Below are 144,179 nucleotides of genomic sequence, written 5' to 3'. Positions count from 1 at the left end.
TATGTATAATATCATGTCATCTGCAAATAATGACAGTTTCACTTCCCCCTTTCCAATTTGGATCCCTTTTATTTTTTCTTCCTGTCTGATTGCTGTGGCTAAGACTTCCAGTACTATGTTAAATAAGAGTGGTGAAAGTGGGCATCCCTGTCTTGTTCCTGTTTTTAAGGGAAATGCTTTTAGTTTCTGCCTATTGAGTATGATGTTGGCTGTTGGTCTTTCATATATGGCCCTTATTATGTCAAGATATGATTCCTCTATTCCCATATTCCTGAGAGTTTTTATTAGAAATGGATGCTAGTCCTGGCTGGTTTGGCTCAGCGGTTAGAGCATTGGCCTGCGGTCTGGAGACACCCGAGTTTGGTTTCCATTAAGGGCACATACCACAATTGCAGTTTGTCCCCAGTCCTGGTTAAGTGGTGTGGGTGGCAACCACTCAATGTGTCCCTTTCATGTCAATGTTTCTCTCTCTCTCTCTCCCTATCCCATTCTATCTGAACAAAATATCAAAATAATGTCCTTGAGTCAGGATTTAAAAAAAAAACTTAAAAAAAGAAAAGAAATGAATGCTGGATTTTGTCGAAGGCTTTTTTGGTATCTATTGATATGATCATGTGGTTTTTATTCTTCATTTTATTTATGAGGTGTATCACATTTATTGATTTGCAAATATTGTACCAGCCTTGCATCCCTGGGATGAATCCCTCTTGGTCATGGTGAATAATTTTTTGATGTATTGCTGGATCCGTTTTGCTAGTATTTTGTTCAGGATTTTGGCATCTATGGTCATCAGGAATATTGGCCTGTAGTTTTCTTTCTTTGTAGTGTCTGTTTCTGGTTTGGGAATTAGAATTATGCTGACCTCATAAAGTGAGTTTAGAAGTCTTCCTTCTTGAAATTTCAAAAGTAGTTTGAGGACAATGGGTGTTAGGGTTTTTTTTGAATGTTCGGTAAAACTCCCATGTGAAGCAATCTGGGCCTGGGCTTTTGTTTGCTGGAAGAATCTTGATTACATCTTCAGTTCTCTTAGTTGTTATTGGTCTGTTCAAGTTTTCTATCTCTTCCTGGTCCAGTTTTGGGAGACTACGTGTTTCTAGATATTTGTCCATTTTGCTTTGATTGTTGAATTTGTTGCCATATAATTGTTCATAGTAGTTGTTAACGATCTTTTGTATTTCTGTGGTGTCAGTTGTTACTTCTCCTCTTTGATTTCTGATTTTGTGTATTTGGGTTCTCTCTCTTTGTTTCTTGGTGAGTTTAGCTAAGGGTGCATCAATCTTGTTTATCTTTTTGAAAAACCAGCTCTTTGTTTCATTGATCCTTTAAATTGTTTTTTGCACTCTATGTCATTTATTTCTACTCTGACCTTACTATTTCCTTCCTTCTACTTGCTCTAGGGTTTTCTTTTTGTTTGCTTTCTAATTCTTTAGGTTGTGAGGTTAGATAGTCTATAAGAGATTTTTGTTGTTTCTTGAGATAGGCCTGTAGTGCTTTCAACTTCCCACTCAGAACTGCTTTCGCTGCATCCCATAGATTTTGTGTTGATGTGTGTTTATTTTAATTGATTTACAGGAAGTTTTTAATTTCTTCCTTGATCTCCTCGGTAACCCATTCATTGTTTAATAACATGCTATTTAGCCTTCATGTTTTCAAATGTCTTTGCATGTTCTTGTTGCCATTGTTTTCAAGTTTCATGCCATTGTGATCTGAGAAGATGCTTGATATGATTTCAATCTTCTTGAACTTGTAGAAACTTAGTTTGTGTCCTATCATGTGGTCTATCTTTGAGAATGTCCTATGTGCACTTGAGAAGAATGTGAATTCTGTAGTTTTGGGGTGTAATTCTCTGTAGATTATATCCATTTGGTCTAGTGCTTCATTTAGAGTATCTTTCTTCTTGCTGAATTTTTGTCTAGAGGGACTATCCAGTGATGTCATCAGGGTGTTGAAGTCCTCTGCTATGATTGTATTGCTATCGATTTCTTCTTTGAAGTCATCCAGAAGATTTTTAATATATTTTGATCCTCCTATATTGGGTGCATATATGTTTATCAAGGTTATATCTTCCTATTGTATTGATTCTTTCAATATTATGTAGTGGCCTTCTTTGTCTCTGGTTATGGCTTTCATTTTGAAATCTATTTTATCAGATATGAGTATTGCTGCCCCAGCTTTTTTTCCTTTCTATTTGCTTGGAAGATTTTTTTTTTCATCCTTTCACTTTCAACCTATGTGAGTCTTTTGTTGTGAGGTGGGTCTCTTGTAAACAAAATATATATGAGTCATGCTTTCTTATCCAATCAGCTACTCTGTCTTTTTATCAGAACAATCAATCCATTTACATTTAAGGTGGTTATTGATATGTACTTATTTATTGCCATTTTTCTTTAGTGAGGTTTTATTTTTCTTCCTATTTCTTCTACTAATTACAGCATTCCTTTTAACATTTCTTGCAGTGCTGGTTGGGTGCTAATGTATTCCCTTAGCCTTTTTCCCCTAGGAAGCTCTTTATTTGACCTTCTATTTTGATTAATAACTTTGCTGGGTAGAGTAGTCATGGATTCAGATCCTTGTTATTCATGACTTTGATTCATGCCATTTCCTTCTTACCTGTAGTGTTTCTGTTGAGAAGTCAGCTGTCAGCCTTATTGGGGTTCCTTTGTAGGTAAGCTGTTGCTTATCTTACTGTTTTTAGGCTTATCTTTTTGTCTTTAATTCTTGGTATTTTGATTACTATGTGTCTTGGTGTGGGCCTGTTTTGGTTCTTCTTATTTGGGGCTCTCTGTGCTTCTTGAACTTGAATGCCTTCTTCCTTCACCAAATTAGGGAAGTTTTCTCTCACTATTTCTTCAAATATATTCTCTAACCCTTGCTCATTTTCTTCTTCTTGGGGACTCTTATGATGCAAATATTATTATGTTTCCAGTTGTCCCACAGTTCTCTTAAGCTGTCTTCCTGTTTTTTAGTTATTTTTTCCTTTTGGATTTTTAATTGGTCGATATTTTCTACCCTGTCTTCTAATTCTGATCCGGTCCTCTGCTTCCTGTACTCTGCTGTTTAGACCTTCCAATGTGTTCTTTATTTTTGATATGTCATTTTTCATTTCTTCTTGGTGGTTTGTAATGTCCAACTGTTTGATTTTCAACATTTCCGTCTTTACTTATGGTGCTCATGTCCTTACACATGCTGTTGAGCTTCCTCAAGATCATTGCTCTGAAGTCTAGTTCTGTTAACTTGCTTAACTGTACCTCATTTATCTCATCTTCGATAGAGGTCTCTTGTTCTTCCATTTGGCATTTGTTTCTGTGTTTCGCCATTTTGGTTATCTCAGTGGGTTTTGGAACCTGCCAAATTTTCCCTGTGGGTATTGCTGTTCGGCTGTTTGTGGCACCCTCTACTGTGTTTGGATAAACGTGGGAAGAACCCCGTTAAACACCAATGTCAAGTCTTACCTTCATGTGCAGAGTTGCAAGCCCAGGAATGGTTCATTTGACTCTAGCTTTTTGTCTGGAAGATATTAGTCATAGTTACTTGAAGAGCCTTGGCTTCTTAGTTGAAGGAAAAACTTCCTCAGGTGTTCAGCATAAGGGGATTTCCTGAGGGTGGGACAGGTGCTGGTCGTTAATGAGCCTCAATTTACCTTTCAGTGGCCACCAGGTGCACTTGAATCGCCAAGGGAAGGGCCACTGCCTCTCCCCAGAACCCTGGGAAGGAGTAAGATGACCACCATCCTGCATGGCAAAAGCTCTGAGAACTCTCCAAATCCCAAGTGTCCCCACACAGTTTTAGTCCAGTCCGCTGTCCCTCTGTCGAATGGCAAGGTGAGTGGCTGTGGCTATTTTAACATCTGTCCCAGCTCTGCACTGTGGAGTTGCTTGGGAGTTTAACCTGAGGGTATTGCTCACATCTGCGGACTGTAGGCTCCCAGCCCCTCTCCTGCGCCTCCTCAATCCTACCAGGATTGAGTCAGTGTCCCTGGTTATATGGTCCTAGAAGATGCTTTTCTGTTGCTTTTTCCTGATGATTTTTCTTTATTTTTGTTGTAATTCCAGTTTGGTCTTGGAGATGGTCTGTGTAGCTTCAATTCACTCTGCCACCATTTTGGAATCACCGTCATAGTATTTGTTAACAATCCTTTGTATTTCTGTGGTTGCTGTTGATTTCTTGATGTTAATTTTGTATCCTGCTCCTTTGCCAAATTCATTTATTAAATTTAGTAGATTTTTGATGGAATCTTTTGAGTTTTCTATTGACAATATTAAGTCATCTGCAAATAATGACAGTTTCACTTTCTCCCTTTCAATTGGGATCCCTTTTATTTTTATTTCATGTCTAATTGCTATGGCTAAGACTTCCAGTACTACTGTAAATAAGAGTGGTGAAAGTGGGCATCCCTGTCATTTTCCTATTCTTAAGAAAAATACTTTTAATTTTTGCTCATTGAGTATGATGTTGGCTGTAGTTTTGTTTTTGTTTTTTTTTTTTATATATATGGCCTTTATTATGTTGAGACATGATCCCTCTGTTCCCACCTTTCTGAGCATTTTTATCCGAATTGTGTTCTGGATTCTGTCAAATGCTTTTTCAGTATCTATTGATATGATAATATGGTTTTTATCTTTTATTCTGTTTATGTAGTATATAACATTTATTGATTTATGAATATTGTACCAGCCTTGCATCCTTGGGATGTATCCCACTTGGTCATGGTGAATAATGTTTTTAATGTATTGCTGGGTCCAATTTGCTAATATTTTAAAAGAATTTTGGCATCTATGTTTATCAGGAATATTGGCGTGTAGTTTTCTGTCTTTGTAGGGTCTTTTAGTTTTGTGACTAGGATTTTGCTGGTGTCATAAAAAGAGCTTGGAAGTCTTCATTCTATTTAAATTTTTTTGAATACTTTGAGGAGAATGGGTGTTACTTTTCTTTGAATGTTAGGTAAAACTCCCTCATAAAGCCCAGGCTTTTGTTTGCTGGGAGTTTCCTGATTACAGCTCAATTTCCTTAGTTGTTATTGGTCTGTTCAAGTTCTCTATGTCTTCCTGGTTCAGTTTTGGAAGACTGTGTGATTCTAGATATTTGTCCATTTTGCCCAGTTTATCCAATTTGTTGGCGCACAATTGTTCATAGTATTCTGTAATGTTTCTTTGTATTTCTGCAGTGTCAGTTGTTACTTCTCTTTTGTTTCTGACTTTGTTTATTTGAGTGCTCTCTCTTGTTTTTTGTTGAGTCTGTCTAAAGGGCCATCAATCCTGTTTATCTTTTCAAAGAACCAGCTCTTTGTTTCATTGATCTTTTGAATTTTTTTTATTTTTTAGTCTCTATTTTATTTATTTCTTCTTTGATCTTTACTATGTCTTTTCTTCTATTTGCTCTGGGTTTTTCTTTTTGTGTACTTTCTAATTACTTAACTTATAGGGTTAAATAATCAATTAGAAATTTTTCTTTTCACTTGAAGTAGGCCTGTAGTGCTATGAAGTTCCCTCTCAAGACTGCTTTCAGTGTGTCCCATAGATTTTGTGTTGTTGTGTGTTCATTTTCATTGGTTTTCAGGAATTTTTAAATTTCTTCCTTGATTTTCTTTGTCACCCATTTATTGTTTAATAGCATGCTATATAGCCTCCATGTATTTAAATATTTTTTAGTGTTTTTATTGTAATTGATTTCTAGTTTCAAGCCATTGTGATATGAGAAGATGCTTGATATGATTTTAATCTTCTTGAAATTGTAGAGACTTAGTTTGTGTCCTAACATGTGGTCTATCTTTGAGAATGCCCCATGTGCACTTGTCAAGATTGTGACTTCTGAGGTTTTGGTGTGTAATTCTCTGTGAGTGTCTATTAAATCTGTTTGATCTAGTGCATCATTTAGAGTCTCTGTATCCTTGTCAATTTTTTGTCTAGAGGATCTATCCAGTGATATCAGTGGAGTGTTGAAGTCCCCTGCTATGATTGTATTGCTGTCAACTTCCCCTCTGACATCCTACAAAAGTTTTAAAATATATTTTGGTTCTCCTATATTGGGTGCATATATGTTTACCAAGGTTATATTCTCCTGTTTGACAGATCTTTTCAACATTATGTAGTGGTCTTCTTTGCCTCTAGTTATGGCCTTCATTTTGAAGACTATTTTTATCAGATATGACTATTGCTACCCCCATTCTTTTTTCCTTTCCATTTGCTTGGAAGATTTTTTTCCATCCCTTCACTGTCAAGTTATGTGAGTCTTTTGTTGTGAGGTGGGTCTCTTGTAAACAAAATATGTATGAGTCATGCTTTCTTATCTATTCAGCTATTGTGTCTTTTAATCAGAGCATTTAATCCATTTACATTTAAGGTTATTATTTATATGTATTTATTTATTGCCATTTTTGTTTATTATGATTATATTTCTCTTTCTATTTCTTCTGTTTATTACAGCAGTTCTTTTACCATGTCTTGCAGTGTGGGTTTGGTGCTAATATATTCCCTTAGCCTTTTCTTGTCCGAGAAGCTCTTTATTTCACCTTCTATTTTGAATGATAGCCTTGTTGGATAAAGTAGTCTTGGATTCAGATCCTTGTTTTTTATTACTTTGATTACTTTATGCCATTTACTTCTGGCCTGTAGTGTTTCTGTTGCAAAGTCAGCTGATGACCTTGTGGGCCTGTGTGGGTAAACTGTTGCTTATCTCTTGCTCCCTTTAGGATTTTTTTCTTTATCTTTAATTTTTGGCATTTTATTATTATGTGTCTTGGTGTCAACTCATTTGAGTTCTTCTTACTTGGGGCTCTCTGTGCTTCTTGAACTTGTATGCCGTTTTTCTCCACCAAGTTACAGAAGTTTTCTATCACTATTTCTTCAAATATATTCCCTAACCCTTGCTCATTTTCTTCTTCTTCTCGAACCCCTATGATATGGAATATGTTATGTTTTATATTGTCCCACAATTCTCTTAAAATTTCTTCTTGTTTTTTTGTTTCTCTGATTTGAGAATTTCTTCTAATTCACTGATCTGATCCTTAGCTTCCTCTATGCTGCTGGTTATTTCTTCCAATGTGTCCTTTTTTTCTGCTATGTCATTCTTTATTTCTGCTTGTTTTTTGTTTTTCATTGCCATTGGTTGATTTTTAATGTTTCTATATCTTTGCTCATGCTGTTGAGCTCTTTATGCTTTTGAGCTTCCTCATTATCATTATTCTGAACTCTACATCTGGTAACTTGCTTAATTGCACTTTATTTATCTCTTCTTCTGTAAAATTCTTTTGTTCTTTCATTTGGGATTTGTTTCTTTGTTTCACCATTTTGGCTTTCTCAGTGGGTTTTGGAGCCTGACAAATATTCCCTGTGGGTGTTGGTGTTTTGCTCGTTGTGGCTCCCTCTACTGGGTTTGGATGAGTGTAAGAGAACCTATGTTAAACACCACTATCAAGTCTTACTTTCCTGGGTAGATTTGCAGGCCAATCAAAGGTTCAGTTATCCTCTAGTTTTTGCCTGCTTGCTGTTAGTCTCAGTTACTTGGTGAGCCTTGAGTAGTATCCCTCAGCTGAATGAAAAAATTTCTCATGTGTTCAGGGTAAGAGGATTTCCAGAGAGTGGGTCTGTTGCTTGCTGGCCATCTCTAGCTGTTAATGAGCCTCACTTTGCATTTCTCTGGTCTTGCCAGGTGGTGTTCTGAGGGAAGGGCTGTTGCTTCTCCCTGTGGCCCTTGGAAGGGGTTCTTTGAGTAAGATAGCTACTGTCTTATGAGGGAGTGTTTCAGCACAAAACTCCTGATGCCTTCATAGCTCTCCAAACTCCAGAGTCTCTCCACACAGTTCCAGTCCAGTGTGCCTTCCTTCTGCCAGAGCCCAAGGTGAGTGTCTATAGCTAATTGAGTGCTCTGTCTCAGCCTTCTGTGCTGTGGAGCCAGCTAGGGATTTAACCCTGAGGGAACTACTCACAGCTAAACAGCCCTCAGCTGCTATCCATGGGCTCCCAGCCTGACCTTTCCTGCCTCCACAGTTTCTACCAGGCTTGATTTGGTGTCCTCTTTTCATTCCTGGTTATACAGGTTCTCTGCAGCTGCTTTCCTGTTGGTTTTTCCTGATTAATTGTCTTTATTTTAGTTGTGATTGCAATTTGGTCCTTGAAGATGGTCTGTGTAGCTTCCATTCACTCTGCCACCATTTTTTGTGTGTCACCTAGCTAGATAATTCAATTTTTCAAATAAGATAATTTCTTTTTCTTTTTAAAGTGATGGTAGAATATTGTTGGACAGCATTTTAGTGGCACATTTGAGCTTGCCTTTTCTATAATTCTGGGAAGCTGAAGCAGGTAGCAGGGCAGCATTGCATCTAGCTTCCTGGTCCACTGATTTTTTTTAGTGAGATTAAAAGGAAGGGAGGGAGGAAGAGACACAGAAGAAGAAACATTAATGTGAGAGAGATACATTGATTTATTGCCTCCCACATGCACCCCAACTGGGGTGTGGATTGAAGCTAAAACTCAGGTATATGCCTTTGACAGGGAATTGAACCTGTGACCCTTCAGTGCACCAGCCGACTCTCTCATCACTGAGTCACATAGGTCAGGACTTGAGTAAGCATTTTAATACATGAGTCTGGAATTTAAGATTGAGGTCTGTTTGTATATATAAATTTGAGAGTTTTTCTCTCAAATTGGAGTGGACTCCAGATTGGAGTGGACTTCACAGAGAATTTAGAAAGAAACTGAAGACAGTAACAGACAACCTTGAGAGGAGTTTAGCTGCAAAATAAAAACATAGCATAGTAGATAGTGGTGAAAGTGATATTAAGAGAAATTTTTGTTGTGTTGTGTTTTTTAAGGTGTTAGCAACAAAAATATGTTTTGGTCTAGATGAGTAGTAATTAGAGCATCTATGTTAAAAGAGTATGTGACTGCAGATAATAAAGCCATATTAGATGTGGCTGTGGGAGTGTGCAGAAGCTACTATTTAAGAGTCTCAGATGCCTGAGGTAGGAAGCAAGATCATCAGTTGAGAATGAAGATGTAGAAGAAGGTATTGGTTGTTTGAGGAGAAAAGAGAAGGTATGAAATAGCCATCTAGGAGAATAGGGAGCAAATGGACAAGGGAAGTAGAATATGTATCTTGGACAGCATAAAAGATCCAACTGAAGCTCATGAGAGTTATTTAAAGAGTTTTTTTCCAGCTTATTCAGCTCCATGGGCACAAACCCAGAACAGGTGGAAAAGTTGATTTAACCAGTTTTGAGATTTTGCTGAATGAGTATGATGACATAAAAGAAAAATAAGGAGGAAGAGGATGTGATCATAATGACCAGTCATGGAAAGCAAGCTGGATGAGGATGGGACAAAAAGCAAACAAGATTGTGAAAAATAACAAGATTAATGAATTGGAGGTTCAAGTGGGTTAAACAATTATTGAAGATCCAATAAGGGACAATAGAAGTAAAAACAGAGGTTATTATGTCATGGAAACAGTTACTGGTACTGACAAGGTCTAGGCAGGACATTTCAAGCCAGCTGTGGTGATGAACTAGGTCCTTTTCATTCTTCCCCTCACCCAGTCTGTCTCAGCCCCTCTCCTCAACACACACACATAGCTGGAACAAATGGAAAATGTCTAAAAAGACATGTAAGGATTCCAAAATGGTGGCAGATTAAGTGTAAGATACACTGACCTTTTCCCAGAACCAAACTGGAGTTACAACTAAAATAGAGAAAAAAATCATCCTGAATAACCAACTGAAGACTAGCTGGAGAAGAACCTTATAATCAAGATCATAAAGAGAAGCCCACATCAAGACTGATAGGAAGTGTCGAGGTGCAAGAGGGCTGACTGGGATCTACAGGCTGCAGCTGAAATTCTAGAGGGACATCTCAGCTGAGGGGGGTTCCAACTGAGAAGGCGGGGATCTTAACCCCAGACTTGGCTCCCAAGCTCAGAGTAACAAAATGAGGAAATGTGCCCACATAAAATCCAGCTGTGAAAAGCACCAGAGGTCCTCACCAGCAGGGTGAGATAGCTATAAACACAGACACCCTCTTAAAGGGCCAATGCACTAAATTCTGTTTGCAACCACTCACATTGAGCTCCAGCAGAGGGAGGGCTGAATGAACTAGAGTTGTATAAGGTCACTCTGGAATAGTAGCTCTGGAGAGAGAGCTAGGGAGGCAGTCACCAAGAAACCTGTGCTGAGTCATTCCCCAATGCTGCAGAAGCCATCTTTCTCAGGTAGAGTTTACCCATCAAAACAGCTTAAGCCTGGTGGGGAAGCATTTGCCCCACCCATCTGACATTCTCTCACTCAGCCCTCTGGAGTTTATATCTGGATGAGGACTACAACCTGAGACTCAATAAGTGACTGAGACTAACAGTCTACAGTACAGGTAGATCTCTAGGTGCTTTGAGCCTTTGTGTGCCCTGCTCCTCTACCCAGGCTAGTAAAACCAGAACTTGGTGTTCAGTTCTGTCCTTTACATACACACCCAATCTAAGGAGAGGGAGCCACAAGCTGTGGATTGCTCTGAAGAAGCCCCAAACCAATAATCCCAGTGGCCAGCTTTAGTCAACAACAGAGCAGGTCCCAATAAACTTCACAAGCAGTGTATCCACAGGGAGATTTTAGCAGGCTCCAAACCCTGCTGAGGTGAATTTTGCTTTATGTGATAAGCACTGCACAGAAGCCTGTACTCTGTGCTGGTGGTTGAGCATCACTGTCAGCCAGCCTGAGGTTTGAGCCCAAGCATGAATGGGCCAATAGCAATTAAGACTCCATTACAAAAGGAGGGGCAACACAAAGCACACAGGGATATATTAGAGCACTGAGGTCTGGTGATCAGGGGGACAGCACCACTGGGTCCCACTGGTCACCTTCTACATAAGACCACCCTACCTAGACTGGGAGTCATAGAAGATCTACCTAATACAAAGAAACAAACCCAAACAGGCAGCCAAATTAGGGAAACAAACAAAAAAAGACCTCAAATGAAAGAACAAAAGAATTCTCCAGAAGAAAAGCTAAATGAAATAGAGGTAAGCAATTTGTCAAATATAGAGCTCAGAGTAATGAATATAAGGATGCTTAACAACATGGAAAAGGAGATAGAAACAATGAAAATTAATCTGTCAGAAATGAAGAATAACATAGAAATAAAGAATACACTGGAATAAACATCAGATTAGAGAAAGCCAAGAATCACATCAGCATATTAGAAGACAGGATAGAAAAAATTACTCAATCAGAGAATAAAAAAGAAAATACAGTTTATTTACCAAACAACAGTTAAAGGGAGTTGTGAGACAACAAGAAACATAACATTATCCACAGCATAAGAGACCCAGAAGAAGAAGAGAGTGAGCAAGGGTTAGAGAACCAGTTTGAAAAAACAATGGCAGAAAACATACCTAACATGGTGAAGGAAAATGTCACACAAGCTCAGGAAGCTAGGAGAGTCTCAAGCAAGAAGAATCCAAAGAGACCCATGCCAACACACATCATAATTAAAATGCCAAAACTTAGCCCGGCCGGTGTTGCTCAGTGATTGAGCATTGACCCATGCACCAAGAGGTCACCAGTTTGATTCCTGATCAAGGCACATGCCCAGGTTGTGGGCCCAATCCCCAGTGGGGGGCAGGCAGGAGGCGGCCAATCAATGTTCTCTCTCATTGATGTTTCTATCTCTCTCCCTTTCCCTTCCTCTCTCTCTAAAATCAATAAAGAAAAATGAATGAATGAAATGCCAAAAACTAAAGACAAAAAGAGAATTTGAAAAGCAGAAAGAAAGAAGCAATGTGTTATGTACAAAGGAGCTCCCATAAGACTGTCAGCTGATTTCTCAACAGAAACACTACAAGCCAGAAGGGAATGGCATGATGTATTCAAGGTAATGAAAATCAAGGATCTGAACCCAAGACTACTCTATCCAGCAAGGCTATCACTCAAAATAGAAGGTGAAATAAAGAGCTTCCCAGAAAAAGAAGGCCACAGGAATTTATTACCACCAAATTAGCACTGCAAGAAATGTTAAAGGGATTGCTGTAACAATAAGAAGAATTAGAGGGTAAGAAACATAAGCATAATGGATAAAAATGGCAAGAAATAAGAACCTATCATTTAAATTTAAATGGCTTAAATGCTCTAATCAAAAGACACAGGGCAGCTGAAGAAATAAGAAAACATGACCCATATATAGTGTCTACAAGAGAAACTCAGAACAAAAGACTCACAGAGAATGGGAGTGAAGGGTTGGAAAAAAAATCCAAACAAACAAACAAAGGTGATTTAGCAATACCACATCTGATAAAAATAGACTTCAAATGAGGGCCATAGGTCTTCTAATCAAGATGGTGGCATAGGTAAACACAGTACTCACCTCCTCCCACAGCCACATCAAAATTACAACTAAACTACAGAATAACCATCATTCAAAACCACCTGAAATAGAGCTGAATGGAAGTCCTCCAAATACAAAATTAAAGAAGCCACATTGACACTGGTAGGAGGGGTGGAGGTGTGAACAGGTTGGTTCCACACTCAAGAGTAGTGAATAAAAATCAGGAGAGATACCTCAGCTGTGAGGGTTGTTCCTGAAATGTGAGGGGTCCTCATCCCCACACTAGGTCCCCAGCTGAGGGTTCCAGTGCCAGGAAGAGAAGTCCCCAGAACTTCTGGCTGTAAAAACCACTGGGGATTGAGGCTGAGAGAGACTTAGACTTCTGAAGGCCCAGGCAGTTCCTCTTAAAGGGCTCATACATGGACTTACTTGGACTCGTACCCTCCAGGATTCAGTGTTGGGGAGGCAGCTTGAAAGGCACCAGAGACATATGAGGAAGAACTGAGTTGTTTGGCATTGGGGCTAGAGATATAGGGCAGCTTTCTCCCAGACATGCTGGTGGAGGCTGTTGTTCCTTTGATGAGCCCTTTCCCCAAGGGAACAGTAGATGGCCACCATATCTGGGACTCCAGCAACCTAACTCACACTGTTTGCCCCACTCTGAGGTGATTCCCTGAGGCCCTGCCCTACCCAAATTTCAGACTGCCTAAGCTGTTTTCAGTGACTTTAGCATAGTAATAACTTGTCTTGGCTCCTCTTTTGGATTTTCCTATTTTCTCTCTAAAAAAAAAAAACCAAAACAACAAAAAAACAGCATCTGGCCTCAGCAAGCCCCATACCTCTAGGTGGCCCCAGGCCAAGCACTAGAAGCGGCCAGCCTTGGTTCACAGCTTGGCTTAGCCTGGGTACCTCCAAGCCTAGCACAAGAACCAGCCATTTTCAAATTGATTTGTAGCTTGTGCCTGGTGTCCCTGGGTACAATACAGGCAGTGGCTGACCTTGCCCCAGAGCCAGCACATCCAGTGGACAGCTTCAGATTATGGCAGAGCACTACCACCCAACCACCTCCACAAGTGAAACACTCAAAGAGTTGACTCAGTGGTTACCAGAGTCCTGCTAAAGTAAGTCTTTTTCTGTGTGGTAGGCCCCTACACAGTTGGTATTCCAAGGTAGTTATAGGTCAGTGGTTAGTGAGCACAGACAGTCCTTAAAGGAGGCAACCAATCAATGTGTCTCTGATAAACCTGAGTAAATCCCTCATTGATGTGCCAACAGCAATCAAGACTAAATTACAACAGAAAGATGTACAGTCCACACAAGAGGTGCCCCTCGAGGGTACCTTTGGGGTGATCAAGGAGGCTGTGCCACTGGACCTTACCAGACACTACAATAAGCCATCCTAGAAAGCCTAGGAGACATAGAAACTCTTAATTAATACATAGAAACAAACACAGAGAAGCAACCAAGATAAGGAGACAAAGAAACATGTTCCAAATGAAAAAAAAAACAAAACAAATCTCCAGGAAAAGAACTAAATTAAATGGAGCTAAGCAATGTAACAGATGCAGAGTTCAAAAACTGCTTATAAGGATGCTCAATGAACTTAGGGAAGGCCTCAAGAGCATAAAAGAGGACCCACCAGAAATGAAGAATGCACAGTCAGAAATGAAGGAAGCACTAACTAAAATGAAAAATATTTTACAGGAACACTGGCCATTTTGGCTTGATGGTTAGAGCATTGGCCCATGGACCAAAGAGTAAAGGGTTTGATTCCGGTCAAGGGCACGGATTTCAGTTGCATTTTGTTTCCAGCCCTGGTTGGGGTTGTGCAGGAGGCAACAAATAAATGTTTATCTCTCACATTGATGTTTCTCTCTCTCTCTCTCTCTCTCTCTCTCTCTCTCTCTCTCCCTCTCTCTCTCTCTCTCTGTCTCCCCCTCCCACTCTATCTTAAGATAAATAAAGTATTCTTGGGTGAGGGTTAAAAAATAACAATGATAATAATTTACAGGAAATCAATCAATAGTAGAGTTGGTAAAGCCAAGAAGCAAACCATCAATTAGGAATATAAGAAAGCAAAAACACCCAATCAGAACAGCAAAAAAATCATTATATATATATATATATATATATATATATATATATATATCCCAATAAAACGAGAATAGTGTAAGTTGGCTTTGGCACAACTTCAAGCATACCAACATTCACATCACAGGGGTGGCAGAAGGAGAAGAGAGAGAGCAAGAAATTAAAAACCTATTTAAAAAAATAACTTCCCTAACTTGGTGAAGAAAATAGACATACAAATCCAAGCACAGAATGCCAAACAAGGTGAACCCCAAGAGGCCCATACCAAGATGCACCAAAATCAAAATGCAAAATTTTAAAGACAAAGAGAGAATCTTAAAAGCAGCAAGAGAAAAGCAGTGAGTTACTTACAAGGGAGCTCCCATAAGACAGTCAGCTGATTTCTCAAAAGATACTTTGCAGGCCAGAAGATTCTAAAATGGCTACGGAGTGAATGGAAGCTACACAGACCATCTCCCAGGACCAAACTGGAATTAAAACAAAACTAAAGACAAATCGTCAGGAAAAAGCAACAGAACAGCAGCTTGGAGGACCATATAACCAGAAACACTGACTCAATCCTGGTAGGATTGTGGAGGCACAAGAGGGGGGGCTGGGAGCCCACAGACAGCAGTGGCCTTAGCTGTGAGCAGTGCCCTAGGATTAAACTCCCAAGAGGCTCCACAGCTCAGAGCTGGGACAGACTATAAAATAGCCACAGCCACTCACCTTGGGTTCTGGCAGAGGGAGGGTGGTCTGGACTGGAACTGTGTGGGGACACTAGAGGATTTGGAGGGTGCTCAGAGCTTTTGGTAAGTTGTGGCCACACAGGACAGTGGCATCTTACTACTTCCCAGGGCTCTGGGAAGATGTGGCAGCCCCTCCCTCAGCGATTCAAATGACCCTGGTGACCATTGAGATGCAAATGGGGGCCAATTAACAACCAGAATCTGACCCACCCACTGGAAATCCCCTTATGCTGAACACCTGAGGGAATTTTTTATTCAACTGAGAAGACAAGGCTCTTTAAGTAACCACTACTGATAGCCTACAGGCAAAAAGATAGAGGATAGCCCTGGCCAGTTTTGCTCAGCGGTTAGAGCGTCGGCCTGTGGTCCTGAGAGACCCGGGTTCGGTTCCCGCTAAGGGCATGTACCTCGGTTGCAGTTTTTCCCCGGCCCTGGTTGGGTCGTGTGGGTGGCAACCACTCGACGTGTCCCTTTCACGTCGATGTTTCTCTCTCTCTCTCTCTCCCTCCCACACTCTATCTGAACAAAAAATAGAAAAAATGTCCTCGGGTGAGGACAAAAAAAAAATTAAAAATATAGAAATGCCCTGGCCGGTTTTGCTCAGCGGTTAGAGCGTCAGCCTGTGGTACAGAGAGACCCGGGTTCGGTTCCCGCTAAGGGCATGTACCTCGGTTGCAGTTTGTCCCCGGCCCTGGTTGGTCGTGCGGGTGGCAGCCACTCGATGTGTCCCTTCACATCAATGTTTCTCTCTGTCTCTCTTCCTCTCTCTCCCTCCCGCTCTATCTGAACAAAAAATGGAAAAATGTCCTCAGGTGAGGATTAAAAAAAAAAAAAAGATAGAGGATAACTTTATCATTCTTGGGCTAGAAACTCTACCCAGGAAAGTAAGACTTCACAGTGGTGTTTAACGTGGGTTCTCCCTCGTTCATCCAAACCCAGGAAAGGGAGCCACAAATAGCAGAACACCAACACCCACAGGGAAAATTTGTTAAGCTCCATAGCCCACTGTGATAACCAAAATGGTGAAACACAGAAAGAAAAGTCAAATGAAAAAACAAGAGACCTCTACCGAAGATGAGATAAATGAGGTGCACTTAAGCAAGTTAACAGAACTAGAATTCAGAGCCATGATCTTGAGGAATCTCAACAGTGTAAGAACATAAGCACCATGAATAAAAACATAAAAATGTTGAAAATCAACTAGTTGGAAAATAAAAACCACCAAGAAGAAATGAAGAATGACATATCACAAATGAAGAACACATTGGAAGGTCTAAACAGCAGAGTAGAGGAAGATAAGGACCCGATCAGTGAATTAGAAGACAGGGTAGAAAAAAATCAAACAATCAGAAAACCAAAAGGAAAAAAAAAAAATTTTAAATAGGAAGACAGCTTAAGAGAACTGTGGGACAACTGGAAACATAATAATATTTGCATCATAGGAGTCCCCAAAGAAGAAGAAAATGAGCAAGGGTTAGAGAATATATTGGAAGATATACTGACAGAAAACGTTCCTAACTTGGTGAAGGAAGAAGGATTTAAGTTCAAAAGGCACAGACAGACCCAAGTAAGAAGAACTCAAACAGACCCACACAAACACACATAGCAATAAAAATGCCAAAAATTAAAGACAAAGAGAGAATCCTAAAGGCAGCAAAAGATAAGCAACAGGATACCTACAAAGAAAACCCCATAGACTCTCAGCTCATTTCTCAATAGAAACACTACAGGCCAGAAGGGAATGGCATCAGGTAATCAAGGTCATGAAAAACAAGGATCTGAATCCAAGACTACTCTACCCAGCAAGGCTATCATTCAAAATAGAGGGTCAAATAAAGAGCTTCCCAGACAAAATAAAAGGCTAAGGGAATACATTAGCACCAAACCAGCACTGCAAGAAATGTTTAAAAAAAACAAACAAAACAAAACTGCTCTAATTAGCAGGATTAATAGAAAGAAAAATAGAACCTCACTAAAGAAAAATGGCAATAAATAAGTACATTTCAATAACCACCTTAAATGTAAATGGACTGAATGCTCCGATAAAAATACAAAGAGTAGCCAATTGGATAAGAAAGCATGACTCATATATATGTTGTTTACAAGAGACCCACCTCAAAACAAAAGACTCACATAGGTTGAAAGAGAAGGGATGGGAAAAAATATTCCAACCAAACGGAAAGGAAAAAAAGCTGTGATAGCAATACTCATATCTGATAAAGTAGATTTCAAAATGAAGGTCATAACCAGAAACAGAGAAGGCCAATACATAATATTGAAAGGATCTATCCAACAAGAAGATATAACCTTGATAAACATATATGCATCCAATATAGGAGCACCAAAATATATTAAAAATCTTCTGGAAGACATAAAAAAAAAGTGGATAGCAATACAATCATAGCAGGGCACATTAACACACCGTTGATATCACTGAATAGATTCTCTCAACAAAAATTAGCAAGGAAACAGAGACTCTAAATGAAGCACTGGACCAAATGGATTTAATAGATATCTACAGAGAATTACACCCCCAAACTACAGAATTCATATTCTTCTGAAGTGCCCATGGGGCATTTTCAAAGATAGATCACATGTTAGGATGCAAACTTAGTCTCTACAAGTTCAAGAAGATTAAAATCACATCAAGCATCTCTCAGATCACAATGGCATGAAACAAGAAGTCAATTTAAGAACATGCAAAGACATCTGAACACATGGAGGCTAAATAGCATGTTATTAAACAACAAATGGGTTACAGAGGAGATCAAGGAAGAAATTAAAAACATTCTGGAGACCAATTAAAATGAACATACAACAACACAAAATCTATGGGATGCAGCAAAAGCAGTTCTGAAAGGGAAGTTCATAGCACTACAGGCCTACCTCAAGAACCAAGAAAAATCTCTAATAAACTTTCTAAACTCACAATTTAAAGAATTAGAAAGCAAGCAAAAAGAAAACTACAGAGCAAGTAGAAGGAAGGAAATAGTAAAGAACAGGGCAGAAATAAATGACATAGAGACCAAAAAGCAATTCAACAGATCAATAAAACAAAGAGCTGGATTTTTTGAAAAGATAAACAAGATTGATAGACCCTTAGCGAGACTCCCGAAGAAACAAAGAGAGAGAACTCAAATACACAAAATCAGAAATGAAAGAGAAGAATTAAGAACTGACACCACGAAAATACAAAAGATTGTTAACAACTACTATGAACAATTATATGCCAACAAATTCGACACTCTAAGTGAAATGGACAAATTTCTAGAAATGCATAGTTTCCCAAAACTGGACCGGGAAGAGATAGAAAACTTGAACTGACCAATAACAACACAGTAAATTGAAGATGTAATCAAGATTCTCCCAGCAAACAAAAGCCCAGGCACAGATGGCTTCAGATGGGAGTTTTACCAAACATTCAAAAAAGAACTAACACCCAATCTCCTAAAACTATATCAAAAAGTTGAAGAAGAATGAACTCTTTCAAACTCGTTTTATGAGGCCAGCATTATTCTAATTCCAGAACCAAAAAAAAGAAACTACACAGAAGGAAAACTACAGACCAATATCCATGGTGAACATAGATGCCAAAATCCTGAAAAAAATACTAGCAAATTGTATCCAACAATACAATAAAAAAAATTATTCAACATGACCAAGTGGGATTCATCTCAGGGATGCAAGGCTGGTACAATATTCGCAAATCAATAAATGTGATACACAACATAAACAAAATGAAGAATAAAAACCACTTGATCATATCAATAGATGCTGAAAAAGCATTCGACAAAATCCAGCATCCATTTCTGATAAAAATGCTCAGCAATGTGGGAATAGAGGGATCATATCTAGACATAATAAAGGCCATATATGAAAGACCTACAGCCAACATCATACTCAATGGGCAAAAACAAAAAGCATTTCCCAAAGACTCCAACAAAAATCTACTAGACTTAATAAATGAATTTGGCAAAGTAGCAGGATACAAAATTAATGTCAAGAAATAGATGGCATTCTTATACAACAAAGATGTACTCACAGAAAGAGAAACTAAGAAAACAATCCCATTTACAATTGTGGCAAAAAAAAATTGAGATACCTAGGAATAAACTTAACCAAAGAAATAAAGGACCTATTTGCAGAAAACGACAGGTCATTAGGAAAAAAATATAGAGGAAGATATAAAGAAGTGGAAGCACATACCTTGTTCATGAATTGAAAGAATTAACATCATTAAAATGTTCATATTACCCAAAGTAATCTATAGATTCAATGCAGTCTCCATCAAAATACCAACATACATCACAGAACTAGAACAAATACTTCAAAGGTTCATATAGAACCAAAAAAGACCTAGAATAGCTACAGCAATCTTGAAAAGGAAGAACAAAGTAGGAGGAAACACATTACCAGAATTCAGGTTATACTGCAACCACTGTAGTCAAAACAGCCTGGGACTGGCACAAGAACAGGCATATAGACCAGTGGAACAGAACTGAAAAGCCAGAAATGGACCCAAGGCAATATGCTCAATTAATATTTGACAAAGATGGCAAGAGCATACAGTGGAGTAAAGACAGCCTCTTTAATACATGGTGTTGGGAAAATTGGACAACTACATGCAAAAAAATGAAACTACACCATCAACTTACACCATACACAAAAATAAACTCAAAATGGATAAAACACTTAAATGTGACTCGTGAATCCATAAAAATTCTAGAAGAAAATGTAGGCAACAGAATTTCGGACATCATATGCAGCAGAATTTTCACTGATACATCACCTGAGGGAAGAGAAACAAAGGAGAAAATGAACACATGGGACGACATCAAACTCAAAAGCTTCTGCACTTCTGCCCATTTTTTAATCGGGTTTCTGGTTTTCCTTTTGTTGAGTTGTATGAGCACTCTATGTATATTGGAAAATAAGCCCTTATGTGATATATCATTGGCAATTATGCTCTCCCTCACAGTGGGTCCATTTAGATGATTGCATCTTTTGCTGTGCAGAAGCTTTTTCTGCTTGGCTTATTTCACTTAGGATAACACTTTCCAGGTCCCTCCATGTCGTCTCTGTTCCACTGGTCTATATGCCTGTTCTTGTGCCAGTACCAGGCTGTTTTGATTACAGTTGCTTTGTAGTATAACCTGATATCTGGTAATGTGATCCCTCCTACTTTGTTCTTCCTTTTTAAGATTGCTCTGGCTATTCGGGGACTTTTTTGGTTCTATATGAACTTTTGAAGTATTTGTTCTAGTTCTGTAAAATATGTCATTGGTATTTTGATGGGGATTGCATTGAATCTATAGATTGCTTTGGGTAGTATGGACATTTTAATGATGTTAATTCTTCCAAACCATGAACAGGGTATGTGCTTCCATTTTTTTATATCTACCTTTATTTCTTTTTTCAATGTCCTGTCGTTTTCGGCAAATAGGTCCTTTATTTCTTTGGTTAAGTTTATTCCTAGGTATCTTAATATTTTTTGGCGCGATGGTAAATGGGATTGTTTTTTCAGTTTCTCTTTCTGTGAGTTCAACGTTGGTGTACAAGAATGCCGTCGATTTCTTGTTGTTAATTTTGTATCCTGCTACTTTGCCAAATTTATTATTAAGTCTAGTAGATTTTTTATGGAGTCCTTAGGGTTTTCTATGTATAATATCATGTCATCTGCAAATAATGACAGTTTCACTTCCCCCTTTCCAATTTGGATCCCTTTTATTTTTTCCTCATGTTTGATTGCTGTGGCTAAGACTTCCAGTACTATGTTAAATAAGAGTGGCGAAAGTGGACATCCCTGTCTTGTTCCTGTTCTTAAGGGAAATGCTTTTAGTTTTTGCCCATTGAGTATGATGTTGGCTGTAGGTCTTTCATATATGGCCTTTATTATGTCTAGATATGATCCCTCTATTCCCACATTGCTGAGCGTTTTTATCAGAAATGAATGCTGGATTTTGTCGAATGCTTTTTCAGCATCTATTGATATGATCAAGTGGTTTTTATTCTTCATTTTGTTTATGTTGTGTATCACATTTATTGATTTGCGAATATTGTACCAGCCTTGCATCCCTGGAATGAATTCCACTTGGTCATGGTGAGTAATTTTTTTGATGTATTGCTGGATCCGATGTGCTGGTGTTTTGTTCAGGATTTTGGCATCTATGTTCATCAGGGATATTGGCCTGTAGTTTTCTTTCTTTGTAGTGTCTTTTTCTGGTTTTGGAATTAGAATTATGCTGGCCTAATAGAAAATGTTTGGAAGTCTTCCTTCTTCTTGAATTTTTTGAAATAGTTTGAGGAGATGGGTGTTAGTTCTTTTTTGAATGTTCAATAAAACTCCCCCCTGAAGCCATCTGGGCCTGGGGTTTGTTTGCTGGGAGAGTCTTGATTACCTGTTCAGTTTCTTTAGTTGTTACTGGTCTGTTCAAGTATTCTATCTCTTCCTGGTCCACTTTTGGAAGACTCTGTGTTTCTAGAAATTTGTCCATTCGCATAGATTGTCGAATTTGTTGTCATAGAAGCTGTTAACAATCTTTTGTATTTCTGTGGTGTTGGTTGTTACTTCTCCTCTTTTATTTCTGATTTTGTGTATTTGGGATCTCCCTCTTTGTTTCTTGGTGAGTCTAGCTAAGGGTCCATCAATCTTGTTTATCTTTTCGAAAAACCAGCTCTTTGTTTCATTGATCGTTTGAATTGTTTTTTTGGTCTTTATGTCATTTGTTTCTGCTCTGATCTTTACTATTTCCTTCCTTCTACTTGCTCTGGGGTTTTCTTTTGTTTGCTTTCTAGTTCTTTAAGTTGTGAGGTTAGACAGTCAATTAGAAATTTTTCTTGTTTCTTGAGGTAGGACTGTAGTGTTATGAACTTCCCACTCAGAACTGCTTTCGCTGCATCCCATAGATTTTGTGTTGATGTGTGTTCATTTTCATTGGTTTCCAGGAAGTTTTTAATTTCTTCCTTGATCTCCTTCGTAACCCATTCATTGTTTAATAACATGCTATTTAGCCTCCATGTGTTGAAATGTATTTACATGTTCTTGCTGCAATTGATTTCTAGTTTCATGCCATTGTGATGTGAGAAGATGCTTGATATGATTTCAATCTTCTTGAACTTGTAGAGATTTAATTTGTGTCCTATCATGTGGGTCTCCTGTAAACAACACATATATGAGTCGTGCTTTCTTATCCAATCAGCTACTCTGTGTCTTTTTATGGGAGCATTCAGTCCATTTACATTTAAGGTGATTATTGATATGTACTTATTTATTGCCATTTTTGTTTAGTTTGGTTCTGTTTTTCTTCCTATTTCTTCTACTAATTACAGCAATCCTTTTAACATTTCTTGCAGTGCTGGTTTGGTGCTAATGTATTCCCTTAGCCTTTGTGTGTGTGTGTGTGTGTGTGTGTGTGTGTGTATGGAAGCTTTTTATTTGACCTTCTATTTTGAATGACAGCCTTGCTGGGTAGAGTAGTCTTGGATTCAGATCCTTGTTTTTCATGGCCTTGATTACTTCATGCCATTCTCTTCTGGCCTGTGGTGTTTCTTGTGAGAAGACAGCTGATAGCCTTATGGGGTTTCCTTTGTAGGTAACCTGTTGCTTATCTCTTGCTGCTTTTAGGATTCTCTCTTTGTCTTTAATTTTTGGCATTTTAATTACTATGTGTCTTGGTGTGGGCCTGTTTGGGTTCTTCTTATTTGGGGCTCTCTGTGCTTCTTGAACTTGAATGCCTTCTTCCTTCACCAAATTAGGGAAGTTTTCTGTCACTATTTTTTTGAATACATTCTCTATCCCTTGCTCATTTTTTTTCTTCTTCAGCTGCCTCCCCTCCAAGCTTAGAGGGAGAGAGTCCCATAAGTCTGTGCACCGGGCCCTTTAAGGTGCTGCCTGGGGCTCCAGACACGTCAGCTTTCCTGAGCCTCAGTTCCTGCTGGTTTTTCCAGCCAGAAGTTCTGGGGACTTCTCTTCCTGGCACTGGAACCCTGAGTGGGGCACCTGGTGTGGGACGGGGACCCCTCAGTCCTCAGGAAACACCTTCTCAGCCGAGGTAACCTCCTGATTTTTTTCCGCCACACGTGGTTGTGGGACCAGCCCATCGCACCTCCGCCCCTCCTACCAGTGTCGATGTGGCTGCTGCTTTAATTCTATAGTTGTAGGACTTTCATTCAGCTCGATTTCAGGCAGTTTTGAATGATGGTTGTTCTGTAGTTTAGTTGTAACTTTGATGTGGTTGTGGGAGGACATGATATCACATTTACCTACACCACCATCTTTTTTTTTTTTATGAATTTTTATTTATTTTTTTGTTACAGATATTTTACCTTTTTACCTCATTGGCACCCCCCACCCCACCCACCCTCCACCCTGTCCCCGGCTTAGTTGTCCATGTCCATTGGTCATGCATGTATGCATATAAGTTCTGTGGTTTATCTCTTCCCCCCCCCCCCCACCCCCCATCCCCTTTTCTGAGGGATGTCAGTCTGTGCCCTACTTCCATATTTCTGGGTCTACTGTATTCCTCAGACTGTTATGTTCATTATATTCCGTATATAAGTGAGATCATGTCGTATTTGTCTTTTTCTGCTTGGCTTCTTTCACTTAGGATAATACTTTCCAGGTCCCTCCATGTCGTCTCAAAGGATAAGAGACCTTTCTTTCTTACCGCTGCATAGTACTCCATTGTACGCCACCATCTTGACCGAAGTCCGCTTCCGCTTTTTTGTATCTTCCTCTATTTCTATTTTCAATGACCTATAGTTTTCTGTGAATTGGTCCTTTATTTTTTTTGTTAAGTTTATTCCTAGGTATCCTAATTTTTTTTTCTGCAATGGTAAATGGGATTGTCTTTTTAATTTCTCTTACTGTGAGTTTATCATTTGTGTATATGAATGCTGTCGATTTTTTTATGTTAATTTTGTATCCTGCTACTTTGCCAAATTCATTTATTAAGTATAGTAAATTTTTAATGGAGTCTTTGATGTTTTCTATAAATAATATCATGTCATCTGCAAATAATTACAGTTTGACTTCCTCCCTTCCAATTTGGATATTTTTAACTTTTTTTTTTTTTTTTTCTGTCTGATTGCTGTGGCTAAGACTTCTAGTACTATATTAAATAAAAGTGGCAAAAGTGGGCATTTTTGTCTTGTTCCTGTTCTTAAGGGAAATGCTTTTAGTTTTTGTCCCTTGAGTATAATGTTGGCTGTAGGTGTTTCATATATGGCCTGTATTATGTTGAGATATTATTCCTCTATTTCCAGATTGTTGACCGTTTTTATCAGAAATGGCTGCTAGATTTTATCAAATGCCTTTTCAGCATTTATTCATATGATTATGTGTTTTTTTTTATCTTTCCTTTTGTTTATGTGGTTTATCACTTTTATTAATTTGTGAATGTTGTACCAGTCTTGCATCCCTGGGCTGAATCCCACTTGGTCATGGTGAGTGATTTTTTTTGACGTATTGTTGGATTTGACTTGCTAGTATTTTGTTCAGAATTTTGGCATCTATGTTCATCAGGGATATTGGCCTATAGTTTTCTTTCTTTGTAGTGTCTTCTTCTGGTTTCTGAATCAGAATTATGCTGGCCACATAAAACGAGTTTGGAAATCTTTCTTCTTCCTGAATTTTTTGAAATAGTTTGAGGAGAATGGGTGTTAGTTCTTTTTTGAATGTTCAATAAAACTCCCCCCTGAAGCCATCTGGGCCTGGGTTTTTGCTTGCTGGGAGAGTCTTGATTACATCTTCAATATCTTCTGTTGTTATTGGCTTGTTCACGTTTTCTCTCTTCCCAGTCCATTTTTGGGAGACTGTGTGTTTCTAGTAATTTGCCCATTTTGCTTAGATTGTTGAATTTGTTTCCGTGTAATTATACATATTATTTTTTAACAATTCTTTGTATTTATGTGGTGTCAGTTATTTCTTCCCCTCTTTCATTTCTGATTTTGTGTATTTGGGTTCTCTCTCTTTGTTTCTTGGTGCATCTAGCTAAGGGTCCATCAATCTTGTTAATTTCAAAGAACCAGCTCTTTGTTTCATTGATCCTTTGAATTGTTGTTTTGGTCTCCATGTCATTGATTTCTGCTCTAATATTTACTATTTTCTTTTTTCTACTTGCTCTGGGGTTTTCTTTTTGTTTGCTTTCTAGTTCTTTAAGTTGTGCGGTTAAATAATCTATTAGAAATTTTTCTTGCTTCTTGAGGTAGGCCTGTAGTGCTATGAACTTCCCTCTCAGAACTCCTTTCGCTGCATCCCATAGGTTTTTTGTTGATGTGTGTTCATTTTCATTGGTCTCCAGGAAGTTTTTAATATCTTACTTGATCTCCTTGGTAACTCATTCATTATTTAATAACATGCTATTTAGCCTCCATGTTTTCAAATGTCTTTGCATGTTCTTGTTGCAATTGACTTCTAGTTCATGCCATTGTGATCTGGGAAGGTGCTTGATATAATGTCAATCTTCTTGAACTTGTACAGTGTTAGTGCCCTAACATGTAGTCTGTCTTTGAGAATGTTTCATGTGCACTTGAGAAGAATGTGAAGTCTGCAGTTTTGGGGTGTAATTCTTTGTAGATATCTATTATATCCATTTGATCTAGTACTTCATTTAGAGTCTGTGTTTCTTTGTTAATTTTTTGCCAAGAAGATCTATCCAGTGATGTCAGCCTTGTGTTGAAGTCCCCTGCTATGATTGTTTTGCTTTCAATTTCCCCTTTGAAGTTTTCCAGAAGATTTTTTATATATGTTGGTGCTCCTATATTGGGTGCATATATGTTTACCACAGTTATATCTTCCTGTTAGATAGAGCCTTTCAATACTATATGGTGGCCTTCTTTGTCTCTTGTTATGGCCTTCATTTTGAAATCTACTTTATTAGATATGAGTATTGCTACCACAGCCTTTTTTCCCTTTCTGTTTGCTTGAAAGACTTTTTCCATCTCTTCACTTTGAACCTATGTGAGTCTTTTGTTGTGAGGTGGGTCTCTTGTTGTGAGGTGGGTCTCTTGTAAAGAACATATATGTGAGTCATGCTTTTTTTTATCCAGTCAGCTACTCTGTGTCTTTCGATTGGAGCATTCAAGCCATTCACATTTAAAGTGATAATTGATATGTACTTATTTATTGCCATTTTTATTTAGTGAGGTTATATTTTTCTTCCTATTTCTTCTAATAATTATAGCAGTCCTTTTAGCATATTTTGCAGTTCTGGTTTGGTGTTAATATAGTCTCTTAGCCTTTTTTTTTTTTTGTCTGAGAATTTCTTTATTTACATTCTATTTTGAATGATAGCCTTGCTGGATAGTGTAGTCTTGGATTTAGATCCTTGTTTTTCATGACCTTGATCACTTCATGCCACTTCTTTCTGGCCTATATGTTTCTGTTGAGAAGTGAGCTGAGAGCCTTATGGGGTTTCCTTTGTAGGTATCCTGTTGCTTATTTCTTGCTGCCTTTAGGATTCTCTCTTTGTCCTTAATTTTTGGCATTTTAATTACTATGTTTCTTGGTGTAGGCCTGTTTGGGTTCTTCTTACTTGGGGCTCTCTGTGCTTCTTGAACTTGAATGCCTTCTTCCTTCACCAAGTTAGGAACATTTTCTGTCATTATTTCTTCAAATATATTCTCTAACCCTTGCCCATTTTCTTCTTCTCTGGGGACTCCTATGATGCGAATGTTATTACATTTCCAATTGTCCCACAGTTCTCTTAAGCTGTCTTCCTGTTTTTTAATTGTTTTTTTTTTTTCTTTTGTTTTTCTGATTGGTTGATTTTTTTTCTACCCTGTCGTCTAATTCCTCAGCTTCCTCTACTCTGCTGCTTAGTCTTTCCAGTGTGTTTTTTATTTCTGCTATGTCATTCTTCATTTCCACTGGGTTGGTTTTCAATGTTTCTATATCTTTACTCATGGTGCTGATGTCCTTATTCATGCTGTTTAGCTTCCTCAAGATCATGGCTCTGGACTCTACCTCTGATAGTTGGCTTAGCTGCATTTCATTGATCTCATCTTTGATAGAGTTCTCTTGTTCTTTCATTTGGGAATTGTTTCTTTGTTTTACCATTTTGCCTATGTCAATTTGCATTTCTTTGCCTCACCTGGGAAAGGCTGAATCACTGGGGCGGGGGGGGGGGGGGGGGGCTTCTGCTTTTTCCGTCAGCTCTGGGCAGGAGCACACTGGCCACCGTTTTTTGTGGCCGCACCTCAGCAAAACCTCTGAGTGCCCTCCAAATCCTAGTTGTCCCCACAGAGTTCCAGCCCAGTCTGCCCTTCCTCTGCCAGATGAGCATCTATGACTATTTTAGCACTCTGTCCCAGCTCTCTGTGCTGTGGATCGGGCTTGGTTTTCATTTCCCAAGGGCGCTGCTCACAGCTAAGACTGCTGCTGTCCATGTGCTCCCAGCCTGCCATCATATCATGCCTCTGTAGATCCTATCAGTGTCCCTGGTTATATAGTCCTGTCCTGCTGCTTTTCTGTTGCTTTTTTTCAAGGATTTGTCTTTATTTTACTTGCAATTCCCATTTGGTCCTGGGAGATCGTCTGTGTAGCTTCCATTCACTCCGCCTCCATTTTCACATCCTCTATGCCTATCTTGTGTGTAGCTGGGTTGCACAGGCCTCTCTGGTGCCCCTGCACCCTGCAGGTCTCACAGGTAGCTAATTGCATAGTCCCTTTTGGGAACAGGCTCTATGCATATGTTATGGGCTGCTGGATTGCACAGGCCTCTTTGGTGGTTCAGCACCCCGCAGGTTTCATGGGTAACTGGATGGCACAACTCTTTCTGGGTTGTACAGGTCTCTCTGGTGCTTCAGCACCCCACAGTTCCCACAGGCAACTGGATGGCACAGTCCCTGCTGGGTTGCTCTGGCCTCTCTGGTGCTTCAGCTCCCCGCAGAACCCATGAGTAACTGCATGATATAGTTCCTGTTGGGTGGCACAGGCCTCTCTGGTGTCCCCCAACCCTGCAGGTCCCATGGGCAGCTGGATGCACCAGTTGCTCTCAGGCTTTGGCTCCCCACCAGTCTTGTGGGCTACTGGGTCACAGAGGCCTCTCTGGTGCCCCCAGCACCCTGCAGGTCCCGCGGGCAGGCAGCTGGATTGCATCAGTCTCTCTGGGGCTCTGACTTCCCACAGTGTTTATGGGCTTCTGAGTTGCACAGGCCTCTGTGGAGTCCCAGATCCTGCTCCAGGCAGCTGGGGAGTGCTGCTGCCCCATGGGGCTCAACTCCTGCTCAGCTTTTGCTGTAGTTTTTGGGGAAGGGTCTCAGCTGGTGGTCTGTGCTTCTATTACCTGGGGATGGATATCTGCTCCCCTGCCTCTGTTGCTGGGGGTATATCTCGACTTCAATCAGGTTGCTACTGTGGAGGATGGTGCTGAGCTCCCAGTTGTCCATGGCTTCCGGAACAGGCACCTTGGGAGCTCCACTACTGTGCACTGGTCTGTGTTGACATGGAGTGTCCACTGGTCCAATAGTGTCAAGTGTGCTGGTGGGCTCAGGTTGCTGGGCCCTAGCCACTCCCACTACCTCCTTTCAGGGAAGACCTGGGATCTTCCAAAATGGTGGGACCTCCCCGCAGTGCAGGGAGAAGCACCTTGAAGAGTCACTCACCAAAGTAGCCAACTGCTCCCGTACGCAGCACAGGAACCTTCTGCTCCATGTCTCTGCACTGCTCGGATTTGGTTGTCCCTTCACGTCCACTCACACTCTCTCACACACTAGCTCACTCTCTCACACACTCACCCTCCCTCTAGTCCTGCCCACTGCTATCTTCTATATCACAACACATATTTTTGATAAAATCTCAACAAAGTGCAAATAGAGGGATTATACCTTAACATAATAAAGGCCATATATGACAAACCGATAGCCAATATCATATTCAGTGTGAAAAAACTGAAAGTGTTTTCCTTAAAAACAGGAATGAGACAGAGATGTTCACTTTAACTTATTTTTATTAAACATAGTACTAGAAGTCTTAGCCACAGCAATCAGACAAAAAGAAAAAATAAAAGGCACCCAAATTAGAAATGAGGAAGTGTAACTGTCATTATTTGCAGATGACATGATATTGTGCTTAGAAAACCCTAAAGATACCACTTAAAAAAACTACTAAATTTAATAAATAAATTTTCAATGTAACAGAATACAAAATTATCTTCCAGAAATCTATGGCATTTTTATATACCAATAATGAACACTCAGAAAGAGAAGCTAAAAAAAATAAACAATCCTATTTACCATTGCAACACAAAAATTAAGACATCTAGGAATAAATTTAACCAAGGAGGTAAAAGAACTGTTCTCAGAAACTACAGGACATTGAAAAAAGAAATAGAGGAATATATAAAAAAGTGTAAATATGTACCATGTTCATGGATCAGAAGAATCGACATCATTAAAATGTGTATACTACCCAAAGCAATCTATAGATTCAATACAATGCCTATTAAATTACAAACGGCATATTTCACAGATCTAGAACAGATAAGTTCATATGAAACCAAATAGACCCTGCATAGCTGCAGTAGTCTTAAAAAAGAAAAACAAAGAACAAAGTTGAAAGTATCACAATACCAGATATCAAGTTTTACTACAAAGCCATTGTAATCAAAACAGCCTGGTACTGGCATAAGAACAATTATATAGATCAGTGGAACAGAACAGATAACCCAGAAATCAACCCAAGCCATTATTTATGTTCAATTAATATTTGACAAAGGAAGCAAGAGCATACAGTTGAATAAAGACGGTCTCTTCAATAAATGGTGCTGGACAATGGAACAGGTCCATGCAAATAAATAAAACTAGCCCTAGCCAGTTTGGCTCAGTGGTTGGAGTGTCGGCCTGCAATCCAGAGAGACACGGGTTTGGTTCCCGCTAAGGGCACGTACCTCAGTTGCAGTTTGTCCCCGGGCCCTGGTTGGGTGTTGTGGGTGGCAACCACTTTCACATAGATGTTTCTCTCTCTCTCTCCTTCCCACTCTGTCTGAACAAAAAATGGAAAAATGTCCTTGGGTAAAGAGTAAAAAAAAGAAAAAAACTAGATCACCATCTTACACCACACACAAGAATAAATTCAAAACGGAGAAAAGATTTAAATGTAAGTCATGAAACTATAAAAATCCTAGAAAAAAAAGTAGGCAGCAGAGTCTCTGACACTCATGTAGCAGAATTTTCACCAATACATCGCCTAGGGCAAGAAAAACAAAGTGAAAAAATTAACAAATTGGACTACATTAAATGAAAAAGCTGCTGCACAGCAAAAGAAATCAGCATCAAAATGAAAAGGAAACCCACTCTGGGAGAATATATTTGCTAATGATGCATTGGATAATGCATCATTATATAGATGTATATAGAGTACTCATACAACTCTATATACAACTCTATATAGAGAGAGTACTCATACAACTGAACAAAAGAAAGACAAACAATACAATTAAAAAGTGGGCAGAGGACCTTAATAGGTATGTCTCCAAAGAGGACATACAAATGGCCAAGAAACATGAGAAAATGCTCAAAATCTCCAATCATAAGAAAGATGCAAATTAAAACAACTATGAAGTATCACCTCACACCTTCCAGAATGGCTACCATCAATAAATCAACAAACAACAAGAGCTGGCAACGAGGTGGAGAAAAAGGTACTGTAGTACACTGATGGTGGGAATGCAGACTGGAGCAGATACTATGGAAAACATTATGTTGTTTCCTCAAACAATTAAAAATGGATATGCCATTTGACCCAGTGATCCCACTTCAAGGAATATATCCTAATAATCCTGAAACACCAATCAGAAAGAATATATGCACCTGCATGGCCATAGTAGCACTATTTACGATCACTAAGATCTGGAAACAGCCCAGATGTCCATCAGTAGGTGAATGGATAAAAAAAGCTGCGGTATACCCCAGGTCAGTTTGGCTCAGTGGTTGGAGTATCAACCCATGGACCAATGAGTTGCAGGTTTGATTGTGGTCAGGGACTCCTGCGTCTGTTGCAGTTCATTCTCAGCCCTGGTTGGGCCATACAGGAGGCAACCGGTAGATGTGTTCCTCTCATGTTAATGTTTCTTTCTTCTTCCTCCCAGTCTATCTGAAGTTAAATGGAAAACAATCCTTAGGTGAGAATTAAAAAAAAAAAAAAAAAAAAAAGCTGTGGTATAGACCTGTCCAGTTTTGCTCAGCGATTAGAGCATCAGCCCTTGCACCAAAGATCAGAGGTTCAATACCCAGTCAATGGCCAGGGTTGTGTGGGTGGCAGCCAATTGATGTGTCTCTCTCACACTGATGTTTCTCTTTCTCTCTCCCTCCCTCCCTTTCTTTCACTTTATCTAAAAACCAATGGAAGCCCCAGCTGGGTTGGTTCAGCAGTTAGAGTGTTCAGCAGTAAAGGGTCTTGGGTTCAATTCCCAGTCAAGGGCACATGCCTTTTGACTGGGTATGCAGGTTTGATCCCTGGTCCCAAGGGGTCATGCGGGAGGCAACCAGTCAATGTGTCTCTCTGACATTGATGTTTCTCTCTGTCTCTCCCTCCTTCCCTTCCACTGTATCTAAAAATCAATGAAAAGGTATCCCTGGATGATGATTAACAGAAATACATGCATACATACATACATAAATACATAATAAGTAAGTAAAAAAAAATCCTCAGGTGAGGATTAAGAAAAAAAAAATCTGTGACACATTTATACAATGGAATACTACACAGCTATAAAAAAGAAAGCTCTCTTCTCCTTTGAGATGGCATGGAGGGACCTGAAGAGTATTATGCTAAGTGAAATAAGCCAATTAGAGAAAGACAGGTATCATGTGATCTCACTTATTTGTGGAATCGAATGAACAAAATAAACTGAGGAACAAAATAGATCCAGATACATGGAAGTAGGGAACAGACTGACAACCTTCAGAGAGAAAGGGTGCAGGGAAGTGAGAAAAAATAAACCAAAAAAATTGATATGCATATATGCATAAACAATGAACACAAACAATAGTGCACTGAAGGCAGCGGTAGTGACAGGAGCAGGGAGGAAAGGTCAATGGGAGGATAAAAGAAGGGACATCTGTAATACTTTCAACAATGAAGATAAATTTTTTTAAAAGACATGTAAAATATACTGATCACATGGTTGGATATCACAGTAATGTCAAATTACTATAAAAGTTCCTAAATGCTTACTTTAGATTTTCCATGCTTTTCTCATGTAAATCACTAATAGAAGTTGCCCACTATCACTGTCCCATGGCCCACACTAAGTAGCACTGGTCTCATGGGTGACCATAGAAATGAGTGGCTGAGGTAGGATAAAGGCCACACTGATTGGAAAAGTTTAAGAAAGTGAAAAGCCAGAGGTTGAAAACATCACCTATATGTCTATTTAAATCACCCAGCATTAAGATAGGAATAGTGTTAGAATGATTTTGAGCCAAAAGCTAAAGTTGTCAAGAGTGGGAAGAGGGAGTGCCCCAGAGGTGCAGATGATACATGCTCACAGATTATATTTAAAACTGAGGTTGGAGGGGGAGAGAGAGTGAATGATCTGAAAGGACTAAGGACACCTATCACCTCCAGCCCAGTGTAGGAGAAAAAAAAAACAACTACCCTTGGGAGGGTTGCAGGAGGTACAATACCCTCAAATGAAAGACTTCCACTAGAGTAGGAGGGGAGGTTGTATAGAGAAGTTGTTGCTGCACAGTAGAAGAAATGTTTTATGAGTAGGTGGTGTTGGGAAAGGGTCAGAACAAGGAATTTGCAGGGTCTTTCTGAGATTGGAATGCAGAGATGAGAGTTAAACTGGGCCTCCAAGGCTTCTTAAACATGGGTCAAGGGCATAATGATAGAAGTCTTGGGTTCAAAGCAGGCCATCAAAGCAGAGCTGAATGTTGTGCATAGATAGGAATAGGGATCTGAGGATCTCTCCTGATCCTCATCCATGGAGGTAAGGATGTCTTAAGGAGCTGAGTTCACTCTTGATTCCATTGATGGGGATAAAAGCCTGGAAAGGAGTGTGTCTCAAGACTTCTAGTAAAAGGGTCCAGGGAAGATGCCACCAACAGCCTATATAACCCTTTCCTGCTTTTGCAAACAGGAGGCTGTTGGTTTTAGTATCTCAGAATTCAACACTTATTTTGAGAAAGCATTGTATGCTATTTTCTGATCTCTACAATACAAATATCCTCTATTCATACTTTTTCTGTAGTTGGGATTGACCCCTGGCTCTTCTCATACCATATTTGGATTTAAGGTTTCAGAGCAGCCTTAGCTTTCCCAATGATTAATTTGCATCTGCATTTCTTGGTCTCCTTGTTGATTTTGGATATTTTACATTAAAAAAAAAAAAAGGGGGACTTCCAGTCAAGATGGCAGTGTAGGTAAACGCGGTATCGCATCCTCTCACAACCACATCAAAGTTACAACTAAACTACAGAACAACTATTATTAAAAACCACCTGAAATCAAGCTGAATGGACATCCTACAACTACGGAATAAAAGAAACAGCCAAATTGAGACTGGTAGGAAGGGTGGAGGTGGATGGGCTGGTCCCACATCCACATGTGGTGGATAAAAATCAGGAGGGTACCTCGGCTGCGAAGGTTCTCTCTGAGGACCGAGGAGGTCCCTGTCCCACATCAGGTGCCCCGCTCAGGGTTCCAGTGCCAGGGATAGAAGTCCCAATAACTTCTGGCTGGAAAAACCAGAAGGAACTAAGGCTCAGGGAGGCTAAGGTGGCTGGAGCCCCAGGCAGCTCCTCTTAAAGGGTCCATGCATAGACTTATCAGACTCAATCCTCTAAGCTTAGAGGGGAGGCAACTGGAGGGGCGTCAGAGACATACAGGGAAGAACTGAGCTGTTTGGCATTAGAGCGAGGGCTGGAGAGGGGGCTTTCTCTGGGACAGACGTGCTGTCAGAGGCCTTTGTTCCTTTGGTGAGCCCTTCCCTGGGGTGGCAGACAGCACCCATATCTGGGACTCCAGCAACCTGGCTCATACTGGTTGCCCCACTCTGGTGATTCCCTGAGGCCCCGCCTTACCCAATTTTCAGGCCCACCCAAGCTGTTACCAGTTGCTTAACCATAAGATTGGCTTGTCTTGGATCCTGCTTCAGGTTTTCCTAAATACTTTCAAACAAGCAGCATCTGATCTCAGCTAGCCCCCATACCTCTTGTTAAGTAATACATAGAAGCAAACACAATGAGGAAGCCAAAATGAGGAGACAAAGAAACAGGTCCCAAATGAAAGAACAGAGAATATCTCCAGGGAAAAAAAACTAAGCAAAATGGAAATAAGCAACCAAACAGATGCTGAGTTCAAAATACTGCTTATAAGGATGCTCAATGAACTTAGTGAGAACCTCAGTGAACTTAGTGAGGGCCTCAAGAGCATAAAAAAGGACCTGTCAGAAATGAAGGATGCACAGTCATAAATGAAGGAGGCATTAACTGAAATAAAGAATAATTTATACAGATTCAATAGTAGAGTACGTAAAGCCAAGAAGCAAACCATCGATTTGGAATATAAGGAAGCAAAAAACGCCCAATCAAAACAGCAAAAAGAAAAAAGAATCCAAAAAAATGAGGATAGTGTAAGGAGCCTCTGGGACAACTTCAAGTGTGCCAACATTCGCATCTTGGGGGTGCCGGAAGGAGAGGAGTGAGAACAAGAAATTGAAAACCTGTTTGAAACAATAATGGCAGAAAACGTCCCTAACTTGGTGAAGGAAACAGACATACAAGTCCAGGAAGCACAGAGAGTCCCAAGCAAGATGAACCCTAAGAGGCCCACACCAAGACACATCATCATCAAAATGCAAAAGGTTCAAGACAAAGAGAGAATCTTAAAAGCAGCAAGAAAAAAGTAGTTAGTTACCTACAAGGGAGTTCCCATAGGACTGTCAGCTGATTTCTCAAAAGAAACTTTGCAGGCCAGAAAGGAGTGGCAAGAAATATTCAGAGTGATGAAAAGCAAGAACCTACAATCAAGATTACTCTATCCTGCAAAACTGTCATTTAGAATCGATGGCCATATAAAGAGTTTCTCAGACAAGAAAAAGTTAAAGGAGTTCATCATCACCAAACCATTATTATATGAAATGATGAAGGGTCTTTTTAAAGAAAAAGATAAAATATATGAACAAACAAAATGGCAATGAATACATATCTATCAACAATGGAATCTACAAACAAAATGAACAGGCAGAACAGAAACATTCTCATAGATACAGAGAACATTTTGTTGGTTGCCAGATGGGAGGGGGGTTGGGGGGATGGGTGAAAAAGGTGAAGCGATTAAGAAGAACAAATTGGTTGCTAGGCTGACAAACCTCAAAGAGAAGGGGGTTTGGGGGTGGGAAGAAATAAACTAAAGAACTTACATGCATAACCAATGGACACAGACAACAGTATAGGAAAAGGAAGGAGGTGGGGGGGGGGTGGAGAGGAGAGGGTCATTGGGGGACAAATGAGGAACATCTGTAATACATTCAACAATAAAGACAATAAATAAATTAAATTAAAAAAATTGTTTTAAATGTTGATTCTACTTCATTATTTTAGAACTGGAAGTTCCCTTTTTCGCCTATGAACAATCTTTTTTTTTTTTTTTTTTATCCTCATCCGAGGACATTTTTCCATTTTTTACTCAGATAGAGAGGGAAGGAGAGAGAGGAAGAGAGAGAAACATCGATGTGAAAGGGACACATCGAATGGCCGCCACCCACACGACCCAACCAGGGCCGGGGACAAACTGCAGCCAAGGTACGTGCCCTTAGCGGGAACCGAACCCGGGTCTCTGTGGACCGCAGGCTGACGCTCTAACCGCTGAGCCAAACCGGCCAGGGCTGAACAATCTTTTTTTATAATACTTCATTCTTCATTTCATTGAGGAACCCTGAATGTTTATACCTTCAGTTCCTTTTTCTTACTTTGAGAATTTCTCCACAAAAGAACCCTCAAATGTCTTGCCTTTGAGATAATAGGCCTGGCAGTCAACATTCTAGGAACCCAGTAGAAGAAGGATGCCAGGAGTTCCCCCCACCCCCTTCTCATTAGTAGGCAGACTTTTGTTCAATTCCCATTTCCATTAGGCCTCATTTGTGCCTGTTGTCCCTGAGCAGAAAGATTCTCTGGTTCAGATTCTTCATTCCTGGAGCTGGCAGGAGTTGATAGACAGCATGGGACAGGAGAACAGCCTTAGGATTCTAACTATTTCTTCTTTATATGGATATTCTTGTAATATGCCTCACCCCTTAACCCTGTGGCAAGTATATTTTTCTTAAAAACCATACCAATATATATTCCACCCCATGAAGTTTTTGCAAACTGATTTTGACATACCCTCATTGAATGGGTCTATGTTCCCTCCACTTGAATCTGGGTGGAACATTGTAATTGCTATGACCAATGGAATGCAGCAAAAGTGATGTCCTGTGACTTTTGAGTTAGGTCAAAGAATGTGATATGACTTCATCCTGGCCCTTTCTTCTCATTTGGGATGCTCACCACAGAACCCAGTTGTGAGGAGACCCACAGCACATAAAGAGGACACATGAGAGTATTCTGCCCAACAGATCCAGCTAAGATCTCAACCAAGAAACAGCATTAACTACCAGACATGTGAGTAAGTAAATCTTTAGGTGAATCCAGCCCTCACCTTTGAGTCTTTTGGCTGAGCCCCAGACAGTGTGGAGCAAAGACTAGCCATCTTCATAGTGCCCTGTGTGAACTCAGGGATGAGTGGGGATAAATACATGTGTTCAAGCCCTACATGATCTCCCTCCCTGATTGGTTTGAACCCAAAATGATTTAGTCCTCTTGCAAACCCTTGCAAAATCCTATGATTTTATTTTGTGGAAAAAATAGAAATGAACTCCAGCTAGTTTGCACACACACACACACACACACACACACACACGAAGCATTATGAGGTTTTCAAATAACTGAAGGGAGAGTTAAATGGTCAATACATAGGGAAGAAAGAAGTTAGATGGTCTTCACTGAGTATTCACAGATCTCTCTTTTGTCTAGAGTAGCACTGTCCAAGAGACCAAACATAAGCCACAGATGTCACTGTACATTTTCTAGTACTATATCACACACACAAAAAAAGGGAAATGGGTGAAATTAATTTTCATATTTTATTTGACCCAATATATCCAAATTATTATCCTTTCAACATGTAATCAATATACAAATTTATTGAGGTATTTTACATTTTTCTTTTTGTACCCAGTCTTTAAAATCTGGTAATTTACACTTACTATACATCTTAATTCTGACCAGTCACATATCAAGTGCTCAATAGCCATATGTGGCTCATGCCTACCATATTAGATAGTTCGGTATGAAAAATAATTGTTATTGCCCTCCAGAATTTTTTTTGCCTATGTCTCTGTTTTAAGTATCAGATTTTCAGGAGAGAGTATCTCACTGGTCTATCTTGGGCTTACTCTGGAACAACCAGCCATGGCCAGGAGCCATCATGTAATATTGAAGACCTGACCAGTGGAGACCATCCTGATTATCAGAAAAGATAGAGCTGTAAGTCAGACAGCTATCTCAAGAGAAAGAAGATGTCTACAGGAGAGAAGAAGATGACAGCGGGCAGGACCAGAGCAAGGGTGAGTGTGTGAGAGTGTGAGCAAGTGCAAGAGAGAGTGTGAGTGGATGTAAGTGTGGATAAGCAACTGCACAGCAGTGCTGAAACTTAAGGCAGAGGGTTCCAGTGCTGTGGACAACGGAGCAGCTAGCTGCCGCTGTGTGAGTCCTATCAGAGTGCTTCTCCCTTCTTGGCCAAAAGGCCCCACCATTTTGGGAGATCCACTGGGTTTTCTCTGGCAGGAGGCAATGGGGAGTGGCTAGGACCTAGTGACCAGAAGCCACCAGTGCAACTTGCACCATTGGACCAGTGGCCCCCTGCCATGCCAACATGGACCAGCACAGGGTATGGGGCACTGTCAAGGTACCTGCTCCAGGAATCAGCAGCAGCTGGGAGCCCAACACCACCCCCACAGCAGCAGCAGAAGCCCAACTGGGAGCCGAGCACCACCCCCAGCAGCAGCTGAAGCTCTGGAGTGGAGACACACCCACAGCAGCAGCAGAGATTCAGAAATGGACACTTATCCCCTGGCAGCAGTGGTGCAGATCAGCAGCTGAGACATGCCCCCAGCAGCATCAGCAGTGACTGATGAGGAGCTAAGTCCCACCAGGCAGCAGTGGTACCTAAGGACTCGCACACCCCAGCAGCACACCACCTAGAGCCGTGCTCCCTAGCAGGACCTACCACGACAGACCAACATCAGCCCCTAGTTTTCAATCATCCCGGACTCACAGCAGACAAGAAGCACCACACACCAGAACAGTCTGGGAGGCATTGCAGTCTTATCTGAAACACACTCACCTGCCTACACATCCCAACATGCCTCACCTGGCCTGGAACTACCAGACTGCTAAAATAGTGAGAGAAAGAAACAACACCCAAATGAAGAAAAGGAGGCATCACCAGAAAAGGAACTATATGAAATGGAAGCAAGCAGTTGGCCAGATAAAGAATTCAAAGCAATGTTTTTTTGTTTTGTTTGTTTGTTTGTTTATGTTACAGATGTTTCTCCTTTTTCTTCCATTGACACCCTGCCACCCTTCCCTCCCTGCCCTGTCCCCAGCTTTGTTGTCCATGCCCATTGGTTATGCATACATGCATATAAATTCTGTGGTTTATCTCTCCCCTCTCACTCCCTCTTTTGGGGATTGTCAGTCTGTACCCTACTTCCACGTTATCAAAGCAATGGTTTTAAAGGTGCTCAAACAAGTTAGTGAGAACTACAAACAACTTAATGAGAATTATAAAGAGCTAAGTGGAAAGTACATCAGCATAAAAAAAGAAGTAGAAGCTATGAATAAAAATCAAGTGGAAATAAAGAATGACATAGCTGATACAAAATACACCTTGAAAGAACTTGATAGTATATTAGAAAAAAGCTGAAGACCAAATCAGCAAGTTAGAAGACATGGTAGAAAAAACACCCAATAGATCAGCAAATGGATAAAAAATTAAAAGGCATTTTGAGCAATATGGCTCACTGGTTGAGCATCGACCCATGCACCAAGATGTCACCAGATTGATACTTGTCAGGGCTCATGCCCAGAATATGGGCCCAGTCCCCAGTGGGGGGGGGGGGGGCATGCGGGAGGCAGCCAATTTATTTTCTCTCTCATAGATGTTTCTATCTCTCCCTCTCCCTTCCTCTCTCCCTAAAATCAATAATGAAAAAATATTTTTAAAAATTAAAAAGCAGGAGAGTTTAAGGGAGCTTTGGGACAACACAAAATGTAAAACATTCACATCAGAGGGGTACCAGAAAAAGAATAATTGGAGAAAGAAATAGAGAAGTTGTTTGAAGAAATAATGACAGAAACCTTCTCTAATCTGGTAAAGGATAAAGTTACACAAGTCCAGGAAACACAGAGTCCCAAGCAAGATTAACCCCCAAAAGACATACAGCTAGACACATAATAATTAAAATGGCAAACATTAAAGACAAGGCATCTGAATCAGCAGGCCCAGACAGGATCAGGTGAAGTTCCCGGTTGTGTCCAGAGCTCTTAGAACTCATGCCTAGGGAAGAATTCTCCAAACTTTTCTTATGACCAGTTTCAAAACATTAGTTAAGACTTTATTTTCCCTTGGTAGCACTCCTTTTCTGAAGTTTAATTCAAATGTTTTTCTTAGTGTTTTTGTCAAAGCTTCCTTTAAGATTCTCACTTGGTATTGATCAGAGTTCATTTTCCTTTTTTCACACTATAAATAACCCAAGAATGAGACAGTTGGGGTGACGGGGCAAGAATGGTCAGACCAATGCACTGGTCTGACTTTATAAATTAATAAAATGAGCAATTAAACATACAAACAATAATAATAATAATAATCTTAAATGTAAATGGCTTAAATGCTCCAATCAAAAGACATAGGGTAGCTGATTGGATAAGAAAACACAACTCATATATATGCTTTCTACAAGAGACCCAACTCACAATAAAAGATTCACACAGGATGAATGTGAAGGGATGAAAAAAAAAATGTTTCCAGGCAAATGGAAATGAAAAAAAGCTGGGGTAGCAATACTCATATCTGACAAGATAGACTTCAAAACAAGGGCCATAATAAGACAAAGAAGGTCAGTACATAATATTAAAGGTATCAATCCAACAAGAGGATATAACCCTGGGAAACATATATGCACTGCAAATAGGAGCACCAAAATATATTTTAAAACATCTGGAGGGCCCTGGCCAGTTTGGCTCAGCGGTTAGAGCGTCAGCCTGCGGTCCGGAGAGACCCGGGTTCGGTTCCCGCTAAGGGCACGTACTTCGGTTGCAGTTTGTCCCCGGCCCTGGTTGGTCGTGCGGGTGGCAGCCACTCGATGTGTCCCTTCACGTCGATGTTTCTCTCTCTCTCCCTTCCTCTCTCTCCCTCCCACTCTATCTGTACAAAAAAGAAAAAATATCCTCGGGTGAGGATAAAAAAAAAAAAAAAAAAAACAAAAAAAAAAAAAAAAACATCTGGAGGACTTCAAGGGAGAGATCAATAGCAATACAATCATAGTGGGTGACTTTAACACCCCAGTGACACCACTGGATAGATCTTCTAGACAAAAAATTAACAAGGAAATAGAGTCCCTAAATGACACACTAGATCACTTGGACTTAATAGATATTTACAGAGCACTTCACCCCAAAGCTTCAGAATATACATTCTTCGCAAGTGCACATGAAATAGTCTCAAAGATCAACCACGTGTTTAGACATAAAGTAAGTCTCTACAAATTCAAGAAGATTGAAATCATAGAAAGCATCTTCTTAGATCACAGTGGCATAAATGGGTTACCAATGAGATCAACAAAAAAATAAAAAAACTTCCTGTAAACTAATGAAAACGAACACAGAAAAACACAAAAGCTGTGGGACACAGCAAAAGCAATCCTGAGAGGAAAGTTCATAGCAATACAGGCAAACCTCAAGAAACAAAAAAAAATTTCTAATAAACTATGTAACTCTTCAACTTAAAGATGTAGAAAAACAACAAAAAGAAAAACCAAGAGTACATAGAAGGGAGGAAGTAATAAATATCAGAGCAGAAATAAATTACAGAGACTGAAAAACAAGTACAAAACAAAAAGAAAACAATACTAAAGATCAATGAAACCAAGAGCTGGTTCTTTGAAAAGATAAACAAGATTGATCAATCTTTAGTCAGATCACCAAGAAATAAAGAGTGAGGACCCAAATTAATAAAATCAGAAACAAAAAAAGTGAAGTAACAACATACATCACAGAAACGCAAAGAACTGTGAGAATCCAAAATGGCAGCAGAGTGAATATAAGCTACACAGACCGTCTCCCAGGACCAAACTGAAATTATGACTAAAATAAAGACAAATTGATGGGAAAAAGCAACAGAAAAGCAGCTTGCGCGAATCATATAACCAGGGACACTGACTGAATCCTGGTAGGCTTGCAGAAGTGCAAGAGGGGGGCTGGGAGCCAACAGACAGCAGCGGCCTTAGCTGTGAGTACTGTGTTGGGGTTAAACTCCCAAGTGGCTCCACAGTGAAGAGCTGGGACAGATGCTAAAATAGCCACAGCCACTCACCTTGGGCTCTGGCAGAGGAAGGGCAGACTGGATTGGAACTGTGTGGGGACACTCAGGATTTAGAGGGGGCTCAGAGTGTTTGCTGAGTTGCAGCCAGGCAGGACAGTGGCCATCATACTCTTTCTCAGGGCTTTGGGGACAGGTGGCAGTCCCTCCCTTGAAGATTCAACCCCACCCAAGTGGGCCATTGAAATGCAAATTGAGACTCCCTAACAACCAGCATCTGCCCCACCCTTGGGAAATCCCCTTACTCTGAGCACCAGACGGAGTTTTTCATTCAACTGAGAACCCAGGGCTCTACAAGTAACCACTACTGAGAGCCTCCAGGAAAAAAGCTAGAGGATAACTGTACGATTCCTTGGCTAGCAACTCTAACCAGAATAGTTAGACTGTCAGTGGTGTTTAACGTGGGTCCTCCCTCGTTCATCTAAACCCAAGAGAGAGAGAGCCACAAAGAGTAAAACACAACACCCGCAGGGAAAATTTGGCAGGCTCTAAAGCCCAATGTGATCATCTAAATGGTGAAACAAAGAAACAAATACTGAATGAAAGAACAAGGGACCTCTACCAAAGATGAGACAAATGTGGAGCAATTAAGCAAGTTAACAGAGCTAGAATTCAGAGCCATGATCTTGATGAGGCTCAACAGCATGAGTAAGGGTATAGAGATGTTGTAAATCAACCAATTAAAAATTAAAAACCATCTAGAAGAAATGAAGAATGACATATCAGAAATAAACACATTGGAAGGTCTAAAGAGCAGAGTAGAGGAAGCTGAGGGCTGGATCAGTGAATTAGAAGACAGGGTAGAAAAAAATCAACCAATCAGAAAACCAAAAGGAAAAAACAATTAAAAAACAGAAAAATTGCATCATAGGAGTCCCCGTAAGGAGAAAAAAATTCAGCAAGGGTTAGAGAATATATTCAAAGAAATAGTGACAGAAACCTTCCCTAATTTGGTGAAGATGGAAGTCATTCAAGTTCAAGAAGCACAGAGAGCCCCAAGTAAGAAGAACCCAAACAGGCCCACACCAAGACACATAGTAATCAAAGTGCCAAAAATTAAAGACAAAGAGAGAATCCTAAAAGCAGCAAGAGAGAAGCAACAGGTTACCTACAAAGGAAACCCCATAAGGCTCTCAGCTGACTTCTCAGAAGAAACACTACAGGCCAGAAGGGAATGGCATGAAATAATCAAGGTCATGAAAAACAAGGATCTGCATTCAAGACTACTCAACCCAGAAAGGATATCATTCAAAACAGAAGGTCAAATAAAGAGCTTCCCAGACAAAAAAAAAAAAAAAAAAAAAAAAAGGCTAAAGGAATACATTAGCATCCAACCAGCACTGCAAGAAATGTTAAAAGAACTGCTGTAATTAGCAGGAGAAATGGGAAGAAAAATAGAACCACACTGAACAAAAAATGGCAATAAATAAGTACATATTAATAATCACTTTAGATGTAAATGGACTGAATGCTCCAATTAAAAAAAAAAAAAACAGACTAGCTGATTAAATAAGAAAGCATGACTCATCTATATGTTGTTTACAAGAGACCTACGTCACAACAAAAGACTCACATAGGTTGAAAGTGAAGGGATGAAAGAAAATGTTCCAAGCAAATGGAAAGCAAAAAAAAGCTCGGGTAGCAATACTCATATCTGATCAAATAGATTTCAAAATGAAGACCATAACTAGAGACAAAGAAGCCAATACATAATATTGAAAGATTCTATCAAACAGAAAGATATAACCTTAATAAACATATATGCACCCAATATAGGAGCACCAAAATATATTAAAAATCTTCTAGAGGACTTCTAAGGAGAAATTGACAGCAATACAATCATAGCAGGAGACGTCAACACCCCGTTGACACCACTGGGTAGATCCTCTAGACAAAAAATTAGCAAGGAAACACAGACTCTAAATGAAGCACTAGACCAAATGGATTTAACAGATATCTACAGAGAATTACACCCCAAAACTACAGAATACACATTCTTCTCAAGTGCACATGGGACATTCTCAAAGATAAACCACATGATAGGACACAAACTAAATCTCTACAAGTTCAAGAAGATTGAAATCATATCAAGCATATTCTCAGATCACAATGGTATGAAACTAGACATCAATTGCAACAGAAACATGCAAACATATTTGAACACATGGAGGCTAAATAGCATATTACTAAACAATGAATGGGTTACCGAGGAAATCAAGGAAGAAATTAAAAACTTCCTGGAAACCAATGAAAATAAACACACAACAACACAAAATCTATAGGATGCAGCAAAAGCTGTTCTGAGAAGGAAGTTCATAACACTACAGGCCTACCTCAAGAAACAAGAAAAATTTCTAACTGACTGTCTAACCTCACAACTTAAAAAATTAGAAAGCAAACAAAAAGAAAACCCCAGAGCAAGAAGAAGGAAGGAAATAGTAAAGATCAGAGCAGAAATAAATGACATAGAGACCAAAAAAACAATTCAAAGGATCAATAAAACAAAGAGCTGGTTTTTCGAAAAAGATAAACCAAACTGATGGACCCTTAGCTAGACTCACAATGAAACAAAGAGAGAAAAACCAAATGCACAAAATCAGAAATTAAAGAAGAGAAGTAACAACTGACACCAGAGAAATACAAAAGATCATTAACAGCTGCTAGGAACAATTATGTGGCAACGAATTGACAATCTAAGCGAAATGGACACATTTCTACAAACACACAGTCTCTGAAAACTGGACAGGGAAGAGATAGAAAACTTGAACAGACCAATAACAACAAAGGAAATTGAAGAGGTAATCAAGACTCTCCCAGAAAACAAAAGCCCAGGCCCAGATGGCTACAAGGGGAAGTTTTACTGAACATTCAAAAAAGAACACCCATTCTCCTCAGACTATTTGAAAAAATTCAAGAAGAAGGAAGACTTCGAAATTCGTTTTTATGAGGACAGCATAATTCTAATTCCAAAACCAGAAAAAGACACTACAAAGAAAGAAAGCTACAGGCCAATATCCCTGATGAACATAGACGCCAAAATCCTGAACAAAATACTAGTAAATTGGATCCAGCAATACATCAAAAAAATTATTCGCCATGACCAAGTGGGATTCATCCCAGGGATGCAAGGCTGGTACAATATTCACAAATCAATGAATGTGATACACCACATAAATAAAATGAAGAATAATGATCATATCAATAGATGCCGAAAAAGCCTTCGACAAAATCCAGCATCCATTTCGGATAAAAACGCTCAGCAATGTGGGAATAGAGGGATCATATCTCGACATAATAAAGGCCATATATGAAAGACCTACAGCCAACATCATACTCAATGGGCAGAAACTAAAAGCATTTCCCTTAGAAACAGGAACAAGACAGGGATGCCCAGTTTCTCCACTCTTATTTAACATAGTGCTGGAAATGTTAGCCACAGCAATCAGATAGGAAAAAAATAAAATAAAAGGGATCTAAATTGGAAGGGGGGGAGTAAAACTGTCATTATTTGAAGATGACATGATATTATACATAGAAAACCCTAAAGACTCCATCAAAAACCTACTAGACTTAATAAATGAATTTGGCAAAGTAGTAGGATATAAAATTAACATCAAGAAATGAATGGCATTCTTATACACCAATGATGATCTCACAGAAAGAGAAACTGAAAAAACAATCCCATTTACCATCACGGCAAAATATTTAACATACCCAGGAATAAACTTAACCAAAGAAGTAAAGGACCTATTTGCAGAAAACTACAGGACATTGGGGAAAAAATAGTGGAAGATATAAAAAAGTGGAAGAACATACCTTGTTCATGGATTGGAAGAATTAACATCATTAAAATGTCCATATTACCCAAAGCAATTTATAGATTCAATGCAATCCCCATCAAAATACCAACGACATATTTCAAAGAACTAGAACAAATACTTCAAAAGTTTATATGGAACCAAAAAAAAAAAAAACCCCGAAAGCCACAGCCATCTTGAAAAAGAAGGGCGAAGTCGGTGGGATCGCAATATCAGATAGCAGGTTATACTACAAAGCTAATGTAATAAAAAAAGCCTGGTACTGGCACATGAACAGGCATATAGACCAGTGGAATGAAAGAGAGAACCCAGAGATGAATCCAAGACATTATGCTCAATTAATATTTGACAAAGGAGGCAAGAGCATACAATGGAGTAAAAACAGCTTCTTTAATAAATGGTGTTGAGAAAATTGGACAGCTACATGCAAAAAAAAAATTAAAGTAGACCATTAACTAACACCATACACAAAAATAAACTCGAAATGGATAAAAGAAACAACCTTCAAAATGGAAAGGCAACCCACTGTATGGGAGAACATAATTGCCAATAATTCATCAGATAAGAGGTTAATTTCCAAAATATATAAAGTGTTCATACAACTCAACAAAAGGAAGACAAAGAACCCAATTAAAAAATGGGCAGAGGAACTCAACAGACTCTTCTCCAAACAGGACATACAAATGGCCAAGAGACATATGAAGAAATGCTCAACATCACTAATCATCAGAGAGATGCAAATTAAAACAATAATGAGGTATCACCTCACACCTGTCAGAATGGCCGCCATCAACAAATCATCACACAACAAGTGTTGGCGAGGGTGTGGAGAAAAGGGGACTCTAGTACACTGCTGGTGGGAATGCAGACTGGTGGTGCAGCCTCTATGGAAAACAATATGGTGTTACCTCAAAAAATTAAAAATTGAACTTCCATTTGACCCAGTGATCCCACTTCTAGGAATATACCCTAAGAAGCCTGAAACACCAATTAGAAAGAATATATGTACCCCTGTGTTCATAGCAGCACTATTTACAATAGCTAAGGTCTGGAAACAGCCCAAGTGTCCATCAGTAGACAAATGGATTAAAAAGAAGTGGTAGATATACACAATGGAGTACTATGCAGCTGTAAGAAAAAAAGATCTCTTATCCTTTGAGACGACATGGAGGGACCTGGAAAGTATTATACTAAGTATAACAAGCCAAGCAGAAAAAGACAAATACCACATGATCTCACTTATTTGTGGGATGTAATGAATGTAACAGTCTGAGGAATAGGGTAGACCCAGAGACATGGAAGTAGGGTACAAACTGACAACCCTCAGAGGAGGGAGTCGTGGGCTGGGGGAAGAAATAACCACAGAACTTATATGCATGTACGCATAACCAATGGGCATGGACAACAAAGCTGGGTGCAGGGTGAGATAGATGGAGAGGAGGGTTTCAGTGGGGTAAAAAGGGAGAAACATCTGTAACAAAAGTAAAATTTAAGATAAAATTTAAAAAATTAAATAAACAAAGAAATACAAAGGATTGTAAGAAAATACTATGAACAATTACATGCCAACAAATTTGACAACCTAGGCAAAATTTGCAAATTCTTAGAATTATACAGTCTTCCAAAACTCAACTGGGGAGAGTCAGAAAACCTGAACAGACAAAACAATTAAGGAAATAGAAGCAGTAATCAATAAACCCCCAGCAAAAGCCCTGGTCCAGACAGCTTCACAGGGGAGGTTTATCAAACATTCAAAGAACTATCATCCATTCTCCTCAAACTATTCCAAAAAATTCAAGAGAAAGGAAGACTTCGAAGCACTTTTTATGAGGTCAAAAGATCATAATCCCAAAACAGATAAAGATCCTACAAAGAAAGAAAACTACAGGCCAATGTTTGTGATGAACATAGATGCCAAAATCCTTAACAAAATATTAGTAAATCCAATCCAGTAATACATTAAAAAATAATTTATCATGCCCAAGTAGGATTCATCCCAGGAATGTGAGGCTGGTAAAATATTCGCAAATTAATAAATGTGATACACCACTTAAACAAATGAAAGATAAAAATTTTATCATTATATCAATAGATGATGAAAAGGCATTTTACAAAATCCAGCACTCATCTGTTAAAAATGCTCAGCAAGGTGGGAATAGAGGGATTGTGTCTCAACATAATAAAGGTCATACATGAAAAACTTACAGGCAGCATCATACTCAATGGACAAAAACTATAAGCATTTCCCTTAAGAAGAGGAACAACAGAGGGATGCTCACTTTCACCACTCTTATTTAACATTGTACTGGAATTCTTAACCACAGCAATTAAACAAGAAGAAAAAATAAAAGGGATCCAAATCAGAAATGGGGAAACTCACTATTTGCTGATGACATGATATTTTACATAGAAAACCCTAAAGACTCCATCAAAAATCTACTAGATTTAAGGAGTGAATTTGGCAAAGTAGCTGGATACAAAATTAACATCCAGAAATCAATAGCATTCTCAAACACCAATAATGAACAGTCAGAATGGGAAACAAAACAAAAAATAATCCCATTTACCATTGCAATAAAAATAAATAAATACCTGAGAATAAACTTAACCAAGCAGGTAAAATACCTGTTCTCATAAAACTATAGGACATTGAAAAAAGAAGTAGAAGATATTAATAAGTGGAAACATATACCATGTTCATGGATCAGAAAAATCAACATCATTAAAATGTCCATACTCCCAAAAGCAATCTACAGACTCAGTGTAATCCCTATTAAAGTACCAGTGGCATATTTCATAAATCTAGAACAAACACTCCAAGTGTTTATATGGAACCATAAAAGATCCTGAACAGCCACAGCAATTTTGAAAAAGAAGAATAATCTGGGAGGGATCACAATACCAGATATCAAATTATACCGCAAAGCCATCATGATCAAAACAGTCTGATATAGATCAATGAAATGGAACAGAGAATCCAGATATCAACCAAGACAATATGCACAATTAATATTAAACAAAAGAAACAAGAGCATACAATGGGGAAAAACAGTCTCTTTAATAAACGGTACTGGGAAAATTGGATAGCTGTATGCAAAAAAATGAAACTAGACCACCAACTTACATCATACACAAGAATAAACTCAAAATGGATAAAAGACTTGCCCTGGCCAGTTTGGCTCAGCGGTTAGAGCGTCGGCCTGCGGTCCGGAGAGACCCGGGTTCGGTTCCCGCTAAGGGCACGTACTTTGGTTGCAGTTTGTCCCCGGCCCTGGTTGGTCGTGCGGGTGGCAGCCACTCGATGTGTCCCTTCACATCGATGTTTCTCTCTCTCTCTCCCTTCCTCTCCCTCCCTCCCACTCTATCTGTACAAAAAATGGAAAAATATCCTCGGGTGAGGATTAAAAAAAAAAAAAAATGGATAAAAGACTTAAATGTGACTCATGAATCTATAAAAATCCTAGAAAAAATGTAGGCAGAAAAATCTCAGACATAATATGTAGTGGTATTTTCAGTAATACATCACCTAGGGCAAGAGAAACAAAAGAAAAAATTAACAAATGGGACTATATCAAACTAAAAATCTTCTGCACAGCAAAAAAAACAAACAAACATCAAAATGAAAAGGAAGTCTATTCTCTGGGAGAACATATTTGCTAATGATACATGGATAAGGGGTTAATATTCAAAATATATAGAGTACTAATACAACTCTACAAAAGGAAGACAAACAATCCTATTAAAAAATGGGCAGAGGACCTGAATAGACACTTCTCCAAACAGGACATACAAAAGGCCAGGAGACATTTGAAAAACTGCTCATCATCTCTAATCATCAGAGAGATGCAAATTTAAACAACTATGAGATATCACCTTGCACCTGCCAGAATGGCAGTCACCAACAAATCCTCAAACAACAAATGTTGGCGAAGATGTGGAGAAAAGCGTACCCTAGCACACTGTGGTGGGAATGCAGACCGGTGTAGTCACTATGAAACACAATATGGTGGTTCCTCAAAAAATTAAAAATGGAACTGCCATTTGACCCAGTGATCAAACTTCTTGCAATATATCCTAAGAAGTCTGAAACACCAATTAGGAAGAATATAGGCACCCCTATATTCATAGCACTATTTATAATAGCTACAATCTGCAAACAGCCAAGTGCCCATCAATAGATAAGTGGATAAAAAAGCTGTGGTACATGTACACAATGGAATACTATGCAGCTGTAAGAAAGAAGGATCTCTTACCCTTTGAGACAACATGGAGGGACCTGGAGAGTATTATGCTAAACAAAATAAGCCCATCAGAGAAAGACAAGTACTACATGATCTCACTTATTTGTGGAACATAAGGAAAAATATAAGCTTTCAACCACAAGAGATCCAGAATCATGAAAGTAGAGAATAGACTGACAAATCTCAGAGGGATGGGGTGGGAGGGGAGGGAAGAGATAAACCAAAGAACTTATATGCATATATGCACAACAGTTGACATGGACACTAGTCTGGGGAAGGCAGGAGAGGGGTGGGAGTGGGAAGGAGGAAGTCAATGGGGAAAAATGGGGACATCTGTAATACTTTCATCAATAAAAAGTAGAAAAGAGAGAAAAAGAAATAAATGCTTTTAAAATAAAAAAGGAGAAAGTGCACTCATGTTCATATTTAATTTCACATGCAATATTATAGTAATCATGTTTTTTGTTTTCTATATTTCTTGATGCTTTGACATCTTGTAGTCCTGCTGAACCTAGTAATAATTCCTTTCCCTCCCAGGGCTAGTCAATTCCTAGAGATAGCAACGAACTCACCTGCAAGTGTGATTTTATGTGCAAACCACCAATCCAGGGTCCATACCCCAACCACCCCCTTTATCAGGCTCTCACACTCAGGCCAGATACCAGGACACTAGGGACAGCCTTTGCCCAGACCCTACTGAAATGATCATCTAGCCAGTCTTAAGTCTGCTCACCCTACGTCACCCCTTCCTTGTTTTGGAAATCACATACAGGCGTTTGTCCACATTTTGTCTTTCTCTCCCTCTGCCTCCTAATGAATTTTGTGCTTCACTGAGTGAACCTGCATGTTGTATTTCCTGTCTGTAGGGAACTGTGAGTATAAATATTTTCCTTTGTGACAGTCATTTCTGTGTCTCTGTGTCTTAACATACCTGATTAAAACAAATCCTGGGTGATTTAAGAATAAATTTGTGCATTTCACTAGGTTTCCAAGTAGAAGATGGTATTCAATGAAAACTCTTTTTCCCATTTGCCCAGCTCACCTCACTTCTCCAGGATAACTTCTGCCTTAGCTTTTCATGAATCTTTAAGTATATATAAGCAAATACAAATTTTTCCTTCTTTTTACCAAAAAAGCAACATAATATACCCACTGCAATAGCTTTTAATCATCTTGTGTCTACTGGTATCACTTCTGTTCTTGATGCCCATTTAAAATTTTTTTAAAATTATTCTATAATAATTTATTTAATTCTTATAGTATTATTATTATAACTTAATTTGCCACACACATAGATCTCTTGACTCCTGTCATATTCTTTTTCAGTCATTTAAAATTTGTTATTGCCCTGACTGGTATTCTCAGTGGTCACAGGTTCCATCACCTGTGAAGGGCACGTACCTGGGTTGTAGATTAAATCCCGGCCTGGGTCAGGGTGCATTCAGGAGAAACAATCGATGTGTCTCTCACATTGATGCTTCTTTCTCTCTCCCACCCCCTCCCTTCCACTCTCTGTAAAAATCAATGGAAAAAATGTCCTCGAGTGAACATTAACAAAAAACTAATTTTATTATAAAATAGTTGTAGATTTTTAGGAAGTTGCAAAACAATGTACAAGGAGGTTCCATGTACCCTCCAGTTTTGCCCAGCGATAAAATCTTGCAGAACTAGTTATTGAAACCAGGAAATTGACACTGGCACAATTTACAGAGCTTATTCAGATTTCACCAGTCTTACATACAGGCATTTGTGCATGTGCAAACTTCTATGCAGTTTTATCACATTAAACTGGTGGTAAATTCCTATAAACACCACCACAATTAAGATGCAGAACTGTCCCCATCCCAAGGATTTCTACCACCTGCTATACCTTCCTCTATCCTTAAACCCTGGTAACCACTAACTTGTTTTCTGGCTGTATAATTTTGTTATTTTGGGAATGTTATACTCCTGTCATAGTTTAAATTCCTGGAGACAAAAGTGGTGTCTTATTTATCTTTGACAGCGCTTCACTGTTACAGTGCTTCCTACATAGTCAGTAAAAGTGTACTAAATTGAAAAGGATGATGAACAGATTTTGGGGAATAAGTGAGTTAATATTAGGAAAATGTAAGCAGCACCTATTATCTTCTAAATAGTAACTGATTTTATAGATATTGTGCTTTTAACATCACTTATTCATATATGGTTGTCTCAGCTTCTGTTTGAAATTATTTCTTTCTCTTTTTCTTTATTGAATTTTAAGGATAGGCTGGTATACTTGGGAGCTTGAAAAAAGACAAGTGTAAAAATTATCTCAGAATGTCATGCAAGCCTAAAATGTAAATAACCTTAAATAAGTGAGTCAAGGTTTAGTATTTATCTTACAAGAACCAACTTATATTTTTATTTGGAAACATTTTGTGAGGAACATGAAGGCATAAGATAAAGTAAGCATAAATCAAACTAACATGGGGACAAACCAGAAGGAACAGTATGTTCCCAGGAAGCTTTATTGGAAGCTAAATGGCACACAAAACTCTTACTCCTCTGATCATTCTGGTATGAATTCTGAACCGAACTTTTTCACAGACCATGTCAAACCTTTCCTTTAGAAGTTGTCTGCAGTAAGGTCTAATCTCCTCCCAAAGGTGGTGTTATGAGTCCTTTTAAAAACCTTTTTCCTCTTGAGGAAAATGGTTATTTGTTCTCATGCAGCTGCATTTTCACCAAGCAGAACAAATGTAATCTGGAATTTGGTGTGTCCCAAATATCATCATTCCCATCTTTAGCAACAGCAAATATTTATTAAAGGCAGAAACTAATCTTTGCTCTCTTGGGTCCCCAGAGCCTAGCACAGTGCCTTGTCCATGTTTGTCAAGTGAAAATAGGAAGCTTGCTCTCATTACTCTATGGTACACCATAGAGTCAATATATGTATAAAAGTAATTTTTGAAAAAGATATGTGCACAAATGTTCATAGCACTTTATTTATGACAGCCTAACTTGGGAACTTCCCACGTCTCTATTCAGGAGAATAGGTATGTAAATTGTGATATGTTTATACTAAGAAACACTGCCCAGCACTGAAAAAGAATAAACTACTGGTATGTGCAATGGTATGATGACTCTCACAGAATATTAATTGAAAGAAGCCAGACACGAAAGAGGCCATATATAAGTAATATAAAACTTGTACAAGTAATACCCTAGTGTTTTAAAATGCTTACAAAATTTAAGGAATTATTTAAATTTTTTTTGTATATGTCTAGGTGATATACAAAAGTGCTGAACTCTGCTATGGACTGACAATCACCAATCTAGTCTCCATCACTACAGCTTTGTCTTTTTTTGAGAATGTCATATAGATAGAATTACATAGTATGTAGCCATTGGAGGCTGGCTTCTTCCACTCAAATAATTCCTTTAATATCCATCAGTAGTATATTCCTTTTTATTGCTGACATGATTACATGTTTTTTGGTGGACATAGCACTCACTTCTATTAGCTATACTTTTTTTAGCTTTTTAAATAATTATTATGTATTGGTTTTGGGTGTACCGCTTAGTGGTTAGACAATCAGATATACTTTACATAGTGTTCCCATCCATATTTCAAGTACCACAACTAGCACCACGCATAGTTATCACAACTATTGGATATACTTTTAGGAGGGCAATTGCTTGGTCAAGGTTTCATCATATGTTTAACTTTAGTAGGTACAGCCAAATATTTTTTCTAAGTGGTTGAGCCAGCAATGTAAGATAGTTCTAATTGTTCCTTGTCTCCACCAGCATTTGGGAAATACCCTGGTCAGTGTGACAGTACATTTTAGTTATTCTCGTAGATGTGTATACAAATTAGAATTTAAGGTTTATCATAAATCATGGAAAGAACTAGTCATCTTTTGTCGCAGACGCTATTGGTGCCCTGCCCAGATCCCCTGGGATTCCTTTTACTGTCCCACAGCTGCTGCAGGTGCTGTTGCTAATGGCTTACACCTGCAACTTTATCCAGCACTGGTACTTGGGCCATTAGAGCTGTCACACAGTTTTCGTCCCCCCACCCCCAACACACACCAGGCCTCAAACACTGGGGTGGTCACAGGCAGTGCTGGCTGTTATGGGGTACAAAAACCCAGTTCCCTTGCCTCAAAGCAGACATTCACAATGTTGCAATTTATACTTTTGAGCTCCCCATGGGATTAAGCTGAGAGTGACTTCACCTGAAAACACATCCTCATTTGGCTTTTCCTCCTGCCAAGTCCTGCTCCCCTCACTCCCTTACAAGGTTTTCCCGTGAGCACTGCCCCAATAAAGAAATTAGACAAAAATTCCCGTTTTTGGCTCTGCTTCTAAGGAATCTGACCCCACACAACTTTACAGCGTCCATTTCTCCATCCTCTGACCCAAAGGCCCTGCTTTCTGTGTTCAATATACTGTTAGAAAAACTATATGTTTGACTACAACTCACAGAAAATCAGATAAGCAGTGGCTTAAACCAATAAGGGTTTGTGTGTTTTCTCAAGCAATTTTTGCCTCAATGTGACAATTGGCAGTTAAGTGGCAGGTTTCTAAAAAGAACTATAAGATAAGGGAAATTACCATCCCACTCAATGTTCAGGACCCTTCTGCCTGTGTTGGTCCCTCCTACTGCTTTTCCCCATGATTCCCAGTTATGTCAGAATGCTCACTCCAGTCATTGTATAAAATAAAAAAATTGAGAATATTTAGGTTACTGGGTGCCTCAAAGACTCTGCACACATAAATTAATATTTATGCCAAACAATAGAAATTTTAATTCCTGATATTTTTATCATTAGGCAAATTAACAACTGAGCGGTTAAGTTTATTACTTTTTTTTTTTTTTTTTTTTTTTTTTTTTATCCTCACCCGAGGACATTTTTTCATTTTTTTGTTCAGATAGAGTGGGAGGGAAAGAGAGGAAGAGAGAGAGAGAGAAACATCGACGTGAAAGGGACACATCGAGTGGCTGCTACCCGCACAACCCAACCAGGGCCGGGGACAAACTGCAACCGAGATACATGCCCTTAGCGGGAACCGAACCCGGGTCTCTCTGGACCACAGGCCGACGCTCTAACCACTGAGCCAAACCGGCCAGGGCAAGTTTATTACTTTTCAAGATATCCTTCTAGTTAGTTCTCTTAAGAGGAAGTGATCATATAAAGTCATCTGTGCTCAGGGTTTAATGATAGTCATGAATACTTTCGTTCAATTAGTGTTCGTTGAGGGCCTGTGTCAGGTTCTAAATAAGATGTGGGAATTACAAATATGAATAATATATTGACCTCTCTTTTAAATAATTGTGTGTACATATATCATTGCACTTCTGTTGTGATTGTTAGTTTTCTGGTTTTTATTCATTTAGATTGTAGGCTCCTTGAGGTCAAGAACTATGTTTTATCTCTGTGATCCTATAATTATCATAGTGACTGGAATATCCCATACATGTTTGTGGAAAGCAGAGCGGCAGAGAAGGATAAGAGTGAATGAAGTAAGAGAGGTTAGGGAGGGAGGAAGGTGAAGTAGATTAAAGATTCACCAATTCTTTGTTTTCCCCACTGAGATGCATAGTCTATTTCTACTCCCCTTGAATCTAGACTGATCTTGTGACTTGCCTTGACCAGTAGAATGGAGCAACATGATGCACTGGCTGGTGTCACTCAGTGGTTAGAGCATCAGACCACACACCAAAGGATCTCAGGTTCAATTCCCAGTCAGGTACCTAGGTTGCAGTTTCAATCTCCGGCGTGTCCAGGAGGCAACCAATCGACATTGATTTTTTTTCTCTCCCTCCCTCCCTTCCTCTCCTTTCCTTTCGTTCTCTCTAAAAATCAATAGAAAAAATATCCTCCGGTGAGGATTGACAACAACAATAAAAAAAGAATGCAGCAACATGATGCAATTCCAGGCCTAAGTTTTAGAAAGTCTGGTAGCTTCTGCTTTTGCTCCCTGGGGGGAAGCCAACCCCATGGAAGAAGTTCAGCTATCCTGAGACCACCCAAGAGAATCTCATGAAGAAACTATGTGGAGGAAAACTGAAGACTCCAACTGACAGCAAAGACTGAGGCCTGGACATATGACCCCAGTTGTTCCAACCAGACCTCAGCTAATTGACCCATTCCAGCCGAGGTGCCAGACATCACAGAACAGAGCTGAGCTCTTCCTACTGTGCTCTGATCAAGTTACTAACCCACTAAATCATGTTCAAATGAAATGTTATTTTAAAGGCTAAGTTTGGCGGTGGTTTGTTACACAGCAAAAGATATCTGAAGCAGGAGTTATTCACCATCAAAAGGACAATTTACTGTCTCATTGACGATGGTTTGTATTCTACGTAAGATATGCCTGTGGGAAGAAAGCAATTCTTAATACCAAGTAAATGTTGTAATAGTGGAGATATTTTGGGACAGAGAAAATACTTCTGACACATTTATCATATCCTAACAAGGGTAAGGCATGTCTTGATGGGTCATGTTGGATGCCTTGATTGGGGCATCTTGGGGAAGCTGGGAAGCCTACTGCATGTGTTGAAACTCAATTATGTATTGCTATATTTAGGGAGATAAGATAAATAAATAAAGTGGGTCAGTTATGAAAGACATAGGAATGGTGGGAATAGAGGATTGGGAGCCACCGGTATTCACTCAACTCTAGCCAATTGCAGTCATGAGGGAACATGGGCCTGTGTTGCTAAATCATCCACTTTTCTTTTTCCAGAAAAAAAAAGCCACATTTTTTACATAAAAATCTCTAAATTTTGTATCTGGGCTAAACTGTGTTGGGTTACCAATTTCAGCATCTTGGTCCAGTGAATGAGACCACTGGATTAGATGTCATTCTCAACATACATTACACATGTTTCTCTCTGGACATCCTGTGGCTTTTGAAAATGTAAGTTGGCCTCTGTATATGTGTGTTCCAGCAAGGTCCAACCAAAACAAAGTCAATGCTTGACATTCTAAGTGTTGGTGGAGATATGGAGCAAACAGAGCTCTCACACACTGCTAGTGGGTGTGTAAACTGGCACAACTATTTTGGAGAAATGTTTGGCAATAAGACTGGGCATATGCCTACTCTATTCCTCTAACCCAGCAGTGCCACTCCAAGGTAAATTTACCCAAGATAAATGCAATATATTTTCATCAGGAGACATATATTAGAATGTGCATAAAAGCACTATTAGTAATAGTCGAACACTGAAAACAGCATCCATCAACAGTAGAATAGATTAAAAATGTATTCATCAGTGGATCATTACACAACAATAAAAACTGATCTATGGTTTTGGCATAATAGTGGTTACTCTTGATAGGAAGATGGTAACTCAATGGGGTGTGAGAAGACTTCCAGTGCACTGGTCATTCTGTTTTTTGTCTGGGAGTTGGTTACATGGATGTACTCATTTTGTGAAAAAATGTATTGAGCTATATGCTTTTGGTTTGTACACTTTTCTGTATGCATGTTGTATTTTAATACAAGTTTTTAAAAAGAAAAATTTGAAATATGTAGCACTTCCCCTTCAACTTGGGTCCAAAGGTGAGGACAATCAAGCTGGAGCAAGCTTCTAGTACTTAACGTGGACATATAGCATGAGAGAGAACAGAGCCTTTTTTTTTTTCTTAAGTCGCCAGAAAATAGTGAGTATTCTGGGGTGGCTGGATAGTTGTCCTCTCAAATCTCTTCTCCATATTCCTGGGTACAGGCTGTCTAACAAGAGGCTGCATTTCCCAGCCTCTCATATTGGGCTGATGGGAAGTAGGCAGAATTAAAGGATATGAGACTTTCTAGTTATGAGCCACTTGCCACAGACTTTTGCTTTATTCTTGCTCAGAATATGGAGATGTCAAAGACCCATCTTTCACTGTGCAGACTATAACATGTTGTGGGGTGGCAGAGCCACAAAATGGAAAGAAAACAGGTCTTGAATGATCATGTGATTCAGAATCACGCTATCATCCTGGGTGATCTAGAATGTTGATGTGAGAGAAACAAACCTCTTCCTGAATTAACTTGTTATATTTTGGAGTCTTATTGTTGCAACAACTAAGCCTCTGCCCTTTTCCAGATGTTTTATAGTGCAGCTGCCATCATACAACCACAAGTAGCAGAGACTTGGGACCCATTGGCTGCAGCTGTAGAATTTCCTAACAGGCTGAAGTCAGTCAGAATTATCATGTAATCTGGGGCCTTCCCAACAATAACTATCAAATGGAGCATTGAAAGAAATGGCTTTATGATTAAGTATTAAAATGATGACGTTAGAGGAGTGGTTCTCAAAGCCTGGCCCCAGAACGGTAGCATCACTGGGAGCTTGTTAGAAATGCAAATTCTTGGGTTCCACCCCAGATGGAGTAAATCAGAGATCTGGGAGTGGGGCTCAGTAATGTGTATATGTGTTCACAAGCCCTCTAGGGATTTTAATGCACACTCAAGTTTGACACCCCTAAACCAAACGACTGGCTTTGGGGCGGGGTGGGGGAGCACAGTGCGTCAGCAAACTATTTCTGTAAAGGGCCAGATAACACATTGCATTTACTCATCGTGTCTCCTTAAGCTCCTCTTGACTGTGATGGTTTCTCAGACTTTCCTTCTTTAGTATGACATTGCCAGTTTTGAGCAGTACAAGCAGGTACTTTATAGAACGTCCCTCACTTGGAATTTATCTGAGGTTTTTCTCCAGATTAGAGTTATGGATTTGGGGGAAAAAGACCACAGAGGTAAAGTGCATTCTCATCACATTTTACCAACAGTGTATATTACTCAAGTGACTTATCGCTGATGATGTTGATCTTGAGATAATGTTTTTCAGGTTTCTCCACTGAAGTTACTGTTGTGTTTCTCCTTTTCATACTGTCCTCTTTGGAAAGGAGTCACTGTGCAACCCACACTTAAGAAGTAGAGAGTTATGCTTTACCTCTCAAGGATAGGCAGAATAATACTCTCCCAAAAGATGTCCATGTCCTAATCCCCAAACCTGTCAATATATTACACAATCAAGAAGAATGAAGAGTATGGAAGGTATGGTGAGAGAAAGGAAGAATCAAGGATGACTTTTCAGTTTCCTTCTGGGTTACTAAATAAGTGCCTTTTATTGAGATGGGGAAGTCTGGGGCAGGATGTGGGGAAGAAGAGATTTAGAGAAGATCAAGACTTTTTTCAGACTTACTGGGATGTTTAGGAGACATTCAGATAGAGATACCATATAAACAACTGGATCCAGGGGAATCTGGAACCGTAAGAGAGGTGTGAGTTGTACATCTGAATTTGAAGGTCATGAAATTTAACACTAAAGAATGAGTAAGATCTCTGTGGTAAAGAATGCAGATAGGGCCCTGGCCGGTTTGGCTCAGCAGTTAGAGCGTCAGCCTGCTGTCCTGACAGACCCGGGTTCGGTTCCCGCTAAGGGCACGTGCCTCGGTTGCAGTTTGTCCCCGGCCCTGGTCGATCGTGCGGGTGGCAGCCACTCGATGTGTTCCTTTCACATCAATGTTTCTCTCTCTCTCTCTCTTCCTCTCTCTCCCTCCCACTCTATCTGAACAAAAAATGGAAAAATGTCCTCGGGTGACGATTAAAAAAAAAAAGAATGCAGATAGGGAAGATGAAAGGAGCTGAGGAAGAATTGAAAACAAAAGCCAGGTTGTAGGAGGTTCTATGGGAGGAAAAGTGAACAGGACATTAAAAAGTGTAGGTACAGACCAGATGATGTGGCTCAGAGGATTGAGTGTTGTCCCATGGACTGAGAGGTCCCGGTTTGATTCCTGGTCAGGGCACATGCTTGGATCGTGAGCTCAGTCCCCAGTTGGGGTATGAAGGAGACAGCTGATCAATGTATCTCTCTCACATCAATGTTTCTATTTCTCTCCTTTTCTCTCTAAACATCAATAAAAACATTTTTTTTAAATTTTAAAGTGTAGGTAATTATTGTAGAGTACATGATGTGGTTCCCAAAGCCACATGATTATCAGAATCACCTGCAGGGATTGTAAAACCTAGATTTCTGGGCCCAGAATTTCTGACTCAATAGGTAGGTCTAGGATGGTGCCTAGGAATCTGTGTTTCTAAAATATTCCTGGATTGCCCTGGCCAGTTTGGCTCAGCGGTTAGAGCATGGACCTGTGGTCCAGAGACACCTGGGTTCGGTTCCCGCTAGGGGCACGTACCTTGGTTGCAGTTTGTCCCCAGCCCTCTTTGGGTTGTGTAGGTGGCCACTCGATGTGTCTCTTTCATGTCAATCTTTCTCTTTATCTCTTTTCCTCTCTCTCCCTCCTACTCTATAAAACAAACAAACAAAATAAAATAAAATATTCCTGGATGATGCTGATGCCTCTAGCTTGAGGACTACACTTTGGGAACCACTGCCAGAATAAACACTTTTGATATGATTGGCTATGAATGGGCATCAAAGAACTGAAGGGGAGTGAGGATAAAGGAGGATTTCTAAGGATGAAAGGTAATTGCATATTTGCTTCCTGATGGGAATGATCTAATAGAGGGAAAGATGGATGATGCAGAAGGAAGGGAGATTAATGAAAAGCCAAAGTCCATGGTAATTCAAAAGGGAACCGAATTTACATCATCATGAGGGCTTCGGCCTTTGATAGAAGAATGGACATTTACCCCATGATCACAAGTGTTCACAGGTTTAAAGGATTAAAGGTAGGAGATTGTACAAACTTGTAGTCTCAAAAAAGAAGACTATATGTGAAGCTCCTATATTCTGTATTCTCGAGGAAGAATGGAAGAAGAGTAGAGACAATAATGGAGGAGGTTTGTGGCAAAGGGAGAAGGTATGAATTACTTGTCTTACAGAACAGGAAGTCAAGTTTACTAGACCAGCCTAACACTTTCTGTAATTGGGAAAATGTTCCATAATCTGTGCTTGTATAATATGATACTACTAACCACATGAGACAATTATATTTAAATGAATGTAAAAATGAATAGAAATTTATTTTCTTAGATTCACTCATCACATCTCAAATACCAATGATACATTCTTAGAGAAACAGAGTTGGGCTGTGGAGCTGCGTTGAGGGTGTGCTTGAGGTTCATGAAACCAGTCAGATCTGGTTTGTAATTTTCTCCAGCAACACTCACCAGCTCAGTGACAGGCCCAGAGAAGGTAAATGATGCAGTCCTTTCAGGGTGGGATTTTTCCAAGATAAGTAGGACAAAAAGAGAGAGGGCCAAAGAATCAAGGGTGTTGGGGACACAGTGACTAGAATGCGGGACTCTGAAGTGTCTCGTACATGGCATGAGAAAAGAAGAGCAGTGAAGCCAAGAGGATTCACAAATTTGTCCTCACTGTTCAAGTGACCCTTCCGGAATAAAGCATTATCCTACTTTATCTATAAAGTGTATCTCAAGAATAAATTAACAAGGGGAAGTTTCTCTTTATACACAATTCTGCTAATAAAGGAGTGATAGAATTTAGAGTACCAATCATTTATAAGTCCCTAATGAAATAATGAATATAGGCAATGCTTCTCAATGGCTGCTAAAACCACAAAAAAAAAAAAAAGAGGTTCATGGTATTTTGTGCCTCTTTTATTTATTTTTTATCCCCACCTGAAGACATTTTTGCATTCATCTTCAGATAGAGTGAGAGGGAGGAAGAGAGACATCAATGCGAAAGAAACACATCTACCGGCTGCCACCCACACAACCCCAACCAGGGCGGGGGACAAACTGCAACCGAGGTACATGCCCTTAGTGGGAACCAAACCCCGGTCTCTGGACCCTGGGCCAATGCTGAGCCAAACTGGCCAGGATTATTTTGTGCCTCTTAGTGGAAGAATTCAGTCCCACCTGATATATCCTTGCAAAAAAAAAAAAAAATCAACCCCGAGTTTGATCAAGTTTCTAGATCCAACAACCAATTTACAGAACATGTTAGCATCAGGGAGATAGAATCAGTAAAATATAGACTGTGGAAAGTTCTACCAGATAAACAACTTGTATTCTTCAACAAATTAATTGCAAGGGGAAAGAAGAGATGAAGCGGGAATCTGAAACAGGTTCATGAGCCACATCAACAATAACGATATTATAGTTATGTATTTTAGGTGTCCTTTTATTTTAGTAATATACACTGAAATAGTTACAAGTGAAATTATACATCTGGGATATGTTTCAAAATAGTTTCAGTGGTGGGAGCATCAATGAAAGAAGAGAGAGCCATTTGATGATTAGTGTAGCTAGTAGTGCATTTCTGGATTTTCATTATACCAATCTTTCTTCTTTATGTATATTTAAAATTTTCCATAATAAAAAGGTTAAATAAAAATAATCCTTTCTACTCTAGATATGTTTTCCAGATATAATCCTGCCTGTCCCCTTCCTTTTATAGCCAAGCATCTAGAAGGAGTGATCTCTGTTGTTGTTTCACATCCTCACTTTCCATTCATGCCTCTAACCATGAAGCCCTGCATCTGCCAAGGCTTCTTCCCCACAGTTGCTCTGCTAAGTTCCCCAGGTTTTCCACAGTTAGGAAACATTTTTCTGTTCTCAACTCACTTGACAACATTGGCCACACCCACCCTTTCAACTCTCTTCAAACCTGGAAGATTCTAGTAACAAGGGTTCACAACAGGCTGGCCAATATGATCTTACTAGAAAAGGGCTATTCTCCATCTCCCCATCTCTAAAATGATAATAATAATAATAGCATCTAATCTATCCTGGGTACTTATTGGTACGTAACAATCCACCCCAAAATTGAGGAACTTGAAACACTATTATCTCCTATGGTTTGATGGTCTTAGCTGGTCAAACATCTCTCTCTCTCTCTCTCTTTATATATATATATATATCTCCTCTCCCCATAGCTAGCTTGGTCTTCCTCTCACGATATTTGAGACTTTGTACATAAAACTGGCTTCCCCCAGAGTGAATATTCAAGGAAACAAGAAGTGGAAACTTCTCATCTCTTATAGCCTGGAACCTGGCACATCACTTGTACTATATTTTATTGGTTAAAGCTGTCATGGAGCCTGCCAGGATTCTAATGAAAGGTACATGGTGAAGTACCAAGAAGAAAGTCTCAAAGTCATTCAGTTGTGAAATAAACCTGCCCTCCATTATAAAAATCATCTCTATCTATCTATGTATCTATGTATCTATCTCTGCCCCCTCCCTCCCTCCTTACCCTCTTCCACATCTTCTAAATCAGAATTTCTCAAAATATTAATGTGCTAGGGACTCATTTGTGTACAAGAAACAACAGTGGCTTAGGCAGTCAAGTGTATTTTTCTTTTGCTATAAAGAATATAAAAATGGACAGTTGCAGGCATTGCTTCAACTGTTCAAGTATTGCCTTCAAAGTCCCATGCTCTTTCTTTTTGATATGACAACATTGGCATCTAGGCTTTCATCATGATGCTGGCATCCTTGTGGTCATAATATTACTGCCACACCTCCAGGCATTTAGTAGAACAGAGTTCTGCTTAGGACTTATTGGAGAAACTCTGTCATATGGTTATAACTAGTTGTAAGAAAGGCTGGAAGAAAAGAAGTGAGCTTCATACATTGCCATGCCACAAAGATAATTGGAGGTCTGTTGTCAATGAAAAAGTGAGAAATGAGTATTTAGTAGGCAGAAAACAGTTTGCCTCATTCTGTTAACCACATTTATGTCTGCAACTCATTGTTCAGTATGTTATAGATAGTAGATATGTGACAATATATGACAGATGGTGGTGATTGTGGTTAGGAAATCAGGACCCCAGGTCACCTCCTCTAAGGAAGATACTTTACCCCTTGCCCTGTGATAAAATTAACTACATCCTCTGCCTAACAATATCCAGGACAGATTTTATCAAAGCAGGCATAACTCCTAAATTTGCATTTCTTGACCTGGCCAGTTGTGTTCAGTGGTTAGAGCATTGACCTACACAAAGAAGGGTCATAGGTTTGATTTCAGTCAAGGGTATGTACCTGGGTTACAGGTTCAAACCCCAGCCCCAGTCAGGGTTGTTTAGGAGGCAACCAATCTATGTGTCTCTCTCACATTGATCTCTCTCTCTCTTTCCCTCCCTCCCTCCTTTCCACTCTATCTAAAAACCAATGGAGAATAGGAGATTTTGCAGAGGAAAAGCTTGAAGTTTAGTGAGGTTAAACCAAAGATGGCGCAGAGTTGTTTGTATGATTAATTAATAATAACAACAATGGACAAATCAGAAAAAAACAACAAAAAATCAGCTGGAGAAAACCCTTATAACCAGGGATGGAAAGAGGACAACAAATCAAGCCTGATATAAATTGTGGAGGCACGAGAGGGTGGACTGGGAGCCCGTGTACAGCAGCTAAGGGCTGTTTTAGCTATGAGTACTTCCCTCTAAGAAGGCGGGGGTTAATACCACAAGCTGGCTCCACAGCAGAGTGGCAGGACAGTGAAAAACACCCACATAACACAAGCTGAGATTACTAGAGCTGAGGCTTTGTCCAGCAAGGATAGGCGCAGGAAAAAGAGGAGTTCCCTGAAGGGCCAGAGCACTAAATAAGCTACAGCCACTCAACTTGAGTTCCCACAGAGAAAGGGCAGACTGGACTGGAACTGTGGGAAGAGAGTCTAGGGCTCCTGGCTCAGGAAAGATCTGGAAAGGAGGACACCAGGAATTTTATGTTGAATCACTCCCTAACAGGGCAGTAGCCATGTTACTCAAAGATTCCCTTCCCAGAATCCCAGGGAGAAGCAACAGCCGCCCCCCCCCCCCTCAGGAATTTAACACCACCCGGCCAGGCCAGAGAAATACAAAGTGAGGCTCATTAACAGCTAGAGATTGCCAGCAAGCAATTGCTGCACCCTTTGGAAAACCTCTTACCCTGTACACCTGAGAGACTTTTTCATTCAGCTAAGGGCTACAACCCAAAGCTCGTCAAGTAACTAAGTCTAATAGCCTGCAGGTAAAAGCTAGAGGATAACGGAATCTTTGCTTGCCCTGCAAATCAACCCAAGAAAGCAAGACTTGACAGCAGTGTTCAACGTGGTTCCTCCCACACTCATCCAAACCCAGTAGAGGGAGCCACAACTAGCGGAACACCAACACCCACAGGGAAAATTTGGCAGGCCCCCAAACCCATTGAGACACCCAAAATGGTGAAACGAAGAAACAAATCCCAAATAAAAGAATAAGAGAATTCTACAGAAGAAGAGATAAATGAAATGGAATTAAGCAAGACATCAGAGGTAGAGTTCAGAGTAATGATTATGAGGGAGATCAACAGCATGAGTAAAGATACAGAAACATTGAAAATCAAACAATTAGAAATGAAAAACCACTGAGCAGAAATGAAGAATGACATAGCAGAAATAAAGAACACATTTGGAAGGAATAACCAGCAGAGTAGAGGAAACCAAATATCAAATCAGTGAATTAGAAGACATGGTAGAGAAAAAGCACTCAATCAGAGAACCAGAAAGAAAAAAAAAACAATTAAAAAACAGGAAGACAGCTTAAGAGAACAGTGGGACAATATAAAACATAACAACATCCACATCATAGGAGTTACAGAAGAAGAAGAAAATCAGCAAAGGAATATATGTGAAGAAATAGTGACAGAAAACTTCCCTAACTTGGTGAAGGAAAAGGGCATACAAGTTCAAGAAGCACAGAGAGCCCCAAGTAAGAAGAACCCAAACAGGCCCACACCAACAAACATAATAATTAAAATACCAAAAATTAAAGACAAAGAGAGAATCCTAAAGGCAGCAAGAGATAAGCAACAGGTTACTTGCAAAGGAACCCCCATAAGGCCATCAGGTGACTTCTCAACAGAAACACTACAGGCCAGAAGGAAATGACATAAAGCACTCAAGGTCATAAAAAACAAGAATCTGAATCTAAGAATACTCTATTCAGAAAGGCTATCATTCAGATTTCAAGGTGAAGGGGGTGGTGAGGAAGAGATAAACACGGAACTTATATGTATGTATGCATGAACAATGGACATAGACAAAAAAGCTGGGGACAAAGTGGGGAGGGAAGGAGAGGGGGGAATCAGGGGGGTGGAAGGAGAAATATCTGTAACAAAAATAAATTAATTAATTTAAAAAAAATTCAAGGTGACAAAAAGAGCTTCCCAGACCAAAAAGAAGAGGGCTAAGGGAATATATTAGCACCAAACCAGCACTGCAAGAAATGGTAAAAGGACTGCTGTAACAAGAAGAATAGGAAGAAATATACAACCATAATAAACAAAAATGGCAATAAATAAGTACATATCAATAATAATCTTAAATGTAAATGGATTAAATGTTCCAATTAAAAGACACAGAGTAGCTGAATGGATAAGAAAGCATGATTCATATATATGTTGTGTACAAGAGACCCACCTCAAAACAAAAGACTCACATGGGTTGACAGTGAAGGGAGGGGAAAAAAAATCTTTCAAACGGAAAGGGAAAAAAAAGCTGGGGTAACAATACCCATATCTAATAAGATAAACTTCAAAATGAAGGCCATAACTAGAGACAAAGAAGGCCACTACATAATATTGAAAGGATCTGTCAAACAGGAAGATATAACCTTGGTAAACATATATGTACCCAATATAGGAGCACCAAAATACATTAAAAACCTTCTGGAAGACTTCAAAGGAGAAATCGACAGCAATACAATCATAGCAGGGACTTCAACACATCCGTGACATCACTGGATAGATCCTCCAAACAAAAAGTTAACAAGGAAACAGAAACTCTAAATCATGCACTAGATAAAATAGATTTAATAGATGTTTACAGAGAATTACACCCCAAAACCCAAGAATTCATATTCTTCTCAAGTGTACATGGGACATTCTCAAAGATAGACCACATGTCAGGAAACAAACTAGGACTCTACAAGTTTAAGAAGGAGAAATCAATTGAAACAAGAACATGCAAAGACATTTGAACACATGGAAGCTAAATAGCATGTTATCAAAGAACGAATGGGTTACCAAGGAGATCAAGGAAGAAATTAAAAACTTCCACCCTGGCCAGTTTTGCTCAGTGGTTAGAGCATCGGCCTGTGGTCCTGAGAGACCCGGGTTCGATTCCCGCTAAGGGCGCATAACTCAGTTGCAGTTTGTCCCCATCCCTGGTTGGTTGTGTGGGTGGCAGCCACTCGATGTGTCCCTTTCACGTCGATGTTTCTCTCTCTCTGTGTTCCTCTCTCTCCCTCCCACTCTACTTGAACAAAAAATGGAAAAATGTCCTCGGGTGAGGATAAAAAAAAAAAAAAAAAAAAAAAACTTCCTAGAAACCAGTGAAAATGAACACACAACAACACAAAATCTATGGGATGCAGTAATGCAGTCCTGAGAAGGAAGTTCATAGCCTACGTCAAGAAACAAGAAAAATTTTTAATTGATTATCAAACCCTACAACTTAAGGAACTAGAGAGTAAACAAAAAGAAAAACTCAGAGCAAGTAGAAGGAAAGAAATAGTAAAGATCAGAGCAGAAATAAATGGCATAGAGACTAAAAAAAAAATTCAAAAGATCAATGAAACAAAGATCTGGTTCTTTGAAAAAACAAAAAAGATTGATGGACCCTTAGGAAGACTCACCAAGAAACAAAGAGAGAGGACCCAAATAAACAAAATCAGAAATGAAAGAGAAGTAACAACTGACACCACAGAAATACAAAGAATCATTAACAAATACTATGAACAATTATATGTCAACAAACTGGACAATCTAGGTAAAATGGACAAATTTCTAGACTCACACAGTCGCCCAAAACTGAACCAGGAAAAGATAGAAAATGTGAACAGTCCAAAAATAACTAAGGAAATTGAAGAGGTAATCAAGAAACTCCCAGCCAAACAAAGCACGGACTTGGACAGCTTTACAGGGGAGGTTTACCTAACATTTGAAGAACTAACATCCATTCTCCTCAAACTATTCCAAATAATTCAAGAAGAAGGAACACTTTCAAACTTGTTTTATGATGCCAGCATAATTCTAATTCCAAAACCAGGTAAAGACACTACAAAGACAGATATCCCTGATGAACATAGATGCCAAAATCCTGAACCAAATATTACCAAATCGGATCCAGGAATACATCAAAAAAAGTATTCACCATGAACAAGTAGGATTCATTCCAGGGATGCAAGGTTGGTACAATATTCACAAATCAATAAATGTGCTACACCACAGAACCAAAATGAAAGATAAAAACCATATGATTATACCAATAGACACAGAAAAAGCATTTGACAAAACCCAGCAGCCATTTCTGATAAAAACGCTCAGTAATTTGGGAATAGAAGGATCATATCTTGACATAATAAAGGCCATATATGAAAAACCTACAGCCAACATTATACTCAATGGGCAAAAACTAAAAGCATTTCCCTTAAGAACAGGAACAAGACAGGGATGCCAACTTTCACCACTCTTATTGAACATAGTACTGGAAGTTTTAGCCACAGTAATCAGACATGAAGAAAAAATAAAAGTGATACAAATTGGAAAAGAGGAACTGAAACTGTCACTATTTGAAGATGACTTGATATTGTACTTAGAAATCCCTCAAGACTCCATCAAAAATTTACTAGACCTAATAAATGAATTTGGCAAAGTAGCAGAATACAAAATTAACATTAAGAAATTGACAACATTATTATACACCAATAATGAACTCATAGAAAGAGAAACTAAAAAAACAATCCCATTTACCATTGTGACAAAAAAATTATACCTAGGAATAAACTTAACCAAAGAAGTAAAGGACCTATTTGCAGAAAACTACAGGACATTGAATACAGAAAAACAGGAAGATATAAAAAAGTGGAAGCATATACCATGTTCATAGATTGGAAAAATTTGCATCATTAAAATATCCATACTACCCAAAGCAATCTATAGATTCGATGCTAGTCCCATTAAAATACCAGCGACATATTTTACAGAACTGGAAAAAGTACTTCAAAAGTTCATATGGAACCAAAAAAGACCCCAAAATGCTACAGCAATATTGAAAAAAAAGAACAAAGTAGGAGGAATCACAATACCAGATATCAGGTTATACTACAAAGGAATTGTAATCAAAACAGCCTGGTACTAGCACAGAACAGGCATATAGATCAATGAAACAGAAGAGAGAACCCGGAAATAGACCTGAGACATTATGCTCAATTAATATTTGACAAAGGTGGCAAGAGTATACAATGGAGTAAAGAAAACCTCTTTAATAAGTGGTGGTGGGAAAATTGGACAGCTACATGCAAAAAAATGAAACTAGATCACCAACTTACACCATACACAAGAATAAACTCAAAATGGATAAAAGACTTAAATGTGACTTATGAATCCATAAAAATTCTAAAAGAAAATCTAGGCAACAAAAGTTTAAGCATCACGCACAGCAGAATTTTCACTAATATAACACCTAAGGAAACAGAAACAAAGAAAAAGATTAATACATGGTACTACATCAAACTAAAAACCACAGCAAAAGAAACAAGCATCAAAAGAGAAAGGGAACCCACTATATGGGACAGCATAATTGCCAACGATACATTAGATAAGGAGTTAATTTCCAAAATATATAAAGTACTCATACAATTCAACAAAAGAAAGACAAAGAATCCAATTTAAAAATGGGCTGAGGTCCTAAATAGACAACTTTATGAACAGGACATACAAATGCCCAAGAGACACATAAAAAAGCACTCAAAGTCACTAATCATCAGGGAGATGCAAATTAAAACAACTATAAGGTATCACCTCACACTTGTCAGAATGCTTGCCATCAACAAATCATCAAACAACAAGTGCTGGCGAGGGTGTGGAGAAAAGCAGACTCTAACACTGCTGGTGGGAATACAGATTGGTGCAGCAACTATAGAAAACAATATGGTGTTTCCTCAAAAAATTAAAAATTGATCTGCCATTTGACCCAGTGATCCTACTTGTAGGAATATATCCTAAGCTTGAAACACCAATCAGAAAAAATATATGTACCCCTATGTTCATAGCAGCACTGTTTACAATTGCTGAGATCTGGAAACAGCCCAAATGTCCATAATAGGTAAGTGGATTAAAAAGCTGTGGTACATATACACAATGGAACACATGTAGCTGTAAGAAAGAAAGATCTCATATTCTTTGAGACGACATGGAGAGACCTGGAGATTATTATACTAAGCAAAATAAGCCAGTCAGAGAAAGACAAGTGTCACATGATCTCACTTATTTGTGGAATATCATGAACAAAATATGCGGATAAGCAAAATAGGCCCATGGAGTAAAGACAGTCTCCTTAATAAATGGTGTTGGAAAAATTTGACAGCTACATGCAAAAAAATGAAACTAGACCATCATTTTACACCATACACAAAAATAAACTCAAAATGGACAAAAGACTTAAATGTGACTCATGAATCCATAAAAATCCTAGAAGAAACTGTAGGCAACAAAATTTCAGACATTATACGCATCAGAATTTTCACTGATACATCACCTAAGGCAACAGAAACAAAGGAGAAAATGAACACATGGGACTACATCAAACTCAAGAGCTTCTGCACAGCAAAAGATACAATCATCAAAATGGAAAGGCAACCCATTGTATGGGAGAACATAATTGCCAATGATATATCAGATAAGGGGTTAATTTCCAATATATATAGAGAGTGCTCATACAACTCAACAAAAGGAAGACAAAGAACCCAATTAAAAAATGGGCAGAGGAATTAAATAGACACCTCTCCAAACAGAACATACAAATGGCTAAGAGACAAATGAAGAAATGCTCAATGTCACTAATCATCAGAGAGATGCAAATTAAAACAACAATGAGGTATTACCTCATACCTGTCAGAATGGTCGCCATCAACAAATCATCAAACAACAAGTGTTGGCAAGGGTGTGGAGAAAAGGGGACTCTAGAAAAGGTGGGGCGGGGGAAGGAAAGAGATAAACCAAAGAACATATATATACATATATATGTGTGTGTGTATACACACACACACACACACACACACATAACCAATGGACATAGACAAGAATAAAAATTATCAATGGAAAAATATCCTTGGGTGAAGATTTTTTAAAAATTGCATTTCTGTCTCTTTCTTCTCAGTTGTGACCCTTTGAGGTCAGGAACCAAGATTTGTTCACCTTTGGGTCCCTATAACCTAACACGTTGGGGCAGTGAATGTGATATTGAATTATAGGTTTGGGGAAAGTTTTGAAAATAGAAGGTCTACATCAACTTACACCATACACAAAAATAAACTCAAAATGGATAAAAGACTTAAATGTGACCCGTGAATCCATAAAAATTCTAGAAGAAAATGTAGGCAACAAAATTTTGGACATCATACGGAGCAGAATTTTCACTGATACATCACCTAAGGCAACAGAAATAAAGGAGAAAATGAACACATGGGACTACATCAAACTAAAAAGCTTCTGCACAGCAAAAGAAACAATCATCAAAATGGAAAGGCAACCCACTGTATGGGAGAACATCATTGCCAATGATGTATCAGATAAGGGGTTAATTTCCATATATACAGAGTGCTCATACAACTCCACAAAAGGAAGACAAAGAACCCAATTAAAAAATGGGCAGAGGAGCTGAATAGACACCTCTCCAAACAGGACATACAAATGGCCAAGAGACATATGAAGAAATGCTCAACATCACTAATCATCAGAGAGATGCAAATTAAAACAACAATGAGGTATCACCTCACACCTGTCAGAATGGCCGCCATCAACAAATCATCAAACAACAAGTGTTGGCGAGGGTGTGGAGAAAAGGGGACTCTAATACACTGCTGGTGGGAATGCAGACTGGTGCAGCCGCTATGGAAAACAATATGGTGCTACCTCAAAAAATTAAAGATTGACCTTCCATTTGACCCAGTGATCCCATTGCTGGGAATATACCCTAGGAAGCCTGAAACACCAATCAGGAAGAATATATGTACCCCCATGTTCATAGCAGCACTATTTACAATAGCTAAGATCTGGAAACAGCCCAAGTGTCCACCAGTAGACGAATGGATCAAAAAGCTGTGGTACATATACACAATGGAATACTATGCAGCGGTAAGAAAGAAAGATCTCTTATCCTTTGAGACGACATGGAGGGACCTGGAAAGTATTATCCTAAGTGAAAGAAGCCAAGCAGAGAAGGACAAATACCACATGATCTCACTTATATACGGAATATAATGAACATAACAGTCTGAGGAATACAGTAGACCCAGACACATGGAAGTGGGGCACAGACTGACATCCCTCAGAAGAGGGGATGGGGGTGGGGGGGTGGGAAGAGATAAACCACAGAACTTAGATGCATGTATGCATGACCATGGACATGGACAACTAAGCCAGGGACAGGGTGGAGGGGGGGTGGGGTGGGGGGTGCCAATGGGGTAAAAAGGTAAAATATCTGTAACAAAAAAATAAATTAATTAAAAAATTAAAAAAAAAATAAATAAATAAATAAATAAAATAAAATAAAAAAAAAAAAGAAAATAGAAGGTCTATTTAGGAAAAGTGGGGGAAGTCAGAAAACAAAAAATAAATGGAAGAAACATTCAGGACTGTTCACAAAATTATCTTGAAAGATAGGAACATGAAATGTTAATTAGCAAGTAAGGTTACTTTTGCTGATTCACTAAAAAGGAGAGTAAGGAAAAAATTACAAAATGTGGTGAAAAAGATTTGAAATAAGGAGGAGGGAGCATGAAAGGAAGGGAGAAAAGAAAGAAAACTGGGAAAAGGAGAATGGGAAGGTGAGTATGTTAGCCTCCTAAGGCTGCTGTAACAAATGACCACAAATTTAATGGCTTAAACAACAGAAATCTATTGTCTCACAGTTCTGGAGGGCAGAAGTCTGAAATTAGTACCCTTGGGCTAAAATCAAGGTGCCAGCAGGGCCACATTCCCTTTGGAGACTCCAGAGTAGAATCTGTTCCTGCCTGTTTCAGGTTCTGGTGGCTGCCAGCATTCCTTGCCACGTGGCCACATCACGCCAGTCTCTACCTCCATGGTCACATGGCCTCCTCTTCTGTCCATGTGATCTCCCTCTGTTCCTCTTTTTAGGGACATTTGTGTTGGCATTTAAGTACCCTCTCAAGATAATCTAGGATAATATCCTCAGTTTAATCAAATCTTCAAAGACTCTTTATCTAAATATCATATTCCCAGTTCCCAGAGTTAGGGTATGAATATCTTCTAGGGAGGGGGCATTTTTCTACCTACTCCACTGGGATAGGAAGGAAAAGAGGAGAGGACATCAACGTGTTCAACCTTTCCTACTTGAAAGGCTACCTTCCTTTAGAACAGTATTGTGCCCAAATCATTTTCTCTGATATCACCTGAAGGATTTTAGGTTTATGTATACACTACCCATTCCATCATATGGTGGCCATGAGAATGTGACTTTCATTCCCTGACTACAGAGAGTGTGACCAGCCCTGGGGTTTAGCCACTGCACTCGGAAGTCCATCACTGAGTTAGGGAGGAGGCCATGCTGCCCATGGGTTACTCTAGCCAGTGACTGAGAACAGCAGGGATACTGAGGCAGACCCACCCCAGGAAATATGAGACTCTTCTAACAGATGACTTTGGCTGAAAACTCCCTAAAGGTCTTGCTGAACCTTCATGAAAACTACCCAGTAGTTGGAAACACTTCCACTAAACCTCTTTCCTCCCTTCACTGGGGTTTGACTATCCTGGTCTGACAGCTCTCCAAATTCCTTCCAAATTTCCTCTCCATTTTCTGTCAGGCATATCCTAATGTCTTGTATGTTTAATTTGATTCTCTGAGAGGTAGAGAAGAAACACATTATTGTCCTATTTTAGGCTCAGAGAATTTCATTGATGTTGCCATGTCCCTAAAGCTCATCAGTGGCGGAGCCAGGTTTCAAAGTCAAGTCATTGGCCTCTCAATGTTACCTCCATTACCCCCAAATCACAGTGCTGACCAGGAAAATGTGGAGATGCTTCCAGAATGACACAGGCTCTTTTTAATGTCCTTTAAAAAATTATTTAAAACTTTTTCAATTACAGTTTATTTTTAGTATTATTTTGTATTAGTTTCAGGTGTACAGCATAGTGATTAGACAATCACATACTTTACTAAGGGTTGCCCCTGATATTTCCAGTACCCACCTGGCACCATACATAGTTATCACAATATTATTGACTATATTTCCTATGCTGTACTGTACACCCCTATGACTGTTCTGTTAACTACCATTTTGTACTTCTTAATCCCTTCACCTCTGTCACCCAATTCTTCAACCCCATCCCCTCTGGCAATCACCAGCCTGGTCTCTGTGTCTATGAGTCTGTTTCCATAACACAGGCTCTTCATTCCAGCCATTACCAATCTATACTAGCACTCTCCAATAGAATGACAATGCAAACCACAGATATAATATTAAAATTTCTAGTAGCCACACTAAAAAATAAAATATCCTGAAATTTATTTTAATAATATATTTTATTTAGCCCAATATATCCAAAATATTATTTTACATGTAACTTGACATACAAAACTATTAATAAAATATTTTGCAGTCTTTTTTTGTAGTAAGTCTTTACAGAACTGTTGTGTATTTTATACTTACAGCACATCTCAATTCAGACCAGCCACCTTTCAGGTGCTGAGTAGCTGCATATGATCAACTGGTAATTCTCGTTTTGAATAGTGCAGACTAGATAGACCAGGCATAAATGTAGGGCACCTGCAAAGCAGGAGCATGAAAGAGAAGAGATCAGGGGAGAAAGACATTTTGCTTCAATGTCTAACCAGAACTTTGCAAATTAGTCTAGAAATACAAGATTTAAAATAATCATATGTATTTTGTGGTTCAGTATTGCTTTTATTTTGAATTATAGTAGGGTGGGTATGGTGGGACACCAAATTTTGTCGTTGATTAGGGGACAACTGAAGGTCCTAATGCAGTTCTGGGGACAATGCCAATTGCAGAATAGATGACCCAAGATATGGCAACAGAACCCACTCTAACTAGTTTAATCCAAAAAGAAATTTATTAAAGAATGTTAGGTAAGACTTCCAGTCAAGATGGCGGCGTAGGTAAACGCGGTATCATGTCCTCCCACAACCACATCAAAGTTACAACTAAACTACAGAACAATCATCATTCAAAACCGCCTGAAATCCAGCTGAATGGAAGTCCTACAACTACGGAATTAAAGCAGCAGCCACAATGAGACTGGTAGGAGGGGCGACGCGCGACGGGCTGGTCCCACGCCCATGTGTGGTGGATAAAAATCAGGAGGATACCTCGGCTGGGAAGGTCCTCCCTGAGGACTGAGGGGTGCCCGTCCCACACCAGATTCCCCACTCAGGGTTCCAGTGCCAGGGAGAGAAGTTCTCATAACTTCTGGCTGGAAAAACAAGCAGGAACTGAGGCTCAGGGAGACTGACGTGGCTGGAGCCCCAGGCAGCTCCTTAAAGGGCCCATGCACGAACTTATCGGACTCACTCCCTTTAAGCTTGGAGGGGAGGCAGCTCGAGGGGCACCACAGACATACAGGGAAGAACTGAGCTGTTTGGCATTGGAGCAAGGGCTGGAAAGGGGGCTTTCTCCAGGACAGACATGCTGTCAGAGGCCTTTGTTCCTTTGGTGAGTCCTTCCCTGGGGCGGCAGACAGTCACCATATCTGGGACTCCAGCAACCTGGCTCATACTGGTTGCCCCACCCTGGTGATTCCCTGAGGCCCCGCCACATCCAACTTTCAGGCCCACCCAAGCTGTTGCCAGTTGCTTAACCATAAAATTGTCTTTTCTTGGATCCTGCTTCAGGTTTACCTAAATACTTTCAAACAAGCAGCATCTGATCTCAGCTAGCCCCATACCTCTCTTTAAGTAATACACAGAAACAAACACAGAGAGGCAGCCAAAATGAGGAGACAAAGAAACAGGTCCCAAATGAAAGAACAGAACAAAACCCCAAGAAAAAAACTAAGCAAATGGAGATAAGCAACCTAACAGATGCTGAGTTCAAAATACTGCTTATAAGGATCCTCAATGAACTTAGTGAGAACCTCAGTGAACTTAGTGAGGGCCTCAAGAGCATAAAAAAGAACCAGTCAGAAATGAAGGAGGCACTAACTAAAATAAAGAATAATTTACACAGATTCAATAGTAGAGTACGTAAAGCCAAGAAGCAAACCATCGATTTGGAATATAAGGAAGCAAAAAACACCCAATCAGAAAAGCAAAAAGAAAAAAAAATCCAAAAAAATGAGGATAGTGTAAGGAGCCTCTGGAACATCTTCAAGCATGCCAACATTTGCACCTTGGGGGTGCCAGAAGGAGAAGAGAGAAAACAAGAAATTGAAAACCTGTTTGAAACAATAATGGCAGAAAACTTTCCTAACTTGATGAAGGAAACAGACATACAAGTCCAGGAAGCACAGAGAGTCCCAAACAAGATGAACCCCAAGAGGCCCACACCAAGACACATCATCATCAAAATGCAAAAGGTTCAAGACAAAGAGAGAATCTTAAAAGCAGCAAGAGAAAAGCAGTTAGTTACCTACAAGGGAGTTCCCATTAGACTGTCAGCTGATTTCTCAAAAGAAACGTTGCAGGCCAGTAGGGAGTGGCAAGAAATAGTCAGAGTGATGAAAAGCAAGAACCTACAACCAAGATTACTCTATCCTGCAATGCTGTCATTTAGAATCGATGGCCATATAAAGAGTTTCCCAGACAAGAAAAAGTTAAAGGAGTTCATCACCACCAAACCATCATTATATGAAATGATGAAGGGTCTTTTTGAAGAAAAAGATTAAAATATATGATCAAACAAAATGGCAATGAATACATATCTATCAACAATGGAATCTACAAACAAAATGAACAGGCAGAACAGAAACATTCTCATAGATACAGAGAACATTCTGTTGGTTGCCAGATGGGAGGGGGTTTGGAGGAATGGGTGAAAAAGGTGAAGGGATTAAGAAGTACAAATTCGTTGCTAGACTGACAAACCTTAAAGAGAAAGGGGTTGGGGGAGGGAGGAAATAAACCAAAGAACTTATATGAATAACCAATGGACACAGACAATAGTGTGGGAAAAGGCGGGAGGGGGGCGGGAGTGGGGAGAAGGGGGTCAGTGGGGGACAAATGAGGAACATCTGTAATACATTCAACAATAAAGACTGAAAAAAAAAAAAGAATGTTAGGTAGCTCGTGGAATCACCAGGAGACCAAAGAATCAGTCTCTGAAAAGAGCAGCCTGAAACGATGCTCAAGTTGCAGTTCTGGGATTCTCCAGTAGGGTTTCTGTAGCTGCCCTCTCCCTGACCACCACAGCCTTCCTAATTGGAGCCTGTGGGTACAGCTCAGTGGTAGAACCTGGGTCACATGCTTACATTCAGAGCAAGGAAGTCTGGGAAAGCAATCTTCTGTGTCCCATGTGAGGAAATAAGACAGATAAGGGAAAATTGTCCAAAAATAAAGGTGTGGAGAGGGTTTGGGGTTTCCTCAAGCAAGGCCCATATGCACTACACCAACTGATTTGGTTTTCTTATTTTAAAATTATTGTGAAATATATAACATAGACAAGAATAACTATAATATGTACACATGGTAAAATAATAATTATTCTTACCCTCTAGTTTAAGAAATTCAGCATTACTAGTACAATAGTACTGCAGGAGATACTTTCCAAGACCCCTAGTGGATGCCTGAAACCAATATATAGAGAGAGAGGCTATTTTTCCTATACACATATACTTTTTCACATAAAGGAAGCACTTTTGCACTGTTTCTCTTTTGCATATCTGAATTGCCAGCATCATTACTCTTGTGCGTTGGGGCCATTATTAAGTAAAACAAGGATTACTTGAACACAAGCACTATGATACCAAGACAGTGGATCTGATAACCCAGCTGGCCACTAAGTGATTACTGGGTAGAGACCACATACAACATAGAAAAGCTGAACAAAGGGGTGATTCACATCCCCAGCAGGATGGAGCAGGAAGGCGTAAGATTTCATCACGCTACTCATAACAGTGGGTAATTTAAAACATGAATTTTTTATTTCTGAAATTTTCCACTTAATATTTTTGAACTGTGGTTGACCACAGGTAACTGAAACCATGGAAAGTAAAACCTCGGATAAGGGGGGAACCACTTACTTTGAAACCCCCATTTGTCCCTCCTTAATTAAATACCTGTTCCTCTCCCCAAGTGATCACCACTACCCTGACTTTTATATCAATCATTTTCTTGTTTTACCTATATATTTTAAATTGAGATATAATTGACATATATCATTGCATTAGTTTTAGGTGTATAACATAATGAATTTGTACATGTATGTTACAAAATGATGACCACATTTTTTTAAATTGATATTTAGAGAGGAAGGGAGAGAGAAAAAATCATGTGAGAATGAAACATGGATTGGCTGCCTTCTGCATACCCCCTACCTGGGATTGAGCCCAAAATCCAGGAATGTGCCCTGACCAGGAATCAAACAGGACCTCTCAGTCCATGGGACAACACTCAATCCACTGAGCCACACTAGCTGGGCATACCACAAGTGTTTTTAACATCATCACTAAATGTAGTTATGATTATTTCCTTGTGATGAGAACTTTTAAGATCTACTCTCTTAGCAACTCTTTTTTTAATTAAACATTTTATTTAGAGAGTATACACAATGACATGCAGTTGTGTTCTCTTCATTGATTTTTCCCAGTGGTAAATTTTACAGAACTAGAGTACAGTATCACCAGCAGACAATCCACAGGCCTTAGTCAGATTTACCCAGTTTTACTTATACTGAGTCTGAGTGTGTGTGTGTGTTCTATACAATTGTATCACATGTACAGATTTGTGTGTCATCTACCACAGATACTGAACGGTTCCATCACCACAGGATCCTTCATGTTTCCCTTTTATAATTCTTAGCTTAAATTTATTTATTTATTTATTTAAGAAAGAGAGAGAGAGAGAGAGAAACATCGATTTGATGTTATTTATGCATTCATTGGTTGATTTTTATATGTGCCCTGACTGGGGATCAAACCAGAAAACTTGGTATATTGGAACAACATTCTAACCAACTGAGCTACCTGGCCTGGGCTATAATTCTTAACTTCTGGCAGCCACTGATCTTTGTTCCATTTTTATTATTTTTGTCATCTCAAGAATGTTATTTAAATGGAAATATACAATACATAACCTTTGAGATTGCTTTTTTTACTCAGCAGAGCTCTCTAGACATTTCTCCAAGATGTTGCTTGTTGCCTAATGGTTCTAATATATGGGTTTATATTCCTAAACAAGGTAGTGTGTACTTTTTTATTTTTATTTTTTTAGTTATCACTTTATTTTATTTTATTTTTATTATTTTTGAGGTCATTACAGATGTCCCCCATTTTCTTGCCCTTTGCTCCACTCTACCTGACTCCTGCCCCACACCAGACCTTCACCTCACTATTGTCTGTGTCCATGGGTTATGCCTATATGAATATAAATTCTTTGGTTAATCTCTTCCCCTCACCCTTTCCCTCTGAAATCTGTCAGTCTGTTCCATGCTTCCATGTCTCTGCATCTATATGTTCGTCAGTTTATTTTGTTCATTAGATTCCACATATAAGTGAGATCATGTGATATTTGTCTTTCTCTGACTGGTTTATTTCACTTAGCATAATAAGGTAGTGTTTACTTTTATCTGTTTTTAAAAATAATTTGAATCTTATATAACAATTCTTCTGTAGCTTGCTTTTTTCATTCAAAAAGATGTTTTGAGATTGCCTTTGTTAATGTGTGTGGCTGTGGGTCATTCATTTTCACTTTATGAATTTATTATCATCTATTAATCCAATCAGTAATTAATGGTCATTTGGGTTGTGTTGAGGTTTAACTATTTTTTTTTTCAGAGTGAAGAATGATGCTCTATTATGAATATTCTTGTCTGTGAGTCTTGGTGCAAAAGTTCAAGACTTTTTCTCTAGATTACACAATTTAGAGTGAAATTTCTGGCTCATGTAATATGAGTATATCCAATTTTACTAGATAAAGTGAAATTCTTTTCCAAAATGTTTGACTCAATCTACATACCCATTAGCAATGTGTGAATGGTCATATTGCTCCTTATTCTCATCAATACTTTGTATTGCCAAACTTTAAAATTTTGCCAGTCTGGTAAATTTTAGCTAGTATTTTTTGTTGTTGTTTTAAGTTGCATTTTCCTGTTAATAATTAATAAATGAGATTGAGCATTGTTTTATGTATTGATGGGCCATTTATATTTTCTCTTCTGGGAAATACTTACTCATGTCTTTTGCAATTTTCCTATTGAATTTTTCTTTTTCTTATTCATTTGTAAGAGTTCTCTATATATCTTGGATTCTAATAATTTGTAACATAAATGTGTTGCAAAATTTTTTCTCAGTTCTTTGTTTAGCTTATTCTCTATTGCGTCTTTTGATAGTCATTTTTAATTTTTCTGCAGTCATACGTATCAAATTTTTTATGGTTTGTTTTTGTGTCTTAAGAAATTCTTCTCTATCCTATGGTCATAAAGATATTTGTCTACAGCCCCGGCTGGTTTGGCTCAGCGGTTAGAGCGTTGGCCTGTGGTCCGGAGAGACCTGGGTTTGGTTCCCGCTAAGGGCATGTACTTTGGTTGTGGTTTGTCCCCGGCCCTGGTTGGGTCGTGTGGGTGGCAGCCACTCAATATGTCCCTTTTACACCGATGTTTCTCTCTCTCTCCCTCCCACTCTATCTGAACAAAAAATGAAAAATGTCCTCAGATGAGGATAAAAAAGAGATATTTTTCTACTTTTTCTTTCTTTCTGCATACACACACACACATTTAAATGTTTAATCCACCAGAAATTGATATGTTTGTATATTATTCAATGTCCTCGCCCCCCAACCCCGCAATGGATAACCAAGTGTTTCAGTTCCACATCCACATTGTTGAGTAGCACATCTTTCCCACTGCTCTGCAGTGCCCTCTTTCATAAATCAAATGTCCACACATGTGTGGGTCTGTTTCTGGGCTCTCTGTTCTGTAGTGGTGGTTTAGCTGTGTACCAATGGCACACTATTGTCATTACTATTATATCTGATAGAGTGAGTCTCTGCACCTTGTTGTTCTTCAGGAATGTTTGATTGTTCTCTCATATAAACTTTAGAACAAGTTTTGCAGGTCCCACAAAAATTTTTTGCAAGTATTTTAAGAGTTGTAATAAATTTACAGATGAATTGGGGGGGTTAACTTCTTTTTCATTTTGAGTTTTCTAATCTATAAATATAGTAAATTTTTCATTGATTAATGTGTTCCAATAAAGTTTTCTAAACATGAAAAGTACACCTAAACTACAGAACAAACATCCTTCAGAACTGCCTGAACTCGAGCTGAATGGAAGCCCTAATACTACAAAATTAAAGAAGCCACATCCAGACTGGTTGGGGAGGCGGAAGTGTGCGGATGAGCTGGTCCCACACCCACATGTGGCGGATAAAAATCAGGAGGGATAACTCAGCTGTGAAGGTCTTCCCTGAGGATTGAGGGGTCCCTGTCCCACACCAGGCCCCCAACTCAGGGATCCAGTGCCAGAAAGAGAAGTCCCCATAACTTCTGGCTGTAAAAACCAGTGGGGCTTGAGTTTGAGGGAAGTTGAGGCTGCTGGAGCCCCAGGCAATTCCTCTTAAAGGGCTTGTGCACCCACTTACTCCCTCTGAGCTTAGAGAATAGACAGCTTGAAAGGCAGCTGGGGAAGAACTGAGTTATTTGGCCTCAGGACAAGGGCTGGACAGGCAGCTTTCTCTGGGAAAGATATGCTGGTGGAGGCCTTTGTACCTTTGGTTAGCCCTTTCCCCCATGGGGCCGGCATACAGGCACCATATCAGGGACTCCAGCAACCTGGCTCACACTATTTGCTGCACTCTGGTGATTCCCTGAGGCCCTGCCCCACCCAGCTTTTGGGCCCATCCAAGCTGTTCCAGTGGCTTTACCATATGATTGGCCTGCTTCAGATTTCCCTAAATTCTCTCAAAAAAGCAGCATCTGGCCTCAGCAAGCCCCAAAACTCTAGCTAATTGGCCCCAGGCCTGGCACTAGAAGCAACCAGCCTTGGTTCACAGTTTGGCTTTTTCTGTGCACCTCCAAGCCCAGCACAAGAAGCAGCCATCTGCAGATTACTTTGTAGCTTATGCCTGTTTGCCCTGGGTAGAACACAGACAGTGGCTGACCTTGTCCCAGAGCCAGCACACCTAGTGGACAGCTTCAGACCATGTCAAAGCACCAATACCCAACCACCTCCACCAATGACACAATCAATGAGTGGACTCGGTGGGTACCAGAACCCTGCTGAAGTAAGTCTTGCTCTGTGTGGTGGGTCCCTGCACAGATGATCATCATAGGTAGTCAGAAGTCAGTGGTCAGTGGGCACAGCCAATCCTTGCAGCTGATCATCCTGAGTAAATCCCTCCCATCGATGTGCCAATAGCAATCAATACTCAACTACATCAGAAGGGTATACAGTCCACAGGAGGGGTGCACCTCAAGGGCCCAGCAGGGTGACCAGGGAGTCTATGCCACTAGACCCTACAGGATACCTGCTACAACAGGCCTCCCTAGGAACACATGGCAACTCTACCTAATACATAGAAACAAACATAGGGAGGCAACTAAAATGAGGAGACAAAGAAACATGTCCCAAATGAAAGAACAAAACAAAACTCCAGGAAAAGAACGAAATGAAATGAAGATAAGCAATCTAACAGATGCAGAGTTCAAAACACTAATGAGGATGCTCAATGAACTTAGTGAGAATTTCAAGGAACTTAGTGAGAACCTCAAGAGCATAAAAAAGGACCAGTCAGAAAGGAAAGATGCACTAACTGAAATAAAGAATAATTTACAGGGAATCAATAGTAGAGTAGGTAAAGCCAAGAAGCATACCATCAATTTGAAATATAAGGAAGCAAAAAACACCCAATTGTAACAGCAAAAAAACAAAAAGAATTTTTTAAAATGAGGATAGTTTAAGGAGTCTCTGGGACAAGTTCAAACGTACCAACATTCACATCATGGGGGTGCCAGAAGCAGAAGAGAGAGAGCAAGAAATTGAAAACCTATTTAATAATGACAGAAAACTTCCCTAACTTGGTGAAGGAAACAGACATACAAATCTAGGAAGCACAGACCACACCAAGACACATCATCATCAAAACGCAAAAAGTTAAAGACAAAGAGAGTCTTAAAAGCAGCAAGAGAAAAGCAGTTAGTGACCTACAACAGAGCTTCCATAAGACTGTCAGCCTATTTCTCAAAAAAAAAACTTTGAGGCCAGAAGGGAGTAGCAAGAAATATTTAAAGTGATGAAAAGCCAGGACCTACAACCAAGATTACTCTATCCTGCAAAGCTATCATTTAGAATTGATGGCCATATAAAGATTTTCCCAGACAAGAAAAAGCTAAGGAAGTGCATCACCACCAAACCAGTATTATATATAAATGGTGACAGGTCTTCTTGAAGAACAAAAATATGAACAATAAAATGTCAATAAATACATATCTATCAATAATTGAATCTACAAACAAAACGAGCAAGCAGAACAGAAACAGACTCATAGATACAGAGAACTTTTTGTTGGGTGCCAGATGAGAGGGTGTTTGGGTGAAAAAGATGAAGGGATTAAGAAGTACAAATTGGTTGTTAGAGTGATGAACCTCAAAGGGAAGGGGTAAGGTGAGAGGGGAAGAAAGAAACCAAAGAACTTGCATGCATATATGCATAACCAATAGATACAGACAATAGTGTGAGGAAGGCAAGAGGAGGGGGCGGGAGTGGGGAAGAGAGGATCAAGGGAAGAAAAAGGAGTGACATCTGTAATACATTTAACAATAAAGCTAAGTTTTTAAAAATACAATAAAAAGTGTTCTAATTTAATCCATAAACAGCTTGCTCAGTATTTTTAAAATTTTATTTCAAAGTATTTTGAATTTTGAGTGCAGTTTTAGGTCATTTTTTTATTAGACTTCAAATTTTTCTTATTGTTACTGATATATAGAAATGCAATTGACACACACAGATTGTCTATACAACCTTGCTAAACTCTCTTAATTCTAATAAGTTATCTATATATTCTTTTGAGTTTTCTACATAGACAATCATGTTAACCATAAATGATGAGAGTTTTGTATTTTCTGTTATAAATCTTTATTTCTTTTTTGTCTTATCATAGCTACAAGGAAGCCAGTTTAATGTTGACTCCACAAGTGAATTCAGTTTGTGAAAATTTATCTAGCTGTGACCTTATAATTTATACATTTTTTCTAACACAATGTTATATCTCAACAAAGAAGTTTTTAAAATTTTAGGAATCTTGGAGAACATTATGCTAAGTGAAATAAGCCAGTCAGAGAAAGACAAGTACCATATAATTTCACTCATATGTAGACTTTAATAAACAAATTGAACTACCAAGCAAAAGAGAGACAAATTCTTAGAGAGCAGGCAAACTGCTCTGGTGGGGAGGGGGGAGAGCTGATGCTGAGGGGTGGTGGAGGGATTGAGGGGGGAAAAAAAAAGAAAGACAGAGAGAGCTCATGGACAAGGACAACAATGTGGTGATTATGGGATGGGGGGAGGTGGAAGAGAGCATAAAGGGGCTATATGATGATGGAAAAATTAAAGTAAATTTGTAAAAATTTAGGAATAGGGCTTCTGTCTTGAGTGGCACATGTAGAGCAGCATGGTTGCTCTACATGCAGAATTGACATCAAGAGATTTCAGAAGCATAATTTTTTGGTACTTGGCAGCTGGTGATCCCTGGTTCTGGAACCCCAAAAATAAAATAAAAATTTAGGAATATTTCCCCAACATTTTAACCTTTTCTTATAACTGTAAGCTCTAACGATGCCACTGAGTAGTTTTGTACCTGTCTCTTTTCTACCTGACTATACATTACTGGAGAAAACATGTCTTAAGTGAGAACACCAGATAGATGCTTTCATGCATTTGAAGTACCAGGGAGAAGGGGCCCAGGCATAGTCTCAGCAATCCCTGAGGGCAAAATGGGAACAGGAGATGAAAATATGGGGAAATAGGTTTTCCATAAAGCAAAAGGAAAAGTTTTCTAACATCATGGTTGTTTAATCAGAAAATAGCCTGCTTTTTGAAAAAGTGAGCTTCCCAGTAGAGGACTATTCTAGCAAGACTGAATACACACCTACCAAGGGTAATATGCAGGGCCATCTTCTCTCTCCAGTAGTGGGTGGGGTCTTCTGTCCCTTCCAGCTCCAAGCTTTGAGGTTTATTTCTTATCCCAGTTGTAGGGGTTGCTCTATGAATTCCTCTCATAATATTTAGAAAACTAACTTTACAAATAGATAAAAGTCAACAAAGGCAAAACTAGTTCTTTGAAAATGTTAATAATATTGATAAACCCTTCTCAGGTCTGATCAAGAAATAGAAAAATAACACATTGGAATTCCTTTCTCTGAGAAACATTCAGCAAATATGTAGGTGCTCATCCAACAATCCTTGAGTAAAAGTGTAGTTATCCATGTTATTTTTCATCCCAGTCCCTAAACGTTGCATTTTTCGAGATGTCTACCTTTATATTTTCATTATTCTATAATCTTTTTAAATAACGAACAAAGTGACCCAGTCACACTGCTTTGAAATCCGGTAAAAGAAAAAAAGCTCTGTTAATAGGGTTGACATTTGTTTTGTTTTTGTTTTGTTTTTTTATTAATTAATTTTTGTTACAGATGTTTCTCCTTTCCCCCCCACTGATTCCCCCCTCCACCCCCTGCCCTGTCCCCAGTTTGTTGTCCATGTCCACTATTCATGCATACATGCATATAAGTTCTGTGGTTTTTCTCTCCCCCACCACCCCCTCTTCTGGGGATTGTCAGTCTGTACCCCACTTACACATCTCTGGGACTACCCCATTCCTCAGACTGTTATGTTCATTATATTCCACAAATAAGTGAGATCATATGATACTTGTCTTTCTCTGTTTGGCTTATTTCACTTAGGATGATACTTTCCAGGTTCCTCCATGTAGTCTCAAAGAATAATTAAGAGATCTTTCTTTCTTACAGCTGCGTAGCACTCCATTGTGTATATGTACCACAGCTTTTTTATCCATTCGTCTACTGATGGACACTTGGGCTGTTTCCAGATCTTAGCTATTGTAAATAGTGCTGCTATAAACGATATTTTTGTAAAATAGGGAATTTTGAACAAATTGACATTTTAAAGATTTTTGAGATGAGGAATAATTTTAATTTTGTAGTTTTCCTTTATTTATTTATTTATTTATTTTTTTAGCTTTATTCAAGGAAGCTTCTTCTTTTTAGCAAATCTCCAGTTTGGCAGATAAAAATACACCCGCGGAGTCTCCCAGAAGCTGCACCATTGGCCTCGTAGATTAGAAAGAAGCCTCGTTGCCTTACGCTGCTGTACAAATGTCTTCCTTCTCTACCCACCACCCGTCTCTCGCCCCCCGCCGCGGCTGCCCAGATCAAAGTTTTTTCTCATTCTGGGTTGTTCTCAGAGAAAATCTGGAATCCAGGCTGCGTTGAGACCAGAAAAGGCGACCTCTTGAGAGCACACCCGAAGGCATTGCGCGTCGCTGCCTCCGTAGTCGCCAGAGCTTCGTCCCCTCTACGTTTAGTCAGAGCAGGCCAGCGGAGCGTTGAAATCCGTTACCAGGCGGTTGTGTCCCCAAGGGCCATCCCAGGGCGGAAGAGTACGGGGGAAACCGCTGTGTACACTCTCCAGGCCTGTGGAGCCGCGTAGCGGCTCAGGTTACAGACAGGTGAGTCTGGCGGATGAGCTGGCTGAGGGCGCCAGGGAACCCCTGGCCAGACGCGCCCCCGCAGTCGGTGGAGCTGGCACACGCCTGAGCACCCCCTGGAGGGGTGCGCCAACCACAGCGGTGGAGGCAGTGCTCTGCTTCCCTGGATGCACCCGAGCAGAGGCCGTGGGAGGGTAGCGAGTCCCCCAACGCGGACTGGACTGGTGTATGAAACGTGGTATCTTTCTCTTTCTCCCACTCCCCTCCAGGTATAAAGGTAGACACGAAAAAACAAAACCAAAAATATATACAAACTCTCCAGCCACCTCCCAGTCGAGGTAGTAAGGGGATGTAGCCTTCTTTACTGGCTTCCTAAAAGGTCTTTTACTGCCCAGAATTTGGGGAGCGGGCGGTTAGGGGAGTCCATAATGGAAGTGAGAGAGGATAAGAAATTCGTTTTGAAGCTGCGTTTGCATAACATGCACTTGGCTTTTATTTACTTTGTGTTATAATTTGTGGTCACGGTGCTCTTGGGGTGCAAGGTCTTGTGGTGCAAGCAGCTTTGGTGGAGCAAGCCGACTTGTTTTTCTTTGTATGGCACGAAATAACAATGTATCCTAAAGATGCTGAATATTTAAATTTATTATTACTGTGTTTATTGGGGGGGACTGTTGTAGTTGATGAGAACTTAAACCCTCAAATTCCCCCTTTACCAGATCACAATCCTGAGGAGTCTCACCACAGCCTCCCCCTTCCGCCCTCCAAAATTTCAACAAACCCTGGGAACGATCCACAAGGTCCAGAGGAACTGAGCCATTTTCTGGCTTGCTTGTCGGAGACAAAAACTCGCGGGCGGGGGTGTGTGTGTGTGGGGGGGGTGCCGTTCCCAGGAGGCCCCAACTCTTGGGAGGGAAGCCCAGGGATGCGACCTAGGATTTACCTTAGAGTTTGCTCCGAGGTGCCTGTGATGGGGAGTGGTGTTGGGGGTTGATCAAAAAACGTTCTTTCCTTTTTAAAAAGGGGAGGGGGAAGAATCAGACGTTAAATTCTTTTGCAAACATTCATGCCTAAGGAAGGGCTGGAACAGGCAGCCCCGGCCGCCGGAACCGGTCGGACAGGTAGCGAGCTTGTTGACACCGTTATGTTGCAGGGCGCATGCTCACTCCAAGTTTCCTGGTGCCTTTTCTATTCCACCTTATGAAACTTTTCCTCGGCGTGGTCTCACCCGCGATTTAAGGCATAGGTGTCGACGAGACAGGAGGCTGGGAGACGCCAAAAGTGCGGGAGAGAGGCCGGGAACGCGCTGCAGCAGGGGGCGGAGGAAAAGGGCCGGCAAGGCGGGAAGGTGGGCTCTGGCCGCCAGAAGCCAGGGACCCAGCCATCGCCGCCGTCCCTAGCGGGGAGCAGCCAGGAAGAGGGGGCCGCCATCCGGGGAGGGGGGCCTACCATGCCCAAAGTCTTCCTGGTAAAGAGAAGGAGCCCGGGGGTCTCGGTCCGCAGCTGGGATGAGCTCCCGGACGAGGAAAGGGCAGACACCTACATCCCAGGTGAGCACGGCCCGGGGGCCGGGCCTGGGCGCGGGTCTCTTTGGGTAAGGGCAGGGGTGACCGGTTCCCCTCTGCTCATCAGCCGGGGCTGGACTCCCCACCCACTGCTTCCTTTTCCAGCGGGCAATAGGAGGTCTCAGAGGTGAGGGAAGACCGATAGTGAGAGACTGGGAAACCTGGGGCATCGCGCTCCCCCTTCCCCCTAGTGGGCGTCTTTAATTGCCCGGCGGCAGGACCGTTGGCTGCAGAGGGGGCCGAGGGGGCCCAGGAAAAGGGTGGGGTTGAAGGCCAGTAGGGGCTACCTCCAGTGCCACGTCTTCTCGGGTTGCACCAAGGATCCGTGATCTCCTCAGGGGCAGGGTTGGTAGATACCACCTCTCCACCCCCCACCCCAGGTAGAAGAAATTTGGCACTCGCGGTCCCTCAGTTCCTGGTGGGCGCGGGGACCGGGACCAGGGAGCGGCCCCCAGAACCCAAAGTTCTCTCCGGAGGCCGAGCAGGGGATTCACTCGCCCACCCCTTCGGCGTTGCCCACTTGGCGAGATGCCCAGGTCCGGGGCGGGGCGGCGGCGGCACCGCCCGCAGGTCAAACTACCGCAGGCGCCCAGGCCTGACGCCGCGTGTCTGTGTCCCGGCTCTGCCCCACCCTCCACAGTAGGCCTGGACCGTCTGCTCTGCGATCCCCCCGAGGACTGCCGCAGCGACGGCGGCAGCAGCAGCGGTGGTGGCAGCAGCAGCGCTGGGGAGCCTGGAGGCACCGAAAGCAACTCGTCCCCACGTGCCCCCGAGCGCGAAACCCTGGAGCCTGGAGACGCCGAGGGCCCTGATGGACACCTGGCGGCGAAACAGCGCCCGGTCGCCAGGTCGAAAATCAAGGTACTGTGCAGACTCTGCCCCCGCCGCCACCTGCACCACGCCCTGGCGTCGGGCTCCCCGGGCCCACGCCCCTCCCTGCCGCGCCCGCCCGCGCACCCGGGCATCGGTGCACTCAGCGCGTCTGCCGCGCAGTTCCTGCACCTGCCCCTGGGCCGAGGCCAGGGTGGCTCTGCGCGTCCTCCCACCAGCTGAGGAGCCGGCCGCCTGTGCCTCTGCGGCCCCAAAGCCAGCTCCCCGAACGGGAACAGTCTGCCAGGCGGCCTTTGGAACTATACCTGAAAGGCTCAGGCGCAGCTTCCTGTGTCTCCCATTCAGTGCGCAAGGCTCAAAGAATAGCCAGGCGGTCGGGGTTCCAGTGGTCGGAGGGACTCAGGCACCTGAACTTCACCCTCTAGGGCGCAGTTCCCAGAGCTACGTGATTTCTACATTTCACACTCTTTCGTTTAGAAGCGGCAGCTTGGCATACAGTGGACCTCTCATAATAGCGATTCTCAATGCTAATTATGGAGTGTCTGTTAGTGGGCACTTTAAATATGTCCTGTCTCTCAAATTTTCTTGAATTAAAATGATGGATAAATTAGTTCAACTGTAAATTGCCTCAGTTTCGCGTCCACAGTGAGTTGGAGTGTTTGGTCCCCTCTTTGATCGCTCTTCAGCCTACCTCCCCCCCCCCCCCCCCCCCGTCTTCTAGAATGTGGGCGACATCTTATCCAGACGCTCATCTGCACTTAAATGATTGCCTGCTCAAAGGTATCCGCTACCCACCTAGGTTAAGGAATCCCTTTCCACTCTCTCACAGCCAGCTGGAGTCAGTGGTATTTTAGGAATCACATGAACCCAGTACCTAGCAGGATGGGCCAGGATATGACTCTTTTCAGGCTTCTTAATTCTTGGACGTTCTCTCAATCCCACTGCCTAGGAGGGGATGAGGATAGGGAGGAGGAACCATAGTGTTTGCTACGGGTTGGGGAAGTTTACGTTACTTTTCCCGGGAGAGGCAAGCTCTCTCCTATGCATATTCCTGACTCCAGGGGCTTGTCTGGGCGGTGGGGGGCTGGGGAAGAAGATCCCTATCGTTTGCTGTGGATTAGAAAAGTCTCCATTATTTTTCCCAGGAGAGACCACCCCTCCCTTATGCATATTTCTGATTCCAAGCACCTGGGGCTTGGCTGGAGGTGGGCTGGGGTACATTTGGTTATGAATTGAGGCTAGAGGCCTGCCTTGGAATCCTTAGGAAAGACATCTTTAAAGGATGCTGCCGACTAGGGCATGCTGTGTAGTGGTAAGGGTTCTGCCAGGTTCCAAGTCATTTAGCCTGAAGCTTTTGTGGGCCAGATGGGGTTAAGTGGGAGGGCTCAGTTTGCCTGAGGCTGGTAGCTCTGCCCTCCAGGAAATTCTACAGTGTCCCACTTGCATATTTATCACCAGGGTGGAAGGACAATTGCAACGTTGTTTTGGAATGGATTGTAGACAGTTTGCCCCTGGATGCCCAGATTACCCTTGCAAGAAAGTAGCAGAGGAAAAGTATCCAGTCCCTTTACCAACATTTTAGGAGACTTTCTTTGTTGCCCCAGGCAAACAGCACCATTGGAGCCCTGGCTTCAGGGGATGAATGAACCAATTTTATTTCCATGATGGCTGCCTAGTGCTGCCCAGAAATGGGGGTGGAGCATAGAGTTTGCCCCTCAACTGTTAACATAGTTTCCGGAGGAGTGTTTGTTTACTGAGGACAGTCAGGTTCCTTCTCCCTCTCAGCTTCCACTCACAAATGGGAGACATCTTAACTTTAAGATGCTTTGAGACTCCAGAATTATTAGTTGTGTTAGTGGCCATTTTCAATTAACTGGCCAAATTGCTTGTGATTTAGCACATTGTACAACTCTAGAGTTCTATGCAAAGCATGCTGAACTCTCTAAGAATTTGTTTTTTAACCAGAAGTAAAAAGCCTCTCAAGGATGAGGCCCATGCATTTGTTTCAATGACTTAGTTTCAATGACTTAAAGACACTTGGCAATTAGCTGTTAGGATTGGAGGAAGGGCAAGCATGATCTGCTGTGTACCAGGCAGCCAGGATAAAAATTCTCCCACTCTGGTGTTCCAGAATCTTCTGACAGTAATGGTCAAGCCTTTAGGCTCTGGCTTTGTCACTTAGCTGTGTGATCTTGGGCAAATTGCGAATACCTCTATGCCTCAGTTTCCTTGTCTTTAAAATGGGGATAATGATACTTACAGAGTTGTGAGGATAAATGAGTTAAGAGTGGAAGATGCCCAGAACTTGAGCTAGAATTATTTGGTTGGTGGGGAAACTCAAATATTAATTATTAACTCTACGACAAGAATGTGACTGCTAACCCAGAAGCACAAGCAAAGATGTGATCAATTCTAAGCAGGAAAAGATTTCTTATCGTTGATTTGAGGCCTATGGAGAAGCGAAGAAGCAAGCTTTAGGGTGGTATGGACTCAGCACAAAACGTGAGTAAGGAGAGGGCTCAGCTCTACGTTGGCTGCAGGAGGGAAACTTGAAGTCAGAAAAAGTTGAAGGCGAGGGGCTGGAAATGTAGCTAGTACAGGTTGGGATGGTAAAGAGGGTAAGCCAAGAAGTGTGGAAGGTCCCTTGTGGTGGAGGAAGGGCTCTGGAAAGAAATTTTCAGTTGGGTCTGCATTATCAGCTGTGGTTGGGGATTTGTGACCTGTTCTGAGCCTCAGTTCCCTGATGTATAAAATGGAGAAATAATAGAATCATCCTCTTAGAAATGTTGCATAGGTTAAATGAGATAATGGGTACAAAATGTTTAGCACTTTTTGTGCACGTATAAACTGCCCCATAGGAAGTTAGCTGACAATGACATATGGCAGTATTTTGTTGCCTACAGAAGGGACAAGGGATTTGCTAATCTGATTGCATTGATCAGTGGATCTGGACAGGAGTCATAGGTGTCAGTTAAGTAAAGTGGTTTTTTTATCCCCAGCCTGGGTGTCTTTTGGCTGTGTGCCTTAGGATAGGTTATGAAATTCTCTTTGCTACTAAGGATACAAAACAGATTGGGGTGGGGAGATGATGTACTTCTGGGAAAGTGTTCATGCCAGAGTTTCAGGTCACTTTAAGTCCTATTTGTGCTGGACCCATTTGCAGGTCTTTAGCTGTGAGGTAGCGACACCCCTCCCTCAACCCCAGTCACCACTGTCCCTCCAAGACTTTTCAGAAACAAAGTAACTCTGAAGTTAAATCAGTTAATTGACTGGTGTTATTCATTCTTGACTCAGTGGCTGGTGGGACCCAGGTGCAAGTATGGACTAGGTAGTGAATGTCTTCTTACCCCATCTCATTCTTTTCTTTCTTCCTTTGGTTTCTCTCAAGGATACTTCAAAGAAATTGAGTTTAGAATTCCTTCAAAAATACTCTTGCCTGGCCAGTATGGCTCAGTGGTTGAGTATTGACCCATGCACCAAATGCTCGCCAGTTCGATTCTTGGTCAGGGCACATGCCCAGGTTGTGAGCCAAATCCCCCGTGGGGGGAGTGCAGGAGGCAGCCAATCAATGTCTCTCTCATCGATGTTTATATCTCTCTCTCTTGCTCTCTGTTCCTTTCTCTAAAATCAATAAAGAAAAAAAAAATTTTATTTTTTTTTATTCTCACCTAAGGACATTTTTCGATATTTTGTTCAGATAGAGGGGAGGGAGGGGGAGAGAGAGAGAGAGAGAGAGAGAGAGAGAGAGAGACATCAACGTGAAAGGAACACATCGAGAGGTTGCCACCCGCACGACCCAACCAGGGCTGGGGACAAACCGCAACTGAGGTACACGCCCTTAGCAGGAACCAAACCTGGGTCTCTCTGGACCGCAGGTCGATGCTCTAACCAATGAGCAACCAGCCAGGGCAAATTTTTTAAATAAAAATATAAAAGTATTCTTGGCCTTTTACCTGGTTCTGTAGCTCGAGTATTCCACTAGTGATGGGTGTGTAAGTGTGAAGTAGTCTTTTTCTTGTTCCATTATTTTTTATTATGGAGATTTTCAAAGGCAGAGTACCTGTCACCTGACTCCAACAACAGTGAACCAAACCCATGGCTAGTCCTGCCATAATAGATAAAGACCAAAATACATGATTATACTCACATTAACAATGGTGTTAGTATTGTTAATTATCTCATAAATTCGTACTTTGTTTTTTCAGTTTATTGAATCAGGTCCATATAATGTCCACACATTGTAATTGATATGCCTTTCAAGTCTTTTAATTTATATATGTTTTGTCCCTCTCTTTTTTAGTTAATTGTTGAAGAGAAGCCTAATTTGTTTTGTAGAGTCCAGCAAGCTTGATTTTGCAGAATGCATCACCATGGTGTCTAATGCTCATTACTCCCCTATGTTTTCTCAAAATGGTAGTTGGATCTCCAGCTGCACTGTCCAAAATGTTAGTCATGGTCACAGGTACCTACTTAAATTTAAATTAAGTAAAGTTAAGTAAAACTAAAAATTACATTCTTCAAGTGCTCAGTAGTCATGTGTGACTAGTGCCTACTGTATTTGACAGTGCAGATTAGAACATTTCTACCATCACAGAAACTTGTATTGGACGACATTGCTCTATATGCTTAATCAAGTTTATTTTAACTAAAATCTGTCACAGTAGGGTGTGTCTATTTCCATCAAGAAGTGCATAATGTTTGGTTGTCTCTTTGTGATATTAGCAGCCATTGATGCTCAAGGTCTAAATATTTTAGGTTTTTAGGGTTTGCAGAACAGTAATATTCTAATTCTGTCCCTTATTTATTAGCTGAAATTCTTCTATAGAGAGATACTTCCCCTGATGTTTCTCTCCCCCACCCCCTATCCCCCACCCCTCCACCCCCCCCACGCTATCAGAAGATAAATGGAGAAAATGTCCTCAGGTAAAGATTTAAAAAAACCATAAACATCTATTTAATATATTTTTTTTTAATTTTTATTTTTTTGTTACAGATGTTTCTTCTTTTTTACCCCATTGGCACCCCCCTCCCCATCCCCCCTGCCCCGTCCTTGGCTTTGTTGTCCATGTCCATTGGTTATGTCTATTTAACATTTTGAAGGGAACATAAGTACTGTCACTAATTGTCTTCTGTCTTCCAAGACAGAATTGGATGCCCCTCTTCCTGCCTTCATTATAACTCACTGATCATCTTCTTGACTGCACATTTGGCTGGCAAGACTCTTCTTGATGTCAACACACCAAAGACAGGGAGCAAGCCCCTAAGGGGCTTGTATCTTCTGCACTTGGTACAGCAATGCCCAACTCATAGGAGGACATAAATCAACACAGAACAAAAATATAGACAGGAAGGAAGAAGTCAGCAGTCCCTAGATATAAGTGATAGCATTTGGAGGAAAATAGGAAGCAAGAAGAAAAGGGAAATCTGGGAAAATGTTTGGAATAGATGCTCAAAAATGTTTAATTTAAAGGGGGGAAAAGGAGAAATAGGAAAACAATACATGTTAACTGCATCAGCTTTTATTTATCTTTTTTTTTTTTTTTTTTTTGCATTCATTTTCAGATACAACGGGAGGGAGAGAGGAAGAGAGAGAGAGAGAAACATCGAATGGCTGCCACCCACACAACCCCAACCAGAGCCAGGGACAAACTGCAACTGAGGTCCATGCCCTTAGCGGGAACCAAACCTGGGCCTCTCAGGTCCGCGGGACAATGCTCTAACTGCTGAACCAGAGCGTCTAGGGCTGAATCGGCTTTTAATTTGAATATAGGTGAAGTAGGTTTTTAATGTTGGAAGGGACTGCATGGGGTTAGTTACAGAAAACAATCTACTGTAGCTAGCTTAAGTGGAGAATGGTTAATTACAGGGCACTAAATGAACTAAAGAAAGACCAGGCTGAGTTCCCAGGACTGACTCCTCCAAGAGCCCACACTATAGAACGGAGCAATCTAGGGAGCTGCAGCTGCTGCCTCTATGGCTGCCTAATCATGCATCATGATGCTTTGGCTAATGCAGGGTGTAAAACAATTGCCATGTGCCTTCCTCCATTAAGTTAACCAAGATCCAAATTCAGATCTTCTGCTAGTGTATGTAATTGGTGGGACCTAAGTTCCTACTGAGCTACATCTAAAAATCATAGCTGTGAGGGAGTCTGGAAAATGTAGTTTATAGCTTACTGGCCTCTGCAGTACAGGAAGGCACACGAGAGGAGTAGGAATAGAGGCTGACAGTATGTATCTGTAGGATTCACTAAAGGGACCTTTAAAGTTTATGTGGTCCAGTTTCCTCATTTTGAAGGGGAGAAAGGTAAAGACAAGAGAGGTTTATTGAATTTCTCATACTTGTTAGTAGCAAAGCCCAACACAAGGATCCTTATTCTTTTAATGTTATTATATTGCATTATGGGAGGTATCTTTAACACTTTAGCCATTAGCACTGACAGTCTGATATAAAGGAATTTGAAGCTGTTTCTCGCCATATGAGACAAACAAAAGGGTCGTTCCCTCCCTTTCCCCTACAGTTCAACTATAGAGGAACTGCACAAGTTTGGCAGACAAACCACCTTCAAAATCTCAGTGTGGGCACCTATAAGCCATATGGCCATGGGCAGTTTACACCTCTCTGAGCCTCAGTTTTTTATGGATTATAAGGATATATTCCCTTCATCATTTCTGCATTTGAGAAGGTTCTCTGCTGCCAAATAGAAGAGTAGTGAAGCCTAAGGAAATGGTACATGGGGCCAGGAGGGGAATTTTCATTCCAAAGGAATTGGGAAAATACAATAGCATGTTTTGAGCACTCCAACATAGCAAACGACCGTGGAAATCTTGTTCATTTGGCCTTCATAAGGTAGCCTGGACTCACACAGCACCCTTCCACAGAAAACAGGACTGTTAATTTAATGAACTTGTTTGATGGAAGCATCAGCAGAAAATAAAGAATGTTTTAAACTTTTTTTACTTTAGAAGTTTGTCAGGTAAGTGACCTTAGCCAGCTTTGAAGTTGGTCAGAAGGCCAAGCAAAGTCCCTGCCTCCCCAGACGCTCCTGAAGTTTTCAGCAACACTGATACAATGATCGGTTTGTTTCTGCTGCAGAGGCCTGTTTTTTAGAAAAACTAGAGGGGAACTTTGTGTGTTTTTTAAAATGAAAGCTGAGATCCTGCAAAAAAGGACAGCAAATAAGACTGCACCAAGCTGTGGGGTTGGAGAATTGCTTGCTCTATCTTCATTTTTCTTGCCCTGAATTAATCTCCAGACTGACATCATCTCCCACCCTGCATAGTAGCTTCCCCACTTCATTAATAAGCCTTTTGCGAATTATTAATTTTTGGATTAAGGGTGAGACTATCAAGCTTTTCAGAAGGTAGCATGGTATAAATACCACCCCTGGCAGGTCTGGAGCACTACCCTGTAATTAAACAGATTAATGATTTCTTATCAAAACACATGAATATTGACACCAAATTGGATAAAGTCTGTGTGTAGCTCCATGTTCGCTTGGGTCAGGTTTTATTATGAAGGGAGAAGGGAGAAAATGTCAGTGTTCATCATTTTTTGGATTTTAGTTTCAGATGAAGGATGGGATTTGTGACCCACACTGAAAGTTAATCCCCTTTTTCTTTCATCAAAGAGAGAAAAATTCAAAAACCAAATGGATAAATAAGGGTTCTGACCAATTGATTTTTTGTTAGGATTTATCCAGCACCAGGTTCTTGTAAGTAACTTTTCTTATTTAATTCCTTAATCCCAAGAGGCAAATACCATTATTATCTACATTTCACAGGTGATGAAATTAAAGCTTAGAGAAGTTGAGTAACTTGCCTATACCCTACAGCAGTGGTTCTCAACCTTCCTAATGCCGAGACCCTTTAATACAGTTCCTCATGTTGTGGTGGACCCCCAACCATAAAATTATTTTCTTTGTTACTTCATAACTATAATTTTGTTACTGTTATGAATCACCATCGGAAATGTGTGTTTTCCAATAGTTTTAGGCGACCCCTGGGAAAGGGTCGTTTGACCCCCAAAGGGATCACAATCCACAGGTTGAGAACTGCTGCCCTACAGTCTGTGGCATTGCATGTGCAAAATTGTGGCCCAGGGATATTACATGACATCACACAACTAGCCAGGCCTAGGCTTTAATTTGATCCTCAGCATTTCTGTCTTAACATTACACTCTCATTTTGTAACTAAGATGACCAAGGTTTAACTAGTTTTGGTCTACTACTTGCAGAGTAAAGTTAACAGGGTAAAATCAGTTAATCCTATTTTGAAACTTTAGAAGGTAGAGTGTTAGGTATAAACCTATATAAACATAGCAAAGATGGCTTAGTGAGCAGACATGTGCCCAGGGAGGGGTTGCTGGTCCTCTGGCTCACAGGATGTCACTCCAGGAATCAGATGTATTTTCCATCTTATGCAGCCCATCTTGGGAGACAACGTTCAGAAATGTGGCAGATTTGGTGTTCTGCCCACGATGTGATATGTCTGTTACTATTCCACTTAATTTATTTGCTTCACAAATAACCCCAAATTTAGCACCTTAAAATAACTTATCATTATGTCTTCTAGTTCTGTGGAATCACTTGTCTATGCTGGGCTTCCTTGGGGCTTCTCTAGCTACTGTAGTCAGATGACAGCCGGGGCTGGACTCTTCTGAGGGTTTTGACTGGGCTGGACATCCAAGAGGGCTTACTTACATAACTGGCAATTTTTACTCTTTCCTTTTCCCAGCTGCTTTGATTAAATGGTTTTTTTGTTTGTTTGTTTTTAAACAAGTTTCTATTGACAGACATAAAGGCTGTTTTTAGTCTTTTGCTGTTACAGACCACATTTCAAGGCAGAAGACATGTGAAATTCACTCTAGGATAAATTTCACATGTAGGAATTTATTCTACAAACATCCTTTACTTTCTGAGAAGTGAACTGGTCTGGCAGAAGCTGGCTTCATCAGCCATGATCTTTATTTAATTAACCTTACATCTTGTTTCAACAGAGCTCTCTTAAAGCTTTAAATATAATTTAATGTGTGGTGGCTAAATTGGTCATAGATGTATGTAGGTGACAAGTAGAACTTCATGAGTCGGAGGGTACACCTTAGGAAAATTTCCTAAATGAGCCACTTTGCACTGACTCAGTTTTCTGTACTGTGAAATGGAGATATATATTAAAGTAGAGAAATGGAAAAATTGCCTTTGCTGAGGCATACTTGGAGAACCTCTATTTTTGCTCCAAGAAAACCAAAGGAAAGTTCCCCCTGGGAATGGGGTGCCCTCAGTCTCCATCACCTCTCCCCATTCTCATTTTCTACCTCGTGTTAAAAAGTTTTCTGTATCTTGGTCAGATGATCTATTGGCCCTGCACTCCCTTAAGTTGTCACTAAGCTCCCTTCCCTCTGCCTTTAAGATTTTATTCTTTTCAAACAAAATAATGCCAGTGATTTGAGATTTTCCATCCTGGACTATATTAGAAGATATCCATATTACATGCTGAGCATTTTAAACATAGGAATTTACTGCCCTGGCCAGTTTGGCTCAGCGGTTGGGCATTGGCCTGCGGACCAGAGAGTCCTGGGTTTGGTTCCTGCTAGGGGCATGTACCACAAAAATAAATAAATACATAAATAAATAATAGGAATTTACCAAAGGGATTAAAGTAAAGAGGAGGTCAGTTTGGAAATGCAGTTGGCAAGTCCTCAGGCACATTCTACAGGAATTTCAAAAGACAGTTCTAACATTCTACATGTTTTTTATCAGAATTACCAGGGTCAATTGTCTATGTTCTATTTTATTAGCCACTCAATACCTCTCAAATGACTTTCATCCTGTGTAGCCTTGACCTTGAGAAGCTCAAAATATGCAGTTTGCCAAGACATGGGCCATATTTAGTTTTTTCACATCTCTTCAATAGAGGCAAGACCAGAATGAGGACTGCTAGACGAGGAAGAGACCTTGATTTGTCCTGGTAATAGGAATACAAAAGCCTTGGGCACAGCTGGGTCTTCTTCAGGCTAAGTGCCAGATCCTACCACTTTGGGGAACACATGGTCTAGGACGGCCACCCATCTGAGTCATTCAGTTCAACCTCAGTAGCTGTCCACCTTTATCTTCCAGTGTCCTCTGCCCTCACTACCTTTGAACAGAGTTAAGCTCACCTCCCCCAAAGTAGAGCCCTAACAGGGACCCTGTCCTTCTCTGCTACCACAGCTCTCTTCATTAACTGCTTTCCTGGGCTCAGGCTAGCCATGTGCAACCATACACAATCCCCCTGTTTCCCACCATCCTCTCCTGGAATATTCTTTGCCATTCCTCCTCTGTAGTCTCATCTTTGCCTAGCTGAGGAGCTCACTTCCAAGGCACCTTCCCTCTTGCCCCATGTCAGGGGAAAGTGCTCCTCTGAGATGTGCATTGCACCCGGGCTTCCCAGATGTCAGTGGCCTGTTGACTGGTCTGCTCCCCGACTAGACTGGCAACCTCTTAGAGACAAGTGGTCCTGGTGACTACTCCTTCCAGCTCTGAGCACAGAGCCTGTTACAGATCAGGCACTAGTCAGTCAGCTGAGACAAATTAATCTCTGAGCAGATGAGAAAAGCAGTGGTACAGAGGAGGCTAATTGGAAAACCCTGTTCTAGAGTCTTGCTCCTCCTTCAGGTCTTTGTATTGATATGCCCCCTGTGAACCCATTGCCCATCAACACTTTCTGAATGTGCACTGACTCAATTCTGGACTTGAGGTTTGGGGGACAGGAATGTACACAAACTCTTGCTGACTCAAGGCACTTAGTTGAGGACACTGGATGAACTCATTTGGAAACATTTGTGCATAATGGAACCCTTTGGAATGAGATGGAATAAAGTACTGAACTGCATGAGGGCCAGTGTTCCACATTCATGTCTCATGCAGAGCTATTAAAAATGCAGTGTGTAGATCCCACCAGACCTCCTGAATCAGAACCTGCATTTTAATAAGACCCCCTCCCCAGGGAATTTGAGAAGCATAGGTCTTTTAGGTCAGAGAACAGTACAAGCAGGGGCTGCAGTAGTTAGTGAAGCTACATGAGGGAGGGAACAGTTGAGCTGGGTCTCAGAGGAGAGCAATATGAGAATGGATAAAAGAAGGAGAGTATTTGAGGCTAGGAAGATTTGGAGCCAGGAAAGGTCAAACTCTTCTTACTAATGGTGTTTGAAAATACATTTTTTAAGGCTCTTTTATGAGTAGAATTTAGAATGAGCAGTTAGGTCATTCTTCTAAAGGATCTGATTTGGTAACTAGGAAACCTTTGATGAATATATTAGATCTGGCGTTTTTCAACACATAAGTATAGATTCAGTTTTCTTTCTTAGAGATTGCAAACACAGTTGAGAGACAACGCAGAGGGAGCCCAGAGCCTGCAATTTGGTTGTGATTTTGCTGGTAATGAAGCTATGGGATCCCAACCAAGTCACTTTCCAAAATGATCGTTTTATTTGCTCATGATTTTGTTCATCAGGAACTGGGGCATGGCTCAGCTAGGCAGTTCTATTCCAGGCAGCATTGGTTGAGGTCACTCACTCAGCTGGTGGCTTTATTCATACCTGGCACCTTTGTGCTCCTCCATGTGGCCTTTTGCTCTCACATGACTGTTTGGGCTTCCTTACAGCATGGTGGTCTCGGACTTCTAACATGGAAGCTGGCTTCCTAGAGGGAGGATGTAGAAGCTGCATGGTCTGTTAATACCTAGAACTGAGGAGACTTCCAGCCAAGATGGCGGCTCAAGTAAATGTGGTATCGCCTTCTCCCACAACCACATCAAAATTACAACTAAACTACAGAACAACCATCATTCAGAACTGCCTGAAATCAAGCTGAATGGAAGTCCTACAACTACGACGTTAAAGAAGAAACCATATCGAGACTGGTAGGAGGGGTAGAGGTGTGGATGGGCTGGTCCCATGACCACAGTTGGCGGATAAAAATCAGGAAGGATTCCTCAGTTGTAAGGCCTTCCCTGAGTAGCAAGGGGTCCCCATCCCACACCAGACCACCCAGCTCAGGGTTCCAGTGCCAAGAAGAGAAGTTCCCATAAATTCTGGCTGTAAAAACCAGTGGGAACCGAGGCTGAGGCTTCTAGAGTCCCAGGCAGCTCCTCTTAAAGGGCCCACACATAGACTTACTCAGACTCATTCCCTCTGGGCTCCAGCTCAGGGGAGGCAACTTGAAAAGCACCAGAGACATACGAGGAAGAACTGAATTGTTTAGGGCAAGAGCTGGAGAGGCAGCTTTCTCCTGGACAGATGTGCTGGTGGAGGTCACTGGTGAGCCCTTCTCGCATAGGGCAGGCACACGGGTGCCATATCTGGGACTCCAGAAACCTGGATCACACTGTTAGCCCCACCCTGGTGATTCCCTGAGGCCCTGCCCCACCCAGCTTTCGGGCCCACCCAAAATGTTTCCAGTGGTTTTACCATAGGATTGGCCTGTCTTGGTTCCTGCTTCAGATTTTCCTAAATTATCTCAAAGAAGCAGCATCTGGCCTCAGCAAGCCCCATACCTCTTGGTAAGTGGCTCCAGGCCTGGCACTAGAAGCAACCAGCCTTGGTTTACAGCTTGGCTTCTCTTGGGCACCTCCAAGCCCAACACAAGAAGCAGCCATCAGCAGATCACTTTGAACCTTATGCCTGGTGGCCCCAGGTAGAACACAGGCAGTGGCTGACCTTGCCCCAGGGCCAGCACACCCAGTGGAGAGCTTCCATGTTGAAGCACTACCACCCAACCACCTTCACAAGTGATACCTTCAAGGAGTGGACTCAGCGGGTACCAGAGCCCTGCTGAAGGAAGTCTTGCTCGATTAGCTGTGGTGGACTCTCCAAGGTATTTCAGAGGTCTGTGGTCAGTGGGCAAAGGGAAAAGCCAGTCCTTGCAGCTGACCAGCCTGAGTAAATCCCTCCCATTGACCTGCCAACAGCAATCAAGTCTCAATTGCAACAGAAGGGTGTACAGTCTACACAAGGGTGCAACTCAAGGGCCCAGATGCGGTGACCAAGGAGGCTATGCCATTGGACTCTACAGGACACCTACTACAGTAGGCCACCCTAGGAAGCCTAGGAGACATAGCAACTCTACCTAATACACAGACACAAACACAAGGAGGCAACCAAAATGAGGAGACAAAGATAATGTCCCAAATGAAAGAACGAAACAAAACTTCAGGAAAAGAACTAAACAAAATGGAGATAAGCAATCTAACAGATGCAGAATTCAAAACACTGGTTATAAGGTTGCTCCAGGAACTTGGTGAGAATTTCAAAGAACTTCATGAGAACTTCAAAGAACTCAGTGAGGACCTCAGAGCATAAAAAAAGAGCAGTCGGAAATGAAGAATGCACTAACTGAAATAAAAAATAATTTACAGGCAATCAATAGAGTGAGTAAAGCCAAGAAGCAACCCATTGATTTGGAATACAAGGCAAACACACCCAATCAGAACAGCAAAAAGAAAAAAGAATCCAAAAAATGAGGATAGTGTAAGGAGCCTCTGGGACAACTTCAAGCATACCAACATTTGCATGATGGGGGTGCCAGAAGGAGAAAAAAAGAGAGGAAGAAATTGATAACCTATTTGAAAAAATAATGACAGAAAACTTTTCTAACTTTGTGGAGGAAACAGACATACAAGTCCAGGAAGCACAGAGAGACCCAAACAAGATGAACCCAAAGGGTTCCACACCAAGATACATCATCATCAAAATGCAAAAGGTTAAAGATAAAGAGAGAATCTTAAAAGCAGCGAGAGAAAAGCAGTTAGTTACCTACAAAGGAGCTCCCATAAGACTGTCAGCCGATTTGCCAAAAGAAATTTTGCAGGCCAGAAAGGAGTGGCAAGAAATATTTAAAGTGGTGAAAAGCCAGGACCTACAACCAAGTTTACTCTATCCTGCAAAGCTGTCATCTAGAATTGATGACCATATAAAGAATATCTCAGACGAGAAAAAGCTAAAGGAGTTCATCACCACCCAACCAGTATTATATGAAATGTTGAAGGGTCTTCCTGAAGAAGAATATGAACAATAAAATGTCAATAAATACATATCTATCAACAATTGAATCTACAAACAAAACGAGCAAGCAGAACAAAAACAGACTCATAGATATAGAGAATTTTTTGTTGGTTGCCAGATAGGAGTGGGATTGGGGGAATGGGCAAAAAAGGTGAAGGATTTAAGAAATACAGATTGGGCCCGTCTGGTGTTGCTCACTGGTTGAGCATTGACCCATACACCAAGAGCTTGCTGGTTTGATTCCCAGTCAAGGCACATACCCAGGTTGTGAGCCCAATCCCCAGTGAGGGGCATGTTAGAGGCGGCTAATCAATGTTCTCTCTCATCATTGTGTTTCTAGCTCTCTCTCCGTCTCCATTCCTCTCTCTCTAAAATCAGTAAAGAAAAAATATTTTTAAAAAAAGAAATACAAATTAATTGGTAGACTGATGAACCTCAAAGGGAAGGGGGCAGGGGAGTCAGGAAGAGGTAAACCAAAGAACTTGTATGCATATATGCATAACCAATGGACACAGAAAATAGTGTGGGGAAGGCAGGAGAGGCGTAGGAGTGAGGAGGAGGTGGTCAGTAGAGGAAAAAAGGGGGAGTACATCTCTAATACATTCAACAATAAAGGTAAATTTAAAAATAAAAATAAATAAATGCCTAGAACTGACACATGATCTCTTCATCCTTTTGGTCCAAGGGGAGAGGAGATAGTCTCCATGTCTTGATGGACACAGTAGCTTGCAGGCATGGGGAGTAAGGAATTGATTGTGGCTGTCTGGGAACTTTCTACCTCAGGTCCTATGTTATCAGGACCTAGACTCCTCCTTTCTTTCTGCTCTTCCATCCTCAGTGCTGGCTTTCTCCTTGTGGAAGATGTAAAGAAGATGTATATTTCATTAGTCACGTAGTCATAGAGCCATGACTTTATGGGAAATGCAGATGTTTAGCTGGGAGCAGTGTCCTGCTAGAAAGCAGAGGTCTGTGCTAAGGAAGAAGGGGAGAATGAATTTTGGGAGGAGCTTCCAGTTGTTCCATCTTCTCCAAAGCCAAAACCTGCTTGGAATTTTTAGGAGGCAGAAGCCTCAGCCAGGGCAAGTGTAAAGACTTAAGGAGGAGGATTCCCTTAGTAAACTCCCTGGATGTGCCCACCTGCGCTGTGATCCTCACAACCTCTCTCTGTCCCAGTTCACCACAGGCACATGCAGCGACTCGGCAGTTCACAGCTGCGACCTGTGTGGCAAGGGCTTCCGCCTACAGCGTATGCTCAACCGGCACCTCAAGTGCCACAACCAGGTGAAGAGGCACCTGTGCACCTTCTGTGGCAAGGGCTTCAATGACACCTTCGACCTAAAGAGGCACGTCCGCACACATACAGGTGAGGAAGGGTCATGTGCTTAGTTTTAGTTTTGTTTTATTGCCCGGGAGTTCCACCTGTTTGTTTGTTTGTTTGTTTGTTTGCTTGCTTGTTTGTTTTCCCACTAAAGAACCAGGTTGACAGCATGGAATAATGTATTTCTGGAAAGATCACAGGATGGGGCATTTGGGGCCAGGCAAGCCTCTTCTCTTAGCCTGTTTTGCCTGTATAAGATGGTGATAATGATACAAGTTTTAGCATAGCCCAGGACAAATCACTGGCTGGAGGTGTTGTGAGAATTGTGATGCCTAATGTAGTGCTATGAAATATAGTTTGGCTCCCTCAGTCCTCCCCGACTGCAGAGATATGTTCCTGTGGTCCCACTGGTGCTATTTTATGTGCCTTTCTTGGGAAGTAAGCCTGTCTCCAAATAGCATCATTTTCCTCCTGAGAACTCAAAAAAGAGAAGAAAATGCTCGCTCACTTAGAGCTGACTGAGCCTCCTACTTGAGGCTGACAGGCAAATGTCTTCCTCCCCTTGGGGCTTCCTCAGTTTCCCTTCTCATGAATTGTGAATCTAAGTCCTTCCCAGCTTATTACACAGAGAATCCTGGGGTTGTTCATGGGCCTCTCTCTAAGTCTTCTGACTGGTGACAGCCTCATATGTTTTACCTTAGAAACATCTGGCCTCCAAGCTCCTTGAGGTCCATGGTCCACTTTCCTGCTAAAAAAAAAAAAAAAAAAAAAAAAAAAAAAAAATCTCCAACTCTGAGCAGGAGGAAATCCAAACTCCTCACCTTGATGAGTTTCATGTAAAGCCCCTCAAAATCTGGGACCCTTATTCAGATCCTCATCCTATCTCAGTCCATCCCAATTCCATTCCATCCCAGCCCATTTTATATCATTTAAACATATTTCATCCTAACCCATTCAACCTCATTCTGGTTGCTACCCACTCTCCCTACAGCCTCAGAGTTCACTGTATATAGTGCCTCTGATCCCTTAAGCCCTTTCAGAGTTTAGGTTTCCCCTGGCATTTTAGTGGGAATGGGAAAATGTCCACTCCTCCCTCCAGACGGGGTTTCCAGCCCCTCAATACCCCACAAAACCCTCTCAGATCCTCTAATTAAAATTTCTTTATGGCCCTTATGCTTCTTTGTTCTTACGAGTACTGGCCATAAGCTACCTTCCTGGCATGGGGAAAATGTCCTCCATTTAATTTTTTTTTTTTTTTTGCTTTATTGATTTTAGAGAGAGAGGGAGAGAGAGATCAAAACGTGGATGAGCGAGAACATCTATCAGCCGCCTCCTGCATGCCCCCTACTGGGGATTTGGCTCACAACCTGGGCATGTTCCCTGACCAAGAATCAAACCAACAAACTCTTGGTACATAGGTCGACGCTCAACCACTGAGCCACAGCGGCCTGGCGAAAATGTCCTCCATTTAAAGATTAGTTTTTCTTTTTTCCTTTTTAAAAACTTCCTGTAGGGAATTTTTTATTTAAATGCAACATACATCCAGAAATGTGCACAAATCATACAACAAATTTAGGAATTTTTGCAAAGTGAACAAAGCCAGTCAAGGGCACCTAGACTAAGAAACAGAATATTTCCAGATCCTGAAAGTTACTGCCACCTCCCTCTTGCCACCTTCAAATCACTATCTCCTAAGTGCTGCCTCTGAGCTTCCGTTGTGCCTGGGAGTGGTACCAGGGGCAGGGGCAGGGGTACGGAGGGATTGCTGTCAGGCTGCAGCACCAGAGCATGTGTTTGCACATAACTGGGGCCAACTGCTGACTGTTGCCGTTCGAGGCCCTTTTAACCGAGGACCACAGAAGGCAAAAAAGAAAAAATCAACCATCTCCTTTCTCCCAAGAGCACTGATGTTGTGGCTTCTAACAATATAAATTGCTGTTGCCTGGTTTTTACATGATAGAAAAGGACTCCTCTAGTGTGTACTCTTTTTGGGTCTGGATATAAGGCTTCTTTTTTAGCCCCTAGCACCAGTGAATCAGTAAAAGGTTGACCTCTTTGTGGCCAGGCTGGTACCTTAGGGTGGGGCGGAAAGAATGCTTAGGGAGTATCAGGGTGGGGGAGGGTCCTGTAGGCGAGGAGGGTCCCAAGGCTATCAGTGGACCCATCAAGTAACTGTAAATCTAGGCTCATAAACAACCAACCCAAGGGCTGGAGGAAATAGGGGACCATTAATGCAGTCATTTGTCATTGGTTGTACTGCAGAGTTTCTCAGCTTTTCATCTCTGTCTGAAGATATCCTTGAGAGCATGGCCTATTTCTTCTTCTTCTGTAAGCTCTATGGTCACTTCCTCCATCCTGTCCTTTAAGACAAAGTGAAGGGGGCTCAGAGAGCATTGCTGGCCATTGGCTATTCACTTGAAATAAACAGCTGATGGAGCTGCCTCATCAGTGCAATCAATGGAGAATTAACCAGGAAATATTGGGGACTGACTGCTTCTCAGGAAGAGTTTACAAGTTGAGTCGTTGGTGTAGTAGTTAAGAACTCTGGATACCCTGGATGGTGTGGCTCAGTGGTTGGAGTGTTGGCCCTCTCATGGAAAGGTCTTGGGTTTGATTCCCAGTCAAGGGCACATACCTCGGTTTTGGGTTCAATCTCCAGACCTTGTCGGGCATGTGGGGTGGAGGTTCAACTGGTCCTCGAAGCCCTCCCCCTTACCCCTCTCCCTCCCTTATACTCTCTCTAAAAAAGAAAAATCAATGGAAAAATATCTTTGGGTGAGGATTAACCAAAAAATAAATAAAAAGAAGAACTCTGGATCTGAGTTAGCTTACTGTGTAAGCAGTTTATTTGGGAGATGGTTCCAGGAGGCACAATGAGGAGAAGACAGCCAATAAGAGTGAGTAAATGAGCAGGTTACCACTGAGGGCAACTGACACTCAGCCCCACTGGGGTGCCTCTGAAGAAATATATAGAATGCCCCCGAAAATTGCACCAGGGGTGAGGAAGCTAGGGTATTAATCTATCAACTCCCATCACTCCTTGCTTGGGGATTCATTCTTGGACCCTCAACTCCTAGGCAGTCCTCTACCTGCAGCCCCTTGCAGACCTTTCATGTTTTCTGGGGAACATCCTCAGGCAGGAGATGCAGGGAGCCACTGGCCTTACAGGAACTACATGAGATGACCTGGTGGGAGGCTGAGGGGATTTGGGTGGAGGGTTGGATAGGCTGAAAGGTAAACAAGTGAGAGGAGTGGCTTATCAGAGAATAGATACCTTGTGAAGGGTTATATAGCTTCCTCAGATAGCAGCAAGCCACAAATGGTCATTTTCCTTCATGCCAGGCTCTCAGCATTTATCATCTTATCCCAAACAATCCTGAGAAGTCAGTGCTATCATTACCTCCACTTCACAGATGAGGGGACTAGGCTCAGGGAGATAAACAACCATAGGTGATGGAGCTGGGAACCAGACTGGCTGGTTCCAAAGTTCATGTTCTTCTATCTTATGTCTAGTTTCATTTTCTGCCCCCTAAGCCTCCCAGTCTTCCCCATTTCAGTTTCTGGAAGCCTGCTTCCTCTGTTAAGTAGGTGAGATAAAGGGGAAATTTCAGATCTGGCACAAACTGTACACTCTAGCCTGGGGTGTAGCAGCTTGGTTGCACAGGAGCCTAAGCATGTATGTTCAGAGATGTCTAAATATCCTCTGCCCACAGAGTGAGCAAGAAAGGGAATGGCTTGCATCCCCCGTTCCCCAACACACACACCTAGATTCCTAGCTCCTCCATCTTCTGCTACTAAAAGATGATACTTCTAGTGACTTTAGAGGGGCTGAAATTATTGAAGTTAGTGAATAAAAATGCCTTCCATCTGATGCTTTCCCAAAGGGCTTCATACAGTTTGTCCCATGAAGGGTGCAGCTAATACTGAGAAGGCACCTAGGAATGGGAAAACCGACAGTGATACAGGGCAGTACAGCAGCCATTGGCCATGGGTGGCTGCTGAGTCACCAAAATGTGGCTCTGGTTTGACTGAGACATGCTGTAAGTGTAAAACAGACACTAGATTTCAAAGACTTAATGCAAACTAAGAATGCAAAATATCTTAATTTTTAATATTAACTTCACTTTTTTTTTTTTTTTTAATCCTCACCCGAGGATATTTTTCCATTTTTTGTACAGATAGAGTAGGAGGGAGAGGGAGGAAGGGAGAAAGAGAGAGAAACATCGACGTGAAGGGACACATCGAGTGGCTGCCACCCGCACGACCAACCAGGGCCAGGGACAAACTGCAACCGAAGTACGTGCCCTTAGCGGGAACCGAACCCGGGTCTCTCCGGACCGCAGGCCGACGCTCTAACCGCTGAGCCAAACCGGCCAGGGCTAATTTCACTTTGAAATGGTAATATTTGAAAATACTAGTTAGACAAAATTTGTCATTAATATTAATTTGACCCTGTTTCTTTTTACTTATTATAATGAGGCTACCTTTCTTTTTTTATTTTATTTTAATTTTATTTTAATTTTAATTTTTGTTACAGACGTTTATCCTTTTTTACCCCATTGACACCCTCCTCTTATCCCCCCGCCCCGTCCCCGGCTTTGTTGTCCATGTCCATTGGTTATGCGTACATGCATATAAGTTCTGTGGTTTAACTCTTCCCTCCCTCCACCACCCACTCTTCTGAGGATTGTCAGTCTGTACTCTACTTCCATGTTTCTGGGTCTACCCTATTTCTCAGACTGTTATGTTCATTATATTCCATAAATAAGTGAGACCATGTGGTATTTGTCTTTTTCTGCTTGGCTTGTTTCACTTAGGGTAATACTTTCCAGGTCCCTCCACGTCATCTCAAAGGATAAGAGATCTTTCTTTCTTACAGCTGCATAGTACTCCATTGTGTATATGTACCACAGCATTTTATCCATTCATCTTCTGATGGACACTTGGGCTGTTTCCAGATCTTAGCTATTGTGAACAGTGCTGCTATGAACATGGGGGTACATATATTCTTTCTGATTGGTGTTTCAGGCTTCTTAGGGTATATTCCTAGAAGTGGGATCACTGGGTCAAATGGAAGTTCAATTTTTAGTTTTTTGAGGTAACACCATATTGTTTTCCATAGTGGCTGCACCAGTCTGCATTCCCACCAGCAGTGCACTGGAGTCCCCTTTTCTTCACACCCTCGCCAACACTTGTTTGATGATTTGTTGATGGCAGCCATTCTGACAGGTGTGAGGTGATACCTCATTGTTGTTTTAATTTGCATCTCTCTGATGATTAGTGATGTTGAGCATTTCTTCATATGTCTCTTGGCCATTTGTATGTCCTGTTTGGAGATGTGTCTATTCAGCTCCTCTGCCCATTTTTTAATTGGGTTCTTTGTCTTCCTTTTGTTGAGTTGTATGAGAACTCTATATATATTGGAAATTAACCCCTTATCTGATGTATCATTGGCAATGATGTTCTCCCATACTGTGGGTTGCCTTTCCATTTTGATGGTTGTTTCTTTTGCTGTGCAGAAGCTTTTTAGTTTGATGTAGTCCCATGTGTTCATTTTTTCCTTTGTTTCTGTTGCCTTAGGTGATGTATCAGTGAAAATTCTGCTGCGTATGATGTTTGAAATTTTGTTGCCTACATTTTCTTCTAGAATTTTTATGGACTAATGAGGCTACTTTTAAATTACAATGTGGCTTTCATTCTAATTTCTATTGGACAGCACTGAGATAATTGAAATCTATAGACAACTATTTAAAAATATTTAAATCATACTTTTGACTCTTACAGTGATCAACAGATAGAATTATGAAAATGTCTTTAACCTGTTTTTCCTTCCCTGGTTTATTTTCTGATGGAGATGTGCCTTTAAGTAATAATGGCCCACAAAGAGGAGCCAGGGACTTAGTGACAAATTAGCTGGGGGATGCAGCTGTGCCTGGAGCTAAAGGAACAGGCTTGGTCTCCTGGTGTGAGAGACCTGCCTGCCATCTCTTGAGTTCTGTGCAAAGAGATTATCAGTAAAAAGAGCAAAAACTTGGGATTTTCAGATATTTTTTTTAGTTCATTGACCAACCTCCCTGTTTCCAAAAGATATCATCAGAATTCTATGAATCAATTTTGGCTTTGATTGAGACTTAAATGTTGGATTTTTACTATTGACTATTAAGTGAATGTTGTATTTAGACCAGAAGCAAAGATATGAACACTGTTAACACAAATACAGTAGACAGTTGAATAAGGGGTATGTTTGCTCATAGTCTGATTTGCTAGGCCACAGCTGATTCAAAGACTTCTCTGGGGTCCCAGGACCCTTCTGAGATGATAGTGACAGTATTGATGAGGTAGATGAAGACAGTTGGATAGAGAATCAGGATTAATCCCCACTCCCCCTCCACTCCCATCTCCTCCTGTACCCTGCAACTACTGAGGGGAACAGGGCATCTAAGGAAAGACTCAAAACACAAGGAAACATCTTGGAAAAGATCCAGGGAAATCAGAGCCTGAAAATGTCTTACCTTAATATTCAAGCAGATGAAAGAAAAGATTAAGATGTCCTTTCTGGATATAACTTCTCCAAGAGAAGAGTAAATCAGAGGAGTGTATGTAAGATGGAGGGCAGGGATGTTAGACAAATAACATCTAATTCAAGATTGGAAGAGAGAAACTAGAGCAGAAAAAACTCCATAACAGTTGGTGAAAATATTTTAGCCAATAAATGGTTATTTTCTCTCTTTTTTTTTTCAATTATTATTAATTTATTTTTGTTATAGATGTTTCTCCTTTTCCCCCGCTAGACACCCTCCTCCCCATACTGCCCTCCCCAACCCCCGGCATTGTTGTCCATGTCCATTGGTTATGCATACATGCATATAAGTTCTTTGGTTCATCGCCTCCATTTTCCCTGCCCCCCTATGCTGAGTTTTGTCAGTTTGAACCATACTCCTTTCTGTGTCTCTGGGTCTATTTCATTCATCAGCCACCTTGTTCATTATATTCCACAAATAAGTGAGATCATGTGGTATTTCTCTTTCTCTGATTGGTTTATTTCTCTTAGTATAATACTCTCAAGGTCCTTCATGTGGTCTCAAAGGATAGGAGATCTTTCTTTCTTATAGCTGTATAGTACTCCATTGTATTAATGGACACTTCAGCTGTTTCCAGATCTTAGCTATTGTAAATAGTGCTGCTATGAACATAGGAGTAGATATATTCTTTCTGATTGGTGTTTCAGGCTTCTTAGGATATATTCCTAGAAGTGGGATCACTGGGTCAAATGACAATTAAATTTTTAATTTTTTGAGGAAACGCCATACTGCTTTCCATAGTAGCTGCACCAGTCTACATTCCCACCAACAATCCAAATTGTCTTAGGTTGGGTTCCCTAGAAGCAAATTCTAAGATGGCAATTTTTTTTTGTTTCATTTTTTTTTCTTTATTGATTTTTAGAGAGAGAGGAAGGGAGAGGGAGAGGGAGAGCAATAGAAAAATGGATGAGAGAGAACATTGATTGACTGCCTCCTTAATGCCCTCCACTGGGGATGGTCAATAATCTAGGCATGTGCTCTGACCTGGAATCAAACTGGCAACCTCTTGGCTGGGCTAATATGGTGATTCTTATAAAATAATTTGTTGAGGAAGAGCACTCAGAAGAAACCTATAAGGGACGAGAGAGTGGGTCAGGGTAGAGAATGGAGTCCAGCCCTAGCCTGATCCCACTGGGGTTCCGGAATGTGGATGGCACCACAGTCTTGTCCTGTCTACAGGCAAGCAGGGACCATTCTCACAGTACATCATCAGGCATTGACTGAGGGCTGCCTTTTCCCTGGGCACATAGGTCAATAGTGCCCATTTCTTGGAGAAGGAGGCAGCTAGGCCCTGTTAGCTCACCAACACAAAACAGCTGGGAAACAATGTACTGGCTTGGAATAGGGGTCTGGACTGGGGGCTAATAGTATCCAACACACACTTAATAGAGGGACATGCTCTGTTTAAGTTAAATTGACAGGATCACTGAGGCCACCATGGGAAATTATGAAATGGATGTGGGGGTGAGGGGAGGCATGAGCTTTAAAGAACCCAATGTAAATTTTGTTCACAGCCCATGAAAAACACTGTGAGCCTGTTTTTAAAGAATATTCTTTTGGTTTAAGTGTTTGGGCTGAACCAGCTGAGATGCATTCTAAGAATGCATTGAAGGGGAATGGTTTGCTTTCGGTGGGGGGAGAACTGTATTTGAGTAAAAAATAATACTGCCACACTTGCTTGTGCCAGTCTCTGTACTCTGTCTACACCCTTTCTATTCAGAGTGTTTGTAGTCCATGCACCAGCAGCACCTGAGAGCATGTTAGAACCGCATGCTCCAGCACATATATTGAGGGCCACATGTCAAGCATGATCTGGGCATTGTTTACTGGTAGACCAGATGTGCCAGGCTCATCAGACAGTACAGCTTTTGTGGAAAATATTTTATTGTTTTCCTTTGTAAAATGCATACTTATTCTGTAACAGACTTCAGCCAATATAAAATCTATAGAGAAGAAAGTGTAAGCCATTATAAACAGTTGAAAAGGGCAGGATCCCCAGCTTAGTCTTTGGGGGACAGGGTGCCAAGAGATATAACCCATGTTGGTTATAACTTTACAACTCTGTCGGTTCCTGCCATTCCTGGGGAAGCTTCTGAGTTCCATAGAGAGAAACTGAGGAATTTAGATTTGAGGTCAGGGAAGCAGGCAGGGCCAAAAGGAAGTATTTGCCTGGCCTCCTGGGAAACCTTCCACCATTTCTTTCATAGGCCACATTGAGAGGGACAGAAGGCAAACAAATCCCATTTTGATTGGAGAGGAAACAATGGTGTCTTGTTTGGAGTCCAAAGAGAAGGATTGACTGGACTGGGAAAAAAGCAGAGGGGAAAAAGTTGGGAGTGGAACAGCTGAAGGAAAAGGAATAAAGTATCCTCTGCCTCTAGCAAGTTGAATGCTGTCTTGTGGGATTACCTCCGTCACTCATCAAATTTTCTCTCTTTTATTTTATTTGGACTTTTAAACAAAGTAATATGAGCCTGGCTGGTGTGGCTCAGTGGATTGAGCATCATCCCATGAACTGAAAGGTTCAGATTCAATTCCAGGTCAGGGCACATGACTGGATTTCAGGCTTGATCCCCCGTAGGGGCATGCAGGTGTCAGCTGATCCATATTTCTCTCTCACATCGATGTTTCTATCTCTCTCCCTCTCTCTCTCTAGAAAATCAATAAAAACATATTTAGAAAAAAAGTAATATGAAAGGGAAAATAATGACAGAAATAAAAGTAAGCCTACCTCCTCATGTCCATGTCATACTCCACTTAATTTTTTTTTTTTTAATTTTCCAGCCCTGGCTCTTGTGGCTCAGTTGGTTAGAGCATCATTTCATGCACCAGAGGGTGTGGGTTCAATTCCCAGTATAGGTACCTGCCTAGGTTGCAGGTTTGATCCCCAATCGGGGAACTTACAGAGGCAACGGATCAATGAGTCTCTCCCACATGGATCTCTCTCTCTCCTCCCCTTCTTCCTCTAAGATTTTTTTTTTTTTAATTATTTTCCCCAGAAGTTTTAAGTACACATTGGCTTTTTAATATACTGTATATCTTGGAGATTGTTTCACATCTGCACAGATAGACACATCTCACCTTTTTTAGTAACTGTCAGAGCATTTCTTAAATATGAGATTATGACATAATTTCAAATATGGAGGCACCATCATTTTCCCTTGCCCCAATTGATGACAGTTATTCCAATTTCAACACTTTTCCCTTCCTTCCTTCCTTCCTTCCTTCCTTCCTTCCTTCCTTCCTTCCTTCCTTCCTTCCTTCCTTCCTTTCCTTCTTTCCTTTTTTTTAAATTTCAGACAGTACTACCATGAATATTCTTGTATATCCTTTGCCTACAAAGGAGTCTTTCTGTAGATAATGCTCCTGAAGTGGGTCGAAGAATGGGCATTGCCACATTACCTTCTAAGGAGGGTATCCTAAAAGATCCACTCCCACAAAGAAGCCTCTAAAAAGTTTCCCACTGAAATTCGTGTTTGCATAAAGTTCAATAAAGGAACACTTAGCTACATAAAGGAAAGTAAGCAGAAAGCACCAAAAACAAGTGATTTTCTTTGGTGATTTGAGCTTGATTTTGGTAGTAGAAATAGCAAATCTGATAAGGAGAAGCCCTTTTCGATAACCCCATACAATATTTTTTTGACTAGGGCACATTTATTTAATTATTGTTATTAATTTATTTTTGAGACACCCTCCTCTGGATTCCCCCTCTCCCCCACCACTCCATGACAAGAACAGTGAAGAGCAGTGAAGGAGATTCTCCCCTTCTCCCTCTACCTAATGACCACCATTTAAAAAAATTATCTTTTTTTAAAAAACTGTGAAATAAATAAAGAATACATCAGCAAAGATGGAGGTGGGCAGGACTGGAGGTAGGGTGAGTGTGTGAGAGAGTGAGCTAGTATGTGAGAGAGTGTGAGTGGACTCGAAGGTGGACGACCAAACCCCTGCAGTGCAGAGACACGGAGCAGAAGCTTCCTGTGCTGTGGACAGGAGCAGCCAGCTATCCCAGTAAGCGACTTTTCAGGGAGCTTCTCCTTGCACCTCGAGGAGGTCTCACCATTTTGGAAGATCCTGGGTCTTCCCTGGGAGGAGGCAGTGGGAGCGGCTAGGGCCCAGCAACCTAAGCCCACCAGCACACCTGGCACCACTGAACCAGTGGATACTCTGTGTCAACACAGACCCATACACAGTAGTGGAGCTCCCAAGGTGCCAGTCGTGGAGGCCACGGACAGCCTGGAGCCCAGCTCCATCCCCCATAGTAGCAGCCCGATCAGAGTCCAGATATACCCCCAGCAGCAGAGGCTGGAGAGCAGATATCCATCCCCAGGCAACAGAAGCACAGACCAGCAGATGAGATCCATCCCCAAAATCTATAGCAAAAGCTGAGCAGGAGTTGAGCCCCACAGGGCAGCAGCACTCCCCAGCCACCAGCACTTAGACTTGGGACTCCACAGAAGCCTGTGCAGTCCGGTAGCTCACAAGTGCAGTGGGAAGCCTGAGCCTGAGAGAGACTGCTGCAATCCAGCTACCTGCCCATGGGAACAGCAGGGTACAGGGGCACCAGAGAGGCCTGTGCCACCCAGCAGGGACTGTGCAATCCAGTTATCCATGGGACCTGTGGGGTGCTGAAGCACCAGAGAGACCTGTGAGACCCAGAAGGGACTCTGCGATTCAGTTACCCACAGGTCTTATGGGGTGCTGAAGCACCAGAGAGGCCCCTGCGACCCAGCAGGGACTGTGCCATCCAATTACATGTACAACCCAGCAAGGACTTTGCCATCCAATAACCCGCGGGACCTGCGGGGTGCTGAAGAACCACAGAGGCCTGTGCCACCCAGCAGGGACTGCGCAATCTAGTTACCCACAGGGCCTGTGGGGTACTGAAGCACCAGAGAGGCCTGTGCAACCCAGCAGCCCATAACATAGGCATAGAGCCAGGTCCCCAGAGGGACTGTGCTATCCAGTTACCCACTGTTCCTGCAGGGTGCAGGGGCACCAGAAAGGCCTGTGCAACCCAGCTGTGCTTTAGATAGGCTTAGAGGATGTAAATAGAAGCCATGCAGGTGATCTCCCAGGAACAAATGGGAATTACAACTAAAATAAAGACAAATCCTTGGAAAAAGGCAACAGAAAAGCAGCAGGACAGGACCCTATAACCAGGAACATTGGTCGGATATGTGGAGGTGCGAGAGGGTGGCGGCCTGGAAGCCCATGGACAGCAGCAGTCTTAGCTGTGAGCAGTGCCCTTAGCGAATAAAGACCAAGCCCGTTCCACAGCCCATAGAGCCTGGACAGAGCACTAAAACAGCCACAGCCACTCACCTGGGTGCTATGGCAGAGGGAGGGCAGACTGGGCTGGAACTCTGTGGACACCCGGGATTTGAAGGGCACTCAGAGTTTTTGCTGAGTTCTGGACACAAAGGACGGTGGCCAGTGTGCCCCTTCCCTGAGCTGTGGGGAAAAGCAGCAGCCTCCACCCTCGGAGATTTAACCTTTCCCAGGAGGCAAAGAAATAAAAATTGAGGCTCATTAACTACCAGCACCTACCCCACACACTGGAAATCCTCTTAGGCAGAACACCAGGGCTACATTCCAAGACACTGAGTAACTGAGACTACTAGCCACCAGGAAAAAGCTAGAGGATAACTGAACCTTTCCTGGGCTTGCAATTCTAGCCAGGAAAGTAAGACTTAACAGTGGAGTTTAACGTGGGTCCACCCAGGCTCATCAGATCCCAGTAGAGGGAGCCAAAAACAGCAGAACACCAAAACCCACAGGGAAAATTTGGCAGGCTCCAAAACCCACTGAGATAACCAAAATGGTGAAACAAAGAAACAAATCCCAAGTGAAAGAACAAGAGAACTCTTTTGAAGATGAGATCAATGAATTGCAGCTAAGCAAATTATCAGAGGTAGAGTTCAGAGCCATGATCTTGAGGAAGCTCAACAGCATGAGTAAGGACATCAGCACCATTAGTAAAGATATAGAAATATTGAAAACCAACCAAGTGGAAATGAAGAATGATATAGCAGAAATTAAGAAAACATTGGAAGGACTAACCAGCAGAGTAGAGGAAGCTGAGGACGGAAGCAGTGAATTAGAAGACAGGGTAGAGAAAATCAACCAATCAGAAAACCAAAAGGAAAAAACAATTAAAAAAACAGGAAGACAGCTTAAGAGAACTGTGGGACAACTGGAAACATAATAACATTTGCTTCATAGGATGCCCGAAGAGGAAGAAAATGGACAAGGGTTAGAGAATATATTTGAAGAAATAATGACAGAAAACTTTCCTAACTTGGAGAAGGAAGAAGGCATTCAAGTTCAAGAAGCACAGAGAGCCCCAAGTAAGAACACAAACAGGCCCACACTAAGACACATAGTAATTAAAATGCCAAAAATTAAAGAAAAAGAGGGACTCCTAAAAGCAGCAAGAGGTAAGCAACAGGTTACCTACAAAGGAAACCCCATTAGGCTCTTAGCTGACTTCTCAACAAAAACACTACAGGCCAGAAGGGAGTGGCATGAAGTAATCAAGGTGATAAAAAACAAGGATCTGAATCCAAGACAACTCTATCCAGCAAGGCTATCATTCAGAATGGAAGGTCAAATAAAGAGCGTTCCAGACCAAAGAAAAAAAAAGTTTAAAGGAATATATTAACACCAAACCAGCACTACAAGATATGCTAAAAGGACTTCTGTAATTAGTAGAAGAAATAGGAAGAAAAATAGAACCACACTAAACAAAAATGGCAATAAATAAGTACATATCAATTTTCACCTTAAATGTGAATGGTTTGAATGCTCCGATAAAAAGACACAGACTAAGCTGGCTAGATAAGAAAGCATGACTCACATATATGTTGTTTATAGGAGACCCACCTCACAACAAAAGCCTCACATAGGTTGAAAGTGAAGAAATGGAAAAATATCTTTAAAGTAAATGGAAAGCAAAAGAAAAAGCTGGGGTAGCAATACTCATATCTGATAAAGTAGATTTCAAACTAGAGAACATAACTAGAGACAAAGAAGGCCACTACATAATATTGAAAGGATCTATCCAACAGGAGGATATAACCTTGCTAAACATATATGCACCCTATATAGAAGCACCAACATATATTAAAAATCTTCTGGAGGACTTCCAAGGAGAAAGTGACAGCAATACATTCATAGCAGGGGACTTCAACACCCCACTGACATCACTGGATAGATCTTCTAGACAAAAAATTAACAAGGAAACAGACTCTAAACGAAACACTAGATCAAATGGATTTAATAGATATCTACAGAGAATTACACCCCAAAACTGCAGAATTCGCATTCTTCTCAAGTGCACATGGGACATTCTTAAAGATAGACCACATGTTAGGACACTTAAGTCTCTACAAGTTCAAGAAGATTGAAATCATATCAAGCATCTTCTCAGATCACAATGGCATGCAACGAGAAATAAACTGCAACAAAAACATGCAAAGACATTTGAAAACATGGAGACTAAATAGCATGTTATTGAAAAATGAACGGGTTACCGAGGAGATCAAGGAAGAAATTAAAAACTTCCTGGAAACCAATGAAAATAAACACACAACAACACAAAATTTATGGGAAGCAGCAAACAGTTCTGAGAGGGAAATTCATAGCACTACAGGCCTACCTCAAGAAGCAAGAAAAATTTCTAATAGAATATCTAACCTCACAACTTAAAGAACTAGAAAGCAAACAAAAAGAAAACCCTAGAGCAAGTAGAAGGAAGGAAATAGTAAAGATCAAAGCGGAATAAATGACATGGAGACCAAGAAAACAATTCAAAGGATCAATGAAACATAGAGCTGGTTCTTTGAAAAGATAAAGATTGATGGACCCTTAGCTAGACTCACCAAAAAACAAAGAGAGAGAACCCAAATACACAAAATCAGAAATGAAAGGAGAAATAACTGACACCACAGATATACAATGTATTTTTGACTGATATTATGAATAATTATATGGCAACAAATTCGACAATCAAAGCAAAATGGACCAATTTCTAAAAACACATAGTCTCCCAAAACTGAACTGGAAAGTGATAGGAAACTTGAACAGACCAATAACAACAGAAGAAATTGAAGATGTAATCAAGCCTCTCCCAGCAAACAAAAACACAGGACTGGACGGCTTCACAGGGGAATTTTACTGGACATTCAAAGAAGAACTAATACCCATTCTCCTCAAACTATTTCAAAAAAATTCAAGAAGAAGGAAGACTTCCCAACTCGTTTTATGAGGCCAGCATAATTCTGATTCAGAAACCAGAAAAAGACACTACAAAGAAAGAAAACTACAGGCCAATATCCCTGATGACCATAGATGCCAAAATTCTGAACAAAATACTAGCAACTCGAATCCAGCAATGCATGAAATAAATTATTCACCATGACCAAGTAGAATTCATTCCAGTGATGCAAGGCTGGTATTTGATATTCACAAACCAATAAATGTGATACACAACATAAACAAAATGAAAGATAAACATCATATGATCATATCAATAGATGCTGAAAAAGCATTTGACAAAATCCAGCACCCATTTCTCATAAAAATGCTCAGCAATCTGGAAATAGAGAGATCATATCTCAACATAATAAAGGCCATATATGAAAGACCTACAGCCAACATCATACTCAATGGGCAAAAATTAAAGCATTTCCCTTAAGAGCAGGAACAAGGCAAGGATGACCACTTTCACCACTCTTATTTAACACAGTATTAGAAGTCTTAGCCACAGCAATCAGACAGGAGGAAAAAATAAAAGGGATCCAAATGGGAAGGAGGAAGTGAGACTCATTATTCGCAGATGACATGGTACTATATGTAGAAAACTCCAAAGACTCCATCAAAAATTTTCTACACTTAATAAATGAATTCGGCAAAGTAGCAGGCTACAAAATTAACATTAAGAAATCAATGGCATTCTTATACACCAATGATAAACTCACAGAAAGAGAAACTAGAAAAACAATCCCATTTAGCATTGCAGCAAAAAAATTAAAATACCTAGGAATAAACTTAACCACAGAAATAAAGGACCTATTCACAGAAAATTACAGGTCATTGAAAAAAGAAATAGAGGAAGATATAAAACAGTAAAAGCACATACCTTATTTATGGATTGGAAGAATCAACATCATTAAAATGTCCTATTACCCAAAGCAATCTATAGATTCAATGCAATCCCCATCAAAGTACCAACGACATATTTCACAGAACTAGAACAAATACTTCAAAAGGTCATATGGAACCAAAAAAGACCGCAAAAGCCACAGCAATCTTGAAAAAGAAGAACAAAGTTGGAGGGATCACATTAGCAGTTTCAGGTTATATTCAAAGCCACTGTAATCAAAACAGCCTGGTACTGGCACAAGAACAGACATATATACTAGTGGAACAGAATAGAGAACCCAGAAATGGTCCTAAGGCAATATGCTCAATTAATAATTGACAAAGGTGGCAAGAGCATACAGTAGAGTAAAGACAGCCTCTTTAATAAATGGTGTTGGAAAAATTAGACAGCAACAGGCAAAAAAAAAGGAAACTAGGCCATCAACTTATACCATAAACAAGAATAAACTCAAAATGGATAAAAGACTTAAATGTGACTCACGAATCCATAAAAATCCTAGAAGAAAATGTAGGCAACAAAATTTCAGACATCATACATGGCAGAATTTCCACTGATACATCACCTAAGGCAACAGAAACAGGAGAAAATTAATACATGAGACTTCATCAAACTCAAAAGCTTCTGCACAGCAAAAGATGCAATCATCAAAATGGAAAGGCAACCCACTGTATGGGAGAGCATAATTGCCAATGATATATCATAAAGGGTTAATTTTCAATATATATAGAGTGCTCATACAACTCAACAAAAGGAATCAACCCATTTTAAAAATGGGCAGAGGAACTAAATAGACACCACTCCAAACAGGACATACAAATGGTAAGAGATATATGAAGAAATGCTCAACATCACTAATTATCAGGGAGATGCAAATTAAAACAACAATGAGGTATCACCTCACACCTGTCAGAATGGCCGCCATCAACAAATCATCAAACAAGTGTTGGCGAGGGTGTGGAGAAAAGAGGACTCTAGTACACTGCTGGTGGGAATGCAGACTGGTGCAACCACTATGGAAAACAATATGGTGTCACCTCAAAAAATTAAAAATTGAACTTCCATTTGACCCAGTGATCTCACTTTTAGGAATATACCCTAAAAGCCTGAACCACCAATCAGAAAGAATATATGTACCCCCATGTTCATAGCAGCACTGTTCACAATAGCTAAGATCTGGAAACAGCCCAAGTGTTCATCAGAAGACGAATGGATAAAAGAGCTGTGGTACATATACACAATGGAGTACTGTGCAGCTGTAAGAAAAAAAGATCTCTTATCCTTTGAGATGACATGGAGGGACCTGTAGAGTATTATCCTATGTGAAACAAGCCAAGCAGAGAAAGACAAATATCACATGATCTCACTTATTTGTGGAATATAATGAACATAACCAGCTGAGTAACGGGGGTAGTCCCAGAGACGTGGAAGTGGGGTACAGACTGACAATCCCCAGAAGAGGGGGTGTGGGGAATAAACCACAGAACTTATATGCATGTATGTATGAACAACAAAGGTGGGGATAGGGTAGGGAGGGCAGGGGAAGGGGGAATCACTGGGGGGAAAAGGAGAAACATCTGTAACAAAAATAAATAAATTTTAAAAATACATTAAAAAATGCGTACAAATACAAAAAGTGTACACAGAGGTACAACTGAAAGAATACTGACTACATCCCCACCAGCCACCTTATGAATGGAGTATATTTGTATTATGTTGAGCTGGATTATAAACTCTTGCAGCTGTGTCCCATCAAGTACTTAGTACCTGCCAGCCCTTTGCATGTGATATCTCTGGTAATCCTCAGAGCAGCCTTACAAGGAGCTATGCATATTATCCCTATTTAACAGGTAAGAAAACTAAGGCTTGGCAGTGGGTCGAGAATGTGGGGGTTCAGCAATCTGACCATGGATTCAGTTAAGGAGTAGCAAATGTGTGCTGCCTGAGTTTCCAGTGGCCTTGGACTCTGTTACTGTCTAGGTGTCAATAGGTTAATGGTGTCTGGAGCAGGCATGGTGCTTTTTAGTATCCCACTATAAACATGGGCGAGATGGGCCTTTGCTTGTGAATAGTAAGGTGAGTGAGGCCCCAATGTCAGGGAAGCCTTGGCATCAGTCCACCTTGTCCAGGGCCTCTGTCTGGCCACCTTTATCTCCCACTCCTGATTTTGTGGGGAATGGCGGGCTTCAGGAGGGAAGACCTTGTTCCCAACTCCGGAAAGGGTTACCAAGAGGCTGCTGCATGACAGTGTCTGCCTACACCAATGAGTGAAGTATGAATGTGGTACTTAACAGAGAGGGGAGGGGAGGTAGGTTTATAAAGTCAGAATTGCCATAACTAGAGTTTTCAGGGCCTTCTGTTTCCTTTCCATCTCTGTGTCCATGAGTCACCCATCCTCCAAGATAGGCTTATTCCCACCCATCCCTGGGGGTGGGGGGGCACATGCTGCAGTCACCCCCATTCTCTTCAGTGTCTGGACAAGGCAGGGCTATGAAATCTTCTAGTTTTTGCTGTGCGGGCCTTGAGGGATGCTCTGCCCATAGACAATGCTTGGCCTACCTGTTGAATGGAGAGAGGAAGGAGGTGAGAAGGACCCAGTGCTCATGGGAATTGGTCCTGGCATGTTGGCCTCTCCCAGGTGGTAGGGATCAGGCAAAGTAGTGTAACCACTTCCAAATGATTAGGTTTGGAAGCATCCATTTCCTGGAATCTGGATTTTGTTGTATCCACCTTAAAGCCTGGTGTAAGTGTGCTGGTTTCCCCACAGGCTTAGTTTAGATGTTTTAAAACAGTTTTTTCCATTAACTATCGAAAAGAGCAACTGGTCTCTGGGCGAATTTCCATTTTGATGGGATATGGGTTTGAAATCAGGTTTGTTGCTTGATCTGCCAGAGGTGGAGAGAGACAGCTGCTATGTGGGCATATTCATTTGGAAAATTCTCATAGTCCTTACATTTGTAGCAAACTAGTTTCAAAGATATGAACTCGCATTCATTCATTTATTTCAAAATGTCAGGTTCATTCATTTAAACATTATTTACTGAGCACCTATTATGTGCCAAGTGCTGAGGTTTATAAAGGAATCTCTTAAGTTCTGGCAGTTTTTCTAGAATGTGTGAGATATAATATAGGCCTGCATTCTGCTTGAGTATGCTGGAGTAACATCTCACCATAACGCTGGCCTAACGCAGTTTTTATCAAGAGTGTTAAAGGAAATGATATGTATATCTGGATGTGTACTGAAAGAAAAATGAGTAATTTGATTTGTTCAGGTGGTTGGACAGGATGGGGGAATAATTTTTTTCCATTTTGACTTCTTTTATCATTTGTATACTTTACAAATTTTTACGAATAGAAATGGCACTCGTGGCCCCCCTATCCTCCACAACCCACCATTGAGGAACTGGTGACATTTAACCTTGAAGAGAATACATTGGGAGGGGTGAGGGAGTATGACTGCCTTATGCTTAATTTGTCATCATTTTAGACCTGTGACTCTCAAGTCTCCTGTACAAGCACCTTTAGCATCACTTGGGGACATGTTAGAAATGCAGTCTCAGCCCTACCCTCAAACCAGGAGTGGGGCTTGGAACCTGTGTTTACTGAAGCCTCCTGGGTTGGAGAACTGCAGCTTTTGCATTCCATTCAGTAGGTCTTGGGTGGGACTCTTATTTTCCAACAAGCTCAGAGGTGATGCAATTTGACTGTTGGTGAACGGACCACATCAGAACAAGGTTGTACATGGCACAACGTGAGGGTGTGGGCTGGGGCAGTGCTTCCTCAATCTCTATAGTTTTTAAAAGATGGGATTTGGGTACAGTTGTACAACAACATGCTGTGGTGCTGTTAGAGAGGAATAAAACTGAGCTATAAACACCAACATGGAAGGAACTCCAGGAGTATTGCTAAGTGAAAAACATAGATTTTTAAAATATCTTGATAAATTTCCTTCCATTAAACCTAGCATAGTAAAATCATAATAAATGCCATTGTTGTATAAATAAAATATTTAAACATTTTAAATGTGAATTTTAATACACTTACTTTTCTTTTTAATTTAAAATTTATTTTTATTTTTTAATGACAGCTGCTTTCTCAGTGTTTCATAGATTTGGGTCATTGTGTTATTATTTTGTTTCTTTGTTTTTTAATCTTTACCAGAGGATATTTTTTCCATAGATTTTTAGAGAGAGTGGAAGGAAGTAGGGAAGAGAGGGAGAGAGAAAAGAGAAAGAGAAACATCCATGTGAAAGAGACACATCAATTGGTTGCCTCCCACACATGCCCCAACTGGGGCCAGGGACTGAACCTGCAATCCAGGTAGGTGCTCTTAACTGGGACTCAAACCTATGACCCTTCAGTGCATGGGCCAATGTTCTAACCACTGAACTATGCCAACCAGAGATAGGTCGTATTTTAATTTTTATTTAATACATCTATTTACAGTTTTTCAATATTTTTTTCACAATTCAAACATTCTGGGAAGAAAATAATTTAAAAGTATATAAAAGTGAACGATTTCACTCATGTGGAATATAAAACAAAAATCTCAAACTAACAAAACAAACTCACAGATACAACAACAAAATGGTAGTTACCAGAGGAGAAAGGGGGTGAGAAGAGGGTGAATTGGGTAAATGGATTAAATATATGGTACAGAAAGGGAACTAGATATTTTTTTAATCCTTAACCAAAGATATTTTTCCATTTATCTTCAGATAGAGTGGGAGGGAGGTAGGGAGGGAGAGAGAGGAAAAGAGAGAGAAACATCGATGTGAGAGGGACACATGGACTAGTTGCCTCCCACACAACCCCTTCCAAGGCTGGGGACAAATCACAACCGAGGTACATGGCCTTTACTGGAATCAAACCCATGACTCTGGTCCTTGGGCCAATGCTCCAACCACTGAGCCAAACCGGCCAGGACAGGAAACTGGATTTTTGATGGTGAGCACGAAATAGAGTACACAGATATCAAATTATAATCTTGTACACCTGAAAGTTATATAGTGTTACTAACCAATGTCCAATGTTATTCCAATACATTTAATTTAAATACACACACATACACACACACACACACACACATCAGCATAGGGGTGCACATTTTTTCTTTCACCTCAAGCTCCTGTGTGGCTCCACATGGCACTGTCAGATCCTGTCCTTATTTAAAACTTAGATAACTTGTCATTCTGGATTTTTTTGTATGTATTTTAATTTTTAAATATGTACTTGATTGATGAGTTTGGGGACACCATTAAATTTTATGCCTGAGACTTCTAGGATTCCTCCAGGCAGTGACCCTCCTGACCTCTGGGTTTTGAGATGGTCTGACTGTGGTAACAGCCCCCTCTCTGCTCCATGTACCCCAACCATGATATTCACCCTCTCCAGGGTTTCACGCTTGACACTGTTCTTCCTTTGCAGCCAGGATCCCCAACTTTAAAGCCTACGTTAGACCTTACTTATGTCTCTTTATCTGCCTTTCGACCTCTCATGGTTTAATACTGGTGATGGAAATAAGACTGGCTATGTTTTGGTAAGGCTGAGCTTTATGGTATATTTGGCGCACATGAACTCTCCACCTGGAAGGCAAGCCCCGCTATATTAGCCCAATTCTATAACCAGCATGAGATACAGTTTGTAAATGTTTTCATAACTGTAGCAGCTACCAACAGTATCCCACCCTTGCCCCCAGCTCATGCCATTTCTGGGCATTCCCGTCCATGCAGCATCTGCCCACACCTGCATCCTGTTCTTGTGTTCTTGCTGGATCCTGCTTTATTTATGTGAAGCAGACCAGAAGTGCAAGGGAGAGAAAATCAGTGCCACCCAAGAGCAGCCTTCAAAAGTGCTGGATTGGTGGGTAAAGACCTAGTTCCCGGAGGTGGGCTAGGTGACTCAAAGGTGAGTGTTTCCTACACTGTTTTGCAACTTGCCCAACCATTTGGACTCTGGTTGCCCACAGCAATGACTGGCTCGATAACCCCACCTCGTAGGGGCTTCTTCCTGTATCCCTGTTTCCATTCTTCACTCTCCTACAGGTGCTTCCTGGAATCCCATCTCAAATAATTTGTACAGGAATCTTTGTCACAGTACTGTTTCCTAGAAAACCCAAACTAAGATAAAAACAATGCTTGCTTTGCCCACTCTAAAATCAAAACATTAAGGTATACAAGTAGAAAGAATGAGCCCAGCCAGTGTGGCTCACTGGTTGAGTGTCAATCCATGCACTAAGAGGTGGCCAGTTCAATTCCTGGTCAGGGCACATGCCCGAGTTGTGGACCTAATCCCCAGTAGGGAGCATGTGAAAGGCAGGCAGTTGATGTTCTCTGTCATCGATGTTTCTTTTCTTGTTTTTTCCAATATTCTGTTTATATGTCCTTGGTTATATACCCAAAAATGATATTGCTGAAACCATAATGGATTAATGGCTCAAATTTTTTCCATTGTTTTTTATTATTAATTTATTTTTTTAATAATTTATTTTCTTTATTGATTTAAGAGAAAGAGAGATAGAAATATTGATGAGAGAGAACATCGATTGACCACCTACTGCATGCCACCCACTGGGGATTTGGCCCACAGCCTGGGTATGTGCCCTGACCGGGAATTGAACTGGCAACCTCTTGGTGCATGGGTCGACACCCAACCACTGAGCCACACTGACTGACCTAATTAATTTCTTTTTATTACAGATGTTTCTCTTTTTTTCCCCCATAGTCAACCTCCTCCCTATACCCCCTTCCCCAAGCATTGTTGTCTATGTCTATAGGTTACGCATACATGCATATAAGTTCTTTGGTTTATATCATCCCTCCCCCTCAGGCCCCTGTTCTGAGGTTTGTCAGTCTGAACCATACTTCTTTCTTTGTCGCTGGGTTTGTGTTGTTCTCCAGCTTTTTTTGTTCATTATACTCCATGAATAAGTGAGATCATGTGGTATTTGCCTTTCTCTGATTGGCTTATTTCTCTTAGCATAATACTCTACAGGTCCATCCATGTCGTCGCAAAGGATACGAGATCTCTCTTTCTCACAGCTTCATAGTGTTCCATTGTGTACATGTACCTAAGCTTTTTTATACACTCATCTATTCATGGACACTTGGGCTGTTTCCAGATGTTAGCAATTGTAAATAGTTCTGCTAGGAACATAGGGGTACATATATTCTTTCTGATTGGTGTTTCAGGATTAGGATATATTCCTAGAAGTAGGATGACTGTGTCAAATGACAGATCAATTTATAATTTTTTGAGAAAACACCATATTATTTTCCATAGTGGCTGCACCAATCTGGATTCCCACCAGCAGTGTTAGAGTCTTTTTCTCCACACCCTCGCCAGCACTTGTTGTTTGAAGATTTCTTGATGGCAGCCATTCTGACAGGTGTGAGATGATACCTCATAGTCATTTTAATTTGCATTTCTCTGATGATTAGTGACCTTGAGCATTTTTTCATATATCTGTTGGCCATTTGTATATCCTGTTTGGAGAGGTATCTCTTTAGGTCCTCAGCCCATTTTTTAATTGGGTTCTTTGCTTTCCTTTTTTTGAGTTCTATGAGTACTCTATATAGTTTTGGAAATTAACACCTTATCTGATGTATCATTAGCAATTATGCTCTCCCATATAGTGAGTTCCCTTTCCATTTTGATGGTTGTTTCTTTTGCTGTGCAGAAGCATTTTTGTTTGCTGTAGTCTCATGTATTTTTTTCTTGTCTCTTTTGCCTTAGGCATTATATCAGTGAAAATTCTGCTGAGTGTGATGTCTGAAATTTTGTTGCCTACATTTTCTTTTAGGATTTTTATGAACTCATGAGTCACCTTTAAGTCTTTTATCCATTTTGAGCGTATTCTTGTTTAGGGTGTAAGTTGGTGGTCTAGTTTCATTTTTTTGCATGTAGCTGTCCAATTTTCCTAACATCGTTTATTAAAGAGGCTGTCTTTACTCCACTGTATGCTTTTGCCACCTTTGTCAAATATTAATTGAGCATAATGTCTTGGGTTCTCTCTGCTGTTGATCTATATGCCTGTTCTTGTGCCAGTACCAGGCTGTTTTGATTACAAAGGCTTTGTAGTATAACCTGATATCCGGTATTGTGATTCCTCCTACTTTGTTCTTCTTTTTCAAGATTGCTGTGGCTATTCAGGGTCTTTTTTGGTTCCATGTGAACTTTTGCAGTATTTGTTCCAGTTCTGTGAAATATGTCATTGGTATTTTAATGGGGATTGCACTGAATCCATAGATTGCTTTGGGTACTATGGACATTTTAATGATGTTGATTCTTCCAGTCCATGAACAAGGTATATGCTTCCACTTTTTTATATCTTTCTCTGTTTCTTTTTTCAATATCCTGTAGTTTTCTGCAAACAGATCCTTTACTTCTTTGGTTAAGTTTATTCCTAGGCATCTTAATTTTTCGCTACAATGATTAATGGGATTGCTTTTTTCGTTTCTCTTTTTGTGAGTTCATTATTCATGTATAAGAATTCCATCAATTTCTTGATGTTAATTTTGTATCTTGCTACTTTGCCAAATCCATTTATTAAATCTAGTAAATTTTTGATGGAGTCTTTGGGGTTTTCTACGTATAGTATCATGTCACCTGACAGTTTCACTTTCTCCTTTCCAATTTGGATCACTTTTATTTTTTTTTCATGTCTGATTGCTGTGGCTAAGACTTCCAGTACTATGTTAAATAAGAGTGGTGAAAGTGTGCATCCCTGTGTTGTTCTTGTTCTTAAGGAAAATGTTTTAGTTTTTTCCCATTAAATATAATGTTGGCTGTAGTTTTTTCATCTATGGCCTTTATTACGTCGAGATATGATCCCTCTATTCCCACATTGCTGAGCATTTTTATCAGAAATGGGTGCTGGATTTTGTCAAATGCTTTTTCAGCATCTATTGATATGATCATAAGGTTTTTTTGTTTATGTGGCGTATCACATTTATTGATTTGTGAATATTGTACAAGCCTTGCATCCCTGGGATGAATCCCACTTGGTCATGGTGAATAATTATTTTAATGTATTGCTGGATCCGATTTGGTAATATTTTGTTAAGGATTTTGGCATCTATGTTTATCAGGGATATTGGCCAGTAGTTTTCTGTCTTTGTAGTGTCTTTATCTGGTTTTGGAATTAGAATTATCCTGGTCTCATAAAATGAGTTTGGAAGTCTTCCTTCTTTTTAAACTTTTTGGAATAGTTTGAGGAGAATAGGTATTAGTTCTTCACTGAATGTTCGAAAAAACTCCCCTGTGAAGCCATTTGGGCCCTGGCTTTTGTTTGCTGGGAAATTCTTGATTACATCTTCAATTTTCTTAGTTGTTATTGGTCTGTTCAAGTTTTCTGTCTCTTCCTGGTTCAGTTCTGAGAGATTATGTGTTTCTAGAAATTTGTCCATTTCACTTAGGTTGTCCAATTTGTTGGAATATAATTGTTCATAATATTTGTTAATGATCCTTTGTATTTCTGTGATGTCCGTTGTTATTTCTTCTCTTTCATTTCTGATTTTGCTTATTTGGGTTCTCTCTCTTTGTTTCTTGGTAAGTCTAGCAAAGGGTCCATCAATCTTGTTTATCTTTTCAAAGAACCAGCTCTTTGTTTCAGTGTTCTTTTGAATTGTTTTTTTTGGTCTCTTTGTCATATATTTCTGCTTTGATCTTTACTATTTCTTTTCTTCTACTTGCTCTGAGTTTTTCTTTTTTGTTTGCTTTCTAGTTCTTTAAGTTGTGACATTAGAAAGTCAATTAGGAATTTTTCTTGTTTCTTGAGGTAGGCCTGTAGTACTCTGAACTTCCCGTTCAGGACTGCTTTTGCTGCGTCCCATAGATTTTGTATTGCTGTATGTTCATTTTCATTGTATTCCAGGAAGTTTTTAATTTCTTCCTTGACCTCCTGGTAACCCATTTATTGTTTAATTATATACTATTTAGCCTCCATGTGTTTAAATGTTTTTGGTTGTTTTTGTTGTAATTGATTTCTAGTTTTATGCCATTGTGATCTGAGAAGATGCTTGATATGATTTCAATCTTCTTGAACTTGTAGAGACTTAGTTTGTGTCCTAATATGTGGTCTATCTTTGAGAATGTCCTATGTGCACTTGAGAAGAATATGAATTCTTTAGTTTTGGGGTGTAATTCTCTGTAGATATTGATTAAATCCATTTGATCTATTGCATCATTTAGAGTCTCTGTATCCCTGTTAATTTTTTGTCTAGAAGAACTATCCAGTGATGTCAGCATGGTGTTGAAGTCCCCTGTTATGATTGTATTGCTGTAGATATATCCTTTGAAGGCCTTCTGATATTTTTTTATATATTTTGATGCTCTTATGTTGGATGCATATATGTTTACCAAGGTTATATATTCCTGTTGAATAGATCCTTTCAGTATTATGTAGGGGCCTTTTTTGTCTCTAGTTATGACTTTCATTTTGAAGTCTATTTTATCGGATAAGAGTATTACTATCCCAGCTCTTTTTATCTTTTCATTTGCTTAGCAGATTTTTTTCCAGCTCTTCACTTTCAACCTGTGTGAGTCTTTTGTTGTGAGGTGGATCTCCTGTAAACATAATATATATGAGTCATGCTTTCTTATCTAATCAGGTACTCTGTGTCTTTTGATTGGAGCATTTAATCCATTTACATTTAAGGTTATTATTGATATGTATTTATTTATTGCCATTTTTGTTTGTTGTAGTTATATTTTTGTTCCTGTTTCTTCTATTAATTACAGCAGTCTTTTTACCATTTCTTACAGTGTTGGTTTGGTACTAATATATTCCTTTAGCCTTTTTGTTTCTGGGATGCTCTTTATATCACCTTCTATTTTGAATGATAACCTTGCTGGATAAAATAGCCTTGGATTCAGATCCTTGTTTTTCGTGACCTTGATTAGTTCATGCCATTCCCTTCTGGTCTGTAATGTTTCTGTTGAAAAGTCAGCTGATGGCTTTATGTGGGGTTTTTTTGTAGGTAACCTGTTGCTTATCTCTTGCTGCCTTTAGAATTCTCTTTTTGTCTTTAATTTTTGGAATTTTCATTATTATGTGTCTTGGTGTGGGCCTGTTTGGGTTTTTCTTACTTGGGGCTCTGTGCTTCTTGAACTGGTACGCCCTTTTCCTTCACCAGATTAGTGCAGTTTTCTGTCACTATTTCTTCAAATATATTCTCTCACCCTTGTTTATTTTCTTCTTCTGAAACTCCTATGGTGCAGATATTGTTATGTTTCATATTGTCCCACAGTTCTCTTAGTCTGTCTTCCTGGTTTTTAATTGTTTTTTTTTTCTTTTTGGTTCTCTGATTGGATGATTTTTCCACCCTGTCTTCTAATTCACTGATTCAATCCTCGGCCTCCTCTAATCTGCTGGTTATTCCTTCCAATGTGTTCTTTGTTTCTGCTATGTCATTCTTCATTTCCAATTGGTTGGTTTTCAATGCTTGTATATCTTTACTCATGCTATTGAACTTCCTCATGATTATTACTCTTAACTGTTCCACTGATATCTTGCTCAATTCCCTTTCATTTATTTCATCTTCTGTTGAGTTATTGAGTTCTTTCATTAGGAATTTGTTTCTTTATTTCACCATTTTAGCTGTTTCAGTAGGTTTTGCAGCCTGCCAAATTTTTCCTGTGGGTGTTGGTGTTCCACTGGTTGTGGCTCCCTCCAGTGGGTTTGTACACATGTGTGAGGACCCATGATAAACACTACTGTCAAGTCTTACTTTCCTGGGTAGATTTGCAAGCCCAGGAAAGGTTCACTTATCCTCTAGCTGTTTGCCTGGAGGCTATTAGTCTCAGTTACTTGATGAGCCTTAGGTTTTAGCCCTCAACTGAATGAAAAATATCCCTCAGGTTCTTAGGGTAAGAGGATTTCCAGTGGGTGGAGCAGATGCTTGCTGGGTGGTGTTAAATTCCTGAGGGAGGGGCTGTTGCTTCTCCTAGGGGCTCTCAGAAGGGCCTCGTTAAGTAATATGGCTTCTGTCCCATCAAGGAGTGATTCAGCAAAAAAATCCTATTGCCCTCCCAGCTCTTCTAGTTGTCCAAGCTCCCAAGTTTCTCCACACAGTTCCATTCCAGTCTGCCCTTCCTCTGTCAGAGCCCAAGGTGATGGCTATAGCTAGTTTAGTGTTCTGTCCTGGCCCTCTGCACTGTGGAGCTGGCTTGGGATTTTAACCCTGAGGGAGCCGCTCACAGCTAAAACAGCTGCTGTTTGTGGGCTCCCAGCCCATCCTCTCACACCTCCACAGTTCCTACCAGGCTCGATTTAGGGTCCTCTTTCTGATTGTGATTATAGACGTCCTCACCAGCTGCTTTTCTGTTGATTTTTCTGATGATTTGTCTTCATTTTAGTTTTAATTCCAGTTTGGTCCTGGGAAATGGTCTGTGTAGCTTCCATTCACTCCACCACCATTTTGGAATCTAATCTCTCATCGATGTTTCTATCTTTCTTTCTTCCTTCCTCTATCTCTAAAATCAATAAAAACAAAATATTAAAAACAATTTTTTTAAATAAATAAAAAGAAAGAATGAGATTCCTCCTCCTCAACCAGGTGGTGTGTTTTTGCTATGTTGTTACATTTGTTCATATGGATATGGTAAACTTATGGACAGTTCTGTCTCCTGCACTAACCATATTCCTCTTTTTGAAGCCTTGGTCATGATGACATTTTTTCTCCCTATTCTTCCCCACCCCAACCCCAGCCCCTAGCAACCACTTCTTTACTCTGTTTCTATGGGTTTAACTTTTCCACATATAAATGATGCTAATGTAGTATTTGCCTTTCTCTGTCTGGCTTATTTCACTTAACATAATACCCTCAAGGTCCATCCACATTGTCACAAATGGCAGGATTTCCTTCTTTCTTATGGCTAGATAATATTCCATTTTATAAATATGTGACATCTTTTTTTATCTGTTGATTCATTGATAGACACTTAGGTTGTTTCCAATCTTGGTTTTTGTGACCAATGCTGCCATGAACTTGGGAGGGCAGATATCTCTTTAAGATCCTGTTTTCATTTCCTTTGGATATATATCCTAGAAGTAGGATTACTGGATCATATGGCAGACCTATTTTTAATTTTTTGAGGAAACTCCATACTGACTTCCATAGTAGCTGCACCAATTTACAATTCCGCCAATGGTGCACAAGGGTTCTGATTGTGGTTGTTATTTGCATTTTCCTGATTAGTGGTGTTGAGCACCTTCTCATGTACCTATTGGCCATTTGTATGTCCTCTTTGGAAAAATATCTTTTCAGTTCTTATGCCTGATTTTGAATTGGGTAATTTGTTTGCCGTTGGGTTGTGCATGATGACTTTTTATAGCTTCTTAGTTGGAAGGCTCTGGCTTGGCCATGACCAACCAGTGATGTGTGTGTCCCTCACTCTTGCAGGCATTCGCCCCTACAAATGTGATGTCTGCAACAAAGCCTTCACCCAGCGCTGCTCCTTGGAGTCCCACCTGAAGAAAATCCATGGGGTGCAGCAGCAGTATGCCTACAAGCAACGTCGGGACAAGCTCTACGTCTGTGAGGATTGTGGCTACACAGGCCCCACCCAGGAGGACCTGTACCTGCACGTGAACAGTGCCCACCCGGGCAGCGCATTTCTCAAAAAGACTTCCAAAAAACTGGCAGCCCTTTTGCAAAACAAGCTGACATCCACATTCCAGGGGAATTCCAACCTGAGCGAGGAGGAAGAGAAGTGAGAAGGAGAAAGGGAGAGACACCAATGCTGACATGTTTACACAGATTTTGAGTTTTGAGGGTCCCACTGGCTCTTTCTAATTACAAGTGTTCAGTTTATCTCTGTGTCCTTTTGAGGCCTTAGCAGGGGGATCTGTTCCAAAGTTGTTATTGTAATAGTGGTGTCAGGTCCCCCATAACCCATGTCCTATTGAACACAATCATGTTAATGAAAGTTGATGGGTGGCTTTGATCACTGTGCAGGATTTTTTTTTTTAGGATTTTCACACAAGGAGGCAGAAGTGTTCTTAGAGAGACCAGCATATTATGGTGCTTTGAAATAAAAGTACTTCCACTTGAAATGCTACTGAGAAAAATAAATTTTATTACCCCAAAAGAGTTATTTTAATAAATGAAATGTCCTCATAAAACTTTCCTTATAATAACAAAACAGGAGCGTGTTGAGCTATATAGCTCCTCGTTTGGGGCTTATTGTGTGACATTAAACTTCAAGTTATTTGGGGGTTGATTTTTCTGTGTCAATGGGTGGGTTTGAAGAGGCAATCTTAAGTGTTGGGTAGGAGCACAGACAGCTGCTGAAAAGATAGCACTGAACCACTGACTCCTCCACTGTTGGGCAGAGGCGCTTGGGGTCAAATCTGTAGGTAACTTACAAACACTTAGATCATTTTTTGTGGCATGTGGTTACTGCAGAGATGCCTCTGGCTTTCTGGGGCTGGGACCTGTTGGCTGAAGGCACTTCTCCCTTCCCTGAGTCCAGCACTGGAGCAACGTGTGGCAAACGCTGGAGTGTGAGGAGGCTCACTGGCACACACTGCACTTGTGGGAGGGACGCAGCAGCAGCCTGTGGTTGCTGAGCATAGTGACTGTTAGTTCCCTGCATCTGCTCAGCTAGGAGGCCTGGGAGGTTAACAAGAAACTAACTTGAGACCATGTTAGGGCAAACAGGAGGCAGCAGGCCATGGGAGAGGGGTTGGTGAGGAAGTTTCAGGGTGCGTCCATGCCTGGAGGGCTAGCAGGAAGGGCCCAGAACCCTCAGCAGGTCGGAGAGGTAGCGTTCCCAGTCCCCTGAACTAAGTGAAGTGCTCTTCAGCTGCACCATGTTCTGCCCATTGTCCCCTGGGCACTGCCTGGGCTGAGTGCCTCAGGTCCATTTTCACCCTAGCAGATCAAGAAAATCTTGCTTTGGGACCAGATTTCTCCTTAGTCTAGGGAAATATTTGGATGATGAGACCGTTTTCTTATTTCCCCTTCTTTCATGGTTCCCCTTCCTCCCCCTTTCCTTCCTTTCCTCTCACTCCTTTCCTTCCACCTGCCCTTCTTTTCTCCTCTTCCACACTGTGGGCCAGGCATTATGCCAACATCTGGACAGTGTAAGTATATCCTATAACACTTCTCTTCCGCATCAGCACTTTTCTTTCAGAAGGAAGGAAATCTGCCCTTTTGCAGGGCACCTATGACCTAAGGGGTGCTGCACATGTTCTCTGGAGCCATCCTCTGCACTACTGGAGAGTCAGCTCTCTGTGCCCCGAGCAGATGAGGTGACAGCAGAGGCCAGCAGCTGGGGGCCAGAGAAAGGGCCCCACAGCAGCACCTCGGGTTAAAGTGCAGCCTCCAGGAACAGCCTGTGTGAGGGCTCAACCCTGGCTCCAGTGGGCAAATTGCTGACATTGTGTTGTGTCTCCTGATACAGAGGAGAGAGAGGCTAGAAGGTGATTGATTTTCTTTCCTCAGTTATCTGGGTCATTAGACAACAAAAACAAACATTCCTATAAGGAAATATCTTAATTGTTCTGGCTGGGAGAGCTGGCCTGCAGCCTGTTTTGCACAGGGAATTGTGAACTAGCTAACTAGCTGATGTGACCTTCTCTTTGGGATCAGATTTATACTAAACAGAACTCTTTTGGTTGCAGGTGATGGGAATTCAGTTTAAAATGTCTTTGACAGCCCTGGCCGGTTTGGCTCAGCGGTTAGAGCCTCAGCCTGCGGTCCGGAGAGACCCGGGTTTGGTTCCCGCTAAGGGCACGTACCTTGGTTGCAGTTTGTCCCCGGCCCTGGTTGGGTCGTGTGGGTGGCAACCACTCGATGTGTCGCTTTCACGTCGATGCTTCTCTCTCTCTCTCTCCCTCTCACTCTATCTGAACAAAATATCGAAAAATGTCCTCGGGTGAGGATTAAATAAATAAATAAATAAATAAATAAATAAATAAATAAAATGTCTTTGACAGAAAAGCTAATCTATTAGCTAAGTCTAGGGTTGTTCCCACTTCAGGGGTGGTGAATGTAGGTGCTTAAGTCATGTCATCATCCTTCATCTTTCTCTCTTTTATCCAGTTTCCCCCCAGGTGGCTACTTTCCCAGGCAGACTCAGGTGGAAGCTGGATGACCACCCACCCTTGGACTTCAATCCCCCAGTGCAGCAGACCAGCAGAAAAGAGGGTTTATCTTTTAGCCAAAGGTCTTGGGCTGATACTTCTTGTCTCTGATTGGCCTGATTTGGCTCTTGGGTCTGCCCCTGAGCCAATCACCCTGCTCTGGGAGATATGGGGCTCTCTTTGCCCAGGCCTGAGTCATATGTCCCTGCCTCCCTTAAAGCAGGAGTAGAGAGAGCAAATCAGCTCTACCTCTGGCCTGGCAGTGGTGGGAAAGTGGTTCCCCAGCAGAAAAGCAGGGTGTTGTGACCAAACAGGAAATTGGTGTTGGGTAGGGTTACTAGCTAAGATAAGGTACAGCTGTAGTAACAAAGATTTCCTAAGAAGTGCTGTGGCATGAAGGAAAAAGAAGGTCATTTCTTTCTTACCTAGCAGTTGTGTGTTGGTGGGTGGCTCTCCTCCATGCCATCGCTCGGGGATCCAGACTCCTTTCCTTTGTTGCATTGCCATGCCCTAAGACAGTGTCAACATATGCATGACTGAAACTGGGTCTCTGTGGATTTCAGCCAGTGGGAGAATTGTCTTGATATGAGTTCCTCCAGAAGCAGATTCTGAGGCAAGGGTTCAAGTTCTAGTCAATTGCTTTGGAGGGTGATCCCAGGAAGCATGTGCAGTGGAGTGAGGAAGTGTGACAGGGAAGGGAAGACAGCCAACAAAGGGAATATAATCAAGGAAGTTACTGCTGCAAACAACTGGAGCTTAATTGCTGCAGAGATCTCTGGGAGATAGCAGATGTGCCTCAGAGTTACCCCACTTAAGGAACATAGGAAACCATGTGTCCACTACCTCCCCAGCCCTGGGGATTTAGTTGAGGTGTTGGCATTGGGGCATTCCTTTCTGGGTCCTTTCGACTTGCCCTGTGCACTGACCAAGCATGCTTCTTGTGCCAGGAAAAGCCCTCAGGCAGTGATGGGTTGTCCATAAGCAGCCTTCAGCACACAGAACTGAAGGCTGACGAGACCTGAGTGGAGTAGCACTAGGTCTGGTACAGGTGAGGAAGGGTCACTCACTCTGAAGCTGCTGACCTGAATGAGGCACATTTCAGGGCAAGGATTTTGCCACATTACTTGGATAGTGGGGTGGGAAAATGCAAGCTTTTCAACTATAATGCTCTTTTATGCCAGAATGCGGGAATGGATTATGGTGGGCAACTCAGTCTCTGCCATGGAAGGCCAAACCAATGATGTCCACTCTCATTTTGTCTCCCTCCTCCTCCCAATCCTGTTTGCCTGTCCTGCTTTGAGTCAGTTGTCAGGAGATTCAGCTACCGTGCACAGGGTCATGACTTAGGGTACTGGTTCTCAGGCTGGTAGCCCTGGAACCTTAGGTCTGTAGGTGTTGGGGGTGTAGATGGATGAGCTATTGTCCATATTTCATATCCCTCATTAGAAACCATTTATTAACCTGTACAAAGTTCACCCAGCAGTATCTTTGTTTTTGGCTTATATTAGGTGAGCAGTGTGGAAACTAGTGCTCATGTTTATCAGAAGTGTCTACTGGTGATTCATTTGGAGAGAGGGATTTGTTATCAGTTAATGCGGTTTATTTGGTGACATCTTTTTTTTTTTTTTAGTTACAGTTGATATACATTATTATATTAGTTTCAGGTGTATACCCCAGTGGTTAGACATTATATAACTTACTAAGTGATCATCCTGATAAATCTTACACCCATTTGACACCATATATAGTTATTAGAATATTATTAACTCTATTCCCTATGCTGTACTTTACATCTCCATAACTATTCTGTAACAACCAATTTGTACTTCCTAATCCCTTCATCTTTGTCACCAATCTCCCACCTTCCTCCCATCTGGCAACCATCAGAAATGTTCTCTGGCCCTGGCGAGTTTGGCTCAGTGGTAGAGCATCGGCCTGCAGAGCAATGAGTCACAGGTTCGATTCCAGCCAAGGGCATGTACCTCGATTGAGGTTTATCCCTGGTCCTGCCTAATTTGGGTTGTTGGGAGGCAGCCAGTTGATGTACCCCTCTCATGTTGATGTTTCTCTCTCTCTCCCTCTTCCACTCTATTTGAAGATAAACAGAAAAATATCCTCAGGTAAGGATTTAAAAAAAAAAGTTCTCTGTATCTATGAATCTGTTTCTGTTCTGCTTGTTTGTTTATTTTGTTTTTTAGATTCAATTGTTGACATGTATTTATTGCCATTTTATTGTTCATATTTTTTATCCTTTTTTTTTTCTTCTTCTTAAAGAAGACTCTTTAACATTTTATATAATATTGGTTTGGTGGTGATGAGATTCTTTAGCTTTTTTTTGTTTGAGAAGCTCTTTATCTGTCCCTCAATTCTAAAGGATAACATTGCTAGGTAGAGTAATCTTCGTTGTAAGTCCTTGCTTTTCATCACTTTGAATGTTTCTTGCCAGTCCGTTATGGAATGCAAAGTTTCTGTTGATAAATCAGTTGACAATCTTAAGGGAACACCCTTATAGGTAACTAACTGCTTTTCTCTTGCTGCTTTTTAAGATTCTCTCTTTGTCTTTAACCTTTTGCATTTTAATTATGATGTGTCTTGGTGTGGGCTTCTTTGAGTTCATCTTGCATGGGACTCTGCACTTCCTGGACTTGTATGTCTATTTCCTTCACCAAATTAGGGAAGTTTTCAGTCATTTTTTCAAATATGTTTTCAATTTTTTTCTCTCTCTCTTCTGGCATCCCCATGATGCAAATGTCATTATACTTGAAGTTGTTCCAGAGGCTCCCTACACTAGCCTAATTATTTTTTTTTTTTTTTTTTTTTTGCTGTTCTGATTGGGTGTTTTTGCATTCTTATATTCCAAGTCACTGATTTGATTCTTGCTTCACTTACTCTATGGTTGATTCCCTGTAAATTATTCTTCATTTCACTCAGTGTATTCATCTCTAATTGGTTCTTTTTTATGCTGTTGAAGTTCTCATTAAGTTCACTGAACATCCTTATAATCAGTGTTTTGAACTCTGCATCTAGTAGATTGCTTGTCTCATTTTGCTTAGTTCTTTTCTTGGAGTTTTGTTCTGTTCTTTCATTTTGGACATATTTCTTTGTCTCCTCATTTGACAGTCTCCCTGTGTTTGTTTCTACGTATTAGGTAGAGCCACTACATCTCCCAGTCTTGGTAGAGTGGCCTAAATAGTAGGTGTGTCCGTGCCACCCCCATACCCCTCCTCTTGTAGTAGAGCCTTGAAACCGGACAACCAATGGGTCCAGGCTGCCTGTCACTACTTGACCCAATTAAACAGAGACAAGGTTGAGTCGTATATGAGCATTTATTCCAATATTGCCGGCAGTATAGGAGAGCAGCCAGGTCATTCTGCAGAAATCTGCTCTGCACTCCCTCTATAGCCAGTTGCTTGTATTGGGTATTACATGGAGAAGTAGGCAAAAGGGAACATCAATGGGTAGAATGGTTGGGGAAGTAGGCAAAAGGAATAACAATGAGTAAAATGGTTACAGATTACAGGCATGGGGAAGTAATGAGAGCTGGAGAATGTGGGCTGTCTCTAGTGCACCACCTTCGACTCCAAGGTTGTTAGTCTTTTCATGATGGGGTTGATGGGGGGACAGTTCTTGGGTAAGGAGAATGGACAGCATTCCCATGGTAAACTCCTAGGGTGTACAGCTCCCAGCCAGGTCAGAATGGGCTTTCTTTAATCAGAACAAAGCAATCACGATTAACAGAGTGAGAATGGTCAACATTTCTTATAACTATGGCTAGTGCCCCATTATGATTAGTTCTCTATTATTCTCTCCTGCCCCTTTCAGCCTTAATTGCTGTTGGCACATCAATAGGAGGGATTTACCCCCAGGCCAATCAAATGCAAAGATTGGCTGAGACACTACTGTGGAGGATCAGCTGTACAGGGACCCACCCCACAGAGCAGGACTTACTTCAGTGGGCTCCGGTGCCTGCTGTGTCCGCTCCTTCAGTGTGTCGTTTGTGGAGGTGTTTGGGTGCTGCTTCAACATGATCTCAAGCTGTCCACTGAATGCGCTGCCTCTGGGCATCCAGAGAGGTGCAGGCCAAGATCAGCTGCCACCTGTCTTCGTCCTGGGGCTACTCTGCATGAGCTACAAAGCTATCTGCAGATGGCTGCTACTTGTGCTAGGCAAGGCCAAGCTGTAAATCAATGCCAGCTGCTGCTAGTGCTAGACCTGGGGCCACTTAGCAAGAAGTACAGGGCACACTAAGGCCAGATATGGCTTGTTTGAGAGATTTTAGAAAAGTCCAAAGCATAAAGTAAGAGAGGTCATTTGTATGGAAAAGTCACTGGAAACAGCTTGGGTGGGGCAGACCCTCAGGGAATCACCAGGGCAAGGTGAACAGTGTGAGCCAGGTTCATGGAGTCTCAGATATGGTTCCCACTTGCTGGCTACTGGCTCTGGTAGGGGTGAGGGGCAATTGGTCATCAAAGGAACAATGGCCTCTGCCAGCACTTCTGTCTGGGAGAAAGCTGCCCCCCACCCCAGACAATTCAGTTCCTCTCTATGTGCCTCTGGTGCCTTTCAAGTTGTTGCCTCAGTGTTGGAGCTCAGAGATAATGTATGCAGGCCCTTTAAGAGAAACTGCCTGGGACTTCAGTGGCCCTCTGTCTCACTCAGCCTCAGTACCCATTGGATTTTACAGCCAGAAATTATGGGACTTCTCTTCCTGGCACTGGAGTTGGGTGCCTGGTGTGGGGCTGGGACCCTTCTCTCCTCAGGAGGGACCACTGCAGCAGAGATAACCCTCCTGAATTTTATCTACTACACGTGGGTATAGAACCAGCTGGTTCAGCATCTCTGCTTCTCCTACCATTTTCAGGCAGCTTATTCTTTAAATTCCTAGTTGTAGGACTTTCATTCAGCCAGATTTCAGGTGGTTCTGAATGATGATTGTTCTGTAGTTTAGTTGTAATTTTGATGTGGTTGTGGGAGGAGGTGAGTACCATGTTTACCTATGCTACCATCTTGACCAGAAGTCTTGATTGATGTCTTAGGTTTTGTTCCTACAAGCAGAGCCTGAGACAAATGCTGAGGTAAGTGATTTATTGGGGGAGGCTCCAGGGATAAACCAATAAGGAGGTAAGAGGAACAAGTTACAATAGAGGAAGAAACTAGGGAAAGATGTGGGTTCAGTTGTAGTCTATCCTCAGCCTGATCAGAGGGAAAGCTCTGCAGTGTGAATGGCACCATAGACACTGTCTCACCTTAAGGCCAGGGGCCAGTCATTGGCTGTGGGCACCCCTGGGAGGAAGGGGAAAAGGAATGACCACCAATCTATTTAGCAGCCAATGCTAAGCAGCTGAGGGCTGGTTCACTTGGAGATTTCCAAGGTAACGAAGAGAAATCATAGGAATGGATTCTTAAGAGTGAAAAAGATTGAAGTCCATAGCTCTGGCTACTTCTCCAAGAAATATTTACATCTTGATAGAGGACCTCTTTTAAAGCTAAAGCAGTGAGTCACTTATTGCAAATTATGTGGTATTTGGGGGAGAAATAAAAAAATATTAAAATGTATACAGAAAAAAAAATCTTCCCTCCAAATCTGTTTCTCATCTGCCAAGCACCTCGTCTTGTGGAGTCAACTATGGTTAGTTTCTTGTGGAACTTGAGTTTCTTTATTCATATGTAAATAAATATGAATATATATATTCTTGTTCTCTACTGTTTTTTTTTTTTTCTTTCAGTTAGCAGATAGCATTATGCATACTATTTGGAGCCCTGTGTTTTTCTTTTAATAATATATCTAGTTCTTTTCATAATAAAACAAAAAGAAAGTGTTCTCATTCTTCTTTTTTTTAAATACTTTTTTAATCCTCACTTGAGGATATCGTTACATGTATCTTCAGACAGAGTGGGAGGGAGGGAGAGAGACAGAGAGAGAAACATTGATGTGAGAGAGACACATCAATTGGTGGCCACCTGCACAACCCCAACCAGGGCTGGGGACGAATTGCAACCAAGGTACATGCCCTTGGCTGAAATCAAACCTGGGACCCTTTGGTCTGTGGGCTGACACTCTAACCACTGAGAAAACTGGCCAGGGCTTTTAAAATGTTTTTATTGATTTTTTAGAGAGGAAGGGAGACAGAGATAAAAAAGTCAATGAAAGAGAAACATTGATAGGCTGCCTCCGGCATGCCCCCTATGCCATGACCGGGAATCAAACCAGGACCTCTCAATCCATGGAACTATGCTCAGTCCACTGAGCCAAACTGGCCAGGCTTCTCATTCTTCTTTACTGGTATTGAGTTGTATGGATATACCATAGTTGAGGTTATCTGTCTTCTACTGATGGACATTTATGTTATTTCCAGTGTTCTGCTATGAAGAATGCTACAGTGGGTAACTTCTATACATGTCATTTCACATACATGCAAACATATCTGTGAGATAAATTCCCAGACATGCAGTTGTGAGGGCTAAGGGTATGCCCAACACAGTGTTGATTGATTTGGTCCAATTCCCTGGCGCAGAGATGTACCATTTTGCAGTCCCACTGACAACGTGTGAGAGTGCTCCTCTTCACAACACTCTGCCAGCATTGTACTGCCATGGTTTGGGATTTGGGCCAAACTGATAGGGCAGGAATTGTTTCTCAGGGTAGTTTTTTTTTATCCTCACCCGAGGACATTTTTCCATTTTTTGTTCAGATGGAGTGGAAGGGAGAGAGAGAGAAAAAAAAATCGATGTGAAAGGGACACATTGAGTGGTTGCCACCCACACAACCCAACTAGGGCCGGGGACAAACTGCAACTGAGGTACGTGCCCTTAGCAGGAACCGAACCTGGGTCTCTCTGGACTGCAGGCGGACGCTCTAAATGCTGAGCCAAACTGACCAGGTCACTCAGGGTGGTTTTATTATACATTTCTCTTATTATGTGTGAGAGAACTAGGTTGCATGTCTTCTGCAACGATCAAGGATCATTTGTAGTGCCCTGTTCTGAGAACTGTCTGAATGCCCATGTATCTACTGGGTTGTCGGCCTTTTTTCTTTTCTGCCCAACTTTTAGGAGTTTGCGTGTTTATTTATTTGATTAAATGTATTAGCTCTTGTGGTGGAAGTTACTAGTTTTTCTCCCAAATTATCATTTATCTTTTGATTTTGCTCATGCTGGTTTTTCTTGGCCAAGCAGAAGTTTTGTGACTTTTATGAAGTTTGAATTGATTCATCTTTTTCTTTTATGGCTGCTGGAGATTGAGTTGCAGTTAGAAAGGCCTTCCTGTTCCAACATTATATCAGAATTCTGTCATAGGGCTTTAATGGTTTCATTTTATCATATATAAATCTTTGATCCATTTGAACTATTTTCTTTATTATTTTCCAGATGGCTGCCAAGAGATATTTTTTAACTGGAAGCTGGTCCAAAACACACCAAAGAATGCTTTCTTTAGGAAAAGGCCATGTACCTCAGCAGAAGGTGCTGTGAATTATAGTAAAAAGCAGTTTTCTTTAATTAGCAAAGATTTATTTGTTCAACGAATATTTGCTGAGTGCCCACTGTGTGCCTCATACTTTTCCAGATACTGAGGCTAAGAAAAAGTAGACACACATCTCTGCCCTCCAGGAGCTTCCATTCTCTTGGGGAAGAGACAGACAAGGAATCACAAAGTAAATATATACTATATTAGCTACTATAGAGGAAAATCACATTGGTGTTCCACTCACTATGACTGTGTAACGAATTGTGCCAAAATTTAGGGGTTCTCTGGGTCAGGAATTTGGACAGGTCACAGCACAGGGACACAGGGGACGGTTTTCCTTTTCTCCTTGATGTCTAGGGCCTGGACTAGAAGAATTGAAGGCTGGGGCCTTGTAACCATCTGAAACATGTTCGCTCATGCTTTTGGTAGTTAATGCTGGCTGTTGGCTGGAATCTAGAGTCTTCCCCACATCAGGCTCCCCTTATGGTCTCTCTGTGTAGGCTAATTTGGGCTTCCTCTGATGTGATGTGTCC

The 144,179-nt window shown here is 40.9% G+C and overlaps 1 protein-coding gene and 2 non-coding genes across 4 annotated transcripts; all 3 read left to right on the top strand.

Annotated features, from left to right (window-relative positions):
• Nucleotides 1-84,505: 84,505 nt before the first annotated feature.
• Nucleotides 84,506-84,638, top strand: LOC118619477. The gene has a single exon (XR_004957250.1). It is a non-coding gene; the product is annotated as a U11 spliceosomal RNA (small nuclear RNA).
• Nucleotides 84,639-87,765: 3,127 nt separating this feature from the next.
• OVOL2 (ovo like zinc finger 2) lies at nucleotides 87,766-133,974 on the top strand. 2 transcript variants are annotated; one of them, XM_036245700.1, is made up of 4 exons: nucleotides 87,766-88,146; nucleotides 88,802-89,022; nucleotides 104,204-104,393; nucleotides 133,496-133,974. In XM_036245700.1, the coding sequence occupies exons 1-4, from the start codon at nucleotides 88,047-88,049 to the stop codon at nucleotides 133,807-133,809; spliced, it is 825 nt and encodes a 274-aa protein (XP_036101593.1). In that variant the 5' UTR covers nucleotides 87,766-88,046; the 3' UTR covers nucleotides 133,810-133,974. The 2 variants fall into 2 exon arrangements, with proteins under 2 accessions (XP_036101593.1, XP_036101591.1); XM_036245698.1 differs by having other exon boundaries at nucleotides 88,047-88,141; nucleotides 88,776-89,022.
• On the top strand, nucleotides 106,044-106,209 carry LOC118619491. The gene has a single exon (XR_004957259.1). It is a non-coding gene; the product is annotated as a small nucleolar RNA SNORA76 (small nucleolar RNA).
• Nucleotides 133,975-144,179: the final 10,205 nt, after the last annotated feature.

The sequence above is a fragment of the Molossus molossus genome, unplaced genomic scaffold (assembly GCF_014108415.1).
Source record: "Molossus molossus isolate mMolMol1 unplaced genomic scaffold, mMolMol1.p scaffold_m16_p_6, whole genome shotgun sequence".
Taxonomy (NCBI): Eukaryota; Metazoa; Chordata; class Mammalia; order Chiroptera; family Molossidae; genus Molossus; species Molossus molossus.
This window is presented reverse-complemented; position numbering and strand designations above follow the sequence as displayed.

What these genes read in the sequence shown, in the direction of transcription:
- OVOL2 (XM_036245698.1), top strand. Translation starts at nt 88,047, where the DNA reads ATGCCCAAAGTCTTCCTGGTAAAGAGAAGGAGCCCGGGGGTCTCGGTC. An exon ending in GAAAGGGCAGACACCTACAT is followed by an intron (nt 88,142 to 88,775) that starts CCCAGGTGAGCA and finishes CGCGTGTCTGTG; the next exon opens with TCCCGGCTCTGCCCCACCCT. An exon ending in TCGCCAGGTCGAAAATCAAG is followed by an intron (nt 89,023 to 104,203) that starts GTACTGTGCAGA and finishes TCTCTGTCCCAG; the next exon opens with TTCACCACAGGCACATGCAG.